At 47.8% G+C, this 144,179-nt stretch overlaps 1 protein-coding gene across 2 annotated transcripts; it reads right to left on the reverse strand.

The window, feature by feature from the left end:
- Nucleotides 1–4,421: 4,421 nt before the first annotated feature.
- Nucleotides 4,422–111,928, reverse strand: RBM19 (RNA binding motif protein 19). Of its 2 annotated transcripts, XM_081175258.1 has the most exons (25): nt 111,751–111,928; nt 110,451–110,633; nt 109,852–109,983; nt 109,640–109,681; nt 107,957–108,173; nt 102,575–102,873; nt 101,203–101,283; nt 100,607–100,685; nt 100,135–100,206; nt 99,641–99,841; nt 99,220–99,350; nt 98,609–98,730; nt 96,828–96,924; nt 95,754–95,864; nt 93,301–93,501; nt 91,413–91,530; nt 87,435–87,583; nt 87,076–87,136; nt 85,528–85,607; nt 84,992–85,047; nt 83,458–83,574; nt 39,779–39,884; nt 32,334–32,454; nt 18,908–19,023; nt 4,422–4,760 (listed from the first exon to the last, which is right to left on the reverse strand). In XM_081175258.1, exons 1-24 carry the CDS (start codon nt 111,784–111,786, stop codon nt 18,932–18,934), a joined length of 2,904 nt encoding a protein of 967 aa, XP_081031384.1. In that variant the 5' UTR covers nt 111,787–111,928; the 3' UTR covers nt 4,422–4,760; nt 18,908–18,931. The 2 variants fall into 2 exon arrangements, 1 of the variants encoding a protein (XP_081031384.1); XR_014003115.1 differs by lacking the exons at nt 4,422–4,760; nt 18,908–19,023; nt 32,334–32,454; nt 39,779–39,884; nt 83,458–83,574 and having other exon boundaries at nt 87,076–87,135; nt 87,433–87,583.
- Between the last annotated feature and the right edge of the window lie 32,251 nt (nt 111,929–144,179).

Here is a 144,179-nt window from a genome sequence, read left to right on the forward strand (position 1 = left end):
TCGAGAACACTGTCCAACCATCTCGTCCTCTGTCGTCCCCTTCTCCTTGTGCCCTCCATCTTTCCCAACATCAGGGTCTTTTCCAGGGAGTCTTCTCTTCTCATGAGGTGGCCAAAGTATTGGAGCCTCAGCTTCAGGATCTGTCCTTCCAGTGAGCACTCAGGGCTGATTTCCTTCAGAATGGAGAGGTTTGATCTTCTTGCAGTCCATGGGACTCTCAAGAGTCTCCTCCAGCACCATAATTCAAAAGCATACATTCTTCGGCGATCAGCCTTCTTTATGGTCCAGCTCTCACTTCCATACATCACTACTTGGAAAACCAGAGCTTTAACTATACGGACCTTTGCTGGCAAGGTGATGTCTCTGCTTTTTAAGGTGCTGTCTAGGTTTGTCAATGCTTTTCTTCCAAGAAGCAGGCGTCTTTTAATTTCGTGGCTGCTGTCACCATCTGCAGTGATCATGGAACCCAAGAAAGTAAAATCTCTCACTGCCTCTATTTCTTCCCCTTCTATTTGTCAGGAGGTGATGGGACCAGTGGCCATGATCTTTGTTTTTTTGATCTTGAGCTTCAATAAAAACACATCTCAAGTAGGGGGCTGGGGAGGAATAAAAGAATGAAATCATTATGGCAGGGATGGGGAGCCTCAGAGCTGGGGAGCAATGTGGTGCTTCAGATCTCTTTGGCCCTTGGGAATCCCCTCAGATCACACTCTTCAACATCCCTTCTTTTGCCTGGGTGGAATGTGCCACTGAACTCTGATGGAGGGTAGAGGGGGCCCTGCTGAACCAAGGGTCATGGTTTTGAGCCCCGCTTTGGGGAAATATTTCTGTATTGCAGGGGGTTGGAGTAGATGACTCTCACAGCCCCTTCCAACTCTTGAATTCTATGATTCTATGACCTGGCAGCTACCTTTTTGTATGACACAACTGCAGCTATAATTTTGTTGGCCAAAAATTGGAAATCACAAGAAGTACCAACAGTGGAGGAATGGCAGATGAAGATGATGGACTTTAGGGAGCTAGCCAACCTGACCACAGAAGAATCTGCAACCAGAAGGAGTACCAGGAGGAATGGATGAAATTTAAAGGCTACTTAGCTAAATATGCTAAGATAATTTAAATAGAAACACTTGCAAGTACCAGATTGGCTTAGGATTTAAATATGTGAAGTTATAGAATAATATATCTAAAGTTAAAATGAAAAGAAAGAAATATGTTAATTGAGTAAGTAAATTTTATGAAAAATTAGTTTTGGAAAACTGTTATAATGATATACATAGAAACTCAGCCAGGGGGATTCGAGGAAGTCACCTAACAATGTTAACAAAAGTGGAATTATTATAGTTAGGATTTATGTTTGTTTGTTTGTTTGTTGATGTTTGTTATAAATTTGGAAAATCAATAAATTTTTTGAAAAAGAAAAAGATCCTGTTCTCCCAGCAGCCAACCAGATGCTGCAATGGGAAGCCCCACAAGTAGGACCCAAGTGCAAGAGCTGAGGTTTCCAGATTCAGAAGTATTTGCTATTCTGGCAGTGGAGGTAGAACAAAGCCATCGTGACTAGTAGCCACTGATCAAAGGCAACAGGGTGAGTCAGTGGTCCACCAACAAGGAAGCCTCACCAGCATCAGCGGCCTGCTCAGGAGGACAGCTGAATGGGCTTGATGGACCACTGGTCTGCTCTAGCAGGCTCCTCTTATGCTCTCATGTTTAATAACTCCCGTCAGCTTTGGCCCCTGGCCATGCATGCTAAGGCTGATGGGGTTTGTAGTTCCGCAACATCTGGAAAGCCAGAAGCTCCCCCACTTTTGTCCTACAACAACAACAATTTGTTACTTATACCCCACCCATCTGGCCGGGCCTCCCCAGCCACTCTGGGCGGCTTCCAACAAAATATTAAAATACAGTAATGCATCAAACATTAAAAACTTCCCTAAACAGCGCTGCCTTCAGATGTTTTCTGAAAGTCTGATAATTGTTGTTCTCTTTGACATCTGGTGGGAGGGCGTTCCACAGAGCAGGTGCCACTACAGAGAAGGCCCTCTGCCTGGTTCCCTGTAACTTGGCTTCTCGCACTGAGGGAACTGCCAGAAGGCCCTTGGAGCTGGACCTCAGTGTCCGGGCAGAACGATGAGGGTGGAGACGCTCCTTTAGATATACTGGACCAAGGCCGTTTAGGGCTTTAAAGGTGAGCACCAACACTTTGAATTGTTTGGGACCTGTGCCAATTGCATTCTTGATGCATTCTTGCATTCTGCGGGCTGCAGAAGGACTTCCGACGACCGTCCTGGCTCAATCTCCCTCCTCACTCCTTGTAAGATGCCTCCCTCCTCTGGCTCCTCCTTTCCGCAGCCAGGAAGCCGACAATGAAAATTCACACCTCCCGAGGAAATTATCTCCTCCTCGCTTAATTCTCAGGGCCGCAAGAGCTGCCTGGACAAGCCTGTGCAAGAGAGAGCGGTGGCAAACCATCCCCCGCTTCTTCTTCTTCTTTCTTTTTTTTTAAAAAAAAGGAGGGGAGGGAGCGAATCTTTCAAGGAGAAAATCCCCCACTGGCTCCACAAGGCAGAGGTGGGAATGAGATGCAGCTGTCTCTGGTGGGGCCCAGTGAGAGCTGCCGATTTCACGCTTCTGGATGCAGTAACTGGATTCGAAAGACGGCCAAGCGGATGCTCAAACGCCTCTCCTCTCCCAGCCCCTCGGCGGCTCAAAGAGCGCTATCAAATGGGGAGCAGCCTCTTCTCCCCACACCGCAAGGAGTGAAGGGCACCCATTGCAGCTGGACCACAGCCAAGAAGCCACAGCCAGCTTCCAGCAGAGATGAGCTAAGCTGTCTGTTTTTGTTCGTATCAGTTGTTTTTTTTTTAATTATTATTATTATTATTATTATTATTATTATTATTATTATTATTATTATTATTATTATTATATCCCAAGGTGGTCACACAATTCTTCTCCTCATTTTATCCTCACCACAACCCTGCGAGGTAGGTTAGGCTGAGAGAAGGTGACTGGCCCAAGGACGCCCACTGAGCTTCATGCCCAAGTAGGGCTTGAACCCTGGTCTCCCAAGTCCTAGTCCAGCACTCTAACTCAGGCTTCCTCAACCTCAGCCCTCCAGATGTTTTTGGCCTACAACTCCCATGAACCCTAGCTAGCAGGACCAGTGGTCAGGGATGATGGGAACTGTAGTCTCAAAACATCTGGAGGGCCGAGGTTGAGGAAGCCTGCTCTAACCACTACACCACATGGGCTTCTGTTAATGCAGGTGGTGGTGGAGGAATGTTTTGCCCTCCGGACGTTGTGGAACCTTTGGCCCGCCATGCTTGCTAAGGGGTTTCTGGGAATTGTAGTTCCGCAACATCCAGAGCCAACGGTTCTCCACACTTGCATCAGCGCCAGATATTTACAGCTCTCTTATCCCATAGTCACAGATTCCCACAGAGAATCCTGGGAGATGTAATTTGTGAGGGATTCTTGAGAGATGTTAGGAGACCCATATTCCCCTAACAGAGGCACCATTTCCAGAGTTCCCTGGAAAGAGGGACGGACTGTCAAATCACTCTAATATTGTGTGCGTGCTTTCCAAAGGCGTCCGGTTGGGAAATGCAGAAACAGGATACTGAGTGAGCCACTGGCTTCATCCAGGACGGCTTGTCTTGCCTATCTTTGGGTGAATTTCTCCAGCTGGGCCCGTCTCCCATTTTGGACTCTTCTGCAGGGAGACTTTCCGTGATGGAAGGTTGCAGGATTTGGGAATTATGAGTTCAGAGGAAAAGCAAGGGAGAGGTGACCTGGTTAGACAGTAATAAAATTATGCATACTATGGAAAAAGTGGATGGAGAACAGTTTCCTTTCTTTCTCTCCTAATGCTAGAACTTGTAGATATCCCATGAAGATGAATGTTGGAAGAAAGTTGGAGCAATTTCTTCACGCAGCACATAGCTAAACTGTGGAACTCCCTCCCACAGGATACAGTGATGGTCACCAGTAGATGGCTTTAAAAGAGGACTGGACAGATGCATGGAGGAGAAGGCTGTTGATGGCTACTATCCCAGATGGCTATGCTCTGCCTCCACAGCTGGAGATAGTAAAGTGCTTCTGAACACCACTTGCTGGAAACCACAGGAGGGGAGAGGGCTCTTGAGTTCAGGTCCTGTTTGTGGGTTACCCAAAGGCATCTGGTTGGACCCCGCGAGAGAACAGGATGTTGGACTAGATGGGCCATTGGCCTGATCCAGCAGGTTCTTCTTAATGTTTTAATCTATTCTGGTGCCCCACACAACGCTGGTGCTTCAAACCCTACCAGGATTCCTATTTTTGCTCTTACATCCCTGGCTGCAAATGCTGGGAAACTGGAGGGAGAGCAAAATAATGGAATAGTGAACACTAGTTGGGAGTAAGACAGAGAAACCAGGCAGTGGGAACAAAGGATAGGTTGTTTTATATTAGGACGTGTTCCTTAGAAATAAGTTATGTACACATTTTCTCTCTTTCAAAACTATACAAGTTATTAAGGAAGGACAAAAACTGAACTGCTGATAAGCTTTTTCTTCCTTTTGCTGGTTCATCAAGCAGAGTTGTTACTTTTCCTAGCCAGGAAACGGCAGGCGAATGAAAGTGATGAGTGCCATCGCTTTGAAGCTGCTTGTTCAAAGGACTCTCCTCTTCGGGGTTCACGGGACAGATCCACTTGGGTTCGAGGAGGGGCCAGGACCCCCTTGCTGTTCTCTCGGCCGTGACTCAGTTCTGAACTGGGGCTGGTGGGGGAGAGAAAAGATACAGAGCGTTACGTGGGTGGCTTGATCCTTGGAAGGGAGCATTCTGCCCAGCAGAACTTGAGCACCAGGGAAGGACCTGTGGAAGATCACGTAATTAGGACATGCCGACCCAATACCGCGGAGGAGGCTGTTTCATTTGGGCAAATGGGGGCGCTGCCCCTCCAATTTCACACTGCCCCCAGGCAGCCCCACCTTGCCTGCCTGCTTATTTACAGCTATTCCAAGGGCTGGCACTGCTTGCCTCCTGCTCTTCCGTCTTAGGCCTCATTCACACCAAATGTTTAAAGCAGTGCGATACCACTTTGAACAGCCATGGCTCCCTCCATAGAATCTTGGGAGCTATCCAGGGTGCTGAAAGTTGCTAGGAGACCTCCACACTACCATTCCCCTTCCAGAGCTATGCTTTCCTGAATTCTCTGGGATGAGGGAATGAAGGTTAAGCCAGACTGTTAAAGGGTCACGTAACAAGCACCCTTAAGCCTCTATCCCTCTTCCCAGGGAACTCTGGGAACTGTGGCTCTGGGAGAGGAATAGGGGTCTCCCAACAACTCAGCATCCTTGACAACACCCTGTTTCCCCAATGGTATGGCACGAATGTGGCTTTAGTGCTGCCCCTTGTAAGGAGGAGGAGGGAGACGAAGCTGGAATTTGTTGGCTCCGCCTCTCAATGGCTCAGGCTCCGCCTACTACATGGGCTCCCCACGTTCCGCCCCACTGGACTTGACGGGCACCCGTCGCCTCTGAAGCACACTGCAGCCGAGAAGGTTCGGACAGACAGAGAAAGCAGTTCTGCAGATGCAGAACTAGGTGCCTGCAAATGTGAAATAATTGGTTTGAGGGCCATTGGCTCTGCAATGGCATCCGGCAGAGCCCACCACCCCACAACTCTCCCCCCCTCCCCACCCTGCAAGAATTGAAGAGCTTGGGGAGGGAAGAAAGTAAAGAAGGAAAGAGGGGAACGCAATCCCATCTGGGCAATGCATCACACTGAAAACGGCGCCCCGCATTAAAAATTCACCAGCCAGTGAATTTTCAAGGGATTTGTAGTAATTAGATGACAAAATGCTGGCAAATCTCAAGCTTGCCGAAGATGTTACTGAGGGGTCAAAGACTCGACACTTTTGGCTGGGTAATTTGTAAGTGTCAATCACGCTCAGCCATCAGAGGGAGAGGCAAAGCTCTGGCGGCTGAATTCCAACTAAGTCCAAGGCTCCCAGCCCTTTAGTCACCCTCTCCCCTCCACTCTGCCTCCTCCCCGAATAATCTCAGAGGCCTGCATGCAAATGCAGAGGCTTCTCCTTCCCCTCTCAGACTTAATTCATTTATTTATACCCAGCGCCTCCAGAAGGAGAGAGTGCAAATTCCCTGTCTACATGTACCAACGATGCACGCATGCATATTCTGCAGGGATTCGCTCCTGCAAAAGGGCCACCAACTTGGGAGAGGATTAGCACAGGTTCATGGGGGGTAGGGCTACCAATGGCTGCCGGCCATGATGGCTGTCTTTTGCCCCCGCTGTCACGAGGCAGTTTGGCTCCGAATGCAATAAACAAGCAACAAAAAGCTTCCCATAGGGGCACCTGGTTGTCCACAGTGAGAACAGGATGCCAGATGAGATGGGCTGTTGGCAGGGATTGGGAAATCTCTGACCCTCCAGACGTTGTTGGACTCCCAACTCCCATCAGCCCCAGCCAGCATGACCAACTGCCAGAGATGGTGGGAGCTGTGATCCAACAGCATCACTGGTTCCACAACCCAGACTTACATTCTTAGGCATCCAGACTAGACTACTGCAATGTGCTCTGTGTGGGGCTGCCTTTGAAGACTGTTTTTGAAACTGCCAGTGGCCATGGATGATGGAAGATGTAGTTCTGCAACATATCTGGGGATAAAGGTTCTCTACCAATGAGCTAAATCTTTGAGCTTTTCTTCTATTTTTTTAAAAAAAGTACGGCCAAGATAAATTGAGGGTAGCTTGCATGGTACTCTGAAGGTTGTCCATGAGGAGTGCATTCCCAGTTAATGTCAAGTTTCCCACTTCATGCTGAGGTGTGGCACCTATGCTTGACTCTTCCTCTGGTCTGGGACTCTTCCCACTGTCTGAGATTGCTGGGCATGCTGGCTGGAGTTGATGAGAGTTGGGATCCAGCAACACCTAGAGAGCCACAGGTTCCTTATCCTTGCCTTAAGTCAGGGGGATGGGGAACACTGGGGCCTTCCAGATGTTTTGGAACTCCAACTACCACAACCCCTTATTCCCGGCGTTTCTGGCTGAGGCTGATGGAAGTCTTGCAACATCTGGAGAGCAAAATGCTCCCCCACCTTCTGCCACAAAGCAATGTTGATTCGTTTCACTGGATGCCTACTTGTAAGCACTCTGGTCCTGGACTTGCTTTGATCCCACCTGCTTCAAATGGTGATGGAGAAATGGGTTCTAGTCTCAATTCAGGCACTGGGACCTCAAGCACTGCGGTCCGGGGACACAGAAAACTTCCTCACATGGAGTCACAAATCCGGAGGGCAGTCCCTAAGACAGTTGGATGGCGCCTTGTACACCACCTTCCAGCAGCTCCTGAAGGCAGGTTGGTGCCAATCGTCTTGCTCTGCTTCCCTTTGGACCACATCAGTGAGGCCAAGAGGGGGGTCTTGTCCTCTGAGCAGCCCAGGACCTCCATACACACTGCCCAGGCTTGCAGCAGGTCACTTGGGTACTGCTAATGCAGTGGCTTGACTTCACCTAGAGGCGCACTCCATTGTCTCTCAAGATAGATGCCAACAACAATCGAGTCAGACCCCATTGGTGCATCAAGCTCAGTGTTGTCTGCATTGACAGAGTCACTGTCAGGCAGGGGGACTCTCCTAGACCAAACTGGAGACACCGGGGATTGAACCTGGGACCTGCATGCAAAGCAGATGCTCTGCCACTGAGCTACGGCACATCCCTTTACAGACACAGGAATACAGAAAGGTACCTAGACAGCATCTTAAAAAGCAGAGACATCACTTTGCCGACAAAGGTCCATATAGTTATAGCTATGGTTTTCCCAGTAGTGATGTATGGAAGTGAGAGCTGGACCATAAAGAAGGCTGATCGCCGAAGAATTGATGCTTTTGAATTCTGGTGCTGGAGGAGACTCTTGAGAGTCCCATGGACTGCAAGAAGAAGAGAAGAAGAAGAAGAGTTTGGATTTGATATCCCGCTTTATCACTACCCTAAGGAGTCTCAAAGCGGCTAACATTCTCCTTTCCCTTCCTCCCCCACAACAAACACTCTGTGAGGTGAGTGGGGCTGAGAGACTTCAAAGAAGTGTGACTGGCCCAAGGTCACCCAGCAGCTGCATGTGAAGGAGCGGAGAAGCAAACCCGGTTCCCCAGATTGCAAGACTACCGCTCTTAACCACTACACCACACTGGCTCCCATCAAACATGTCTATTCTTAAGGAAATCAGCCCTGAGTGCTCACTGGAAGGACAGATCCTGAAGCTGAGGCTCCCATACTTTGACCACCTCATGAGAAGAGAAGACTCCCTGGAAAAGACCCTGATGTTGGGAAAGATGGAGGGCACAAGGAGAAGGGGACGGCAGAGGACGAGATGGTTGGACAGTGTTCTCGAAGCTACCAGCATGAGTTTGACCAAACTGCGGGAGGCTATGGAAGACAGGAGTGCCTGACATGCTCTGGTCCATGGGGTCACGAAGAGTCGGATACGACTAAACGACAACAACCACTTTATACTGAGTCTGGCCATTGGCCTATCCAGGTCAGTATTACCTGCACCTCAGAAGGTGGCAGGCTCTCCTCCATCAGAGGCTTTTAAACAGGTTGGATGGTCATCGGTTGGGAATTTTTCAGTTGCAATTCCTGCTACCGCAGGGGGTTGGACAAGATGAGCCTTGGAGATACCTTCCACCTCTATAGTTCTGTGATTCTGTGAGAGCGGACGTTGCTGTGACTCAGCTGAGCAGGCAGCGGAGAGAGCCAGGAAGAAGTTAACCAGGGCCCCAGGCGCCAAATGGGAAGCCCCCGCCAAGGCTGCTAAGCTGTCAGCCTGCCAGCCTTGCTCTCTCCTCCGTCTGCTAACAGAGATGCCTATTATTTTGCTGGCACCCTGGCCCTGGTTTGCATATTTCACTGATTCAGGTCACATCGCCGTACACACACATGCCACAGCCAACGTCTGTTGATATTCTCGGTCTCTCGCCCAGCTCCAGTTTGAGGTGAAAGCCTTCCTTATTAGCCAATTTGGATACCCATTTACTGTGAATTGCTCAGCCTGATTATTATTCATGAATGGATAAATCTGAAATCTCAGCTCCCTGCTACGCCATTTCTCCCTCTCCCGAATGAATACGCTTGGAGGGGAAAAACAGGGAGGCAGAAGTGCTGGGGCGCAAGGGAGGAGGATGGCTTCTTCCCTGCAGCCCCAAATGGGGGGGGGGACATTAAACCATATGGGATCCGATGCCCCCCCCACTGAGAAACACGTGGATTTTTAACTCCCACCCCCAAACGTAAAGGGAAGCGGCATGGCAAAATGCATGTTTGCTCCTAACTTGGCAGCAAGGGCAAAGGAGCTTCCTGGATATATAACCCGAGGTTTGGAAATGAAGGTACTGTCTCTGTGCACCTGATGCCTCCCTGCAGGAAGCACAGGCAGCTGGCCTGTAATCCAATTAACACAGCCCCTTGTTTAAACTTCCCGCTCCACCCCCCCTTTTTATTTTTGAAAGGACAACCTAAGACATGGCCATCCTCAAAAGAACCACCTGAGGCACCTCGGACTCCCATTGCAGAGGTTGTGTGTGATGCGTGCTGTGCCTGCCCTCTGATTTTTCGATTCAAGGCGTTGGTGTTAACTTTCCAAATACCAGGAAGGAGATCCTCAGGCCTATTACAGTCATATCTTGGATCCTGAACACTTTGCAAGTTGAACGTTTTGGCTCCTGAATGCCGCAAACCCGGAAGTGAGTGTTCCGGTTTGCGAACATTCCTTGGAACCCTAACATCTGATGCAGGTTCCATAGCTTCCGATTGGCTGCAGGAGCTTCCTGAAGCCAATCAGAAGCCGCGCTTTTGTTTCTGAACGTTTTGGAAGTCAAACGGACTTCTGGAATGGATTCCATTCAACTTTCAAGGTACGACTGTATTATCCTCAAGCCTGTTGTTGTTGCTGCTGCTGCTGCTGTTATGCCTGAACAGGACTCAAGGCAGCTAACAGGTAAAATAGGAACAGCTAAAACATGGGGGGGGGGGGGAGAGGAGAAGCAAACATTTTAAAAAACCTAAACATTAATAAATTCAGAACTCTCTCTCTCTGATCTATTAAAGCTTAGTTAATTACAGTGGTACCTCGGGTTACATACACTTCAGGTTACATACGCTTCAGGTTTCAGACTCCGCTAACCCAGAAATAGTGCTTCAGGTTAAGAACTCTGCTTCAGGATGAGAACAGAAATTGTGCTCCGGCGGTGCGGCAGCAGCGGGAGGCCCCAATAGCTAAAGTGGTGCTTCAGGTTAAGAACAGTTTCAGGTTAAGTACGGACCTCCGGAATGAATTAAGTACTTAACCCGAGGTACCACTGTACAATAAAAACAACACAGCACCAGTCCTTTCCTTAGAAGACCAAGTCCCCCAAAGCCTGCTGCAATAAAAAAAGTCTTCACCTGGCAGCAGAAGGACAAGGAGGGAGCAGAGTCTGACTTCCCTAGGGAGGGAGTTCCACAGTCTGGGAGCAGTCACCACGAAGGCCCTGTCCTGCAGACACCTTGAGCCTGCCTGTGAGGGTGGCAGGATACAGCCCTCCAGGCCTCTCTCTAACTGGCTATTGGAACTCTCCCCAGGACATACCCCATCTCCCCAGACCACATACATTTCCCTAGCCTTGCTTTCTATCCTCTCTTAGTAAGAAGGTAAGAAGAGCCTGCTGGATGAGGCCAATGGCTCAGCAAGTCCAGCATCCTGCTCTCTCGGTGGGCCCAGAAAATGCCTTTGGGGGCCCGCAAGCAGGACAAGAGCATTCTCCCCTTCCTGTGGTTTCCAGCAACAGGTATTCGGAAACCTCTGGCCATGAACGCCGAGCACAGCCATCATGGCCAGTCACCACGGATAGCTTTGTTCTCTATGAATTTGTCCAATCCTCTTTAAAACCATCCAAGTGGGTACTCCTGTGGGAGTGAGTTCCGCAGATTAACTATGCACTGCATGAAGCAGTCCTTCCTTTTATCTGTCCTGAACTTTCCGACACTCAGCTTAATCAGATGTCCACGAGTTCTACTGTTATGAGAGGGGGAGAGAAAAACTTTTTCTCTACCACTTTTTCAAATCTCGCTGGGTTGTCTCCTGGCTTACCTGGATGGAGAATGGGGAGAGAGAGAGAGAGAGAGAGGAATGTGTACAGAAGCCAGTCAACTGTACAAAGGGGGCAGCCAGCACATTATTTGCTTTTCCCACTTTTGCCTACGGCTATGCCCACCAATGCAGGCGCCCTGCTGCTTACTGGAGCTACTGCACTGATCCCCAACTGCCTCCTCCATTGACCAAGCAGCAAGTAGGTGGGAAAAGATCTCTCTCCGCCTGAGGCTCTGGAGGGCCACAGACAGTCAGGCATAAGACGAGCCCTGCAGGATCAGGCCCAAGGCTCATCTGGTTCCAGCATCCTCTTCGCACCGTGCCCAACCAGATGCCAGTGGGGAAACCCTTGAGCAGGACCCGGGAGCAACAGTGCTCTCCCCACTTGCGACCCCCAGCAACTGCTGCTCAGGCTCTCTCGGTGGATGCAGAACATAGCGGATGGGGCTAGTAGTCATCACAGACAGCCTCCTCCTCCATGAATTTGTCTAATCCTGTTTCAAAGCCACTCAGGTTGATGGCCATCACTGTCTCCCCTGGAGTTTCATTGTCCACAAGTCCTTGTGTTATGCAAGAGGGAGGAAAGCTTTTTTGCCCTATCCCACCTTCTCTGCACCAGGCACCACGGGATTAAAGACCATCTGAAGATGGTTCAGAAACTTCAGCAAATTTAGACAGGCCAGTTGCTCACTGGACATGCTAGGACTGCAATGATATTGCCCCTAATCAACAACTGCCATCATCTGATAATCACGAGTCCTTCCCTGGCTGACGAACAAAAAAAGTTAACTCCTCGACCTCCACCACATCTTTCCCACCTCTGGAAGGCAGCCCTGCGGAGGGAAGTTTTTAATGTCTGGTATTTCATGGTTTCATGGCGCTTTTATGTTTTGCTGGAAGCTGCCCAGAGTGGCTGGGGCAAGCCAGTCAGATGGGCAGTGTATAAATAATGAAATAATAATAATAATAATAATAATAATAATAATAATAATAATAATAATAATAATCCATCTTCCATTATGTTTTACCTTCCTGCTCGTCTTACTGAAAACAGGAGGGAGGATTTTTAATAATTCCAGAGGTCCGTTAACGACAGGCAGATATAAGTCTAAAATACTCCTTTATTCTGGATTGCCTCAAGCAGGTGTGGGGAACCTTTAGCTCTCCAGATATCTCTTCCGAACGTAGCAATAACCCTTCTCTTTCGAGTAATTAATAACAACAACAACAATCATCACTGAAACAAACAAGCCAACTGGAGTGGAAAATGTGAAGGGGCAAGATCCAGATATATAAAAGTGAATTATTATTATTATTATTATTATTATTATTATTATTATTATTACTACTACTACTACTACTACTACTACTACTACATTAATAACAACAACCTGCACTGCCTCAGTGTTATCTTCAATACAAGAAGAAAAACAGCCAACCAGCCAGTGCTCTACTACTTAAAAACTCTTAATTAAGATTGAAGTTTCACCCACTCTGGTGTAATTAACAAATTAACTTGCAATTCCCTCCCCCACCACTAAATTCAGTGTGATTAGAATATTTTTTTGGGGGGAGGAGCAGGAGCAGCATTTATTTATTTATTTAACCCCCCCCCCCCGCACACCGCCCCCAAAACTCATCACGGAAGCCAGAGTCTCCTTTTGACAAAGAAATTGTCAACAAGTGGTCCTTGCAGCTGTGTGTGCAATTGTCCATCAGAAGAGATTCCTTTTATACTCGTAACATTATTAGGACAAAACAAAACACTTTTTTTAAAAAGCCCCAAACAAACCCTTGGTGAAAGGAGATAAACATCATTATTGAGGGGGGGGGTGTGGTTTGAGATATTAAAAGTCTTCATCAAGGCTGGAAAAAAAGGGGGGGAATGGAAACAAAAACAAACCCAATCGCGTGCTGCGGGTGGGGAGGGGGAAATCAAACGGTTAAATTGATTTTCATAAAAATGCAAACTTCAGAAAGCGCTCTCTGTTCTCTTCAACCCCTCCCTCCTCGCCACCCCCCATCCCAACCTCTGGTGCCTTTGAACATCTGACTGGCAAGCATTTCATATTTCAATCTCAGCAGAACAAATTGAATTAGATGTTGAAACCAAGCTCGCCTCTGTACGCGAAAGCCTACCTGCTCTGCCTGCACTAATCCTTTGCCTTGGTACTGCAGGGGAGGCAGCTGGGGGGGGGGGGAATCCACCCTGCTATGGAAGACAGTATGGGGAGGGGAGATACATGCTGCCTGTGGCTGAACACTTTTGCCGCATGCTTGTTAGGGGTGTCCGTCTCGCTCGTTATTATCCATGAGCATCACTTGCAGCTGGCAGTGCTGGAGTGGGAGGCCGGGAGGCCAACAGTAGGTGGCGCCAGAGCCAATGACAGGCAGAGCCACCTCAATCCTAGATGGGTTGCCTGCATTTGTATCTCCAAGGTAGTGTACATGGTTCTCTCTCCACCTCCTCATTTAATCCCCACAACAAGCCTGTGGGGTAGGTTAGGCTGAGAGGCAGGCAAGGACTGGACCCTTCCCCAAGGTCCCCTAAGAGAGCTCCGTGGCCAAGAGGGGATTTGAACTGCTCTCCGAGGTGCTAATAGACCACTCTCCACTCTTGCCATTTATATGGGAGCCAGGGCTAGGCGATATCTGGTTTTCAACACTGCGGTATATCACCAGCTGAACATTGTGATATACTGATATATCATGATGTCTGAAATAAGGATGGAGCTATGTAGAGGCATTGGCTGGCTTCATGGTTTTTGCGACAATGTGATTTCTGCATCTCTCTCACACACACACACACACTCACACTCACACCACAATTCACAATATATTGCCAGGTCAAAAATTATGAAACCAGTATCACAATATGGACTTGAAACTTTTTTTGAACTATCTATTGATACATCACCCAGCACTAAGGGGTGCATTTATTTCAGTACACGATTCTCAGTGAGGAATTGCCACCAACACCAGTTCAAGATTGACCTACGTTACATAGTGTGTTGACCAGAGTTGGCCACTGTGGTCCCCCCTTTGGATGACTCCAACTCCTATCATCCTTGACCATTAGGGCTGATGGGAGCTAGAGTCCAATGACACTTGGAAGGCACCATGTTGGCTGCTCCTGGTGTAAACCCAGAAGGAGGGAGGTCAACAGTAGGTGGCGCCAGAGCCAATGACAGGCACAGGGAATGAAATTCTAGTTTTGTCCCCATCCTCCTCCTCCTCCCTGCTGAATTATATACCTCCTGGACTGCTTGCAAGTAAGAAGGCAGGTAGGTGGGGGCTGTCTGAGAGCAGACTACTAGCCATGATGGGTACATTCTGTGCCCAATGCTACTAAATACCAGTTGCTGGAGGGGAGGAATTGTTCTCATGCTCAGGTCCTGTTTGCAGGTTTCCCAGGAGCATCTGGTTGGTGACGGTGAGAAGAGGATGCTGGGCTAGATGGACCTGATCCAGCAGGGCTCTTCTTGAGATGTTCTTGAGACTGAGTTTGGTGGAACAGTGGCCCAGGAGCCCAAATGGACCAATCATCTCCACCGCTTACAAGGGCCAGAGGCTTGTGACTCAACTTCCTCTGGTGTTTTCTCTTGAAATTTAGCGTGGTGCAAAATTAACAGTGCCTACTGATGCACAGAAATGGCTGTGAGAGTATGTGGGCTGTTGTTGCTGCTGCTGCTGTTCTAAAACAGGGATGTCCAACCATGATCAACAGCTCGATCCCCGGGTGATAGCAGTTGATCGTGGTCTCATTTTCCTCTGCCGGGGAAAAAGAGCACGATTGCATTCACGCACGGTTGCAAAAACGGAAGGTGGAGTTATCACTGCTGGTGAGTTTGGCAGAACTCTGGCGCCCCCCTCTAAAAAAAAAGCTCAACAACTTTGGGTGTCCCCCCCCCAGCATCTCCACCAAAAAACAAAACAAAACAAAACAAAAACTTTGGGTGTCCCCCCCCCCCCCATGGGTTGATCACTGCTAGTTTTTTTCCCCAGGAGTAGATCGCAGTCTCTTGGGAGTTGGATGTCCCTGTTCTAAACCAAGGAAACATTTTGTCCCCGAAAGTGGAAAGAATTATCCCAACTATTTGGGGGAGGAAAAGATCTTTTACATACACTTGGCAAACAAAGCAGGCTTCGCAGAGAAGCGAGCAAATTCTGTCCTTAAAAAACAAGAAGGCTAAGGATCATAATGCATGTTGGTGCAGAAACGGCTTTAGACCTGGTCTTTAGGGGAATGTTTAGAGGACGCAGTTGGTGCTGTGGTCTAAACCACAGAGCCTAGGGCTTGCCGATCAGAAGGTCGGCAGTTCGAATCCCCATGATGGGGTGAGCTCCCGTTGTTCGGTCCCAGCTCCTGCCAACCTAGCAGTTCGAAAGCACGTCAAGTGCAAGTAGATAAATAGGTACCGCTCCAGTGGGAAGGTAAATGGTGTTTCCGTGCACTGCTCTGGTTTGCCAGAAGCGGCTTAGTCATGCTGGCCACATGACCCGGAAGCTGTACGCCACCTCCCTCGGCCAATAAAGCGAGATGAGTGCCGCAACCCCAGAGTCGGTCACGACTGGACCTAATGGTCAGGGGTACCTTTACCTTTAGGGGAATGTTGGATCAGCCTACATCACCCCATCCATAAGTACATAAGCAGAGCTCTGCTGGATCAGGCCAATGGCCCATCTAGTCTGGCATCCTCTTCTCACAGTGGCCAACCAGACGCTTGTTGCAGGACCTGAGCTCCTCTCCCCTCCTGTGCTTTCCAGCAAGTTGCGTTCAGAAGCATCGCTGCTTCTGACTCCTGCTTTCTATGGCTGTCGTCAAGGCATCTCTCCCTCTGCGATGGTTCAGAGTTCCCCACCTCTCCCCCTTTGAGCAGTAGAGGTGCCATCACTGATCTGCATGGAAGACGGTCGCAGACAACCTGAAATGGTGCAAGGAGCCCCTCCGCCAGCACCCACATTACCTGAGAACATGTGCCCTCCCTCCTGTTCCTGGCCTATTGCTGCGCGGCACTCTTGCTGACGGGCCAAGCAGTGGGGCGGCCGCAACTCACTCCCCCCCGGCAGATTACTGGGCTTTTTTTGGGGGGGGGAGACCCCTTGGCGGCGGGGAAGCCTCTCAAGTGGCGGCTCAGGGCTCCATCTGGCCAACAATTGCCTCTCGAATACACCTGCCTCCTTGGTGGGAGGCATCGGGGGGCTCTCGTGATGAAAGGGAAGCTGCCGGCTAATCCCCGCCAGGTTAAGTCGCAGCCACCTTCCCACTGCGCTTCTGGAATAAGCACAGGGCCTCTGGAAGAGCTCTTAATTTCAGGGTGCCTCTGGATGCCTCTGACTCTGACATCTTCCTCTGGAGAGCACAGCTTGGATTCGGGGAGGGGGGGGGTGGGAAGAGAGTGGAGGGAGGGCAGCAGCCAATCTTGATGAGGGCCAGCGCTCAATGCCAGCAGCAGCAGCAGCCAGAGGGAAGGCTTGGGGAACGTCCAGGGTGGCCAAAGATCTGAGAGCAAAACACTGCCTTCTGGCCTGTGAGGAGGCTTCCGTGAATGAAGGCAGGCCTTTCACCATAAGCCCAATCAGTGGCCCAGATTATGAGGCTTGCCCACATGGGCGTAGCCAGGGGGGCGCAGCTGCCCCCCCTCCAAACCAAGTACAGTGGTACCTCGGGTTACAGACGCTTCAGGTTACAGACTCTGCTAACCCAGAAATAGCACCTCAGGTTAAGAACTTTGCTTCAGGATGAGAACAGAAATTGTGCTCCGGAGGTGCGGCGGCAGCGGGAGGCCCCATTAGCTAAAGTGGTACCTCAGGTTAAAAACAGTTTCAGGCTAAGAACAGACCTCCAGAACAAATTTAAGTTATTAACCCGAGGTACCACTGTAAATCAATAAAAATACTTACCGTATTTTTTGCTCTATAAGACTCACTTTTTCCCTCCTAAAAAGTAAGGGGAAATGTGTGTGCATCTTATGGAGCGAATGCACGCTGCGCAGCTATCCCAGAAGCCAAAACAGCAAGAGGGATCACTGCTTTTGCTGCGCAGTGATCCCTCTTGCTGTTCTGGCTTCTGGGATTCAGAATTTCCCCCCCTCTTGTTTTCCTCCTCCAAAAACTAAGTGTGGTCTGGTGCGTCTTACAGAGCGACAAATACGGTAACTAACTAACTGACCAACCGAGTCGCAGATAGCTCGGTTCTGCCCTCCCCAATCATATATCCTGGCTATGCCCATGCTTGCCCACATGTCATGGTTCTGCAGCAGTCCAGGATGAAATGGCAAGATTCGGGACAGGCGAAAGCAGATATTTCTTCATGCACTGCACAGTTAAACCGTGGAACTCACTGCCACAGGAGGCAGTGACAACCAACACTTTGCAGGGCTCTGCTCTGCCTCCACCGTCGGAGGCAGCGATGCTTCTGAATGCCAGACGTTGGAAACCACAGGAGGGGAGGGACGCTTGTGCTCGCATCCTGCTTGCTGGTTTCCCAGAAAAGGCATCTGTTTGGCCACTGTGAGAACAGGATGCTGGACTTGATGGGCCACTGGCCTGATCCAGCGGGCACTTCTTATGTTCGATATTTATTGAATTTACACCCTGCCCTTCCGTCCCCCGCAAGGAGGCAAACAGGCACACAATTCAAAAGCAACCTGAAACAGCTAAGAGGTTATAGCTTAAGACATCTAAATATGGTAGGGGAGGACAGCGCTCTCCCAACTTTGCAGCCCCCCTCAGGGTGGGGTGGGGGCATGAGGGAAAACAGCAAGCATGACTTCCAGAATCCAGGCCCTTAGTTCTAGAGAGAAGGAATGGTTTCTTCTGCTTTCTTCAATTGTCGATCAGAGGAGCTTGGCCCACTAGGGGGAAATTGGACAATGCCCCACCATGTTCAGACTGTCCTCAACCAGCCCCCACCTGCCTGCCTTCTTAACTGCAACCAGTCCTGGGGGCAGGCTTATTATTTTTTGAATTTATATACCACCATATACCTGGAGGTCTCAGGGCGGTTCCGGAGGTCTCAAGGCTGTTAGCTTCCTCCTCCTCCTCCTTAATCTCCAAATTCTCCTTTTTTAATTCAACAGGGAGAAGGATACGCGGACAAAACTAGGACCTGCTTGTTATGGGCTCTGGCTATTGTTGGCTCTAGCCCCACCTACTGGTGGCCTTCCTCCCTTCTGCCCAATCGGAACCACCCGCCATTGCCTGTAAGTCTGGGATGCCCTACTTTAAGCTGAAGCCTTGTTGCTCCAGGTCAAACGCATCCTTCCAAACATGCCTGGCTCACGGGACTCTCTCCTCTGCCATCCTTTGTACTTGCCCACATCCACTTTCGTCCCCAGTCCTGTCCCCCTCCCAAAAGGTTGCCCACAGGGTATCACAGCCCTTAGGCTTCAAAAAGACTGTTGACCTATTAGCAATGTTATCTCCCACGTTCCCTCCAGGAGCTTAATCTGACGTTCAAGATTCCTCTCCCTTGCATCTTTATATTTCACAACGACCCTACGAGCTAGGTTAGGCTGAGGGGCTGAGACTGTGGCCCCCAGGTCACCCAGCATGCTTCACGGCTGAGCAGGGACTTGAACGCTAGTCTTCCAAGGTCCTAGTCCAGTGCTGTGACAACTACACCTTACTACACCCACCCGGCCTTAGCGGAACAATAGGAACAAAAGAGGTTTACAACTGGATGGAGGAGCCTCTCTTACGTCTTCTTTCAAATAACCTTCCCTGTTATCAAGTTAACAGTAGAGAGGAAGAAAGAGAGACCCCTCCCCTTACCTCATCGTTCTGGGGCCAGTGGCATTAGCTGCTTTCCTCACCCCCTTCATCCTCCAGCTTCTCCAGGATTTCTTCCAGAACAGCTGACCGCTTTGTTTTCTTCGCTGTCGGGGAATCTGCAAAGGGCCAAGCGAGAAAAAGTTGAGGTTGTGTTGAGGGGGAAGCAGGCAGCTGTCGCTTTGTGCTCCCAGCAGCCAATCGGCATGAAGACATTCCAGGTAGGACTGGGAATGTGTCCCACCTGAAACCTTGTTCTCTAGCAACACAAAGTTGGGTGGGACAATTGCCTGGCTCACTAGAAGACAGCTTCCTTTCCATATGCTCTGCCAACGAGCTGCGGCTCTTCCCAATGGGGCACAACCCACCAGAATATTCTCCTGCGAAGATCCCCACATCTGTTATGGATGTTTGGCAACTGTGACGTATGTAACATGACCTCTGGAGCTTTTTATTCATTGAGGAGGTCATGATGTGCTAACTGGTCCTAACCCCAACCCCAACCTTTTCTGTGTTTTATATTCTATGGATTTTCTAGCAAGAATCTCCAGAAGAGCACACATGATTGTTCTCTCTGTCTCCCCCTCCCCCAGTGTGAACAAATGAATCAATTTATTTCGTCCGCTGACCAGAGTTTTCTCCCAACGAAGCTCTCAGCAATCACTTCTTGCTGCAAGGGCAGCAAGGCGATGCCACTGCACAAAGACCGCCAGAAACCGAACCTGCCGCGGCGTAATGAGAGCACGGTGGCGGCAGCTGATGGCGGTGGTGGGAAGAATGGGGAGCTGGTGTGCAGATGCAGGGAAACCCCCAGGCAAGCGAGCCAGGCTGTGGCTCTAAATGCGGGAGAGGAAGCAGCTCCCCATCCCCCCCCCCGATTCAGGTGGGGGTGGTGTCGGTAACATGGCAGGAACTGAGGCAGAAGGGTCACTGAGGCCGGTCCCCTCCTGCCGCGGCTCTCTCCGCAAGGCTGCTCCAGCCAGCAATCAGAAAAGACCCTCCAGGCAGTAACAGATGCTGCCGCCGCAGCCCAAATGTGGCCACCTCTGGGGCTGCGGAAGGGCAAGGCATGGTGGCTGCAGCTAAGGATGTAAGGAAGGTCCCCGTGGGGTCAGGCCAGAGGCCCACCTAGCTGGCGCTCTGCCCACCAAGTGCCACGCAGGAGCTTGCAAACAGGCCACAAGGGCAAAGAGTTTATCCTGCAGAGATGGTGGCGTTCAGAGCTGCACTCTGCTTTTTCCTGACTCCGACGGCTATGCCCTGCTGGAGGCAGCAAATGCTTCCGAATACGAGCTGCTGGAGACCGCAGGAGGGGAGAGGGCTCTTGGGGGTCCTGCTTGGCGGCTTGCTGCAGGCATTTGGTTGGCCACTGTGAGAACCGAATGCTGAACAATGCTGGGCCACTGGTCTGATGCAGCAGGCTTGCGCAATTCCGCTGCAGAGCCGCACCAGGATTTCCCTGGCTATGGCCTCGCAGTCCTGCCTTTATCTTTAGGTGGCTTTGCCAACTGCCTCAGAGCAGCCCATGAGGAGCGTTTGAGATGCAAGAGGAAAGAATTGCTTCCCGCTCTGACTGCTCACTGCTATGAACTTGACAATATTTCGCGGGCACCATGCACACTTTTCTCAAAGGGGTGGAACGGGATCTTTCAAAATCACCACTTTCCGGAAGGGAAACTGAGGAAGGAGCTGACGAACTGGCTAGGTCGTAAAGCGGAAAAGAAGAGGAAACGTATTCCTGCCCCCCCCACCTGACCAACAGCCATTAGCACCACAACCACATTGCAGAATAGCAATGTAGAGCCCCACTAAGTATAATTAATGCCCAAAGGAGGACCTTCTGGCAGTTCTCTCACTGCGAGAAGTGAAGTTACAAGGAACCAGGCAGAGGGCCTTCTCGGTAGTGGCGCCTGCCCTGTGGAATGCCCTTCCATCAGATGTCAAGGGAATAAGCAACTACCTGACGTTTAGAGGACATCTGAAGGCAGCCCTGTTTAGGGAAGTTTTTAATGACTGATGTTTTAATGTATTTTTAATCTTTGGTTGGAAGCCTCCCAGAGTGGCTCGGGAAACCCAGCCAGATGGGCGGGGTAGAAATAAATAATAATAATAATAATAATAATAATAATAATAATAATAATAATAATTATCATCATCATCACCCTCCTCCTCCTCCTCTTTGCATCTCTTGCCTCACTGTGACGCCTCTGGCTTTCTTGCCTTCTACCCCCGCCGTACTTTCCTCTGCTCACTCCGTCTCCATTTCCTTTTGTTTCTCAGCAGATTTTTCTTTCCCCCTCTTCTCTACCAACACCTTAGAGCTTCTTCCTGCCTCTAGACTCTGAGAGCCGCCCCCTCCCTGCCCAACATTTATTGCATGCTTTGCCCACATTCCATGACTGGCCCTTCCCCTGGAGACTGTTCGTCAGCATTCCGTGACCTCACACTATTTCAACCAATCCTGGGTGCTAATGGGCAGAATAGGGGGAAATGAAGTCTCCCCACTCCTTCACCAAACTAAGTTTGGTTTAACTTCTGCAGGGCAAGTGTCAGTCATGGAATGTGGAAAGAGCATGCAAGAGGTGGCAAACAGGCTTCTTTTGGGGGAAACCTCATAGAGCCTAGGGAAAGGAAGAAAAACTAAGCAGTTGGCAGAGGAGTAAAGGGGAAAACACAAAGCCATATATACATATTTTATACAGATATCTCCTTTACTATTTCCCAAACTCAGAGAAGGATCAAGTGAACAGCAGAGGCTCACTGTGAACATTCCTTGCAAAACACGCCCCCCCCTTCTGCACTTCCTCCGCAATTTTAGAAAGCAGCTCTCCATGTGGGGAACAGCTGTTCAAAGCCCGATCTCAGCCATCAAAACACCCATCTCAAACAAACAAATAAAATGTACTTGCAGGACTCGGGGAGAGGGTGTAAAATAAACACATAGGACAAGCTGCTGCATTTACTTTTAGCATTACAGCTGCTTCCGAAGATAAACAACAAGTAAATGTCACAAAACATCAATACGGGAGAAATTAACCTGACAAAAGCCGTGCTTTCCCCTGCTCCGTCCTCGACCAAACAATTTTGCATTTCTGGAGTCCCCCCATCTAATGATTTTTTTTTATTTTTCCAATTAATTCCTTGACAGAATGCCAGGACCAAGTTGTACTTCTGCTCTTGTACTTTTTACGAACGTTGCGGGAGATGGAATAGGCGGCGGGTGGGGTGGGGGGGAGAGTGACAGGAGCCCTTCCTATCCCACCAACGACTTGATGTAGCTTTGTCCAAGCGTCAGAACTGAGAGCCAGGGAAGGCGTCATTTGGAGACAGGTGCCCACACCTGTTTCGAGGCTGGGACAAGATTACGATTTGGCTGCATGCATTTATTTATTTTTTAATGGAGGTAAAAATAATGTCTTGTCTCTACAGATTTGCTAACTCGCTAAAAAATAAAAATCTGATTGGGGGGCTAGGTGGGTGGATTTTCATTTTAACAAAAGAACATAAGATGAGTATGCTGGATCAGGCCAGTGGCCCATCTAGTCCTTCTTTCTTCTTTGGCGATCACTTGTAGCCGAGTAAGATTGTCTTCCATAAACACGGTTTTAACAATGAGTCCATAAGTGACTTTGGAGGCCAATTCTTCTTCCTCCTAGCATGTTTCTCCCTTGCGTCCTGAGTTCAAGTGTCTTTAAAGTCCATGATACCTTTGGTAAAGGCTCCAACTGAGGCGCTCGCAGGCTAGTGTTTCCCAGTTGTCAGTGTTTATACTACATTTTTAAAGATTTGCCTTGAGACAGTCTTTAAACATCTTTTGTTGACCACCAGCATTACACTTTCCATTTTTAAGTTCGGAATAGAGTAGTTGCTTTGGAAGACGATCAACAGGCATCCGCACAACATGACCAGTCCAACGATGTTGAAGACTCATTGCTTCAACACTGGTGATCTTTGCCAGCATCCTGTTCTCATGGTGGCCAACCATAAGATGCTTGTAGAGAACCTGCAAGCAGGATATGAGCCCAACAGCACTCTGCCCACCTGAGATTCTTGGCCTAGCGCCTCTGACAGTGGAGGCAGAACATAGTCATTGTGGCTCATAAAGGTAAAGGGACCCCTGACCATTAGGTCCAGTCGTGACCGACTCTGGGGTTGCAGCACTCATCTTGCTTTATTGGCCGAGAGAGCCGGCGTACAGCTTCCAGGTCATGTGGCCAGCATGACTAAGCGGCTTCTGGCGAACCAGAGCAGCACATGGAAACACCGTTTACCTTCCTGCCAAAGCGCTATTTATCTACTTGCACTTTGATGTGCTTTTCAACTGCTAGGTTGGCAGGAGCAGGGACCAAGCAACGGGAGCTCACCCTGTCGCGCGTATTCGAACCGCCGACCTTCTGATCGGCAAGTCCTAGGCTCTGTGGTTTAACCCACAGTGCCACCTGCGTCCCTATTGTGGCTCATAGCCTTGTCCTCAATGCATTTGTCTATTCCTAAGCCATCCAAGTTGGTGGCCATCACTGCCTCTTGTGGGAGTTACGTTTCCATAGCTTAACTATGAGCTGCATGAAGAAGTCCTTTTGTTCTATCTGTCCTGATTCTTCCAGCATTCAGCTTCATGGGACACCCACGATTTCTAGCATTATGAGGAAAAACTTTTCTCTACCCACTTTCTCTGGGTTATAAACTTTTCACATGCCTCCTTTTACTTGCCTTGTCTCTAAACTAGAAAGTCCCAAGCACTCAGGAGCCCAGTTATGTCACCCCTTGCTTGCAGAGCTGGCAGCTTCTCACCCTTTTTCAAACACCCTGCCTTGTGGAGTGTTCCCTCAGTCTCCTCTCACCTCTCCTTGAGAGTCATCTGGGCAGCTGCCACCCCTGGTCTCTTGAGCTGCCCCCTTCCACCCCAAAGAGAGGTGCCTCCTCACACTGCCCCACAGGGGCCTGGGAAGCCCTCCCTGGCCAGCCCCAGAGGCACCATTCACCTGCAGAGCTTGTAGCCAGGGCCGCTGCAACAAACACCTGTGTAAGTCCTTGGGAGGGAGAGACAGAAGAGGGCATCAATCAGAGGAGGGAGGGAAGGAAAGAGGGACAGAGGCCAGTGTTGCCTGCGGCACCCCTGACCATTATTCATGGCACCCGAGGGTGCCATGGCACACAGGTGCCATAAACCACTGCTTTATGGCTTAGATTTTTTCATTGTTTGCTTTCTTTCTCTCGTTTTGCACTTTTTGCTGTTGTTAACAAATCAATAACTTTAAAAAAGAAGTTTCTTAACAACTCTTTGTGCAAATTATGTACACGGCGAAAAATGAAAACAGGGGACTCACCACAAGTTACAAAACTTTCTGGTTAACCATCTATCACCTTCCTATACCCATGATCTTGTGCTATTTGATTGTTATTCTGCATGCATTGCCTAAACACCGGCTTCTGGGTTACAGTTATTTATCTGCAGGGTGGGTTTGTTTATTTTTTAGCTGAGTTCCCTTACTTTTTAAAAAATAAAAATTAAACTTTTTTTGTCTGGGTGTGCTGGAACGGATATACGCCCAACGGCTCAACCAAAAATCTACCTATATCTGTAATCAATAAAGTTGTGGCCATTGCTACTCCAGATCACTGTCTGCTTACGTTTATTAATCACATCTTACATTTAACCACTGCCTGGTAGGGGGCTGTGGCACTGTGACTGGGCCCGCAATAAACTAACTTCCTTTTTGGTCAGTTCCCCCGCCTTTTTTCCAGAAAAAGCATTGTTTATCTGTATGATGTTGCTATATGTCGAAAGAATTTAATAAAAATGGGGGGGGGGAGAGAGAAAAGAAACAACACAACACAACCAGGCTTGGATGAAGCACTTCTGGCTAAATCTGCTCTCATCATTTCAGCGCCTGACATATGAAACAGAGACACCCCCGCCTCCCCACATCCTGGACCCCCACGACCTCCCAAACTTTCCATTTGCGTCTCGTCCCGCCCCCCTCCGTCCAAGGCGTGCTCGCTTCCCCCCCACCCTCCATCCCAAGCCTCAGCCGGGCCTGAAAATTTTCCCCTCCTGTCAGTTTAATTCTTTGATCGATGGGGAAGAGGAGGATGCTTGGCCTCGCGCAGCTGGCCTCCCAAGTTACCCCTGGCAGGAGACCGCCGGCCCTGCTGGTGACGGCTGAGTGAAATGTTTGTGGAGCGCACGGAACACAAGTCAATAGTAATTTAGCGGGATTGGGAGCGGGCACCTCCTCCGCACGAACCGCGGCTCCCGAGAGGGGGGAAGTGTGCACAGGATTATTACTGACTCACTCGGAAATATTTCCAAAACAAGCCTCCGATTAAAGGGGGTGGGGGGTGGGGAGGAAGGGCGGGGGGGGGCACAGGAGCTGACGGCTGCCGTGCTCGGCACTAAAATGTCTCGCAAACCCATCACGGAGCTCGCAAGTGGAGAGAGGAAAATTCAGGCAGTCACGAAGGAAGCTGGTTGCTCAGCTTGGGAGCAGAAGGAATGGGCGAGGCCCAGGATTTGGAGGAAGCCTTGCTGGGTTCTGGAAGGGATAGCGGTGCTCTTGAGAGGCCTTGCAATCCGGAATACAGACAGTAAGGCTGTCTGGGATCACTAGGTACAATGGCTACGTTCTCCCTCCTGTGTCAGAGGTAAGATGTCTCCAAATACCAGCTACAGTGGTACCTCTGGTTGCGAACAGGATCCGTTCTGGAGCCCTGTTTGCATCATGAGCATAACGCAACCCGCGTCTGCGCGTGTCGCGATTCACCGCTTCTGCACATGCGTGTGACATCATTCTGAGTGTCTGCGCATGCGGCAAAACAGGGGAAGTAACCTGTTCTGTTACTTCCGGGTCACCGCGGGATGCAACCTGAAAAGATGTAACCTGAACCGAACGTAACAAGAGGTATGACTGTACTGGGAATTGCAATTGTGTTGCTCAGGTTCTGAAGCTCACTGGGTGACCACTGCCACCAGCCATTGGCTCTCAGCACAACCTGCCTCACAGGGCTGTTGTGGTGATTAAATTGGGGGGGGGGGAGACCACACACACCACCTTGAGCTCCTTGGAGAAAAGGTTATAAATGGGTTATAAATGCAATAAATAAATAGATGAAGAAAGCAAAGTTCCCATGCGTGAGACCAAGGAGATGCAGCAAACGAGCTCTTGCAATGCCAACGTTCAACAGAAGTCAGGTTACGCCAGTGAGGCCAACGAAAGGTACTTGGGGACGTCACTTTTGGAAAGCGTGGAAGGGACACAAGGTGCTCCAAGGCAAGATTAAGAGACATTGAAGCCAGTGCCTGCAACACGATGAGAGGAACTTGACACTGACTTCAACAACAGACAGGTACGGCTCAGGAGGACAGCATCTGGAGGTGGGTCTCGCACCAGTAGCCTTCGCCGTCGAGAAAAGTCATGCGTGTAAGGATTTGCCAGTATTTTGTTTAAGAATATATCCCCCACTTTAGTATTAAAGAAAAACGCTTAAGTGGCGTACAAAACTTGGTGCATAAAATCAGAAGTGCAAAAATATTGATTGCCACATCATTATAGCAGCGGATAAAACACAAAGCCCAAAACTGCTAAGCACGGGAGCCCAGCTTCAGTGACCAGATTCAGCACCTTGGGGGCAGGAGAAAGCCTGGGTAAATAAAAAAGTATTTAAAATACAATGCAAAGCAAATTAATAGAGGGGGAATCCTGTACGGTGGAACAGAGAGAGCACTGGGAAAGTCAGCCAGGGAAAAGGAGTCAAGTTTTTACAGGATAACCGCATATTCAGGTAACACAGTTGGGATATATATCAAGTTCGTTGGAAAGACAAAAGAAAACGATAATGGCTGTTCTGAAGCTGAAGTTGCCAAGGAGGTCCACAGGGGCACAATTCCTCTCTTGAGGGTCCTCTGAGCATCCCCCACCCCATTCACTGCCACCTTCGTCGACACCCAAAAGAAACACAAAAGCTGCAAAGTGGATTCCCCCAAATTAGGGTTGTCGTGATGTGGACAGTTCATGGCTTATCTGCATCAGAGGTGAAGACCCTCAGGCCTGGGGTTCTGGCCAGCCTTTGGAATGGTACCCATCCTCCTGAGGATACACCCCATCACTGTCCCTGCTTTGCACTCTGATGCTTTTAACTGGCTGGAATGACTCCTTGTCCTGTGTGAGTGTCTGGAGGAGGTTGGAGGATGGATAGCGGCTAACAGATTGAGGTTGAATCCTGACAAGACAGAAGTACTGTTTTGGCGGGACAGGGAACGGGTGGGGTTGGAGGACTCCCTGGTCCTGAATGGGGCAACTGTGCCCCTGAAGGACCAGGTGCACAGCCTGGGAGTCATTTTGGACTCACAGCTGTCCATGGAGGTGCAGGTCAATTCTGTCTCCAGGGCAGCTGTCTACCAGCTCCATCTGGTATGCAGGCTGAGACGCTACCTTCCCGCAGACTGTCTCGCCAGAGTGGTGCATGCTCTAGTTATCTCCCGCTTGGACTACTGCAATGTGCTCTACGTGGGGCTACCTTTGAAGGAGACCCAGAAACTGCAAATAATCCAGAATGCCGCAGCTAGACTGGTGTCTGGGAGTGGCCGCCGAGACCATATGACACTGGTCCTACATTGGCTGCCAGTACATTTCCGAGCACAATTCAAAGTGTTGGTGCTGACCTTTAAAGCCCTAAACGGCCTTGGCCCAGTATACCTGAAGGAGCGTCTCCACTCCCATTGCTCAGCCCGGACACTGAGGTCCAGCTCTGAGGGTCTTCTGGTGGTTCCCTCACTGTAAGAAGTGAAGCTACAGGGAACCAGGCAGAGGGCCTTCTCGGTAGTGGTGCCCGCCCTGTGGAACGCCCTCCCACCAGATGTCAAGGAAATAAACAACTACCTGCCGCTTAGAAGACATCTGAAGGCAGCCCTGTATAGGGAAGTATTTAATGTTTGATGTTTTATTGTGGTTTTAATATTCTGTTGGGAGCCACCCAGAGTAGCTGGGGAAACCCAGCCAGATGGGCGGGGTACAAATATTATTATTATTATTATACTTGAACCGTGGTGATGCGTCTTGCGTCCCGGGGTGGAGATGCGTCGTCTGCTTTTGCCACAGCCACTGCTGGCATGCGGACTCCAGAAAGCCACCTGTGAGAAAACACGGCCCTGGGGCTGGGGGCGGAAATCCCTCACTCCAGATAAACCCTGGGGAAAGAGCTATGGTTCCAGAGACCCTGCCTATGTGCTGCCTGCCCCAGTAAAAGCCAATCCTCAGCCTCAAGGAAAGCAGATCGGGGCTGGATCCCTTTTTGTCCACGGAAGCCAGCCCTTCAGGGACAAGTGGCACGCTGCCAGCTGCAGAGGTCACAGCGTCCAAGGTGAGTGGATAAGTGCACTGACCTTCTGCATGGTGTGGTCTGCCAGCAACAAAAGGGACCGGCGATGGAAGGAGGGGGCCGGAGAGGAAAGGCAGAGAGGAGCATGTAGCCAAATACTAAAACCCATTTCCTCCGACCCGAGAGAACAGCAAACAAAGATTTTTCGAGCAGATACCTCCGGCACCATTATGCTCTGTCCAACGGGTTTCTAGGTACTGCAGCCGGGAAATGGGGGCTGAAAGCCTCTCTCTGCTGCGGGCCTGCTGTTTGAAATGCCCTCTGGATGAATAGCACACAGCTAGCAGCGTTCGCTCTCTGCCCCCGCTTGCACTTGGCTTTTCTGCCAGCATCTTTCTCTCTCCCCCCCCAACCCCCCCCCAAACAAACACATCCCCAGAAGCATGTTCCCTCTTTGCTGGCTTGGAGAAGTGAGGGACAGATATGAGAAATAAAAATAAATAGTAGTCTAGGCTTTGGCAGAGGGGAAAAAGGCGATGCATACAATTAGTTGTTTGCAAATGTGTAAAACCTCATCAGGAAAGGGAGTGGTTTGTTTCCTGCCTTTCAAAATCAGAAGCACTGGTTTCAGAAATGCATTCAGCACTCCATAGTCTGCGGGGGTTTGCTTCCGTTGCTCTATGCATATCTCAAGGCCGGCCCTACCATTGGGGGAACATTAGTGGGGGACATTTGGCCCATCAAATGTTGCTGAACTACAATGCCCAACATTGCTGGCCACTGGCCATGCTTGGTAGAGCCGAGAGAAATGGCCATTCATACGGAGGACCAAAGGCTCCCCACTCCTGCGTTAGGAAAAGTGAGGTGGCTGCCTCAGGTACGATAAGCTGGGGGGTCGGGGTGGGCAGGGAGTGGTGGTGCAGTGTCAGAGAACAGAGCTCTGGGCACCGTGCATGGGTTGGCCTGTCCACCCTAAGCCGGTCTGCTGTCTTCAGGTATGGTGGAGGATGCTGCCCGATTGTAATGACGTCAGGTGTTTTAAAGTATTGTCCAACCTACCTGTCAAAGTCAGCCCATAGGGCTAGCAGGGTGGAAGGAAGATAGCGACTAAGCAGGATTGAGCTCTCTGCCCATCAGCTAATGTGCAGGTAGTTCAATCCTGCTTTCTGCAAGGTGCAAGTGCACTAGTGAGTTTGCTGCAGGGAACTTGCTCGTGTACCTGAAACAAACAGGACTGAATTGTACACCCGCCATCTTTTGAACAGGGAGTTCCAGCCTGCTTTCCGCAGGGATTGTGTATGCGATGTGTGGTTTGGGGGGAAAGGCTCTGTGGGCCATGTAGAGTGGCGTGGTGAGCCAATTCTGACTTGCAGGGGAGAGGTTCTCAACCCCTGGCATTGGATAAATTGATTCTGAGTGACCCCCCTAGGCCTCATCTATCCAAGATCCTGATTCCATTTCAACACCTTCCTCGATCTTGTGTGGATTCTCTCAACCTCAAGTCTGCAGTGGTGGGGTCCCAACGTTTACAACAACGTGTGGATCCCTTTTTCAGCCCGAGGGCCACATTCCCCTTTGGGCAAACTCCCAAGGGCCGTGTGTTGGTGGTGGGCGGAGCCAGAGACAAAAGTGGGTGGAGCAAGAAACACAAAATGTTATCTTTGCGGTTTCAGCGCAGGCCCCTCTGCATCCTCCCTCCAGACAAGCAAGGGACTTGACATCAGCTCTTTTCCGAGAAGTGCAAAGTGGGCAGGGGGAGATTGAGCCAAAGGAAGACCATTGATCTACGTCTTATTCCCAGTGCTAGGTTGGGGGGGACAGGGGACGAGAGCCTTACACTAATATTTGCCAACCAGTACATTTGCACCTGTCAATGCTTGTCGATAGCTGCGTCGGACAGCAGTTTCCGTCTCTGGCCTGTCAATGCTGGGACTCTGATCCAAAGAGACTAATCCACTGCTCCTCAGAGGAGCCTTCTCCCTTTCAGTAGGATTGCACATCCCCGTCAACAGAGGCAGCACAGCAGAAGCAGTGGCTAACCGGAGGGAGCTATGTGGGGCTTTGTGAATCCAGGTTTCAGGGCCCTCTTTAGGAAGAGAAGGGATAACTTGGTGGTGTAGTGGTCAGAGCATGGGGAGGCAAACTAAGGCCCGGGGGCCGGATCTGGCCCAATCGCCTTCTAAATCCGGCCCGTGGACAGTCCAGGAATCAGCGTGTTTTTACATGAGTAGAATGTGTCCTTTTATTTAAAATGCATCTCTGGGTTATTTGTGGGGCATAGGAATTCATTCATTATTATTTTCTCAAAATATAGTCCAGCCCCCCCCCCCCCAAGGTCTGAGGGACAGTGGACCGGCCCCCTGATGAAAAAGTTTGCTGACCCCTGGGTTAGAGTGTTGGATTAGGATCTGGGAGAGACAAGGGTTCATATCTCCACTCGGCCAAGAAGCTGGCTGGGTGCGACCTTGGCCCAGCCCCTGCCTCTCTCAGCATAACCTACCTCACAGGGTTGTTGTGAGGATGGGATGAGATGGGGGAGAAGCCTTGAGATGAGATGATTAGATGGGAGAGTACAACTGCAGCCGTTGGCAGGCAAAATGGGGCCAGTGAATGGGACCCATCTGCTACAAATACAGTCATACCTTGGAAGTCGAACAGAATCCATTCCGGAAGTCCGTTCAACTTCCAAAACGTTCAAAAACCAAATCGCGGATTCTGGTTGGCTGCAGGAAGCTCCTACAGCCAATCAGAAGCCCCGTAAGCCCCGCCCGGTGTTTCAGCTTCCGAAAGAACGTTCACAAACTGGAACAATCACTTCCGGGTTTGCGGCATTTGGGAGCCAAAACGTCCAAGTTCCAGGGCGTTCGGGATTGAAGGTACGACTGTACTAGAAGCCTGGCACAGGAATGCAGGAGGCTGCCTTATACTGAATCAGGCCATCTTGGTCAACGGCCCACACTGACTAGCAGCAACTCTCCGGGGTTATACTGAGTCATACGCTTGGTCCATCTAGCTCACTATAGTCTGCACTGACCGGCAGTAGCTCTGCCTGTCTGGTTTCAGGGGTCACTCCCGAAATGAAGATGTTGGGGATTGAATTTAGGACCACTAAGCTGCAGCCATTCCCCCCCCCCACCCTGAATATCCACGTGCACAACCTAATTTGAGCTAAGGCAAAAGAGCAATAGGGTCGGGGCAAAGCTTGAACAAGTTGAGAGGAGAACCATTCCTTATGAAGAACAGTCGAGGGAGCTGGGTATATTTAGCCTGGAGAAGAGAAGACTGAGAGGTGATATGATAGGTCTGAAGGTCTATCCCTTAGGAGATGCAGCAAGCTTGTGTTCTGCTGCTCCAGGAGGTAGGGCCCAAATCAAGTTACAAGAAAGGCAATTTCGACAATACACTAAGGAGAACTGTCTGACAGTAAGAACTGTTCAACAGTGGGACAGGCAGCCTCAGAAGGTGGTAGGATTCTCTGTCAGTGGAGGTTTTCAAACTGAGGTTGGGTGGCCTTCTGCCAGGGATTCCTTAGCTATGATCTCTGCATTGCAGAGGGCTGGACCAGATGACCCCCATGGGTTTCCTTCCAATTCTACAATTCTGTGATTTCATTATTCTAGGTCAGGGGTCTGCAACCTTTAAGACAAAAAGAGCCACTTGGACCCGTTTCCGAAGAAAAAACAACTGGGAGCCGCAAAACCACTGCGACATTTAAAACAAATATATCTCCGGAGCCGCGATCTGACTGCGGGCGGGAAGGCGATGTCGGGACGGTGCGCGACTAACGCATGCACCGCCCCCATGCGACATCACAGCCAGTACAGCGCCCGCCACAGTGGGGAGTGTCGGGGCGCACAATGCACCTCCTCCCCTCACTAGTATCCGCCCTGGAGCCGCAGCAAAGGTGTAAAAGAGCCACATGCGGCTCTGGAGCCGCGGGTTGCAGACCCCTGTTCTAGGTGCAACAATCTATTGCCACACCTCGGCCCTGACAGACAATGGCTTGCAGGTTACAAAAAAAGCGGTATACAAATTCCACTAAATCATCATCATCAGTGAAAACAAAATCAACAGAAATGACAACTGAAATAGTACATATGTGCTACAGTACCGTGAAAGTGCTCCGCCGTTTTCCGCCTCAGGGCCTCCACTGTTTCCTCCGAGTCAGCCCATTCCAAGACCAGCCTCCTGCCGTACAAATGAGTGCTGTGGCAGAGGGCGTTGAAGGCTCTCTGTGGAAAAAGGAAGCAGGAAGGACGCTGTTCAGCTTGTTTTAAAGAAAAGTTGTCACCACTGCACCTCTCTCGTTCTGCCCTCCCCACAAATGCGATGGAGCCCCGGTGTGCACCGAGTTTCCTCGGTAGGGGAACCGAATTGGTTTGGCTGGGCTTCCTGGTAAAGGAGCATTTTCAGAGAGACGAGAGCCATCACAAACTGAGCCATGTGAAAGATAAAGGGGGTGCATTTTTTCCTAAAAGGGAGTTTTCTGATAGCATCTTCCCCCAAAAGTAAATGTACGTGGTTGGAAGTTAGGGAGAGAGGCTGGAAAGCTAGCTGCTCAATGCACAATATAAAGCTTGCTGCTTGAGACACAAGGGAAAGCTAGCTGCTCAAGATACAACAGAACTACATTGATGTCTGAGATGTCTGAGCTAGATGTCTGCACTGAGTGACAGTGGCTCTCTGGGGTTTCAGACAGGGGTCTCTCTCAGCCCTACCTGGCAATGCCTTGGACTGAACCTGGGACCTTCTGCATGCAAAGCAGATGTTCTAAACCAGGCCCAGGCAAACTTGGCCCTCCAGATGTTTTGGGACTACAACTCCCATCACCCCTAGCTAACAGGACCAGTGGCCAGGGATGATGGGAGTTGTAGTCCCAAAACATCTGGAGGGCCGAGTTTGCCTATGCTTGTTCTAACCACTGAGCTATGGCCCTCTCACTAGGATACACCTCATCCTGGTGGACAGCATAAGGAAGTGCCTTGGACCACCCAGCTTAGTAGTGTCTGCACTGACTGGCAGCAGCTCTCCAGTGTTTCAGACTGGGGACATTCCTGGCCCTACCTGGAGATGCCACCTGGGACTTCTGGGACCCAAGGCAGGTGCTCTACCACTGAGCTATGGCCCTGGTCCTTCCCTTGGGCAGAGAGGACTCCTGCTTTTCTGCTGGAAGTTCTCCCGAGCCCAAGGGTGGAAGAGTCTTTAATGGTAGAGCTGCCACAGAAACATCCATCTCAGAGGCGGCCAGGCCTCACATTGTGTCATCAGGAAGATGGTGGAGTTTATCACAGAAGTGATGGGGTGATTTGAGTCATTTCTTGCAGACAACATGACTATAGGTGGGCAGAAAAGGAGCTAGCTGGGGCTTGAAGGAAGAGGCCTTTCCTGGAAATGGAAACTGTAGAGAAGGCCTTCCCTGGGCATTGGAAAGGGTGCCTTTCCTTGACACTAGCTGTGTCCTCTTCCAGAGAATGAAAATACTTTTTTTTATTTGCTTAAGGTTACCTTCTCCTGCGGTTGACATTCCTTGCAATGCCGCAAGCTTACGGTTGTTTTTATTTGCTGCTGCTGTTGTGTGCGTGTTTCTAAATGCCTATTTTCACACCGAAATGTTACCCAATTAGCAGCGCAATGTGTTGGCTTAAATAAACACCGCTGTGGGGTGGAGGGAGAGGAGAGGAGAGGAGAGGAGAGGAGAGGAGGAGGAGCCAGCTACAGGGAGTTGCAATAGCTGTTTATGTTGGCAGAAACCGTCGTCGTCCCGGCCCTGGCAAGCAACTGTGGCTCTAATTGTAGGCTCTCGTCTACTAATTTGTACTTTTTAATTTCACACTTCCCAGCGTCGCGTGCGAGAGGGAGAGCACACGAGGTTGCATTGCGCAAACCTGCATGCACATGAAGCCTCGACAGCTGGGCGCCACCAGATTCTTGAGGTCTCACCCAGACGGAGTGTCATGTCAGTTCCAAAGCCCTACCAGTTTCCATTCAGCTTTTCACAGCCTTAAGGACAGGTGGTAGGAATGCTCTTGGAACCATATTGCACCAGTGGCAGTGTAATGGTTAGCATGTTGGACTAGGACCTGCGGGAGCAGGGTTCAAATCCCCACTCGGCCACGAAGCTCACTGGGTGAACTAATAATATGTGTGACTCCATATTTAGCGAGAGCGAGAGCTAAACGGAGCTTCGTGATGCCTCTGAATTTCCACCCCTGCTTGCAGAAAGGCGACAGACTTCTGGGAAATGATACATGATGAATTTTAAAAAGATGTTTAAAATAGCCATTCCCAAGAGGCCTGAAGCATTTCTTCTGGGGATTATAGGGGCAGAGATTCCAAAAGATGTTTAGGTATGCTCCTATCGTAGCCAGTATTCTGTATGTGCAGAGGTGGAAGGAAGTCTCAATGAAAGAAGAATGGATTTTAAAGTTAATGAACTGGGCGGAGATGGCAAAGTTGACAGCAAAAATAAGAGACCAAGAGGATGAGAACTTTGTCAAACAGTGGAGGTCCTTTTCAGACTACAGTGGTACCTCGGATTACAGATGCTTCAGGTTACAGACTCCGCTAACCAAGAAACAGTACCTCGGGTTAAGAACTTTGCTTCAGGATGAGAACAGAAATCGTGCGGCAGCGGTGCGGCGGCTGCAGGAGGCCCCATTAGCTAAAGTGGTACCTCAGGTTAAGAACAGTTTCAGGTTAAGAACAGACCTCCAGAATGAATTAAGTTTTTAACCCGAGGTACCACTGTATTTGAGAAAAGAACTACAGAAATGAAATCACGAGCAGGATATTTGAATAATAGGCAAGGGAAGGAAAATTAATAAATGATTTTAATACAAGCTATAATACACAATAGAAAATAAGTGGCCGTTGTGGCAGCAGATAAAGGAATGCAACAGGAACATCATAGAGCATAGCTGTCAACTTTTTCCTTTTTTTGCGAGGAATCCTATTCGGAATAAGGGAATTTCCCTTTAAAAAAGGGAAATGCTAACAGCTATATCACAGAGGGGGAAGCCAAAATGTAAGAAATTATTATATTGAAAGGGAATTAAAGAATGTCAAACTTTGTGTAACCCCCCCTAAATAAATTATTATTAAAAAATGAATTTCCATTCCTGGGGGGGGGGGGGTTGTCCTTTCCTTAATGTGCACATGTATTGGGTGTCAATCTACATGCAGTGCCCAGCTTCAAATATCTGGCTTACTGTTGGTGCTGAACATGCTTCATTTTAAAAAATGAAATATACGAAGCATCTGTAAACATGGGTGTACAAGCAAATCTCCACCTGTCAGCCTGTTCTGTCTGTAAGGTAAAGGTAAAGGGACCCCTGACAGCAAATGTCAGAATCTGGGTTAAAATCCGCTGGTTCAGGCCAGTGGGAAGAACACAAGAAGGACCCGAGCCACAAGAGTGATTCTTCATGACTGTGGTTTCTAGCAATAGGTTCTTCTGAAGCATGACTTCCTCCAATGGCTTTCAAGGAGGATTGGACAAATTCACGGAGGATAAGGCTATCAATGGCTACTAGCCATGATGAGGATGCTGTGCTTTGCATCCGTGTTTGGGAGACAGTCATGCTTCTGAATACCAGTTGCAGGAAGCCACCAGAGAGGAAAGTGCTCGTGCGCTCATGTCCTGCTTGAGACCTCGCCATGGAAATCTTGTTAGCCACTGTGAGAACAGGATGCTGGACTAGATGGACCACTGGCCTGACCCAGCAGGTAAACGGTAAAGGGACCCCTGACCATTAGGTCCAGTCGTGACCGACTCTGGGTTGTGGCGCTCATCTCGCTTTATTGGCCGAGGGAGCCGGCGTACAGCTTCCGGATCATGTGGCCAGCATGACTAAGCCGCTTCTGGCGAACCAGAGAAGCGCACGGAAACACCGTTTACCTTCCTGCCGGAGCAGTACCTATTTATCTACTTGCACTCTGACATGCTTTCGAACTGCTAGGTTGGCAGGAGCAGGGACCAAGCAACGGGAGCTCAACCCGTTGAAGGGATTCGAACCGCCGACCTTCTGATCGGCAAGCCCAAGAGGCTCTGTGGTTTAACCCACAGTGCCACCCATGTTCCTCTGTCTGTATTGGGGCTTAAATCCCACACACCTTGGGAGTTTTGTTGGCATGACTGTACATATAGCTCACAGATGCAAGGAGAGAGGGAGGGAGGGAGGCAACTGTCTGGGTTCCAGAGCTGCCATAGATCAAGGAAGCAGGCCACCCGAGTTCACCTCCCAGGGGGACAACAGCTCACCAGATCTAAATGCTCTTAATTTGGGGGACAGGGCCACTTTGCCTCTCAGCTCCCCGTTGCCCTATTAAATGCTCGGCCCAAAGAGCCTGGAGGCAAAGACCATTAGCAGGACACAAAAGGCAGACAACATTAGGCTGTTGATAGATTTCCCATTCTTCCTAAAAAACAAAGGCTCATCAGCGCTTGGGTGGAGGACGTTCCCTGCAGTGCCAGCTGAGCTCCTCCTGCTGCGAGAGGTCTGTGCCTCACCCCTAAATGGGAGGTTTCTTGGTCCTTCGGAGCAGCTGAATTTTTAATACTGCCAGCGCCAGGCCTCCGCTCTGGGCAGCCACACAGACTAGGGCCGGGGAAAAGAGGAACGCTTTGCAAAAATGATGCCGAAACAGATCCCATATTGATATCTTTTCCTGGGGTAGCCAAAGCAGTGCCCTCTAGATGTTTTAGATCAGGCCCGTCCAAATCCCAAGAGAGTAAGATCTACTCCCAGTATAAAAAAACTGGCAGTGTTCTACCCATTGTCAATGAGGATTGACCAGAGTTGCTGAGCTGTCTGGGGGGAGATCAGAGTGGCTGAGCTTCTTTTGGGGAGGATTAAAAAGAGTTGCGGGACGTGGGTGGCACTGTGGGTTAAACCACAGAGCCTAGGGGCTTGCCGATCAGAAGGTCGGCGGTTCGAATCCCCGTGATGGGGTGAGCTCCTGTCGCTCAGTCCCTGCTCCTGCCAACCTAGCAGTTCGAAAGCACGTCAAAGTGCAAGTAGATAAATAGGTACCACTCTGATGGGAAGGTAAACAGCATTTCGTGCGCTGCTCTGGTTTGCCAGAAGTGGCTTAGTCATGCTGGCCACATGACCTGGAAGCTGTACGCCGGCTCCCTCAGCCAATAAAGCAAGATGAGTGACCGACTCTGGAGTTGCGGCGCTCATCTCGCTTTATTGGCCGAGGGAGCCGGCGTACAGCTTCCGGATCATGTGGCCAGCATGACTAAGCCGCTTCTGGCGAACCAGAGAAGCGCACGGAAACGCCGTTTACCTTCCCGCCGGAACAGTACCTATTGATCTACTTGAACTTTGACCTGCTTTTGAACTGCTAGGTTGGCAGGAGCAGGGACCGAGCAACAGGAGCTCATCCCATTGCAGGGATTCGAACCGCCAACCTTCCGATCAGCAAGCCCTAGGCTCTGTGGTTTAACCCACAGTGCATATTAGGACAATAATATTACAGTCATACTTCGGATGTCGAACAGAATCCGTTCCAGAAGTCCGTTTGACTTTCGAAACATTCAACTTCCAAAGCACAGCTTCTGATTGGCCACAAGAAGCTCCTGGAGCCAATCGGAAGCCACAGAAGCCCCGTCAGACGTTCGGCTTCCAAAAGAACGTTCGAAAACCTGAACACTCACTTCCGGTTTTCGATCATTCAGGAGCCGGAACATTCAACTCCCAAGGCATTCGGGAGCCAAGGTATGACTGTATTCAGATTTGTATATAACAATGTATGGAAATGTAACTGATTCAGTTTGGTGTATTATACTGTATCTTTCTTTCTTAATGTATTTTTAAAAACTTTTTTCTCTTATTTATTTTTCTTTCACCACTTTATTCTCTATAACTTAAAATCTTTTAATAAAATATTAATTTCTTTTTTTAAAAGAGGGAAGGGGGCAGCAGGGGGAGCCTAGAGGTGTAAATGACTATCAGACTTTTAAAAGGCTGGTATCGCTGGCTCATGTTCATCTGTTTTGTTGAATTAATTAAACTGAGTTTTTATTGGATTCTGAATAGATGTGCAAATACAGTGGTGCCCCGCAAGACGAATGCCTCGCAAGACGGAAAACTCGCTAGACGAAAGAGTTTTCCATTTTGGAGGTGCTTCGCAAAACGAATTTCCTATGGGCTTGCTTTGCAAGACGACAATGTCTTGCGAGTTCCTGCTGGGGTTTTTTCCTTCCCCCCCTTTTTCTAAGCCGCTAAGCCGCTTATCAGCTGATCCGATCAGCAGATAAGCCGCTAAAAGCCGCTAATAGCGCTAATCCGCTAATCTGTCAATGGGCTTGCTTCGCAAGACGAAAAAACCGCTAGACGAAGAGAATCACAGACTGGATTCTTTTCGTCTTGCGAGGCACCACTGTAATTGTTCCTGTTTTGAATGTTTACTGCATTGCTACCTTCCTTAGAGGCTCTTGCAAACCACTCTTCTGAATAATGCTTTCTATAGGGTAGGGAATTCTGGGGGTGAGTTTATAGAGCCAAGGGGGCGGTGGCATAAAAAGATTGTTTCGGAGCTCCTGATCCCGAAGGCACCAAATTGGCTACCCTGGTGTTATAGGGTTAAGAAAGTAAGTACAGAAGACGACCATGCTGGCTATTAGGCCAATGGCCCATCAAGTCCAGCACTCTGTTCTCAAAGCAGCCAACCAGATCAGGGGTCAGCAAACTTTTTCAACAGGGAGCTGGTCCACTCCACTGTCCCTCAGACCTTGTGGGGGGCCGGACTATTTTTTTTTTTTGGGGGGGGAATGATGAAAGAGCACCATGAGCCCTGGTGGCTGCTTACCCATTTACCTGCTTACCTGCAGCGGCGGGACAATGAGTGGTGCACAAAAGCGCCCCGGAGAGGGGCTGCTTAAAATGGGGCTGCTGCTGGCACCAACAAAGCCCAGCCCCCTTCCTCCTCTACGCAGGGCGGGGAGAAGCCAGGAGGAGGGAGGGAGGAGGCACTGCTGGCGCCGCTGTGGGAGGGAGAGGGAGGCAGAGGGGAAGAACGTGCGCGCTGGCGATCCACACGGCGATTCCCGGACCATCCGCAGACTGGATCCAGAAGGCAATTGGGCCTCATCTGGCCCGCAGACCTTAGTTTGCCGACCCATGAGATACCCCAACGGGATGCCCCAAAGCAGCACCTATGTGCAGGAGAACCTCTCCCTGCTTTTGACTCCTAGCACTGGTACTCACAGGCATGCTGCCTCCATCAATGGAGAGAGAACAAAGCCATCATGGCTAGCTACCGATACCCTTATCCTCTGTAACAAACTGCTTATTGAAAGGAATTTGCTCCAATTTGTTGGGAGGTGGATGAGGCAACCCTGGCTTTAGGCCTGATTCGTTTACAGGGGAGGTTAGGCGATGCTGCACCGAAACAAGTGTGACCCCCACACTTTCTAGGGAATTTCCCCATTGCCTTCCTTAATTGTCACGCAAGAGCGCCAAATCAGCTTTAAATGCACAGGTAGGATTTGCCAGCACTGAATCTCACCCCAAGATCAGCCACAGACCGGAAGCACCTCTCACTGCTCACCTTAGCGTCCTGCTTTGTGAGGAAGTCCACAAAACCGAAACCACGGTGCTTTCCTGTTCCAGCCATTTTCTTCGGCAGGCGAACGGTTTTCAGTTCTCCAAAGGTACTAAAGGCAGGTGATTGGGGAGCAAGGGAGAGAACAAGAACAATAAATAAATCAAAAGCAATAAATAATCAAGAGCATAAAAGGGGGGGGTTACCTCCCTTTCAACACATGCTCATAGGCAGCGTTAGAAACTCAAGATATATAATCTAATCGCCAAATGGCACCTTAAACCTAGGTGTCCAGGCACCTTTTTTGTTGTTATTTTCATTTCTATACCGCTTCATATTTCAAAGAACAAATCTCAAAGCAGTTTACAACACACTGAAACATCAAATAAAACCACCCAGAACAAAACAAATTCAAGCTTGAAGGGAAATATTTCAGATCCTTCTCTAAGTGACGTTTTGCTTTCTGTAGTCGCCGCCATCCTGGCATCCAGAGATTCCCATGGTAAGAGTGGTTAGACAGCGGAACTGACTCCCTCGGAAGGTGGGGGGGTCTCTCCTTCACCGGAGGTTTCTAAACATGGATTGGATGGCCGCCTGTCTGTGATTCCTTGGCTGTGATTCCTACATTGTAGGTGGTTGGACTAGTAGAGTCTTGAGGTCACTTCACACTCTACAATTCTATGATTCTAATGCAGGGGTCAGAAACCTTTTTCAGCTGTGGGCCAGTCCACTGTCCCTCAGACCATGTGGTGGGCTGGACTATATTTTTTGGGGGGGAATATATGAACGAATTCCTATGCCCCACAAATAACCCAGAGATGCATTTTAAATAAAAGGACACATTCTAATCATGTAAAAGCACGCTGATTCCCGGACTGTTTGCGGGCCGGATTTAGAAGGCAATTGGGCCGGATCTGGCCCCTGGGCCTTAGGTTGCCAAACCCCTGTTCTACTGCATGGACAACCCACCTATCTACTAGAGCAATTACCTTCCTTACAGTGGACGAAGAATGTTGGATATGTGACCCACAGGCTGAAAAAAGACCCCCCAGCCCCACTTGGTAGGGAAGCGAGTTCTTTCTTTGTAGACCTATAAAGCCCTATCTCAAGCTTTTTGAATCCGTGGCTCCCTTGACCATCTACATTCTTTCTGCAGCACCCCTGTGGGGCTCAGGAGCCCAGTCATGTCACCCCTTGCCTGCAGAGCTGGCAGCCTCTCACCCTTTTTCGAACACCCTCCCTTGTGGAGCGTTCCCTCAGCCTCCTCTCCCCTCTCCTTGGGAGTCCTCTGGGCAGCTGCTGCTGCCCCTGGTCTCTGAGCTGCCCGCTTCTGCCCCACAGAGAGGTGCTTCCTCACACTGCCCCACAGGGGCCTTGGAAGAGGATGCTCCTAGCTTTAGTGGTCCAACGGAGACTGTCCAAAGGTGAACATGTGGCCAACACCTTACTTTGGGAGGCAGCAGTGGCAGCAACGGGCGCTGCTGGGCCTGCATGGTGGAAAGGCTCCCCTTCAGAACTGAGCACTCAGCTCCCAAACAGGCCTTGCACACAGCACAAGAAAGGCCAGTGCCCAGCCTCCCACTTGCCCGTCCATTGCCAACAGAAAGGGTTGGTGGGCTGACTGACTGGGCTCCCTTGCCCACTTGCTTGCTTATTCTGATGCTGCCTCAGCTCCTGGCAACCAGCACCCCCTGGCCAGCCCCAGTGGCACCATTCGCCTGCGGAGCTTGGAGCCAGGGCTGCTGCAACAAACAGCTGTGCAAGCCTTTGGGAGGCAGAGACTTGAGAGGGCATCAGAGGAGGGAGGGAAGGAAAGAGGGACAGAGGCCAGTGCTGCCCGCAGCACCCCTGATCATCATTCACGGCACCCCAGGGTGCCACAGAACACTGTTTGAAAACCCTTGCCCTATACGGTTGGGGCCCAAAACCATTGTTTTCAACTGGTTTGTTTTTATTGCTTTACATTTTGTAATGTGGTTTGTAAATGATGGGTGCCGCCTTGAGTCCCAACTTGGGAGAAAGGCAAGGTATAAATGCATAAATAGAGCCCCATGAATTATATACGTCTCGCTTTACGATCCAGTGTGTGCATGTGGTACCAGGGTGGGGGCAGCAGCCTACCTGTCCCATAGATTTTAACTGCCCCCCCTGCCCCACCTTGAAATTCCACTTTGATGTTTTCCCCCCACTGCCAAGAACTAGTCGCTTCTTCGCCAGGTCTGCTTATCAACACCTATGCACAAATTGGGAACAATGAATATTTAATGCATGGGCTCCAGAATAAGGAGGGAGGGGGGATATTTTTCTCCAGCAATCTCCACGCTAGCGGGGCGGGGTTGGGGGGGGCGGCAGTTGGCTGGGCCAGTGCACCGGCTGGGAATAAACGCGGTAAAGTGCCGTAAACGCTCTCGTGAAATGATAGAAGCTAAATCCGGGGAGTTAACCTGCTGCACTGCCAGCATGACCAGGCATCCATCTGCCGAATTTCCTCAGGATGCGCTGTGTGTAAGTAGGGCATTATGAAGCCTCAAAATGAATCTGCACGTCTCCCTCCTCCTCCGAGCCTCCCCTCTCTCCCTGCCTCCCTCCCTCTTTTTCTTTGAAAGCAGCATTAACGAAAACACCAAACAAACTAAAACAAGGGAGAGGCAGCAGCGGCCTCGGAGAATCAGCAGCGCTGTCGGGAGGCTAAAGCAGCGGGAACCTTGCGCGTAATCTTCCAGGAGTCAGGGAAGGAAGGAAGTAAACAAGAAGCCGAGGGCCTTTGTTGTTAAGCGGGTCATTGTCGGCTGCAAAGTTGAGACTCCTACAACACCCCTTTGGGCGTTCTGCCGGCATGGAAGGACACTGCATGATTGACTTCGGAGCCCTTGATAGATCTCTCACCCGCAGTTTCATATGATCCGCCTCTGAAGCCATCTTCGAGTGTGGCAGCACCGACCCGTTGGAACTCCCTGCCTGTTGACACTTGACATACACTCCTTTTGGCACCCATTTAAAACATTTGTGTTACCTGTCTACCAGCCACAGAGAATGATTACATATGTTTTAATCTCTCTCTTTTTAGCTTATGGATTATTTTCATTATCCTTTGAATGTTTTTTACGTACTGTGGTACCTCGGGTTAAGAACTTAATTTGTTCCGGAGGTCTGTTCTTAACCTGAAGCACCACTTTAGCTAATGGGGCCTCCCACTGCCACCGCCGCACGATTTCTGTTCTCATCCTGAAGCAAAGTTCTTAACCCGATGTACCACAGTACGTCTGAGTCTGTAAACTGAAATGTCTGTAACCTGAGGTACCACTGTATCTGTATTTCACTGTTTTTTACTGATAAGGGCCAGTACAGTATACAGTGGAACCTTGGAAGCCGAACGCCTTTGAACTCGAACGTTTCGGCTCCCAAACGATCGAAAACCGGAAGTGATTTTCAGAAGCCGAATGTCTGGCGTGGCTTCCGATTAGTTGCAGGATGCTCCTGCAGCCAATCGGAAGCCGTGCCTTGGTTTTCTAACTGTTTCGGGAGTCGAACAGACTCCTGGAATGGATTAAATTTGAAAAGGTAAGACTAGTGCTTAAGCATTTTGGACTAGGACCTGGGAGACCAGGGTTCAAATCTGTGCTCTGCCCATGAAACTCATTGGGTGACCTTGGGCCATTCACTGTCTCTCAGCCTAATCTACTCCCTCACAGGGCTGTTGTGGAGAATAACTGATGAGGGAGCAAGGAGGACCATGTATGCCACCTGGACTTCCTGGAGGAAGAAAAGCTAGGATATATATACAGATGGCTCAGTTGGTTAGAGCATGGTGCCAATAACACCAAGGTTGCAGGTTTGATTCCCATATGGAGCAGATGCATTCCTCCATTGCAGGGGGTTGGACTAGATGATCCTTGGGGTCCCTTCCAACTCTACCATTCTATAATTCCACAAAATAAATAAGGAAAATAAAAATAAATTTTAACACCTTTTTCTTTTGTAAATGGCTTTGAGGTTTTAATACAACTAAGCAGTATATAAATTTTGTTAAATAAGTAACACAGAAAAAATACATTTAAGCTAGCAGTCGTCACCCCATCTTGGGGTGGTGAGTTCCAAAAGCTAATTCTGCATCATATAAGGAACCAATTCCCTTTTTCTGCCCCGTATCAAGGGCTCCTAAGTCACTCGTCGAGTATTTGACGAGTGCATGAAATGACCCCACGTATGCAGTGATGCAGAAGCAAAGTTTCTTCATACATTAGCTAAACAATGAGAAGAGTATAGATGCTGTGAGCCACAATGGAGGGGGTAGCCAGGACTGCTTTCTGCGGTCCCCCACCCCTCCTTACAAGGAAGGGCTGTTGTCGCTTGTCTGAATCACTCTACAATGAAGCTGGTGAGGTTAAGAACCTGGACCCAAACGCTGATTGCTCTCGCTAAACTTTGCCTGCAGAGAAAGGACCTGGGGTCCCTTAGACCCTTGGGCAAGGAGCTGCATTTGCCCCCCCCCCAAAAAAAATCCACTTTACTGCATGCCTTTGTGCCGCAGTGAGAATGACAGGAAGCTTCTCCTGCCTTTGATCTCAGAGAGATAGAGGAAGCGCATCACCACAAGCATATATGTCATACATCCCACAGTCTGACAGATTATTTTTGTGTGCGCACAAACACACGGGTCTGCACCAGCCAGTTTTGCCAACTCCTAAGCACGCCACTGCTTGTCTGAATCAAGCCCTTTCGGGTCTCATCCAAGAATGTAGCCACGCTAATCTCTAGTGGCAAAACAGAGAGGCCTCATCCTGATGTGCTGTCAATTCTCCTCTGCTGCAGCCACAAGATTGTAACTAGTGACTAGTGGGGTGCCACAGGGTTCTGTCTTGGGCCCGGTCTTATTCAACATCTTTATCAACGACTTGGATGATGGACTCAAGGGCATCCTGATCAAATTTGCAGATGACACCAAACTGGGAGGGGTGGCTAACACCCCAGAGGACAGGATCACACTTCAAAACGACCTTGACAGATTAGAGAACTGGGCCAAAACAAACAAGATGAACTTTAACAGGGAGAAATGTAAAGTATTGCACTTGGGCAAAAAAAAGGAGAGGCACAAATACAAGATGGGTGACACCTGGCTTGAGAGCAGTACATGTGAAAAGGATCTAGGCGTCTTGGTTGACCACAAACTTGACATGAGCCAACAGTGTGACGCGGCAGCTAAAAAAGCCAATGCAATTCTGGGCTGCATCAATAGGAGTATAGCATCTAGATCAAGGGAAGTAATAGTGCCACTGTATTCTGCTCTGGTCAGACCTCACCTGGAGTACTGTGTCCAGTTCTGGGCACCACAAGAAGGACACTGACAAACTGGAACGTGTCCAGAGGAGGGCAACCAAAATGGTCAATGGCCTGGAAACGATGCCTTATGAGGAACGGCTAAGGGAGCTGGGCATGTTTAGCCTGGAGAAGAGGAGATTAAGGGGTGATATGATAGCCATGTTCAAATATATAAAAGGATGTCATATAGAGGAGAGAGAAAGGTTGTTTTCTGCGGCTCCAGAGAAGCGGACACGGAGCAATGGATCCAAACTACAAGAAAGAAGATTCCACCTAAACATTAGGAAGAACTTCCTGACAGTAAGAGCTGTTTGACAGTGGAATTTGCTGCCAAGGAGTGTGGTGGAGTCTCCTTCTTTGGAGGTCTTTAAGCAGAGGCTTGACAACCATATGTCAGGAGTGCTCTGATGGTGTTTCCTGCTTGGCAGGGGTTTGGACTCGATGGCCCTTGTGGTCTCTTCCAACTCTATGATTCTATGATTCTAAGCTTTCACTTCCGACTTGAAGTAACCAGTGTTTGGTGACACCCGAACCCAGATGTAAACTGTGGTCAGCCTTAAACTTATAATTTAGGTTAGTGAAACAAAGACAACTTCTAAACAATGGTTAACAACCCTGGCTCGTTTCTCCCGGGGTCCACAGAAGGGATTTAATGGGCACATGGCAGAATTTGTTTTATTTTACTTCATCCTAGGTTTTGGGGTGTTTTTTTTAAGCTGGCAAAAACAATACAAAGATAAGATAGTGCTATAAAACTACGCCCAAATTGTCTTCACCTGAGAAGGGAGTACAAGGCGTACACAATTCCTGTAAGTTTGAGCAACATTGCCCTAAATCATAGTTCTAAAACTAACCTCTGGTTTGGGTTAGTTAAAAACAACTTCCTCTTCCCAAAGATTCTACTCTTCTAGATCCAAGGGATTTTTCCTTCTTTCCATGGAAGAGTGTTCAAATTATGACAGCTCCTGCTTGCAATTTGAAGCAGTACAGTCCTGACCCAAGTTGATGACCTCAGTGAGAATAAGGCTGCAGTTATAACCCAAAAGTATATATGGGGGGAGCGAGGGTTGTATATGAGAGAGAGAGAGAGAGAAAGAGAGAGAGAAAGAGAGAAGGGGGGAGGTTTTTGGGAATCAACTGTTTTCTAGGGAGCCACAGGAAGGAGAGAAGATTCCAGCAGGCTTCCTTACCCACCGAGCCAGGGGGAACAATGGGGTAACCAAGGACTCCTTGTCCAGGGACACCCCCTCCCTCCCCCACTGTGTTGATAATTAGAATCCATAACATGGCCATTGACATCCCCAAGCTGCGAAAAAAACGGAGGGGAGGGGGGAATGCTTTAATGCCCCCCTTCTTCTCCAAGCCCAAGCAAGCCGCTAACACCTCTCTTTTCCAATTACGATGTTCACCTTTTGAGGAGTGGGAGAAGGCACCAATTACCCTCTCCAGAGCACAATGTGCCCTGCCTGTGAAGAATAATTTATGTTTTGATCAACAAGAAGAGTTCTCACGTTCCTAATTTGTTTTGTAGCATGGGATGGGGTTGGGGGTCTGCGCACACATGAGTAGAAAGGGTGCGCACCGGGGGTGGGTGGGGAGCCTCCCCCCCCATTGAACCCAGGAATAATTATGGGCCTCTTGAGCTTTGGCAGCTAAAATGTGCACAAGCCCCTGTTTGTATGCAGATGCGTGGAGGTGGCAACAGGGAGGGGGTGCGCTTGGATACAGTGTGTGTGTGTGTGTGTGTGTGTGTGTGTGTGCAAGGCTGGACAGTAATCTGTTAAAGGGTCCTAGCACTGCACATGCAACTCAATGCATTCAACGGCATGCACCACAACTACCCTGGCACAGCAGAGATGCAGTGTGGTGCAGTGGCGAGAGCGTCGGACTAGAACCAGGGTTCAAATCCCCAGCACTGAAGCTCGCTGGATGCAACCTTGGGCCAGTCCCTGCCACTCAGCCAAACCTACCTTGCAGGGTTGTCGTGGGGAATGGAGGAGAGGGAGCATGTATGCTGTCTTGAGCTGTCTTGTGGGATATGAATGCAATAAGCAAATACAGTGGTACCTCGGGTTACATATGCTTCAGGTTACAGACTCTGCTAACCCAGAAATAGTACCTCAGGTTAAGAACTTTGCTTCAGGATGAGAACAGAAATCGTACTCCAGCAGCGCGGCAGCAGCAGGAGGCCCCCATTAGCTAAAGTGGTGCTTCAGGTTAAGAACAGTTTCAGGTTAAGAATGGACCACCAATTAAGTACTTAACCTGAGGTACCACTGTAAATAAAATGTGCAAATAATTTGTTTTTTAAAGGCGCGGGCTACCTGTATGCGACTTAGAAGGATACAATAACCCCCCAAGGATTTTATCTGCACTGGGGAGATGTGGGGGAACCTCTTCCAGTCTGAGGGATGTGCTCCTCAGAGGGCAAGCTACCAGGGGCAAAGGTGGGAGTGGCCAGAGGCAAAAGAGGTGTGTCCTGAAGACCAGAACAGAGAGGAAAGGAGGGTCACATTTGACCCCTGGACCCAAGGTTTTCCCGCACCTCCGACTCATACCTATTAATAGGCATTATCCAATATGCGTTGTGAGAGACACAACAAGTATTCGACATTATACAAGGGAAGGCCATTGGGCCCAGCTAGCCCAGAATGGTTTCTTTTTTTCCTGACAGGCAAGTGGATCTGAGGGGGGAGAGAGATTTTGTGCTGGCCACCATGGCTTCTTCCACTTGCCTTAGCCCTAAGAGCCTTTCCTAGACCACGACTTTGAGAAAATCAGGAACAGCTGGGAAGAGAGGAGTACAGGGGTTATCTTAAAAAAAATAATTTTAAAAGCTGTGCATCCCTGTTTCTCAAGTTGACCCTTTTACATGGTTTTGTATGCTCTGTGGTATTTTATGCATTGTGACTTGCCATTATTTTATGGATTATAGTTGGGTAATTCTTTATTCTAACTGTTAGGTGTAAACTGTTTAATTACTATTATTTGTTGATATTTAATTTTACTGTTTGCTTTTATATTCTAATGGGTTATTGAATGTTTCTTTATTTGATATGTTGTTTATTTGGTATAAGTTGTTGATTTGATCAAAGCCATTTTATTTATTTGTTTTATGTAAGCTGTTTATTTGATATAGGTTGTTGGTTTTAAAGATACGTTTTTATTGCAACTTTTTTTTTTTGCATTGGATCAGATCATTATTGGGTATGTGATCTTTTGCTGTCAATTTTGTTGTTTCTTCAGCTTCTAAGCCGCCTTGTGTATAGTATAGAATATAGAATATAGAAAAGGGGTGTGCAAATCAAAAGCGAAACAAAATGAAATCTGCAAGGTGAGTTGCTCACCCAGTATTGCAAATGCATGCATTTATTTAAGAAAATTGCACTTGACTGCAATAAAGCCTCAAGAGAGATTTACAAGCACGCACACACAAAATCACATTTTTTTAAAAAAAACGACAACGGGTCAACATACAAACATAGGAAGAACTGCTGGATCAGGCCAATGACCCATCTAGTCCAGCGTCCTGTTCTTACAGTGGCCAACTAGAAGCCCCAATGGGAAACACACAAATGGGACCTGAGTTCCAGAACACTATCACCCACCCAGCAGTTTGCTGGAACTGGTAATTCAAAGGCATTCACAGCCACCAGCTGTGAAGGAAGAGAAAGGGCATCGGGACTAGTAGCTGTAATGGCCTCTTCCTCTAGGGATACAGTGGTACCCCGGGTTGCATACACTTCAGGTTACAGCCTCCGCTAACCCAGAAATAGTACCTCGGGTTAAGAACTTTGCTTCAGGATGAGAACAGAAATTGTGCTCTGGCGGCGCGGCGGCAGCAGGAGGCCCTATTAGCTAAAGTGGTGCTTCAGGTTAAGAACAGTTTCAGGTTAAGAACGGACCTCCGGAACGAATTAAGTACTTGACCCAAGGTACCACTGTATATCCAACCACACAGCTTTATTGCAGTCCATAAACCCCAAATACATGGATATATATGTCCAACCTTCTCTTAAAACCACCCAAGTCGGTGGCCATCACTGCCTCCTGTGAGAGTGGCAGAGTTTAAATTATGTCCTGGCATGAAGAAATACTTTTATTTTTGCTGTCCTTAATCTTCTCTCTCTCTCTCTCTCTCTCTCTCTCTCACACACACACACACACACACACACACACACACACACATACCCCACAGTTTTATTGGATGGCCCAACAACCCACGTCTGCCGTGGCTTCGCCTTGTTCTCCAATCTCCCTTCTCCTGCATCTGCCATCTTCCAAAAAGACAATCCGAAGCAAGAACAACAGGATGGAGCCAGGGAGGGGGAAAGAAAGTTTCCAGCCAGCTCTGGAGGATTTAAAAGGCAATCCAGGAGTCACAGATGGCAAACGAGCCATTGGAACAGATTTGCTCAGCAATTCCACTTCCCCAACCTGCCCACCTCCCCCCCCCCCCCCGGTCTCCGTGGCACATTTTGCGTTCGCAACAGCGTGCATGGGACTTCACAAGTAAAAAAACAACAGCAGAAAAAAGCAGAAATGAAAAGAACAAACACATTCGGACGACACTGAGCGCTCCCCTCCATAAATCTTTATTATTAACCTGATTATCTGCAAAGCATTCTCTTCCGATGTGGCACAGAAGAACAAGCTGGTTTTTTCCACAATGGGAAGAAGCAGCCCATTCAATGTGTGTGTGTGTGTGTGTGTCTTCAAGCTCAGCAAAGGATGGTGGGAGCTGCCTTGGGAAGGGTCTTAAATAGGCTCCCTCCTCAGTCACACCCTCCCAAACCAGCCATGGCCTTCCCTGAAGGCAGTGGCAGGGCAGCTGCAAGTTGCCACTTTAAAATCCAGTGTGGCAAAGTGGTCAGAGTGCTGGACTAGCACCTGGGGAACCAGGGTTTGACTACCAACTCAGCCATGAAGCTCACCGGGTAGGTGAAATTGGGCCAGTTATTTCCTCTCAGCATAACCTACCTCACAGGGTTGTTGTGAGGACGAACTGGGGGTGGGGGGATAAGCATGTACACCACATCAAGCTCTTTGGTGGAAAAGGTGGGATATAAATGCAACAAACAAACAAACAAAAGCATTTACAAACCACTTAAAAATCTTAAAACCACTTAAAAAATTAGAAAACGGCTGCTGGTGCCAAGCCAGTTGGCTTGTTCTTACAGTGGCCAACTAGATGCCCCAATGGGAAACACACAAATGGGACCTGAGGTCCAGAACACTATCACCCACCCTGCAGTTTGCAGGAACTGGTAATTCAGAGGCATTCACTGCCTCCAGCTGTGAAGGAAGAGAAAGGGCATCAGGACTAGTAGCTGTTATGGCCTCTTCCTCAATGGATATATCCAACCACACAGCTTTATTGCAGTCCAACTGGCCTGGCACCAGCAGCCGTATTCTATTTACTTACAGTATTTTTCGCTCTATAAGCACCAGACCATAAGACGAACCTCGTTTTTGGAGGAGGAAAACAAGAAAAAAATATATTCTGAATTTCAGAAGCCAGAACAATAAGAGGGATTGATGCGCAGTGAAAGCAGCAATCCCTCTTGCTGTTCTGGCTTCTGTGATAGCTGCGCAGCCTGCGTTCACTCTATAAGACGCACACACATTTCCCCTTACTTTTTAGGAGGGAAAAAGTCTTATAGAGCAAAAAATACGGTACTTATTCACGCACTCACTCATTCATTCATTCCTGCAGGGATAGCTCTGCCTGCAGGGCATGAGACACTTTGTCTAAGGGTCGTGGGTTTGAGCCCCATATTGGGCCAAAGATTCCTGCATTGCAGAGGGTTGGACTAGATGACCCTTGGGGTCCCTTCCAACTCTACCATTTGTTCATCTGTTTGCAGATTTAACAAAATAAGACATGGAAATAAAAATTATTATTAATAATAAATGAATAATACTAATAGTGACCAACCCCCGCCCCCAAACTCACCACCCATTTATATTACAGATACCAATATTCTTGGTACATGCATTGTAAGCTCAAATTAATATAAGCCCCCTGCACATCCCATAGGTGATTCACATGGAGCTGATGTCTACATGAAATTTGTTTAGAAGTAGCCCGGGCAGCGAGACCCTGAGACCTCGCTAAGTCTCGGTTTGAGAGGCCTACGAGATCGGAGGGATTAGAGCAGAATTCAGTGTTAATGTTAGTTTTCAAGAAGGGAGAAAAATAAAGATATTGTGGCGATGCTGAGAATTAAATACAGTGGTACAACAGGTTACATAAGCTTCAGGTTACAGATGCTTCAGGTTACATACTCCGCTAACCCATAAATAGTACCTCGGGTTAAGAACTTTGCTTCAGGATGAGAACAGAAATTGTGCTCCGGCAGCACGGTGGCAGCGGGAGGCCCCATTAGCTAAAGTGGTGCTTCAGGTTAAGAACAGTTTGAGGTTAAGAACAGACCTCCGGAACAAATTACAGTGGTACTTCAGGTTACATACGCTTCAGGTTACAGACTCCGCTAACCCAGAAATAGTGCTTCAGGTTAAGAACTTTGCTTCAGGATGAGAACAGAAATCGTGCTCTGGCGGCACGGCGGCAGTGGAAGGCCCCATTAGCTAAAGTGGTGCTTCAAGTTAAGAACAGTTTCAGGTTAAGAACGGACCTCCGGAATGAATTAAGTACTTAACCCGAGGTACCACTGTAAGTTCTTAACCCGAAGTACCACTGTACTGGCTTTAAAAAAACAAAAACAACAAAAAAAGAAAACACTCCTTTATTTCAAACAAAGCCCAGGGAAAAAGCAAGTTTCAGTTCTACGGCTGGCAGAGGCTTTGTGGGCCTGTATGAGCCGCGAAGCGAATCGCAATCCTGCAGCCCCACCCACTCCCTACCCCTGGCATGGGGGTGAAGATGGGCTTCATCTCTGCAAAATGCATCCCATTGCCACAAAATCTCTCTTGTTTTTTAACCACTGCAAAACAGCACCACCCGCCCCTCTGCAAACTATCTTTAAACATCTCTGCTTTGCACCAATTGGACGATTAGAGAGGGATAATAGCTGCTTTTCTCCATCCTATCTCATCCCTTTCTTCTCAGAAGGAAGGAATGAGTGTTCTGCCCAATAGGGCGAGCTTTTTTCCTCTGCCAAGGTTCCCATCCACGGTCAGTACCAGCCCCTTGGCGTAAGATGGTTAAATGAAACATGCAAGGCAGAAAATGCTCTCTCTCTCCCCATCCCTACCCCCCCCAAAAAAGGCCCCCTCCCCTCCATCCCACCCTTCGCTCTTCAGATGACTCCAGTTCAGCTAATCCCATTACAAGAAAATAACGTGGATAATTCAAGCTAATGAAATCATTACAAGGATGCAGGCAGCCAGAGGTGGACATTGAGAGCTAATTTAAACACTCTTTCTCCAGCGTCGGCGCAGGAAATATCTGTAGGTGGAGGAGAAAGGAAGAAGGAGGGGAGGGGGAACCCCCTAAAAAAAAGGCAGCCCTCCTCTCTCATTATTGCAGAGATCTGGGCAGCAAATTCAAGGGGAAATGGTCTGAACCATTTCTCCCCCCCCCAACTTCCCCATATTACTATGATCACGGTCATCAATAACGTCTCCTTGGCAACCTCGGGGGGGGGGGGGAATAATGAATGAATGATGTGCAAAAAGGAAAGGATGGGAATATACCTCCTGACACGCTACAGCAAGCTTGTTCCCCGTCTACAGGAGGAAAGAGCGGAAGCTTTTAGACACAGCCAGATATAAGAACCGAAGAAGAGGCTGCTGGATCAGGCCAGGGGCCCATCTTAGCCCAGCATCCTGCTCTCACAGGGGCCAGAGCCAGATGCCTGGACGGAGACCTCAAGCAGAAACTGGGATTCAGAAGGACTGCTGCCTAACTGTGCAGGCAGAGCATAGCCCATCACGGCCAGAAGCCCTCGACAGCCTCATCCTTCATGAATTTCTCCCGTCCTCTTTTAAAGTCAGCCAGGCTGACAGCCGTCACTGCCTCCTGTGGAAGGGAATTCCGCAGTTTAACGAGGCGCAGAGTGAAGAAGTCCGTCTTCAATCTTCCAGCGTTTGGCTTCAATGGATGCCCACGAGTTCTTGTGTTGGGAGAGAGGGAGAAAAACCTTTCTCTATCTGCTCTCTCTGTGCCATGCCTGGTTATATAGTCCACCTAAGTCAGGCATAGGCCAACTTGGCCCTCCAGATGTTTTGAGACTACAATTCCCATGTTAGCTAGGGATGATGGGAGTTGTAGTCCCAAAACATCTGGAGGGCAGAGTTTGCCTATTCCTGATCTAAGTCCACTGAAATCCACAGCAGAAGCCTTCTCAGATGGATGCACAGTGGTTTATGATGAACACACAACTCTCATCCATCTGCAACTACATAGGAAGCTGACTTATATTGAGCTGGGCCCGTGGCCTACGTGGTTCAGTATTGTCTACACTGACTTGCAGCAGTTCTCCAGGGTTTCCAGGGGAGAGACTCTTTCCGTCCTACACAGAGATGCTGGATATTGAACCCAGGACCTTTGGCATGCGAAGCTGATGCCCTTTCACTGGGCTATAGCCCTTCTCAGAGAGTGGCTGGATTTCACAGTGGTTGTGGCTGGGTTTTCCTGGCGTGGGTTTGAGTGTAAGATGACTCTGATGTTATCCCCTCTACCCTTGAAATGTTACAGATGCTACCAGTTCTGCCAGACAGAGGATGCAGGAATGAACCAGAGGAAGTGCTATTAAAATGCACTGAGTATAGCATTTCAAGAATCTCAACTTTTAATTTAAAACAAAATACAAAAAAACCAAGATGCTAGTCCTTATCACTGAGAAGATATTCTGGAATGCGGATCAGTACAGTCTGCTTAACAAACCTCAAACTGGAAGGAGCAAGCCCTTGTGAAGCAGTTCTCAAACAACTGCCTCAGAAAAAGGCATGGAACAACAAAAACAAGAAGCCCACTGGGTTTGCAAGATATCCCTTTAAAAATTTGAATAAAGTTTCGTCGTGTCAGAAAATAGCAGAACTCTGAAGAGTTGGGGAATTTAAGTTATCTAAATCCACCCAGCTTGCACATTGCATATTGCCAAAGAATCCAGGATGAAAGTGTATTGAATAAATAAAATCTGTGCATTCTAGGTATGTGGTTATTTTGCAAATCCTTTAATGCTTTTCTGCTCTCAGAATTCCCACCCACCCCATTCCACCAAGCTGCAGCGCTGGCAGTAACAAGATGCCAGACAAAGAAACCAGCACCATTTGGTTCCTCCAGTGTTTGAAACTCCCATTGTTCTAGGCGAACTTTGCGACAGGGAATTTCATCAGCGCGTGCAGGTTCTGAGCTCTGGGCGCAGTACTGCGCCTAAGATTTCAGATTAAGACTGCAAAGTGGAAAGAAAGGAGGACCTTTTTCTGCCTCCCCACTTCCAGCTACTCTCTGAAGACTGGAGAAGAGACCCTCTTAAGAATATCAGGGGCGTGGGCAAGGGAAGGACTAGACCATGTGAAAAATGAACATAATATTTCAGCTGCAGTTCATTCATTTTCAGCTTTGTATTCTCGTTATTAAAAAAGCGTGCCTAGATATTCCGTTGTTGCGCCCATAACCTAGGTTTAATGTGCCATTTAGCTCCTAGCTTTCACATCTCAGTTTCTAACACTGGGCTCCTCCTCTCTTTGAACTGTTTCTATTCCAGCTGGTTATACAAGAACCTTGCACCTGAGAATTAGTGCCCATGCTTACTTTTTTCCTCTTCCCTCCAAACCCTCTTCTGCCAACCTGAGGGGAGGGACTGCCTTGCTAATGAAGCTTCAGAGTTAACAATGCTTTAAATAAATGTAATTCAGTTCCTTTAAATGGCGCAAACTATTTAAACCTTTCACCCTCAGAGAAGGGGATTCATACCCACTTGTCCCTTTATCTGTTGTCGGACCCTAACTCCCATCATCCCTGATGAGCCATGTTGGGCTGGGGAAGATGGGAGTTAGCTGTCTGCCTTGTAAGAAGCTCTTCTGTGTCAGTTGGTAAAAACATGGCGTTGATAACGCCAAAGTTGCAGGTTCGATCCCCAAAAGAGACAGCGGCATATTCTTGCATTGCAGGGGGTTGAACTAATATCAGGGGTCAGCAAACTTTTTCAGCAGGGGGCCGGTCTACTGTCCCTCAGACCTTGTGGGGGGCCAGACTATATTTTTTGGGGGGGGGGAATTGACGAATTCCTATGCCCCACAAATAACCCAGAGATGCATTTTAAATAAAAGCACACATTCTACTCATGTAAAAACACCAGGCAGGACCCACAAATAACCCAGAGATGCATTTGAAATAAAAGGATACATTCTACTCATGTAAAAACACGCTGATTCCTGGACCGTCCACGGGCCAGATTTAGAAGGCGATTGGGCAGGATCCAGCCCCCAGGCCTTAGTTTGCTAACCAATGGACTAGATGATCCTCAGGGTCCCTTCCAACTCTACCATTCTATATTTCTAAACCTTCTCCAGTTCTACTCTTTGCCAAAAAATGCTGCCCTCTCTTTCATGATTAGTTTAAGGAATTTCTCAGCCACCTTCAAAGTGCAAACATCTTCCCAGTGTGGAAATCAGTACTTAAACATTTTGAGGCAAACATCAAAAATTCACCATTAAAACAAGCAAACAGAATCAAAACAAGCCAGCCACACAAACACACACACACACACACACACACACACACACACACACACACACACAATTACAAAACGCTAACTCACACTTAACGAAAACAACTTACAGGAGTGCTGGTGAAGCTTTTCCAGCCCAAGGGCCGCACTGCCACCTAGGAAGACTTCCAGGGCCACATGGTTGGGGTGGTCAGAGGCAAAAGTGGCCAGAGCAGTGGATGAAAATGTGACCTTCGTACAGCAGGCCAGTTTCTATACACAGCCTTCTATACTCCCATAACAGCAAGCAAGAGAGTCACACCACTGGGGTTTAAGAATGCGTCCCAGCCAGGCAAAAAATCTGGGAGAGTATGAAGAAGCTTCTGACAAGGGGTGTGGCCCAAGGAGAGTCCTCCGTGGAAACACGGAGAGCTCCGTTTGTCCTTCAGGGCTGAGGTTCCCCACCCCTGACATACAGCAACGCAAATGAATGAAAAGCAGATTCGCTTCTTGAAAATCTTCAAATCACAGCTGAAAGAAATCAAGGAGGGAGTCGAGCGTACCTCTGAGGAGGGAGTTTCACAAATACGGAGCCACCATTAAGAAGGCCCTGCCCCTTGCAGCCGCCATCCTAACGCCCCGTTGCTTCCACTCAGAAGGGGAACATAAGCAATCGCGCGTCTTTGACTGGGCTGTTTGCAAAAGCTTGGTGGCCAAGCACCTGATATTTAAGATGTTTTCAAAGTGTGTGGCTGCGTTTTTGCTTTTTGGAGGTTTTATTGCTTCGTCTGGTACTGTAGGTTTTTTCTTTCTTTTGAGATATCTTTATCTCTGCCTATATCTACTGTATTTAGAAACTCTTTAATAAACAATTTATTTATTTTTGTTAGTCACTTTTCAGGCACACATCGTGGCAGAGACTCATTCATCCATTTTAGAGACCATTATGGTATAAAGCAGTCTTTCTCTTTTCTCCCTCTATCCCTTGCTCTGTGAATGAAATAAACAGCCCCTACCACCACCACAGCTACCACAGGGGTGATGGGGGAAGAGAAAGAGTGGCACGCTTAGCATGAGTGCTGCCTTTAAAAATCCCCCTCCAGTAGAACCTTCTGTTTCTGCCTCTCTCCCTCCCTCCCACTTTTGACCCGTTTTTCATTCATCCTGCAACACACGTTCCCCGAAACTGGCGAGGTGTCACAAGGCAAGCAAGGATCGGGCAGCCTCTGAATAAAATAACCAAAAAAAAGGCAGCCGTGAGATATCATAATTAGAACGGTCATTAGCGGCGCACTCAGCAGAGGGTCTTGCAAATGAAGTGTAGATTCGGGTCTCTTTTCAACCTACCGGGAATATGAACAATCAGTCGGATTAGTTAATGGGACCAGTTGCCAGGGGTGGCAGGAAACGAAAAATGACACTTTTTGCCGACAAGTTTTTTTCTTTCTTTTTTTTAAACGTGCTGCTAAGAAAGCAGGTGACATCGGAGAAAGAGAGAGGAGCTACTCTCTCATCTTCAATTCAAGCCCCAGACCAAATGATTCTGTCCTTATCTATCACATTTAGATTATTTCTCTCCAAAATAGAGAGCACTCCCCACCCTGTTTTATCTTCACAACAACCCTGTGAGGTAGGCTGTGTGTGTGTGTGAGAGAGAGAGAGAGAGAGAGAGAGTGAGTGAGAGAGAGAGAGAGAGAGAGAGAGAGAGAGAGAGAGAACACGTGGCAGTGATAAGTAGGCCTGATACATCACCCATGATCGTTTTGAGGGCCAGAGAGCAATGGCACCCTCACTCAGAGGTATATTGTGGGTGAGGCTTTTCTGTGCATTGCCTTCTCTACTGCTTCCTTCCTCCCTGTGCCGGAAGCTGGTGGTGGAGGGAACTGAGGCCGGGCGGGCAATGCTGCTTGTTCCTCCCTCTGCTTTTCAGCATCACAGCATATCACTATACAGTGGTACCTCGGGTTAAGTACTTAATTCGTTCCGGAGGTCTGTTCTTCACCTGAAACTGTTATTAACCTGAAGCACCACTTTAGCTAATGGGGCCTACCACTGCCACCGCTGCGCAATTTCTGTTCTCATCCTGAAGCAAAGTTCTTAACGTGAGGTAATATGTCTGGGTTAGCGGAGTCTGTAACCTGAAGCGTATGTAACCTGAAGCGTATGTAACCCGAGATACCACTGTACTGAAATGTTTGGCTGGTGATACATCATGATGTTGAAAAGCTAACATCGCCCAGCCCTAGCGATGAGAACAGAATGCTGAGCTAGATAGGCCTTTGGGCTGATTCAGGAGGGATTTTGTTGCGTTCTTATTATGGGGAGGGTGTATGTGTGTTTGTTCACAGCAAATATCAAAATCTGGGTTAAAATCTGCTGGTCCAGACCAGTGACCCATCTAGTCCAGCATCCTGTTCTCACAGTGGCCAACCACAGTGGTAAGCACACAAGAAGGACCCGAGCCACAAGAGCGATTCTTCCTGACTGTGGTTTCTAGCAAGTGGTTCTTCTGAAGCATGACTTCCTCCAATGGCTTTCAAGGAGGATTGGACAAATTCACGGAGGATAAGGCTATCAATGGCTACTAGCCATGATGAGGATGCTGTGCTCTGCATCCGTGTTTGGGAGACAGTCATGCTTATGAATAGCGGCTGCAGGAAGCCACCAGAGAGGAAAGTGCTCTTGCGCTCATCTCCTGCTTGAGACTTTGCCATGGGCATCTGGTTGGCCACTGTGAGAATAGGATGCTGGACTAGATGGACCACTGGCCTGACCCAGCAGGACTCTTCTTATGTTCTTCAGAATATGTGGCCGCTCATAATGGGAGAGAGCCTGCTTTCTATGGAGGTCTTTAAGCAGAGGCTTGACAACCATATGTCAGGAGTGCTCTGATGGTGTTTCCTGCTTGGCAGGGGGTTGGACTCAATGGCCCTTGTGGTCTCTTCCAACTCTATGATTCTATGATTCTATGATTCTAAATACCTCTGAGCTGCAGCCCTTTTGCAGTTCTGCAATAGCTAATTCTGCAGCATTACAGAGAGAGCAAGAGAGACAGAGCGCGCGCAAGGGAACCTGTGGATGGGGAAAGGGGGTTAACAGAAATGGGAACGCAGATCTGAGGTGGTGTTGCAGAAAGAATACACGAACATGAACACACACACACACCCCAAGTGATGACATGCATAAGTGAATGTGTAATCGCAAATCCACCACCACTGGCAAAGCTGTCACACTGCCTCTCCTCAGCGAAAAGTGTGATATCTCTCTGGTGGAGCCAGCTCACACATAGGCAGCTGCCAGTCATCAGCTGAGAGCCAGTCGGACCGAGACTGGGGAGAACCCATGTTCAAATCTCTCCACATGTCATGCATTTTGCTGAATTGACCATCCATACTTCAGAGGGACAGTTATCCTGGGGAGCGGAGGGGGCTGTGATTCAACAGCTGATCTGGTGTCTGGGTAAGCAGTCAAAGGCAGATGTAGATGTTGCTCTGGGAATGTGGGCAACTAGAGGGCATGGGTTGGGCTGGGTGCAATAGTTAGATCAGGTCTGAGGTTGCTAGCCCCCTTGCAATCCACTGGCAGCTCACATTGTGAATTGTGTGCTTGGGTGTTTATTTAGGGAATGGCAGGAGCTACGTGGTAGAGCATCTGCATTGCACACCAAAGGCTTTAGGTTCAACCCCCAGCCTCTCTGGGTTGCTTTAGAATCCTCCTGCCTGAAAGCCCAGAGAACAGCTGCCCATCACTGCAGAGAAGGCATGGGGACAGAAATGCAGTGGTACGCTTGCGATAGTCACAGCAACACCCCTTCTAATATTATACGGCAATCTTATGGTTACAGAATAACAGCATTTAAGGATGCATTGCAACGTTCCAGGGCCTCCGCACACATAAGTGAAATCGCATAAAGTGGGGAACATCCTTAATTGCGTAAAGTGGGGAACACTTTAATAGCGAGGGGTGCCAGGAATGGCATGTGGACATGGAAAAGGCACCTCCCACCCTGTGCCACCTTCTCTCACTTGGGCAGCACTCCCAAGCAACTTCCAGGCACCAAGAAAGGGAAAGCCAGTTTATTTATTTATTTCGCAGCGACCCGCATAAACACGATTGCACACAAATGGGATGCCTGTACAGATCTCCATGTGTTGCCTTTCAGCTAGATCTACTCTTTTCAGGAATGTGAACCTGGAGAAACGATTTAGAGTGTTCCAATATCTGCTTTCAGAGTAACTTAAGCTGTGCTTTCCTTGAAGTCCCATTGTACGTAACAGAACTTGCACCCCTTTCTCTTGACACTGGACGCCTTGTGCTTTCAGTGCCCCTTAAGGCTTAGCTTTGGAGCATACCTCCCCCTGAGTGGCCCTAGGAGCCCACCCTCAGCAGCTGACTCTCCTCCTTTCACTCTAATTGGCTCCAACCAGCACAAAGGGTGAGAAGGCTTCTTTCTCAGTGGCTAAGAAACGTTCCCCTTTGTGCTGATTGGGTGGCTCTGGAATGCTGGATACAGGGACTCTGCTGCAGAAATAGTGATGGGTCTTCCACCAACACCTCCCTCCCGGCAACCCTGGACCACTATATGGGGAAGCTTTGGCTCACTGGATGTTGCTCAACAACAGGCATAGGCAAACTTGGCCCTCCAGATGTTTTGGAACACCCATCATCCCTAACTAACAGGATCAGCGACCAAGGATGATGGGAGGTGTAGTCCCAAAACATCTGGAGGGCCAGGTTTGCCTATGCCTGCTCAACAACAACTCCCATCATCCCTGGTTGCTTGTTAGGGATGATGGGAGTTGTAGTACAGCAACACCTGGAGGGACGAAAAGTGTCCCACACTTGGTGAAGACAATGCCGAGATAAGCAGACCAATGCTCAGATTCAATATAAGGCAGCTTCCTAAGACTTAATAACCTGGGCCTATTTTCTCAAAATTGGAATCCGTGCTGCATTGTCTCAGCTCCCGGCCAGCCCCTGCCTGCCCGCCACCCTCTCCAACAGCCCACTCCCCGAATGATTACTTCTTGACAGCTTCTCAGCCGCAGCTGGAGCGGAGAATGACAGGCAGAGACAGGTACGTCTGCGTTGCTACAACTGTCACAGTAATTTAGCACTCCAGAGCGGCTCCCACGGAATAATTTAACCAAGGAGGAGGTGGGCGAATGGGTAGGGGTGGGTGCTGCTGGGTGGTGTTGCCCAAGGGATCTCAGTTGTCCTGCTAGCACAAGACTCTCTTCCCTCCGCCCCTGTGCCCATATCTAGGGAAAGGGGTAGATTTTGGAGGCTCCACGCTTAATTGTGATGGCCTGGAACTCAGGCTCAGAACCAGAGGAGTCTCAGTCCACACCGGATCCTCTGCCTCAGGCGGCATCTGAGCCAAGTCTGGGGCAAGATTCCAAAGAGCCTCAGTCTGCACACGTTCCCTTGCAACAAGCACCAGCTGGGCTGAGTCAGGGGCCTGAGCCTGCCCTGGCTCCAGATACGGGGAATACCTCGTTGCCTTCAGCTGGGCAATCACTTACAGCTGCTCCACTACCAGTTGGGTCAGGAGAAGCTGAGGCGGCCTCTGGGTCTAGTAACCCACCGACATCTCCCGAGCTGCAGAGACTAAGGTCTGAGAGAAAGAGAGACCTGAGTACTCGCAGGAGGAGTGCTCGCCTTCGGGCAAAACAGGGAGGTGAGTCATCGGGGGATCAGGACCGGCCGTTACCCCGACAAAGATAAAGGGCTGGTCGGACCCTGCCCCAGGTTGCAGGAGCAACATTGCTGTTTGCTAGTACCTGCCTGAGACCCTGTGCCTGACCTTGCCTGGTTTCCTGCCTCATGTCCTGCTTTGGCCCTGTCGGACTGACTCCTCGCGGAACCCCTGCATTTGGGACCGGACCTGGACCGCGTTGCTCAGGTTACCCCCGGGCCCAGCACATTAATAACCAGAGAAATGAAGGTATTATTAATGCTACAAACAGGCGGCCAAGGCGAATCAAACCTGAACAGGGCCCTACTTCCATGACCCAGATTGGGTGGGGGGGGGACAGGAGGGAGCGTGGCCACAGGCCCCTCCATATCACCAACTGAACTGTCAACCGTGGCACCATCAACACAGCTGGTGGCGCCGCACTTTGCCATCCCCTTCATCAACCTGATCTCGTTTTTTGACAGAATTACAAGCCTGGTAGATGAAGGCAATGCAGTGGATGTAGCCTACCTTGATTTCAGCAAGGCATTTGACAAGGTGCCCCATGATATTCTTGTACAGAAGCTGGTAAAATGCGGTCTTGACTATGCTACCACTCAGTGGATTTGTAACTGGCTGACTGACCGAACCCAAAGGGTGCTCATCAATGGTTCCTCTTCATCCTGGAGAAGAGTGACTAGTGGGGTGCCACAGGGTTCTGTCTTGGACCCGGTCTTATTCAACATCTTTATCAACGACTTGGATGATGGACTCAAGGGCATCCTGATCAAATTTGCAGATGACACCAAACTGGGAGGGGTGGCTAACACCCCAGATGACAGGATCACACTTCAAAACGACCTTGACAGATTAGAGAACTGGGCCAAAACAAACAAGATGAATTTTAACAGGGAGAAATGTAAAGTATTGCACTTGGGCAAAAAAAATGAGAGGCACAAATACAAGATGGGTGACACCTGGCTTGAGAGCAGTACATGTGAAAAGGATCTAGGAGTCTTGGTTGACCACAAACTTGACATGAGCCAACAGTGTGACGCGGCAGCTAAAAAAGCCAATGCAATTCTGGGCTGCATCAATAGGAGTATAGCATCTAGATCAAGGGAAGTAATAGTGCCACTGTATTCTGCTCTGGTCAGACCTCACCTGGAGTACTGTGTCCAGTTCTGGGCACCACAGTTCAAGAAGGACACTGACAAACTGGAACGTGTCCAGAGGAGGGCAACCATAATGGTCAAAGGCCTGGAAACGATGCCTTATGAGGAACGGCTAAGGGAGCTGGGCATGTTTAGCCTGGAGAAGAGGAGGTTAAGGGGTAATATGATAGCCATGTTCAAATATATAAAAGGATGTCACATATGAGGAGGGAGAAAGGTTGTTTTCTGCTGCTCCAGAGAAGCGGACACGGAGCAATGGATCCGAACTACAAGAAAGAAGATTCCACCTAAACATTAGGAAGAACTTCCTGACAGTAAGAGCTGTTCGACAGTGGAATTTGCTGCCAAGGAGTGTGGTGGTGTCTCCTTCTTTGGAGGTCTTTAAGCAGAGGCTTGACAACCATATGTCAGGAGTGCTCTGATGGTGTTTCCTGCTTGGCAGGGGTTTGGACTCGATGGCCTTTGTGGTCTCTTCCAACTCTATGATTCTATGATTCTATGATCAGAGATGGATGAATCTCTGCCCCACCACAGGTGGGGAATTCTGGTCTTCAGGAATCGTGGGAGGGGGCTGCTGTAAGATTGATGGCAATGTGCTACACGTCGGCAAGGGCTCCCAAGGTGGCATGGCAGGGGAGCCAGCCAGAAGGTCTTCCCACCCAGGCCCAAGGAGGGTGTCCTGGCTGGTGGTGGTCTGTGCCATGCTGCATAAAGTGGCAAAGACATGGAAGCTGCCCGTGGACATTGAGCTGGGACCACTTAGTCTTGTAGCTGGGATGTGGGCTGGGATGCTGGGATCCAGGGGTGTAAGACCACCCCTGCCATGACAAGGATCCAAGAGCTTTAGAGGTGGAAGTAATCTAGTCCAATGTCCTGCAATGCAGTTATCATAGGCTCATCGCCTCTGGATGGGCAACTGGGGCTCATATTTAATTGAATTACTCACCCTGGAATACAGTTTGGGAGTCATCGTACTAGATATTACAGGAGCGGTTTCTGGGGAATTTCAGCAGCGAGTAATTGTTCAGATGCAATGCAACAGGTTACTTACGCCCATCCACACCTGATTTGTTCATTGAAACTGAAGACGAGTTTTACAGAAGCCAGGTGGCCACATGGGGGTCACAATAGTGACCAAACTGCAAAAGAATGAATCTAGGAGGGAGGTGTCCTTATCAAAAATTAAATGATGCTTTCTTTTTTCTTTAAACTAAGTAGACTTTGAAGAACTTTACTTTGTATAATTCCAGAAAACGACTTTGGCTAGATTAATTATTTTAATGAGGGGAATAGGGAAAACGTGCACAGAAGATCAAATAAATGCAAATCCACTAAGGTTGTGGGGATTCTCATTAAGCATTTCCATTAAAGAAATGGCAAGATCTTGGAATGTGAAATAATTCTCCAAAAGAAAAGGAAGAGGTTGCTCGCTCTCTCCTTCAGGGCTTCAAAGCCAGGAAAATGGGCACAGAAAACTGAACTGGAGCCAGAAAGATCTGGCACAACCTTAGAAGAGAAATGAAAAAAAATTCTCTGTCGTTAGCTCATCTGCCACAGAGGCAATCGTTCTTAATGGGGTTTTCCGAGTAACGTCTACTACATATTTTGGAAAGTTGTTTGCTTGCTCTGCATTTGGACAGTTCTCGAGGTATCATAGCCAAATCTGCCATGGCAGTTCCTAAGATCAAGGAGCAGGGTTTTTCCCCCTAATGTTTCTATACAACTGGGTGCCGTTTTAAATAAGATGGCAGACTTAAACTTTCAAAACGCCACTGATTATATAACAAAATCCTGGGAGAAAAGAGGAGGTTTCCGTCTATGTTGCAATACAACTGGACGCCATTTTGAACCAAGATTGCGAATCGAACCTTCAAAACTGCACTGATTCTGTGGTTTCTCAAAATTCCTAAACAGCACCATTGACCTTCTTAACAGATGAAATAAAAGGAACCACTTATAGAATAATACAGATGTTAGAATGATCTATGATATTGTTAGTTGACAGATGTTTTTTTAAAAAATGCACTCTACATTATTTTACAGTTTTTATAATATGGTACTAAAAAGGGACCAAGCCTTTCCTTGAGCCTATATAGGAGCAACTGCTATTAATTTTGACTTTTCTGCAATTAACCTGCATTAATTTACAAAGCCCTGAACAACTTAGGTCTGGGGCACCGTAGGGACCATCTGTACCCTTATATCCCAGTTTGATGACTGAGATCGTCTGTAGGAACATTGTTATCCATTCCCTGAGTTAGCGAGGCTCATTTGATAGACACAAGAAACCGAGCCTTTATTGTCATTGGCCCAATCCTGTGGAATACTCAATAGAGATTTCAGCAGGCGCCTTCTGTTTCAATTTTCAACAGCCAGCTGAAAACTTTGCTATGGCGTCAGGCTTATTTATGCAGGCAATTAAGAATACTTCTTTCCACAACAGCTGATTTCTGATCTTAAAATTTGTATGGCTTTATGCATGGCTGCTGCAAACCACCCTGATTTCTTTAATGAATAGATAACTGCTTGGCCACTGTGAGAACAGGGAGCTAGGGTAGATGGGCCTTTGGACTGATCCAGGAGGATTAGACAAATCCATGCGCTCTATGTGGGGCTAATTTGAAGGTAACTCAGAAACTACAACTAATCCAGGATGCGGCAGCTAGACTGGTGACTGGGAGCAGCCACTGGGACCATACCACACCAGCCCTGAAAGACCAACATTGGCTCCCAGTATGTTTCCGAGCACAATTCAAAGTGCTGGTGCTGACCTTTAAAGCACTAAACAGCCTCGGCCCTGTATACCTGAAGGAGCATCTCCACCCCCATCATTCAGCCCGGACCCTGAGGTCCAGCACTGAGGGCCTTCTGGTAGTTCCCTCACTGCAAGAAGTGAAGCTACAGGGAACCAGGCAGAGGGCCTTCTCAGTAGTGGCGCCCGCCCTGTTAGAACATCAGGTGTCAAGGAGATGAGTAACTATATAGCCTTTAGAAGACATCTGAAGGTAGTCCTATATAAGGAAACTTGTGAATGTTTAATGTTTTATGGTGTTTTTATATATGTTGGAAGCCTCCCACAGCGGCTGGGGCAACCCAGTCAGGTGTGTGGGATACAAATCATCAACATCATCATGACAGCTTTGTTCATCTCCTGCTTTGAGGCCTTAACAATTTTTTGTCACTGTGAGAACAGGATGCCTGGCAAGACGGGCCATCAGCCTGATCCAGCCACAAATCTCTTCTTAGTTTCACTGTCCATGCTGGCTAGGAACACTGGGACTTGAGGACTTCCGGGTTGGCGCAATTTGGAAATGGCGGATTCCCTCCGAGCTGCGGAGGGAATCGGCTCAACCGAGGACGGGTCTTTGCCGCGCCGGCGACGCGGGGACCCTTAAAAACCGCAGGCGCGGAAGCCTGCGGACTGAAGACTCGGCGGGTGCCTTAAGCGCCCCCCGATCCACGAAGAGCCTTTTTAAAGGCTGCGGAGAGGATACGGAGGGCGGCGTGGCACTGAGAGTCGATCGCTACCTCGGTGGAGTGAAGCCGCGAGCCATAACCAGAGAGCGCTGACTTCCTTCCTTGAAATTTGGACTGAAAAGAAAGAACCCATGAGTAAGACGGAATTGGATTTTAAAAACATTACCCTGAATTGGAGACGACCGGGGGGTGTGCTAAAAGGAAGTCCGCACCCCCCCCCTTGCAGAAGATCTAAGCAACGACAAAGTGCTAAGCTGGAGAGCCTACCCTTGGAGGGGTGAGTTAAAAAGGACACTAACTTCCAAGATTTAGTTAAAAGAAATTTTGAGCTGGAGAGTGGAGACTGGGAAGCCTTCTTTTTGCTTTAAACAACCCCCCCTCCCGGGCCCGGGAGCGTCCTGTCTCTGTGCCTGTGTAAGAGCTGCGGAGTTTGACAGCTGTCAAAGCTGTCAAGCGGGCAGTTTAGAGTGGAAAATTTGCTATTTAAGATCCCTCTGGACTAAGATGAGTTACAATTGAACCAAGATTGTTGGAAACAAAGTAATAAAAATAAGTTAAAGGATTGTTGGAGAAAAGACTAATAAGTAACCAGATTCCCCCTAGGGGGAATTCTGTGAAACTACAATGGATACAATGGCTGTGGATGGAAAGTTACTAGTGGAAATCGAAAGGATGTTTCAATTGGTGGGAACTCTACAAGAGCAGAGCTTAGCTATGAATAAACAACTTGTGACCTTGACTTCTGGAACAGGCAGCTCTGCTGTATGTATTGAGGACCTGAATGAGAAAGAATCCACAGCTGAATGGGAACTGATATCTGAAGAGGTGGAAGAGACTAAACAAGAAAAAGAGAAAGTAAAGCTGGGAAGTAATAACCAAAAGCCGACATCTGTGGAATACAAGCAAGGAGATTTTTGGATTACATCTACCACAAGTCTGCGAAAGATGATGAAGAAGAAGGAGGAGGCCCCGGGAGTTTATGGAACACAGGAACTTAAAACAAAGAAATATGATTGGGGCCTCCATTCTGACTTTGACTTTGAAGATGCAGGATTTGTGGAAATTTTTCAGCAGTGGCTTTCAAATGTCCTTGTGGGAAGAGAATATGGTTTGATGGCGAAAGAACTCTTTCCAGATTTGATGACTGACATAAAGGATTACCAACAAGACCGGCGGAGAGGGACTGAAAGAGACTTGAAAGCCTCGGACGTGAGGAACCCAGGCTAAGAACTGCTATTCTGGATATGTATTGGGAAGGGACAAAAACCGGGGATGGGAGGGAGGGAAGAAGAGAATCTTAAAAACACTCAAGACCTTTAGGTTTAGTTAATATGACTTTTAATTAAGACAAAATGAGAAATCGACGGAAGAGAACTTGAGTCCAACTTAGGAAAAATCTATATTTTGTTTATAAAAAAGGTAATAAGATGGTTAAGAGGAGAAACACCAAATTGCTGACACAATCTTGGGAATTGGGATGCACGAGGGGGGGTGGGGGGAAGTCTGGGAATAGGGTTAGGAAACTAGGATTTTCGGAATTTATACATGTTCTTGTCTTGTGTCTTTTTTGTGTGTGTTTTGTCTTTATAAAAGTGGAAAAACCAATAAAAATTTAAAAAAAAAAGGAACACTGGGACTTGTATTCCGCCATGTTGGCTATACCTATCAGAGTCTCAACTCCGCCACCCCGAAAGCAGTGATGTGAAAAGACTATCCAAGGGCCATTAGCACACATCCTATTGTTTATTTCTTCCCTGGGCCCCAGCGCTTGGAGAAATACAAACAGCCCTAGCGGCCTTTGAAACAGTTTAAGATGGTGGTGTTGCAAGGTGCTTGTTTGGGGTGGGAGTGGGGAGCACCTACTTCGCCTCCTCCCCTCCGCCATTAATCACATTTTAATCATATTCAGCATGATGCCAGAGGTGTCTGCAGCCAATAAGAGGTGATGGCAGCCAGCTGCACTTTACTGACAGAAGCTGTCAAAACAGCCTTGCAAACAGGAGCTGGAGAAGGAGGGGGGAGAGCTCGATGATAGTGCGAAAATGAGATACAAAACAAGGGGGCATGGGGAAAGGTGTGGGGATGTAGCTGCTCACCCCCCCCCCCAATTTGAGTAGCTTAGGGATAAAAAGGAAATATCCAAGCAAATGTTAAAGATGCGGCATAAACACTTAATCGTCGGTGGTGGACACACACAAACACAAAGGGGTACCAGGTGGAGGAAGAGTGGTGGCCACCACAGGGAGATAGTTGAAGACATTGCGTTGGTGCTCCAAACATCCCTGCAGAAGAGATCAACTCTTGTTTCCATTATGCAGGTGGGGTAATTGAAGCTTTGAGAGGTTGTGGCTTACCAAATGAGGCTGGATTCTGAGATTTGTTGTGGACAAATCCAGACCATAAGAAGCCCAGAGCAGCCCTCCTAGCTCAGACCAAAGGACTATTTAGTCCAGCATCTTGGTCACTTGCAGTGACCAACCAGGTGTTCCAATGGGAAGCCCACAAGCAGGTGGTGAGGGTGGGGCAAAGGTTCTCTCCCACTGCTGAAGACCAGCAGCTGGTCTTCAGAAGCATACTGGCTTGCTCAGGGAAGGTAGAATGCAGCCATTGTGGCTGTTGTTGTTTAGTCATTTAGTCGTGTCCGACTCTTCATGACCCCATGGACCAGAGCACGCCAGGCACTCCTGTCTTCCACTGCCTCCCGCAGTTTGGTCAAACTCATGTTCGTAGCTTCGAGAACACTATCCAACCATCTCGTCCTCTGTCATCCCCTTCTCCTTGTGCCCTTAATCTTTCCCAACAACAGGGTCTTTTCCAGGGATTCTTCTCTTCTCATGAGGTGGCCAAAGTACTGGAGCCTCAGCTTTACGTTCTGTCCTTCCAGTGAGCATTCAGGGCTGATTTCCTTCAGAACGGATGGGTTTGATCTTCTTGCAGTCCATGGGACTCTCAAGAGTCTCCTCCAGCACCATAATTCAAAAGCATCAATTCTTCGGCGATCAGCCTACTTTATGGTCCAGCTCTCACTTCCATACATCACTACTGGGAAAACCATAGCTTTAACTATATGGACCTTTGTCAGCAAGGTGATGTATCTGCTTTTTAAGATGCTGCCTAGGTCTGTCTTGGCTGTCATCACTACCTCTTGTGGAAGTGAGTTCCATAGTTCAACTACGCAGTGTGTGACAAACTTGCTTTCATCTATCCTGAATCTCCTAACATTCAGCTTCTTCAGGTCAAATTCAAAGCTGACCTTATTCATGTCTATCATCTACAACATCCTCCTCAATCATCCACATCTATAATTATCCATAGATTTTGAAGTTTCTTTGTCTGTCTATCTAATTCCTATGCATTCAGACAACTCATAATGATATTGTAACAAAATTTGGCGTGATGGTTCCTGAGACTGAGGAACAGGTTATCCTCTATGTTCGGCTACAAATTGGACGCCATTTTGAAGCAAGATGGCAAACCCGAACCTTTCAAAACTCCAATGCTTTTAACAAAATTTGGCAGGATTGTATGCCATACCCAACAACCTTAGAATGAAAATAGGTGTCATTGTCTCCCTGGCATTAAGAAGTAGGGCTGGGCGATACTGGTTTTCAATATCGCAATATATCATCACCTAAACATCATGATATACCAATAGATCACAGTGTCTGAAATAAGGATGGAGCTATGTAGAGGCATTATCTGGCTTCACGGTTTCTCCCACATTGTGATTTTTGCATAGCATGCACACATCATGATTCGCAATATATTGCCAGGTCAAACATTATGAAACCCATATCATGATATGGACTTGAAACCAGTTTTGGACGACACATCATGATTCGCAATATATTGCCATGTCAAAAAATATGAAACAGATATCAAGATATGAACTTCAAAACAGTTTTGGAAGATATATCGCCCAGCCCTATTAAGAAGCTATACAAATAATTATCCACGTATAAATCTCAGTGTTTTTTGGTTTCTAAGAATTCTTGCGCAATGCCAGGAAGTACTGTCAGCTAGCATATATAAAATACAAACACAGATACGGAAAAAGATTTAATCTTCTCCTTGATATGCTTGTTTTATTCATACAGGAAGTTTTTGTTTACATAAAGGAAAGAAGATTTTATCTCCTACCTGTAGCCAAAACACAGGACAACCCAGTAAATGCTTAGGGACGAGAACATAAATAAATACATGCAGAAGAGGTAGGAAAATCGGACTGGTCTTTCTCTACACGAGGGCTAGCCAATACAATGGCAGCTTCAAGTTCCCATCAGCCTCAGCCAGCGTGGCCAACAGTCAAGGATGATTAGAGTTGCAGTCCCACATCCAGAGAGCAGCATGCTGACTACTTATTCTCCGTACAGCCATGTAGGCATGGTTCTAGTCCTCAGGGAACCATAGGTAAAATTGCAGTCTACAAAGGGGGGAATTTTTAAGGGGTAGAAAGACCATACATAACAGCTTATGAGGGCGGGTGTTGTAGTCTCCTACAGCACTGGTTCCCAAGTGCTGGTCCACAAACCACAGGGGGTCCGTGGCACCATTCACGTAACATAACAAAAACTACCACAGAGATATCAAAATTTTGAAAAGTAATGGGTCCATGGCTTGGATTTTGAAAAACAGGGGGCCCACAGAACTTTAGCCCATTGGGAACCACTGTCCCACAGGGTTCCTTACTCATCTCAGATAAATATATGGAGCTGGGTGTTACCTTGGTGTAAGAGGTTAAATGCAAGTACAGTGGTACCTCTGGTTAAGTACTTAATTCATTCCAGAGGTCTGTTCTTAACCTGAAACTGTTCTTAACCTAAAGCACCACTTTAGCCATTGGGGCCTCCTCCTGCTGCCGTGCTGCCGGAGCCCGATTTCTGTTCTCATCCTGAAGCAAAGTTCTTAACCTGAAGCACTATTTCTGGGTTAGCGGAGTCTGTAACCTGAAGTGTATGCAACCTGAGGTACCACTGTAAAATACAACAGCACCTAATTTCTCAAGAGGATACGCCTTCCCTGCAACCTGCCATGAAATTTTGGAGTAACCAGTTGTGTAGCTAAGAGGGGGTGGGGGAAAATTTGAAGGGAGAAGCACAACACAAGTCACCCAACCCCATCAGCTTCCCAGGTTAAAGGTACTCAGGATGGGGAGGAAGCAAAATAAATAAATAAATCCCCCACCCCCTTTTAAACAGCCAAAGCTGCTCCTTCAAGAAAGAAAAAAAGAAAGAAAGAAAAAACCATCCATTTGGCAGGGAGGCCGTGTGCACCTTCCCCACCCAGCCCCTGCTAGGCTCCACTGGAACAGACACGATGCAGTCCTGCGTGACAGCACGAAATTAATACCATTTTGGGGAAAGCTGGCAGTGAATAATGAGAGTCTGAAATACCTTGTTTCCTCCGTTCGCCTCTTTTAACCCTTGCACTGCTGCAGCTCTCTAGCAGGGCCACGGCATGAACACCGGCAAGTTTGGGAAATTTGTGGGGAGCACCGGAGACGGTCCCAGGTTGTTGTTGTGAGTTGGGTGCGAGAATGGGGGTCATTGGGCAAGATGCTCTCTACCTGTGGGTCTCTTCTCCTTCCGAATGAGCCTACCCTCTCTTCCTTCTGTTATCTCCACTGCCTTCTCACCTGCCCACTGCCTATGGACCCAACCAGCACACCTTCCGCAGAGAAAAGACGATGAGCAAATGAACAATGTCACAGTGTTTTTAGTTTAGAGAAAAGGAGAGCCAAGAGGCAACGTGACAGAAGTTGATAAAATTCTGCAATGCGTAGAGAAAGTGGACAAAGTTATTCTCCTTTTCTCATGACACTAGAACTCCTAGACAGCCAATGAAGATCAGTAATGTCATCTGCGGATTTGTGCGATGCTCTCCAGACTGGTGACTGGGAGTGGCCGTCGTGACCATATTACACTGGTCATGAAAGACCTACATTGGCTCCCAGGACGTTTCCGAGCACAATTCAAAGTGTTGGTGCTGACCTTTTAAGCCCTCAACGGCCTTAGCCCAGTATACCTGAAGGAGTGTCTCCACCCCCATCGTTCAGCCCAGACACTGAGGTCCAGCTCCGAGGGCCTTAATAATAATAATAATAAATTTTATTTATATCCCGCCCTCCCCAGCCGAAGCTGGGCTCAGGGCGGCTAACAACAATCAAAATAATCCAACATTCTAAAAAGATTCATTATAAAATTAATTAAAATCAAATTAAAATCAAATTGATGGCAACCATTAAGCAAAATTCTGTGCAGATTGCCAGAGGAGGGGGTCAGGCTGCGCCCTGACCAAAGGCCTGGTGGAACAGCTCTGTCTTGCAGGCCCTGCGGAAAGATGTCAGGTCCCGCAGGGCCCTAGTCTCTTGTGACAGAGCATTCCACCAGACTGGAGCCGCGGCCGAGAAAGCCCTGGCTCTAGTTGAGGCCAGCCTAACCTCTCTGTGGCCTGGGATCTTCAGGATGTTTTTATTTGCAGACCGTAAATTTCTCTGTGGGACATACCAGGCGGTTCCCTCACTGTGAGAAGCAAAGTTACAGGGAACCAGGCAGAGGGCCTTCTTGGTAGTGGTGCCCGCCCTGTAGAACACCCTCCCATTAGATGTTAAGGAAATAAACAACTATCTGACTTTTAAAAGACATCTGAAGGCAGCCCTGTTTAGGGAAGTTTTTAATGTTTAATGATGTATTGTGTTTTTAACATTCGGTTGGGAGCCACCCTGAGTGGATGGGGAAACCCAGCCAGATGAGCGGGGTATAAATATATTATTATTATTATTATTATTATTATTATTATTATTATTATTATTATTATTATTATTATTATTACACTGACTGCCAGCAGCTCCCTGGACTCTCAGGCAGGAATTCTTCCCAACGCTAACCAAGGAGATGCCTGGAGCCGCATGCAAAGCAGAAGATTCAGGGAGGATAAGAAAAAGGGACTTTTTTTAGTTAAACTATGGAACTCGCTTCTGCAGGAGGCAGCGATGGCTACCAACTTAGATGGCTTTAAAAGAGGATTGGACAAATTCATGGAGGAGAGGGGTTATCAGTGGCCATGATGGCTGTCCTCTGCCTCCGTGGTCGAAAGCAGTGATGCACCTGAAAAAAGGTTGCTGCAAACTGCAGGAGGGGAGAGGGCTCTAGTGTCAGGTCCTGTTTTGCAGGTTTCTCACGGGCATCTGGTTGGCTACTGTGAGAACAGGGTGTGGGTCTACATGGGCCCACTGGCCTAATCCAGAACCCTCTTCTTACTTTCTTCGACCGCCCTTCCTTCGCCTTCCCTTGCCGATTGGGAACCTGACTGCCAGCCTACCTTTGACAACATCACCTGCCTCTGATTCTTTCGACTCTGGTCTGTCCGTGCCAGAATGGGACCAGCTGGTGCCAGCTGTCTCAGAACTTGGCTGAAGAGACAGACAGACACACACACACACACCACAAATATATATTAGGCATTTTAAGAACTCAGCCACCGTCTGCCTGCATTTGCACCTAAAACTACCAGGGAGAGTTTTCAATTCTGCTGCCAGCTAGAAAAATCCTTTGCCCACTGCCATTTCGATTGCAGTCACCGCAGGAGGAGAAAAACTACTTCTGAGAAGTGTTCATTTCAGTGTGCGTGTGTTTTGCAGGAGGGAAACGAAGCCACTGCTGAGTTTTGTTTAGATGCTCTTCTGGAATATATATCTTTGCTCTAAAGCCCAGAGTGAAGGAGCTGCCTGGCACAAACAACTGACAGCAAGACTCCTTGTTCTCTGGAGCGAGGCTGTTATCTGTGGGTCTGGGCTCCTCTGTGCATGGAACAAAAAAGAGAAGGGGAAAAAAACTAGCTGGCAGCCAGTGCACTCAGACCAGGTTTGGCGTTATATGCTGAAACTGCCTTGCCCCTGTGAGCAGCCTAGCTGCTGAATTCTGCACCAGCTGAAGTTTCCAAACTGTCCCCACATATCTCGCATTGCGGCAATCTAACCCAGAGGTTAGGCTATCCCCGTCCAGAAAGGGGTGCAGCTGGGTCACAGAGGCTACCTGAGCCTCAAGCGACAGAGATGGATCCAGTAGTAGCCCCAAATTACGGACCCGCTCTTCAGAGGGTGTGCAACCGCATTAAGAGCAGCCCAGACACTGAGATCCAGCTCCAAGGGCCTTCTAGCAGTTCCCTCACTGCGAGAAGTGAGGTTACAGGGAACCAGGCAGTGAGGGCCTTCTCGGTAGTGGCACCCGCCCTGTGGAACATCCATCCATCAGATGTCATGGAGATAAGTAACTATACAAGCTTTAGAGGACATCTGAAGGCAGCCCTGTATCGGGAAGTTTTTAATGTTTAAAGTTTTACAGTGGTACCTCAGGTTACATATGCTTCAGGTTACAGACTCTGCTAACTCAGAAATAGTGCTTCAGGTTAAGAACTTTGCTTCAGGATGAGAACAGAAATCGTGCTCCGGCAGCGCGGCAGCAGCAGGAGGCCCCATTAGCTAAAGTGGTGCTTCAGGTTAAGAACAGTTTTAGGTTACGAACGGACCTCCGGAACGAATTAAGTACTTAACCCGAGGTACGACTGTATTATGTTTTTATATACGTTGGAAGCCACCCAGAGTGGCAACCCAATCAGATGGGCAGGATACGAATAATAAAATTATTAATATTATTATTAAGAGCAGGCAACGTCTCAGACACCTGGTGAAGGGAACTGCCCACTAACAGTGCCTCAGCCTTTTCTGGATTGAGCTTCACTTTATTGGCTCTCATCCAGTCCATTAACTAGGCCAGTCCAGCACACCGACTTCCACACCTGCAGATGTCAACATAACCTTGAGGCTGGACTACTGCATACCCTCCAATATTCCTCCGATGAAAATAGGGATGTCCCATTACATAATGATGATTTTACTATTTATATCCCCCACATCTTACTGGAAAATAGGGACACTTGGAGGGTCTGCTACTGCAATGGGCTGCCCTTGGGCCTGGTTCGGAAGCTCCAGCTGATACAGAACGTGGTGGCCAGACAGCTGATGGGGCACATAGCTGACCCCATTGCCAAAATATTTGCACAGGCTGCCCATCTACCACCAATACAGGTTCAAGGTCTTGTGTTACTACAAAGCCTGAACAACTTACCGTATTTTTCGCTCTATAAGACGCACCAGACCACAAGACGCACCTAGTTTTTGGAGGAGGAAAACAAGAAAAAAAATATTCTGAATCTCAGAAGCCAGAACAGCGAGAGGGATCGCTGTGCAGTGAAAGCAGCAATCCCTCTTGCTGTTCTGGCTTCTGGGAGAGCTGCGCAGCCTGCATTCGCTCCATAAGACGCACACACATTTCCCCATACTTTTAAGGAGGGAAAAAGTGAGTCTTATAGAGCAAAAAATACAGTAGGTCCAGGGTACCTTAGGGATCGGCTTAACCCTTACATGTCAACTCAGTCACTGAGATTATTGGCAGTCCTGTGGAATACTCTGCCAACAGTGTTTCTGCTTTAGTCTTTAAACTCCTGCTGAAAGCTTTTCTATCGCCAAGCTTATATGCACGGGCAATTCAGAAAACATCTGCATGTAACAGTTACTCGATATCTGATTTTAAATGTTTACATGGTTTTTCATGGTATAGATATATACCTCTGTCATAATCGCTTTGATTTCTTTTCTGATGAACAGCGATCTTCAAGCATTTTAATAAATAAATAACAATAAACATTTCGATGTTTTAAGCAAAATAATATTGGTCTAAGCTATGGCTACCTAAACCGCCAAACACAGCTGAGCAATTATTTGTTTAAGATACTTAGATGCTGTCCAATGACAAAAAATCTCTGGGTGTACTTCAGCAGAAGTTAAGAACACAATTAGGTAACAAAAGACATAGACCATAGAATCAAAATGCAGCATGAAAGCCAGCAATCACAGATTGCATGCGCAGAGCTTAATAACAGTAAAAGGCAGAGGTTTTCATAAGAGTCAGAAATTTCCCAAATCCTTAAAACTCCAAATAAGCAAATAAAAGCAGAATAAATTACCAGTTGATATTACCTGGAGCTACGCACAAGCAAAAGAAAACCTGGTTCCCCACCCCCATATCAACAGAAACCCAGGATAATGGGAGTGAGATTCCAAGGGTCTCTGTGGCTAGGTCCCATACAAAATTCGCACATGCTCTCATCATGAAACCACATGAGAATATAGCTTCTATCAAGCCAGACCATTGATCCATCTAAGTTAGCAGTGTCTACACTGATAATAATAATAATAATAATAATAATAAATTTTATTTATATCCCGCCCTCCCCAGCCAAAGCCGGGCTCAGGGCGGCTAACAACAATAAAATAATCAATCAAATAATCACACAATCTAAAAATATTTCATTATAAAAATTAATTAAATCAAATTGATGGCAACCAATTAAGTAGAATTATGTGCAGGTTGCCAGAGGAGGGAGTCAGGCTGCGCCCTGACCAAAGGCCTGGCGGAACAACTCTGTCTTGCAGGCCCTGCGGAAAGATGTCAGGTCCCGCAGGGCCCTAGTCTCTTTTGACAGAGCATTCCACCAGTTTGGAGCTGCAGCCGAGAAGGCCCTGGCTCTAGTTGAGGCCAGCCTAACCTCTCTGAGGCCTGGGACCTTGAGGATGTTATTATTTGCAGACCGTAGGTTTCTCTGTGGGGCATACCAGGAGAGGCGGTCCCGTAGGTACGAGGGTCCTAGGCCGTATAGGGCTTTAAAGGTTAAAACCAGCACCTTAAACCTGATCCTGTACTCCACCGGGAGCCAGTGCAGCTGGTATAATACCGGATGAATGTGCTCTCGCAGCGAAGACCCCATAAGGAGTCTCGCCGCGGCATTCTGCACCCGCTGGAGTTTCTGGGTCAGTCTCAAGGGCAGCCCCACGTAGAGCGAGTTACAATAATCCAGTCTGGAGGTGACCGTCGCATGGATCACAGTGGCTAGGTCAGGACGAGAGAGATAAGGGGCCAACTGCTTAGCTTGGCGGAGATGAAAAAATGCCGCCTTTGTTATAGCTGTAATCTGCGACTCCATAGAGAGGGAGGTATCGAAGATTACACCCAAACTCTTAACGGACGGTGCTGGCACTAATTGCACCCCCGCAAGAGATGGGAGTTGCCCCCTCGATCCCATATCGTCCCGCCCCAGCCAGAGGACCTCTGTCTTCGAAGGATTTAACTTCAACCGGCTCCCACGTAACCATCCAGCCACAGCTTCCAGACATCTGGTCAGTGTGTCTGGGGCCGAGTCAGGATGGCCATCCATCAACAGATAGAGTTGGGTGTCATCAGCATACTGATGGCAACCCAGCCCAAAACTCCGGACAAGCTGGGCGAGGGGGCGCATAAAGATGTTAAAAAGCATCGGGGAGAGAATTGCACCCTGAGGCACTCCACACACCAAGGAGTGGCGTGATGACAATTCCCCCCCAAGCGCCACCCTCTGTCCCCGACCAGAGAGAAACGAGCGCAGCCATTGAAGGACTGTGCCCTGGATCCCCACGTCGGCAAGGCGGTGGTCCAGGAGTTCGTGATCGACCATGTCAAAGGCTGCTGACAGATCTAGAAGAATCAGCAGCCCCGACCCGCCTCGATCCAGCTGTCTGCGGAGATCATCTGTTAGGGCGACCAAAGCCGTCTCAGTCCCATGACCAGCGCGGAAGCCGGACTGGAATGGGTCCAGAGCAGATGTTTCATCCAGAAACCTACCAAGCTGTTCAGCAACCGCTCTCTCAATCACCTTACCCAGGAATGGAAGATTCGAGACCGGGCGGTAATTGGATAGATCTGAGGGATCTAATGATGTTTTCTTTAAGAGCGGACGCACCACCGCCTCCTTCAGTTCCCCTGGGAATATCCCGGTGCCAAGGGACAAATTGATTATATCCCCCAGGGGGCCCCGCACCTCGTCTGGACACGCTCTAATCAGCCATGACGGGCACGGGTCCAGAGGACAGGTGGTGGGCTTTCCAGCTTGGAGGAATCTGTCCACATCGGCTGGAGATATCCGGTCAAAGTGGTCCAATACTGGACCCGAGGACAGTCGAGGGGCCTCCAGTTCCTTTATTGTATCCAAATTGGCAGGGAGGTCATGGCGGAGCAACAGGACCTTCTCCGCAAAAAAGCTCGCAAATGCCTCACAGCTGTGTGTCAGATTGTTATTTAAATTTGGCTGTCCTTCAAGGGACGTTAAAGACCGAATTATACTAAATAATTGCGCCGGGCGAGAGCTAGCGGATGCAATGGAGGCCGAGAAGTAAGACTTCTTAGCAGCCTTCACTGCCATCTCATAGGTTTTCATAAAAACCCTATAAGATGTTCTTGAGGCTCCGTCACGGGCACCCCGCCATACTCGCTCTAGCCGTCTGAGGTCCCGCTTCATTTTCCGAAGCTCCTCGGTAAACCAGGGAGCCCGGTTTCTGCGGGGTCGCAGAGGGCGCTTAGGTGCGATCTCATCGATGGCTGCCAGGAGCTGGGTATTCCAGCCCTCAACAAGCTCAGTCAATGAGTCACCAGGGGGAGCATGGTCCCGCAAGGCTTGACGGAATCTATCCGGGTCCATCAGCCTCCGCGGGCGAGCCCAAATCGGCTCGCCACCTAAGCAGGGTGGGGGTGGAAAGTCAATCCTGGCTTTCAGAGCGTAGTGATCAGACCATGGCACCTTCATCGAAGGAGACATGATCACATCTATACCGGCGCCAAAGATCAAATCCAGCGTGTGGCCTGCTTGATGTGTGGGGCCCGAAACAAACTGGGAGAGCCCTAGTGTCGCCATGGAAGACACCAGGTCCAGAGCCTGTGAGGAGGGAGTGGCATCAGCGTGGAAGTTGAAGTCTCCCAATACCAATAGGTTAGGGAACTCCAAGGCCCAGCCAGCCACCGCCTCCAGCAGGCCTGACAGGGTGGCTGCTGGTGCGCTAGGTGGCCGGTACACCAGCCAGACAGCCAAGCTCTCCTCGGAGCCCCACACTAGGCCAACACATTCAATGCCGGGGATCGATGGCGATGGTAGAGCCCTGAAGGAACAATCTTCCCGGATTAATACTGCCACCCCTCCCCCCCGGCCCACAGTCCGTGACTGGTGGAGGACGGAGAAACCCGGGGGCGCCATCTCTCGTAAGGGGAAATGGTGATGGGAAATGGTGCTGCAAGGTTTCATCCTCTCCCAAGTTTTCAGGTTCCTAATCAAAGGGGTGATTTCCAGGCACATTGAGCTGAACATGGGTAGCATTGTCTTGCAGACCTACAAGCTCAATGTGCAAAGTTTCAAGGGGGGAGGGTGTGGCATGCAGGAGGGTCCCTGAGAATCACATACAGCTCCATCCATTTAGAGTCCTTGCTCTAGGAGTCACCCACGTTTTAGGTCAATGGGCACAGTTGGATTTTTGAGGTCGTACCACGGGGGTGCCACCCACTCTGGTCATTTCTCTCACTCGCTCCAATACACACACACGGACCCCACACCTTGAGACAGAAGAGAGAGAGAAAGCGCCCACAAAATTACTTTTGTATGGATCTGAGCAAGAGCCTCACCCGGAAGAGTTAACCTGAGCCTTGAAAAGCACATAGAGCTGAAAGATGAAGCGAGAAAGAGCACCATTCTTCCACCTTCCTCCTTCAACGCTCTGCATTTTCCAAGTTTTGCTCTATTGTATTTCGAACCAATTATCTTTCCCCTCCCTTTATGTTGTTTGTATGCTGATAAATGATTTCCCTCCACCCACCCACCCACCCCACGTAAAAATGCTCTGGGCCTATAATAAACCATTTAAAGCACCTGGAGATCTTCCTTTGTTCTTTAAACCAGGTCAGAGCACTTGTGAATCAAGCAGGGCATTGATAATTCTGACTGGCAGTGGCTCTCCAGAGTTTCAGCCAGAGAAGGGTCTTTTCCTGTCACCTAGTACCTGACCCTTTCCCCCTGAAGATGCCAAGAACTGAACTGGGGTCTACGGGCAGAGAAAGTGCTCTGACACTGAACTATGACCACCACCACCCCCACCCTAGTGGCTTTCCTCCCTGGCTCCTAAAATAACCTCTGATCCCAAGGACTACCTTTTCCTACTTCATTCATTTCTCTCCATACTATACCTGCACTAGAATCGCAGTTCTAAACGTGGGATGGGGACTGAATGAAGCTTCTGCTCCTGCCAACTTTGCTCTCTTGCTTTTGACTGTCCCTTACTCAATGGGGGAGGGAAAGGCACTCTGCACATGCTCAGAGGAGCCTTTTTTTGCACGCCGGGAACCTATTCAGACTAATGGGTGGTTAGCCGAGGGAGCGAGCAAGGAAGCAGCTCCTACCCCCCTGGTTCTTCTAAAATGGGACACTGGCCAAGCGCTCTTTAACCCCTTGTTCCCCAATCCCAATGTTTCTCTCCCCCCCACACACTGCAAGATTACTGCTAACTCCTGTCCACAAGCAGATACGCAAAGCAAAAAAAGGGATGGGTATATGCCACTGTCATGCAAAAGGGAAGGACTCCACCGATGCCCCACTCGGCTCATTGCGCCTGGGAGCCTTCTCCCCCATCTTTCAGAGCAGGCAGAGCAGTCAAAGGGCAAAGCAGCCATCACCAGTCCTCCGGCCCTCACTTAGTTCAAAATGCAGCAGTCATTGCAAAAGAGACAGAAATAGTCACCCGCTAGGAAATACAAGAGAGAGATTTGACACCAGTCCTGAATTTTCCTGGGTTTCACATCTGCTGAGACAAGAAGGGGTGCTGGTCTTTGTATTCTGGCATGTACTCAGAAGGTCCCCAAACAAAATCAAAACCAAAACCAAACCATTGGGTAAATTCTAAGTCTTTACACACTGTCAGCACAGGAACAACAACCCAAAACTGAAAAAATAAATAAAAATGTTCTGGAGGGTGAGAAAACGGCACATGCGTTTTTTGGGTCCACCGAGATGCTCTGAGCCACGCTTGTGGCTTCTGAGAAAGGTACAAAGGCGAAGGGAACCCTTTTCGCTCCGAGCTGGGAAGCGAAATCCTCTGTGCGTTTTGTGCTCCCTCTCCCTCTGCCATCTTGCACCCCCCCCCCCTAATTTGTAAGCTTGCAAATCCTGGTGGGGAAATGAGCATTTCCTCCAGCTCAAACAGAAGGGAAAAAATAGCAAGTGCCCACAGAGGAGAGGAAATGTCTCTCCAGCCATTCCCATTATCAATACAGGGGGGAGCATCCCTGGCCCAGGCCAACAACCATTTCTGAGGATGCAGGTTAAGGCAACAGACGCCGGCTTCCGCACACACAAGAACCTTGGTTTCTCCCACCTCCACCTGACCAGAGCCTTTAACCTCCACCGGCAGCTATCATTGCCTAGCAAAGAGCCTTCCAGGGAGAGCTTGAGCTCTCCTCTCCAGCAAAGGCTAAGAGTGCCCCCTGGCGGTCCGGCAAAGGAAGAGCAGTTGGTACCCACACAACCCTTTGATTCACAGGGGTGTAAAAAGCATAGAACCACGGTGATACCAGGGTTCCCCGTTAAAGGGGTCTTGGCCATACGCCGAGAGGTTGTCATTGCTCTCCCCTCCAACGGCGGCGAGACGGGGGGCGGGCTCTCTGCTTGAACATACGTTCTCCAGAGCCAGCCCAATCCCCACACATTCTGGATAACCCTGATGTCTCCCAGATCCCCAGCTGGGGACTGGGGAGGATAAACACCCAATGCCTAAGCCAAGGTCTCCCTACATCTGAAACCTAATAAAGTTGTGGCCAATTTCAATCCCATAGCATGTTGTCTTGAGTCAGTATTCCGCTCGGGGATCGCCTGGGGTTGGAGGGACTCTGCCTGTCCACGCAATGACTGCTCCCATGTCAAATGGGGGGTGTCAGGGAACTGCCATAGGAGCCAAGAGTGGAGGTAAGGCTCCCCGACCATGCAGGAGAAGGGACCAGCAGAGGGAGAGAGAACACTCCCTTTGGGGAAGGTTATCAGCGTGACACCGGGGAGGAAGGGGACCAGGGAAGGACTTCGGAGAGAGGGCTCCAAGACTCTTCCACAGAGACCAGCGGGGAGAGTCCAGGACCTCCATTGGCTACGCCTACTCTGCGCAGAACGCTTCCGCGCAGGGAGGCTAGGCGGAGACTGGGCGTCAAGGAATTTTTATGTTGGAAGAAGTTCAGGAAACGCCCACTGACGGATTCTGCCAGTGACTGACACAGCCATGGAGAAAGGGCTGTCCAGCCAGGGAAAGGTTTAGCCAGGCAACGTTGCCTAGAACTTCAGCATCCTTTACGCACGAGCAACCCCAATTCCCATTACAGGGGGCACCTTTTGCGTGGTCACATGCGGCCCAGACGGATCCCAGTGCGGCTCTTGGTAGTTCGGGCTGGCTTCATCCTCCCCAGGTTAGATACCTGGAGGTCTCCGCTTGCCCCAATCGCCCAATCCTGCCTGGGGAGGCGTTGCCAGGGGATTGACCAGGTAAGGGGACAGGCTTGTTAAGAGTGGGGAGGGGCCCTCCAAAGGTCATCCAGTCAAACCCCCTTGCAATGCAGGAATCACAACCCGAGGCAGCTGGTGTGCACTGGGACTGGTGGGGCAGGAGGCAGGGAGGTGGACCCAGAAGCAATGGCAGATGGCAAAGCCACCTAATGTTAGCTTTGTCTCCATCATCCTCCCTGCTCAGTTCTGGAAGGGCCTAATCGAGGGGAGGAAGATGCCCCGAATTAGGCGAATGGGTCCATCTCTCTCAATATTGTCAACACTGATCGGCAGCAGCTCCCAAGGACATCAAATGGGTGGCAGGGAGAGGGGGGCCTCTCTTTTCCAACCCAACAATGGGGTCTCTTCCAGACTGTTGTAAGGGAAAGACAGAAACCAGGGGGTGCAGAGGTGGAACGGCGTATCATTGAAGAGATCGTGGCAGGTAGGAACCCTGAACGAGAGTACTCGATTCCATAACAGGCAGTGGTAGATCACACCCACCCCAACACCCTGTTAAAGGCAACCCCTCTTTGTTTTCAGCCAGTTCAACTTGGCTAACGAAAGCCACAGCTCGTGCCCTTTGCTAGTCCAGGGAGCCGCAAAAGCCAGTGAAATAACACAGTCGGGAGTCCGGAGAAAGGAAAGACAATCGTGATAGAACTGTACTGAGCCAACTGAACAAGAACAGCATATAACTTGAGGGGGAAAGAAGAAGACAGGGGTGTAAGTCTGTCTCACTCCGGGCCTTGTTCATAGCAGGAATACATTCAACGAAATGTATAAAGACAAAACTCCCTCAGAACGACGCAGCCAATCAGAGCACACTATGTGAGGATCATGCCGCAGTGATTGGTTGCTAAGCAACACCTGCCCTTACCCCACTCTGGGCTAGTTGATTTTAACACGAACAGAATTAACCAATCCCAACAGTTGCACTTCCAAGACACAGGACATTGAATGTGGCTACAAGAAATACCTCCTTACCTGAAAAGCTCTCTGATTTCTTTCACGGTTGCCTGGAAGGGGATATTACGCACTAAGATCTTGGAGCTCTTTTGCTTCTTGCCAGTTTGCTTCTTCCGGGCCGAGACCGCAGCTGACCTGGTGGATCAAAAGAGACAGGGGTGAGCTCATCCCTCCATCACCCCCAGGATCTGCCTCCTCCCCAACTAACAGGAGTTTTTGTCAATGTTGGCACTGCTAAGTTTCCTCGGGGTGCAAGAATGTACAGCTTTGCTCCAGACCAAGATCACCACCCTGGGGTGAAATGGCAGCATAGATGCCAAAGCCAGCTGGCACAAGATGCCCAACTCCACACGTCCATCAAATAGGAGAATCCATTGAAAAGTTTCGGCTCTTGGGAACTCCTGACGTGGATGGTGGCGGCTGCAGGAACCTCAACTGCCCCCAAACGCAAAAAGCTTACTGGACTTGCACCTTTCAAGTTCGTATAAAAATATGTGGAGTTATAATAGTAGTAATAATAATGATGATGATGATGATTAATAATAATAATAATAATAATAATAATAATAATAATAATAATAATAAATTATTTATACCCCATCCATCTGACTGTGTTTCCCCAGCTACTCTGGGCAGCTCCCAACCGAATGTTAAAAAAAATACAGCATTAAACATTAAAAACTTCCCTAAACAGGGCTACCTTCAGATGTCTTTTAAAAGTAAGCTAGTTGCTTATTTCCTTGACATCTGATGGGAGGACATTCCACACGGAGGGTGCCACTACCAAGAAGGCCCTCTGCCTGGTTCCCTGTAACCTCACTTCTTGCAGGGAGAGAATTGCCAGGAGGCCCTTGGAGCTGGACCTCATTGTCCGGCTGAACGATGGGGGTGGATACGCTCCTTCAGGTATACTGGGCCGAGGCCATTTAGGGCTTTAAAGGTCAGCACCAACACTTTGAATTGTGCTCAGAAATGTCCTGGGAGCCAATGTAGGTCTTTCAGGACTGGTATTACATGGTCTTGGTGGCCACTCCCAGTCACCAGTCTAGCTGTCGCATTCTGGATTAGTTGTAGTTATGAGTCACGTTCAAAGGTAGCCCCACGTACAGAGTATTGCAGTAGTCCAAGCGGGAGATAACTAGAGTATGCACCATTCTGGCAAGTTCAGAACTAGCTGAAAAAGCAACATAAATGGCCTGCAAGACCTGGGGAAAAAACCATGCTGTTTGGTGGGGTTTTATCTCATATACAACAAATGCACACACAGACAGGACTCCCTCTCCATTGTGCAACGTGAAATTAAGTCTCTCCCGGATACACTGCACTGCTGAGGGTTTTTTTGCACTTCTGTTATGTTTATTGTATTGATTTGTTCAATTTACTTCAATAAAATTGGGTTGGTTTGTTCTTGTTTTTAAAGCAGGAGCTTTAGTTTGGGCAAAGCTAGGAGCAGGTTTCGATTCCTGCACTTCAGGGGGTTGGTCTGGATGACCCCTGGGGTCCCTTTTCCAACTCGACAATTCTAGGTACAACTCCCAAGTCAGGAACTTACTTGACAGCTCTTTCGGAGATCTTCACTTCCAGCTGATGACCGTCCACAGAGCAACCCTGTAAGAAAGCAAAGACTGCTAAGGGGGGGAATGCAAGAGACCTCCAAGTATAAGACACCCAAAGCCGCCTTATATCTAGAATCAGACCACTGGTCCATCTAGTTCAGTATTGTCTACACTGACTGGCAGTGGCCCTCCAGGGTTTCAAGGCAAGGGCCCTATTTGGAGAGGCCAGGGATTGAACCTGGGACTTTCTGCATGCAAGGCAGATGATCTACCACTGCACTATGGCCCTTCCCCAACTTAGGAAGCAGACTTACGCCAGGTCAGACCATTTGTCCATCTACTCCAATACTGCCTACTCTGACTGGCAGCAGCTCTCTCAGGCAGAGAAGGGTCCTTTCTTGCCGCCTGGTCCCTTTTAAACTGGAGGGGCCAAGAATTGAACTCAGGACCTTCAGCACACCAAGCATGCACTCTTAACAAGCTACAGTCCCCACTCTCTGCATGTGGAAGAGAAGAGGCGTTCGGCCATTACCTGTAGCTGTTTGAGGGCTTTCTGAGCATGCTCTGGTTTCTTGTATTCCACAAATCCAAACCCCATGGAAAGGAGCGTTCCTGGAAAAGAAGGGCAAAAGGTGTTGGGGGCGCTGGAGGGGAGAGAAAACATTACCTACCAGTTTTAGAGGGACAGAAATATCGGAAGCTGTCTAGGCGAGAGACCACGGTGACATGATGACTGGTGTTTGCTGATAGGGCAGAAAGCAGGGAGGCCAACAGTAGGTGGCGCCAGAGGCAATGGCAGGCTAAGCCAACTAATTCTTGGTTTGTTCCCATCCTCCTGCTTGCTCAGTTCCACAACGGCAAAACAGAGAGGAGGAAGTTGACAGCAGGGTCCATCCCATGGGGTGGTTTTTACGTAAAGAGGCAGGCAGGTGGGGCAGTGCCCCACTCGCTCCAACAGACCAACCTCCTCTGCACTGGCCCAACGAGCTGAAACTTTGCTGGTGGTGCTGCCACTGGGGTTGGCATTGAGCCATGACAGGGTCTCCCCCTTTCTGCGATGCCCTCCCTGGCGAGGTGCATCTATCTCCCTCATTGTTGACTTTCAGGAAGAATCTCAAAAACATCCCTGTTTACCGAGGCATTTGGCAGCTAAAATATCTTGTTCCTGGCAACCCTGTGGACCAGTGTCTTTATAACGCTTTTAACCGTTTCTAGATTTTTAATTTTACCTCAAGGAATGTTTCATTCTTGGTTTGTTTGCTGCCCTGGGCTCCTTCAGGATGAAGGGCCATATACACACTGAAATGCTAATAATAAGCATCATCATTGTTTATATTTTTATACAGTCGTACTTCGGAAGTCAAACTTGTGAGTCAAACATTTTGGCTCCTGAACGCCACAGACCCAGAAGTGAGTGTTCCGGTTTGTGAACGTTCTTTGGAACCCAAACGTCTGACGCAGGTTCTGATTGGCTGCAGGAGCTTCCTGCAACCAACTGAAAGCCGTGCCTTGGTTTCCGAACGTTTTGGAAGTCGAACGGACTTCCAGTACGGATTCCGTTTGACTTCCAAGGTATGACTGTATTGTTGTTTTATGTTTTTATATTGATGCAAACTGCTGTAACAGGAATCTTATAACACAATGATATTTTATTTATAATTTTAGGGGGGAATACATAAGTCAGTACTTGCTGGTACCAAATAATGTTGACTTTTTCTGCTGCTCATGGCATCCATCCTGCTATAGCAACCCTTTGACCAAGATATGAGTTCCAGGCACCTGTTTTTTTCACCACAAAAAGGGGGGGGGGGAAACGCACCCTAGAGCAGTTTTTGCCAACCTGGACTACAGCTGCCACCAGCCCCTCCCAGCACAGCCATTTTGTACCTCAGCTCCCACTAGGCCCCAGCCAACGTAGCCATTTTGGACTACAACTCCCACCAGTCCCACCTAGCTCATCTTTGCTAGGGGGATGATGGGAGTTGTAGTTCAAAGCACACAGAGGGTGACCAGTTTGGCACAGGCTGCCCTAGAGGGTGACAGAATACCAAGGGCTAATTAATCGGACAAGAGGACGTACCAGCTTTATCTTTCTTCTTTGAGATGGCGCAACTCTTCACAGCTCCCACCTTGGAAAAAACCTGGAAGGAAAAAGTTGTGCGCTTCTTAGTTTAACCCCAGAAAAGGGGAAAAATAACAACAACTTGCAAGCCACCCAGAAACAAATGCTAAACTTGCACCACATACCAGTACATTTCTGGAAGCGGCTTTTACTTCACGTAAAAAAAAAAGCTCGGATATAACGCAGACAACTAACAGTTAGGAAAACTGCAGATGAACAGAACACTGTCGTGTGAATGCAAAATAAAAGTTGAAGTTCCTGCCTTCGGCCAGAGGCCCGGGGAATAAACACAATGCACTCAGCCATTAGACACACACCTCTTGTAGAGTCTCCTCTTTGGTGACAAAGTTGAGGTTCTTTATGAAGAGTGTGCACCCAGGAATGCTTTCCTCCTCTTCTTCATCCTCCTCCTCCTCTATTTCAGCTTCCACTGGCTGCGTCTGAGCTCCTTGGCTTCCACAATCACCTGCAAAATATCAGGCAGGATCGCAGCCATCGCCACCTAGCAGCCAGTCACTCAGATTTAGCTTGGATTCCCCGCCCCCCTCCTAAAAAGAGGGGACATTATAACAAGCTTGCAACCTGGTGGCTAGTCAGCATTGCAGTTTTCCCACTTTTTAAGGGACTCAAAACAGGCAGGTAGCACAACTGAGCATTGACACTCCTGAATGTCAAAGAGGATTCCGGACAGGAAAAGAAAGTACTTCCTTCACATGCCACAGTTGTGGAATTTGTTCTCATGTGATGTTGTGACAGCCACCAGCTCGGATGGCTTTGAAAGAGGATCAGACACATTTGCGGAGGGTAAGACTAGACAGGGTGCGACCAGACAGGGGTGGCAGTGTTCTGCCTCCACTGTCAGAGGAAGCATTTATTTATTTTATTTGTTTCATAAAATTCACGTGCCGCTTGATTTGTGAAAAGAAAATGCTCAAAGCGGTTTGCAAGAGGAAGAAAAAAATTGAAATTATCAGTTGTTTTTAAAACTAAAACCTGGAAAAAAATTAAAATCAAGGATAAGTGAATTAAAACACATGTAACTACATGTCTGGATAGGTTCATCTAAACAAAAACATTTTAAGCGGGTGCAAAAAAAGAGCACAGGGAAGGCGCCGGCCTGATTTCAAGAGGCAGGGAGTTCCAAAGTGTAGGTGAAATACTGATTTCTTACAAATGTGGAATGGGTGTCATGTTGCACCTGGTACAATGCCAGCTCTTCAGACAGAAGAGATCCCAAAGGTAAACTGCCCCCAAGTTGTTAAGGGCTTTATATACTAATAGTAATACCTTGAACTTGGCCCAGTAGCAAACTGGAAACCAGGGCAGGTCTGTAATATGCTGACAGTGTCTCACTCCTGTCAGCAATTGTACACTAACTGCAGCTTCCAGATCAAGTACAAGGAAAACCCCACATAAGTTTTGGAGCGAGGTGGAGAAGCACACTGGGGGCAAGGGGAACACGACAAAACCCTTCTTCCTCTACACCAGCCATATTTGGCCTTCAGTCCTCCAGATATTTCTGAATTACACTTCCCAGCTGAACTATGCTGGCCAGAGACAACGTCTGGGGGCGTGAGGCTGAAGAAGCCTGCTCTACACACTTATGACCTGGCGCATCCAGGCTGAACATTTGCAGCGCGCTTCTCTCTGTGTGTTTAGCCCCAAACTGGGGGACCTCAGACCCAGCTCCCCCCCAACCATGCGAGATATTTCAAAATGCAGTCAAACCAACGATTCATGTCTTGCTAGATAGGCACACGGCAGGAGCTGACGCTCACAGAGTTTTCTTGCAAGTTTGCTAGAGAGAGACTTTGTGAAAGACACTCTCACCGTGCCCTGACAGTGGGAGGGCATAGCTATACGTAGTTTCCTACCTGCCTGGGCACAATCTCTTTCTTGTCTCTTTCTACCAAGCCAGAAACATGAAAACATCTGCATTGGAGTTCAGGCTCCATCTCAAACAAGACTAAAGAATGTTTTTGCAAACGAATTGCCGTTTTTAGGCTGCCTGAACAAAGCGGTTCTTATTCTTCAACAAATATTCTGAGTCAGTAAATGTTATTTCCCCCTTTTACAAGACTGTATATGTCAATATTGTTTTGTGGGGAAGAAAAGGGGGGGGGATACCAGGAGAATCCAGTCTGCCTTAAGGCATCCTGGATTATTTAAAACTAAAAGGCTAAAACCATCCTATCCTAGCTTCCTTTTAATCTGCAAAAGGGTTGCCACTCTGCTGAACTCGCAAACGTGAGGAAGGAACGATAATATCTAATAAATATATCCACTCCTAGAATCTATTCAAATCCCAACAGGAAATTTGTCCCTGAACTTTGATAATGCTTGAATGATGAAGGGTATGCAGCTATGTAGAAACAAGCCTACTGCACAAACGAGGGGGGTGGGGTTTCATTTGTTGCTCCACCCACTTTTGACTCTGGCCCCGCCCACTGCTGGAATGTGGCCCCCCAGGAGGTCTCCCAGAAGGAAATGCGGCCCTCAGTCTGGGAGAAAAAAAAGGGTCCCCCTCCCCTTTGTTTAAAGCCAGGCAAAAATTCCTATTACAGGCCTTTTCTAAAGGGGGGGGGGACACACACAACCCTAGAGAGGCAGCGAATTAGCAAACATAGACATTCACTTTGTTGATTCTCTGGAAAAGAAACCAGATTAGAGCTGTGGGGAATGAAGACACCCCCCCTTTCCCCCCGATCTACCGTTTCCACAATAATAATAAAACGAAGTCAGCCTCACGGAGCTCTTTTGTAATCAGACGGAGGAATTTACTGCCACTTTCCCCCTGGGTGCCAGAGGCTGGCAGCGGAGACCCTTATCGGCCGCGAGCAGATTTCTGAGGGCCGCAGTGCTAAAAGCCCTTTATCTAGAGGTGAGGGTCCTGGCTGTGGGAAAGGGGGAATTTGCTTGCCGGGGCTGGCGTGCAGAAAGGACGTGTGGCTTTGCCTCCGTGCCTCCCTTCTTCTTTGGGAAGGAGTACATACAAGCAGGAGATGGTGGGGTTTTTGAAAATGTTTTTAAAATTAGTGGAGGGGAGCAAAACGCAAGTTGATAAATGAAAACAGAGGAGGGTTGTGTTGCCGAAATCAGGGCATCTGTAGCAGGGCTGGGAATTAAAAACATAAGAAGGAAGAGATCCCTGCTGGATCAAGCCAGTAGCCCAACTGGTCCAGCGTCCTGTTCCTGGACTTGTGGTGGGAAACCTGCAAGCAGGATTCAAGAGAAGAATCCTGTGGCTTCTAGCAACTGGTATTGAGAAGCATTGCTGCCTCAGACTGTGGAGGCAGAGCTTCGCCATCATGGCTGGCAGCCCTTTCCTCCACGAATTTGTCTAATCCTCTTTCTCAAGCCATCCAAGCTGGCACATCCTGTGGCAGGGAGTTCCACAGTTTAATTACGTGCTGCATGAAGAAGTACTTTTAACACACAAAGAGGGCCTGCCAAGCACAGATTTGCTCCTCCTTCTGCCCTCTCTGGCAGTCACCCAGGAGGTGATCAATGAGCCTTGGTTGTACCTGACCAAACTCTTTTCAGCAAAGCTGCACCGAAAATAATGGGCCTAAGTTAGGCCCTATCGGCAGCATTTTAAAATTTCATTGATTAAATTTCTTCACTGCCCTTCATCCGAGGATCACAGGGCAGTTTCCATATAAAAACATAAAAATACGTAACATAGTAACAAACAAAAACGAAACCCCCCTAACCTACAAATTTAAAAGGCTATAGGTATGCCTGTGAGGAGAGGAATATACTGTATTTTTCCGTGTATAAGACTAGGGTTTTTTTTCCTAAAAATTAATGTCGAAAATTACGGGGCACCTTATACACGGATAGTGCTGAGGGTGGATTTTCTTAAATCTGAGTCCCCCCAAAACAGGGAGAGTCTTATACATGGGGGGGTCTTATAGACGGAAAAATACGGTAATTGGGCCTGGCGCCTAATGATATGTAATGAAGGCGTCACACGAGTCTCCCTGGGGAGCCCGTTCTTGTGTTGCCCCTTTTCAGTCTTCCACACGAAGAAGGGCCTCAGATGATGACTGCATTACATGTACATTCATTTAAAGCTGCAGGATTGGACCCTGAGGAGCTTGGGCAAAGCATCTTTTAGAATTCCTTCTCCCTCTCTAGGAGGAGAGTGCTGCAGGATTCCAGCCCGCAATTTCTTCAGGAGGGAAAAGGTGACCGGCCACAGAGCAAGTGGGAAGTGGGGGTCTGGAGGCAAACCATTTAAAACAAAAAACAAAAAAACACCCACACATACATTAAAAACAGACAGTGCATACCAGTTCCAGGCTGTCCATCACCTTCCTTCTTGCCTCCTGGAATCTCAGGTTCTCTCTTTGCAGGGCCAGAGAAGACACCCATAGGTGCCCATTCTAGGTACAGGGGGATATTCTTGAACTGAGTGGTGGGGAGAAAAATATCAGTGTTTGTAAAAAAGAAAAGGTTCTGACCTCCTTTCTACTCCTTTGCCTAGTCCTCAGACCTTAGTTGGCACAAAAGAGTCCTTGAGAAAGAGTATTCTTGCAGAGTATTGCTGCGTTTATTCTTAAAAAGTCTTCTCCAACCACGACCAACAGCTTTTACACACACACACCAAATACAACCAGTTTTCTATCATCAAACCAACCCACACCCAACACTAGCATTGACCACTCTATATATACAGGTACAATTTGGTGAAAAGTTGCATGAGTCATTGTAGGCCACTGACTCATGCTGACTTAGTTCTTTTAGCATTAAAGAAACAGCGGCCAATTTTTAGCCGTGAAAAAAACTTGCCATTAGTGCAAACAGCAGAAAGGAGAAGCCGCTGCCTTAAACTTCCTAGCATCCGGGCTTGTAAATTGTTATTTCAATTTCTATTTTCGTACACCCCACCTTTCCTCCAAAAAGCTCAACATGGCACACTCTTCCCCATATTTCTCTCACAACAACCCTGTGAGGTAGGTTAGGCTGTGAGGCGGTGGCTGCTGCCCAAGGTCACCCAGTGAGCTCAATGGCTGATTGGGGGGGTCTGAACCCTGGTCTCCCAGATCCTAGTCCGACACTCTTAACCACTGCACCACACTGGCAGTCAGATTCATCGCAAAGGTTATTATTTTTTTACTGTTAATTTTTCTCGTAATCTAACCCACTCCATCTCCCATCTAAGAATTCTCAGACAATGGTGTGTGTTTTCCAGGACAAATATCTACGTAGGTGCTCTCAGAAGCCAATCTCAATGGGCTTTCCTGCTCAGTTAATGGATATCATCAGCAATGTCTAGGCAACACGATGACCATGTACATACGGAATAGACAATCTTTATAGAATTCCTTCAAACCATAACAAGTACAAAATGAAATCTTTAGTCTCAAAGTCTCTCATTATTACATGAGCACTGTTCCACAGCATTTGATATTTTCACTTACATACATTCATTCGATATAAAATGGGTTTATGAAGCAATTCTATATCCTCCCACCACGCTGACGAAGAATTCTACGAAACGGTAGTCAATATCCGGAATCACTGTTCAGTGCTGGACATCATATTTGCTGAATATACAAAGCTTCACAGCTTGTCTTTCAAAGTCTGGTACCTCGCTTCATTTAAAGATTTTCAGAGACTTTAAGACCAAAGATTTAATTTTGTACTTGTTATGGTTTGAAGGAATTCTATAAAGATTGTCTATTGCATATGTACACGGTCATCGTGTTGCTTAGACATTGCTGATGTTCTCTTTGCAACACAGGGGTTTGTCCAGTTAATGGATATAACAGATATAAATAAGTAAGCAAACAGAATTAAATTAAATGTAGTCGGGGAAGGAGTTAAACGTCAGAGCTCCACAGAAATAGCCCTGCGGGCGCATAGAGTTCCATGAGGCTACTTGGGAGGTGGGCAGCCATCTTGGCTGAGTCCAAGCTATGCACGTTTATTCATTCATTGACTCACACCTTTTTCTACAAGGAGCAAAAGGCGGTATACATGGTTCTCAAAACACACACATCCCGACCCTCCTCATTTCATCTGCAAACAACAGCCCTGTGAGGTAGGCTAGGCTGAGAGGCGGGGACTGTGGTCCAAGGGTCACCCACCGTGGCCTTCATGGCTGAGCAGGGGATCTGAACTGTGCTCTCCCAGGGCCTAGGCCAGCACTCTAACCACTACACCGCACATCCTCACCTTTGAGTAAGCCAATTTTGTGAACGCCCGCTTAGCTTCGGTGGGCTCTAGGAACTCCACAATGGCTGTCACCCCTCCTTCGGGGAGCAGCACCCGGCCAAGGCTGCCGTGGGCCCCAAAGGCCTTCTCTATTTCGGCCGCCTCTGTTCCAGCAGGCAGGTTCTTCACCAGAATCACGGTCTTGCTCCGCTCGCCGGCAGCCTGGAGGAAGAAGAGGGAAGATCGTGACTGCCCTACAAAGGAAGCTTTTGAAACGCTTGGGACGCTGCAGGAAAGGCAAGTTAAGAGGCAACACAACAGAAGTTTACAAAAGCAGATAGACAAAAGTTTTCTTCCCTCTCTCATTGAGCCAGTGCTCGTGGGTGTCCTATGAAACTAAATGTTGGAAGATTCATGTAGTAAGGTTAAAGCTTACTGGGAAATGATATACAATGAATTGAAAAGGATGTTCAAAATAACTTTTATATAAAAAACAGAAGCTTTTCTTTTGGGAATTATAGGGACAGAACTATCTAAACTGTATAGAAATTTATTTATGTTGCTACAGCAGCAAGAATGTTACTTGACCCAAAGTGGAAAGAAGCAGAAGTCCCAGAAAAGAAAGAATGGATACAAAAACTTATGGAATATGCAGAAATGGCAAAACTTACAGGAAGAATAAGAAATCAAGATAACAAACTGTTTATAAAAGAATGGGAATGATTTATCGGATATTTACAGTTGAATTGTAAACAGATAAAAACATTAGCAGGGTCATTGTAACAACCTGCAGTTTTATAAGAGTATATATTTACAGGAGACACTTAAATGAGCAGGTTAAATGAATTTGGATATGCAGAAGACATTAAAAAATAAATTTAAGGGACCGCAGTAAGTGGGGGAAGGAAGTCAAATTTTGAAATGTTAAATGGATTGTAAAATTAATGAAAGGTATAAACTTGAAAGGTATAAATAAAAACTTTTTTAAAAAAATGTTGGAAGATTCGTGACAGGTAAAAAGACCCTCTCTATGCAGTGCATTGTTCAGGGGTCAGCAAACTTTTTCAGCAGGGGGCTGGTCCACTGTGCCTCAGACCTTGTGGGGGGCGGACTATATTTTTTGGAGGGAAATGAATGAATTCCTATGCCCCACAAATAACCCAGAGGTGCATTTTAAATAAAAGGACATGTAAAAACACACGGATTCCTGGACCGTCCGCAGGCCGGATTTAGAAGGTGATTGGGCTCCTGGGCCTTAGTTTGCCTACCCATGGCATAGTTAAACTACGGAACTTGCCCCTGCAGGAAGCAGTGATAGCCACCAACCTGAATGGTTTTAAAAGAGGATTAGACAAATTAATAGAGGAGAGGTCTATCAAAGGCTACTAGCCAGGAATGCTACGCTCTGCCCTTCATAGTTGGAGGCAGGAGGGCTTCTGAATCCCAGCTGCTAGAAAGAACAGGAGGGAACGCTCAAATCCTGCTTTGCTGGTTTCCCACAGGCTGTGGCCATTTTGGGAACAGGATGCTGGACTAGATGAGCCATTGGCCTGATCCAGCAGGCTCTTCTTAGAATGGAAAGCAAGCCCAGGATTCATTTCCTACCGGGCTCCAAAATGCAGTCCACCCGGCCTCCCAAGTCATCCAGCACATTCTGGGGGAAGAGAACGCCTCTCCTCCCAAGTGAGACAAGCAGGGCCTGTACCTCTCTACAGGAACATACTGGGTGATGGGCTTGGTGGGAGAGCATCTGCCTTGCATTTAGGTCCCCGGTTTGATCCCCAGAATCTCCAGTTAGGGCTGGAAGAGTCCCTTGTGTGACTCCCTGGAGAGCAGCTGCCAGTCCGTGTAGACAATCGCTAGCCTAAATTGACCGGTGGTCTTCCTCTGTATAAGGCACCTTCCTCTGTCTAAAGGGAAGGGCTGTAGGCTCAGTGGTTAGGATGCCTGCTTTGCATACGTAACGTCCCAGGTCAACCCCCAACATCTCCAGGTAGGGCTGGGGCGCGGTGGGGGGGGGTGTCCCTGCCTGAAACCCAAGAGAGCTGCTGCAATTCAGTGCTGACAATACGGAGCTAGATGGGCCAATGGTATGACAGCATAAAACAGTTTCTTACGCTCCTATGTCTCAAAGGGGAGAAGCCATAGCTCAGTGGTTGAGAATTTGGCTTTGCATGCAGAAGGTCTCAGGTTCAATCCCCAACATCTCCTGCCAGGGCTGGGAAAGGCTGGAGAGCTGCTGCCAGCCAGTGTGGTCAATAATGAACCAGTGATTTAAGACTGCAAAGCCGATGCACATTTACAGGGAGGGAAATCCCAGTAGAGGGGCAATTCTGACTGGGGCGAACTCCCTGCTTGAAACCCTGGACAGCTGCTGCCAGTCAGTGTACACAATATTGAGCTAGATGGACCAATGGTCTGACTCAGTAGAAGGCACACTTGCATGTTCCTCTCCCGGGGCACATGGTGTTTACCTGGCTGAAGGAATCCAGGCTGACGCCGTTGTCCAGCAGGAACTGTCGGACCTTCTGAACAAGCTCTGTTTCCCCCAGAGCCACTCTCACGGCCACGCTCCCCTTGCCTTCCTGCCAAGATACAATATCATTTATTTATTTCATAAAATTTATATACACCACCCGATATTTTTTTTAAAAACAACAACAACCTCAAAACAATCTGCAAACAGACAAAAACAACCGCAACATCCAAAAGAATTAAAACCAGAAATAAACTAAATATGCATCAGCAGGTGCCCAAATGAGTACACAGTGATGGCGCCAGCCTGATGTCAATAGGCAGGGAGTTCCAAAGGGCATTGCACTAAATGACCCTTGGGGTCCCTTCCAAGTCTACAATTCTGTGATTCTACATAGGCACCATGTTGCCCTTGTTCTTCAGGCAAGAGAGAATTTTAGATACGTAAATAGATATGGATATTGCCATTAACATAGCTGAAAGACGGGATAGAGGTTTTAAAAAACGTTATATAATGAGTTGAAAAGGATGTTCAAAATAACATTATTTAAAAAAACAAAAACAGAAGTTTTCTTTCGGGAATTATGGGGACAGAACTGTATAGAAATTTATATATGTATGCTACTACAGCAGCAAGAATTTTACTTGCCCCAAAGTGGAAAGTAGCAGAAGTCCCAGTAAGGGAAGAATGGATACAAAAACTTACGGAATATGCAGAAATGGCAAAGCTTACTGGAAGAATAAGAAATCAAGATAACAAACTGTTTATAAAAGAATGGGAATGGTTTGTTGATATTTATAGTTGAATTGTAAACAGATAAAAACATTAGCAGGGTCATTGTAACAACCTGCAGTTTTATATGAGTATATATTTACAGTAGATAATAAAATGAGCAAGTTAAACGAATTTGGATATGTGGAAGATACGAAAAAATAAATTTAAGGAACTGCAGAAAGAGGGGGAAGAAAGTCAAATTTTGAAATGTTAAATGGATCGTAAAATTGATGAAATGTATAAAATTTTAAAGTATAAATAAAAAACAATAAAAAATGATTATTTAAAGAAGGCTCACGTCATCAAACACTTGGCTCTTCGTGGCATTGTACTTCTGCGCAACAGCATCAGCGACCGCATTCACTCCCATGAAGAGGGTGTTCCAGTTATGAGAGCTATATTCGTGGGGTGGGGGGGGAGGAGAAAAATAAAATAAATATTTATCCCATTCGGTGTCAGTTTTGGAACTGAACTGATTTTACGTATGCACTGTTTAAAACCTCTTATGAAATGATGCACGGCATTTCGCAAGGCTAGCACTCGTGAACACCCAGTGAAGCTGAATGCTGGAAGATTCAGGCCATCTTCACGCAATGCGTCGTTAAACTATGGAACTCCCTGCCACAGGAGACAGCAATGGCCACCAGCTTGGATGGCTTTCAAAGAGGACTGGACAAATCCATGCTGGACAAGGCTATTGACGGCTACTAGCCACGACGGCTATTAGGGCGGTTCATAAAAAAACTTTTTTTAAAAAATGCCTGTTCCAAAGGTCTTCTCTTACTACACTAGGGATTATATAACTGTACAGTGGTACCTCGGGTTAAGTATTTAATTTGTTCTGTGGGTCTGTTCTTAACCTGAACCTGTTCTTAACCTGAGGTACCACTTTAGCTAATGGGGCCTCCCGCTGCCGCTGCGCCACCGCTGCGCGATTCTGTTCTCATCCTGAAGCAAAGTTCTTAACCCGAGGTACTATTTCTGGGTTAGCGGAGTCTGTAACCTGAAGCGTCTGTAACCCGAGGTACCACTGTATCTGAAATTTCCTGCCTATCAGTTAATAACTTGACCCTCCTCCACAAAAATAGCTGTTTACATGGCCATTTCCCTAGGTCGTAAAGGCTGAAATTTCAATTCAGTGGAGCTGGGTCAAGATATTAACTGATATGCATGAAATTTCAGATATAGCTATATAATCCCTAGTGTAGTAAGATAAGACCTTTGGAGCAGGCATTTTAAAAAAAAAAGTTTTTTATGAACCGCCCTAATGGCTATGGTCTGAATCTACTGTCAGGGGCATCGTAACCTCTGAATAGCAGTTACCGGGAACCACAGGTGAGCTTGTGAGTTTTCCTTTGGGGCATCTGATTGGCCACTGTGAGAACAGGACCCCTGGACATCTCGCTTCCAGGCCAAAGGAGCTGGCGTTTGTCCACAGACAGCTTTCCAGGTCATGTGGCCAGCATGACTAAACCGCTTCTGGTGCAACAGAACACTGTGACGGAAGCCAGAGCGCACGGAAACGCCGTTTACCTACCCACTGCAGGTACCTATTTATCTACTTGCACGGGCGTGCTTTCAAATTGCTAGGTTGGCAGGAGCTGGGACAGAGTGATGGGAGTTCACTCAGTCGCGGGGATTCGAACCGCCGACCTTCTGATTGGCAAGCTCAAGAGGCTCACTAGTTTAGTGCACAGCACCACCTGCACCCATATGTATGTTTCATAGAGATTCATTTGTAAATTTATTCAGGGTGCGTTGTGGGAAGTGATTCATAAATAAAATAAATACAGTGGTACCTCGGGTTAAGTACTTAATTCGTTCCGGAGGTCTGTTCTTAACCTGAAGCACCACTTTAGATTACGGGACCTCCCGCTGCTGCTGCGCCGCTGGAGCACAATTTCTGTTCTCATCCTGAAGCAAAGTTCTTAACCCGAGGTACTATTTCTGGGTTAGTGGAGTCTGTAACCTGAAGCGTATGTAACCTGAAGTGTATGTAACCTGAGGTACCACTGTACACAGTTAGTAAGATTAAAAATAAGTAGGCAGCGCTGGGGCTTAACACACACACACACAAACCTGGAACTGTTGGCTTTGTCCTTGGACGCCTTTTGCTTCTTGTAAGACGACGCCCCAGCAGCATCAGAGTCCTCCCCTTCTTCCTTCTTAATGGTGGAGGGCAAAACGTGCAGCATCCGGCCCTAGGAGAAAAGACAGCAACTCTGGAACTCCATGCCAGATGAAAATAGACAACGTAAAGAAAGAAAAAGAAAAAACCCTTCTCAAACTCTGGCCCCACTTCAGCAGTGTTTTCCAAGCCATAAAATGTCTTGGGTGAACAGGAATGTTCTTAAATGATGACTACTGAATGAAGTACTTCACCAGGGAAGGAGTTTCATAAAGGGGGAGCCACCTTTAATAAAAATACATTAAAAAATAAAATAAAAGGGGAGCCACCACCAAGAAGGTCCCGTCATGGGTGAGCACCCAGCAGCAGAACCAAAACCAAAAGGAGCTTCCCTTCCAACCACAGAGCCTGAGATGGTTCAAGGCTGGGTCTTTCCCATTCCTTGCAACCTGATCCTTAAAAAAGAAAAGTAGAGAAACCTGGGATGGAACTTGGGAGCCTGCTGCCCGCAAACCCAGTAGATTTCCTCACAAAGCGACAGCCCATCCCAAATCAGTCGTACCTGGAAAACCTGCCCATCCACTTCTGCAAAGGCTTTCACAGCATGTTCTGGGATCATGTAGGTGATGAAAGCAAAACCTTTGGGTTTCTTGGTGAGACTGTCAATGGGGAAATGGATCTCAGAGAGGGGCCCTGGACAGAACGAGAAACAAACACACATTTCCACAAAGAAACCCTTGTGACTGCAGAACGCAGCGGCCAAAGAAGACACAATGCGGTGCTGAGGCAACAATCGCACCATAGATTTAAAGCGCTGTGATATCACTTTAAAAAAACTGTGGCTTCCCCCAAAGAATTATGGGGGCTGTAGTTTGCGAAGGGTGCTGAGGGTTACTAGGAGACTCCTGCTATTTCCCTCACAGAGCTAGAACTCCAGAGTTCCATGCGAAGAGCAATTTATTGTTCAACTGCCGAAGGCCTACCATATTTGGAAAATATTGCTTCCAAGTCTTCTTCGGTGCTGGAGTAGGGAAGGTTCCTCACAAAGAGCCTCCCGGATTCGGAGAGATCTTCCTCCTCTTCATCATCCTTCTTCGTCCTTTGCCAGACCTGGGCCACATGTTTTGAAGGGAGTTTTGCCTTCCCAGCACTCTCTTCGGGAAACACCTCGATGTACCGCCCCCCTGTGAAAACAAAGCACAGACGGAGGGGAGAAATAAATATAAAAAGACACAGCACAAAAGGAAAACAGAATGAGAGGGAAGAGGACAGAAGCAAACCTAGGTACAAGTTGAAAGTCATCTGCAAAGCTCTGATTATATTGTACCCAAATGGTACCCAAGTTTGTAATGTGTCTGTGACATTCACACACTATAATTTTAGACGTGTATCTGAGTATCAGGAAAGAAAAGCATCTTTGGCAAACCCAGAAATTCAGAAACTAAATTGACTATTAAACCTCCTCGTGGATACATACCCATGTATTCGTGATTTCGTTTCAATGCTTTCTGCACCTCTTCCTCACTGTTAAAATCAACAAACACATAACCTGGGAGAGGGATGAAAACACACAGGGAAGAACGTTATGACATTTCATTCAGGTCTTACAAAGAGCAGATTTTACGTCAGGGCAGAACAGGAAGCTGCCTTATACCAAGTGAGGTCATTGGTCCATTTAGCTCAGCACTGCGTACACTGATTGGCAGAAGCTCTCTAGGGTGGCAGACGGGAGTCCTTCGCCACTCCTAACTGATGATGAACCCAGGACCTTCTGCATGCAATGAGCGGTGAGCCTTCGCCGCAAAAAAAAAAATTCCCCACACCAATAAAAATGTATTTTTTTAAAAAAAAAAATTCCCCACAGCATAGGTCACTCATTGCGATGCTTGGAGACCTTCAGGTGATGAGCAACTACGGGTAGTAAGTTTAATAAATGAAATGAATGTTACCTGTCTTATTCCCATGGGCGTTCCTTGCAATCCTGATCGCCACTGGCCGGAGAGGCACAAGAAACTCCTTGATATTTTGCTGTGGAGAGTAGAAGATCAAGTCACTTCACAGGGGAGTTGTTAGGCGGCCCCTTTTCCCCACACTACAATTTTCAGAGTTTCTTGTGAAGAATAATTTGACTGTTCAGCCACATGTGGAACTGTAGCTCTGGGAGAGGAGTAGAGGTCCCACAACTTCAACATCATTATTATATTTATATCTCACCTATTTCCCAGGCCGGGACTCAAAGCAGCTTGCAAAAATTAAAACAACGGTCTGGCTTCTCTAGGGGGAAGAGTTCCAAAATCTGGGAGCAGACACCAAGAAGGCCCTGCAACCCCACCAAGCATGGTAGGAAGGCCTTCCCCAAAGATCTCAGAGCTCGGGCAGGTTTGCATGGGATAATGCATTCCCTCAGATAGCCTAAGCCATATATAGCAAACTACAGCTCCCAGGATTCTCTGGGAGAAGTCAAGGCTGCTTAAAGTGGTATCACAACGTTTTAAATGAATGGAGCGATTGGAGCCCTAGATAAGCTCCTGCAAAGGGCACCTACCTCTGTGACATTGAACGGGGCACCTCGCAGCTTCACCGTGTAGGGAGTGGTAGGCTCATTTGCACCGGCTGAAGTTTTTGCCTGTGCGAAGAAAGACACATGTCGTCAACGAAAGTCTAAAGAGGTACCGTATTTTTCACTCTATAGGACGCACCGGACCATAGGAGGGGGAGAAGAGGGGGAAAAATTCTCCCCCTCTCTGCTCAGGGCCCTTCAGCAAAGCGGCAGGAGAAACGGAGCCCCTTCCATTTCTCCTCCCGCTTCACTGAAGGGGCGCTGCGCAGAGAGGGAAAACTGTGCAGCACCTCTCCAGAGAAGTGAAGCCTGGAGAGCAAGAAGGATCAGTGTGCACCGACTCCTCTCGCTCTCCAGGCTTCAGGCGGCTATCCGCAAGCCTTTGGAGCGCAGCGGAAACTCCTGCTGCGCTCCGAAGGCTTGCGGATAGCTGCCTGAAGCCCCCGGAGTGCAGCCTTTGAAGCCTCCGCAGAGCAGCAGGGTGCCTTCACCCCGCTGCCCTGCGGAGGCTTTGCGCAGCTAACCCCAAGCTAGAACAGCGAGACAGAGCGCTGCACAGTGCTCCGTCTCCCTGTTCTGGCTTTGGGCTTAGCCGTGCAGCCTGCATTCGCTCTATAGGACGCACACACATTTCCCCTTAATTTTTGGAGGGGGAAAAGTGCGTCCTGTAGAGCGAAAAATATGGTATTTCGTGGTGCTTCCTTTATAACCTCTCTAGGCCAAGGCATGCTGGAACACAACATAAACTGCCTAATATCAGGTCAGACAATGCATTCAACATACCTAACACCTGCCTGGCTTGCACATCAACAGTGAGTGTGGACTAAGACCTGGGAGGCCACACTTCAAATCCCAACTCAGCCATGCAGCTTACTAGGTGACCTTGGGCAAGTTGCTGCCTCTCAGCCTAACCCACCGCGCAGGGTTGTTGTGAAGGTAAAATGGAGAGGGAGAGAACTTTGTATGCCACCTTGAGTTCCTTGGAGGAAAAGTGGGATTCAAATGTAATAAACAAAGAAACAGAAACTAGCCTACTGTACAAAAGATAAAATTTATATTTATTACTCTGCCCCTTTAGACTCTGGCCCCAACCACTGCTGCTATGTGGCCTACAGAAGGTTGCTGAGAACGGAATGTGGCCCTCATCTTGAAAACTCTTCCCTTCCCTTAGACCAGTGTTTCCCAAACTTGGGTCTCCAGCTGTTTTTGGACTACAACTCCCATCAACCCTTGCTAGCAAGCCCAGCGGTCAGGGATGATGGGAATTGTAGTCCAAATACAGCTGGAGACTCAAGTTTGGGAAACACTGGTCTACACTATAAGTAGAATGCCATCCAGGGTTGGGTTGGGGGCCTACCTGGGATGCATCTTTCAGTTTCTTCTTCCCCTTCGTGACACTTCCCTGTCCCTTGATCATTTCATCCAGCCCAGGTCCCGTTGCGAGGACAGCGCCTGGGGCTTGCTTCTGGTGGGGCTTCTCATCCTCTGCCTCCTCTTCTCCTCCATCAAAGTCCCTGCTGTCTAACTCCTCGGTCTCACTCTCCTCCCCAGACGAAGGCAAGGACCCATCACCCTTCACCACTTTAGACCTCAGGTAGTCCATGTCAGAGAGCTCCTGCCTGGCCGCCATCTTGCCCTCAGAGGTTTTCTCTTTTCCTGCAAGTTGGGGACAAGGGGAAGGAACAGAGAGTCACCTCCTTGTGTGTTTTTTGGGGAGTCTACCTGGTAAGCAAAGGACTTGCTCACGGACCAAGATGGCTTCAGATTTAGAGAGGGAGACTCCCATTCACCTCCCAGAGCTACAATTCCCAGAGCTGCCTATGAAGAGGGGCTGACTGTTAAAGCACTCTGGGAATGGCAGCTCTGTGAGGGTAACAGAGAGCCTCTCCGAACAACTGTCATCACCCTTAAGGAATTACAGTTAAGGGTGCTGAGAGCTGAAGATCCCAATATCCCAGGGAACTCTAAGAATTGTAGTTCTCTGAAGGGAACTGTCCCCTGACCACTTTTAGCACCCTATAAACAAAGTGCAGTTTCTAGAATTTTTTGGGCCTGTTTAAAGTGGCAGAGTAGCACTTTCAAAGTGTGGTGTTAATATGGCCATAGAGCAGGCATAGGCAAACTCAGTCCTCCAGATGCTTGGGGACTACAACTCCCATCATCCCTGACCACTGGTCCTGTTAGCCAGGGATGATGGGAGCTGTAGTCCCAAAACATCTAGAGGGCCGAGTTTGCCTATGCCTGCCATAGAGGGAGCAAGTCTCACTATTAGTAAATACCTATAGTGGCAGGAGGAGAACTCCCCCCCCCTATAAAGGTCTGCTAATCCACTGGGAGGAAGCAGTCAGGGGCCTCGGCACATGGTGGACGGTGCCAGAGCCTGCTACAGGACCCACCAACAAATGAAAACAGAAGCAAGTCACTCCAAAGAAAAAGAGACTTCTCAGTGGTGGCACCATGGCTGTTAAATGCTCTCCCTAGAGAGGCCACCCTGGCACCTTCCTGTGGTCTTTTCCAAACCTGTGAAATGTTTTATTATCCCAGTCTTCTTTTTTAAAAAAACAAAAACAAACCAATTTTAACAAGTGCATAATTTAGCTTTAAATATATTTTACTTCTATGCAGTTTAAACATAGTTTATTCTATTTTTATGGGATCAATGGACTAATTCAATAAAATTCCATTGTGTTCCAATGCCGTTAGTCCATTTGTGAGATGAGTACTTTTGAATCATCTGGTTTTCATCTTCCTTTCTTTTAGGAAAGCCTTTTATGCTGCAAACAGTGGCATTGTATTGTAAATATTCGTTTTGCATTCATATTACACAGACCCCTTCACTGCATTGTGTTCAACAACTGCTAGAAACCTTTCTGTTTAGATATGTAATTTTATTACGTCCGTAAATGTGTTTAAAAAATGTGCCGACTCTTATCTTGATAATTTTTGTGTGTCTACTTGTTATTAAAGTATGTTGACTCTATTGGTATATCCTTATTAATATTTTACATTGTTGTGACATAAAACAGTTGGAGGTATGTGGGTTTACAAAAAAAAGAATTAAAAATTGATATAAAATTGGTTAACTAAATAAACGTTTTCTATTGCTTTGTAAATATACATATATATTGTGCATACATATTTATTGGGCTACATCCAGCAGTATGAATAGACCCATTGAAAACAATGGACATGGGTAACTTAGGCCTATTAATTTCAACAGGTCTACTTTGAGTAGATCTTAAGTTGGCTATGCAACCTGTTGTATATTTTAATTTCTGTTTTATGGGCTCCACCAAGAAATCAGCATTACTGGGCAAACTTTTAAGATATCAGTTTATATCCAGCTAAGCCATATCCATGAGCAGAGTGGACCCATCGAAATCAGTGGGCCAAACTTAAGTCATGTCCATTAATCTCAGTGGGTTTCCTCTGAGTAGGACTAATATTGGTTAGGACTAATGAGATAATGAACTAAAATAAATAAAGCATCTTGCCCTATGAAAAAGGATTATACTGAAGACAAATGAGCATATGGTCACAAATCCAAAACATTCCGGCACAGTCCATAAGAAATCCAGTTGCAGCAGACTTGTAACTTACAAGAACTTATTATACAGTGGTGCCCCGCAAGACGAATGCCTCGCAAGACGGAAAACTCGCTAGACGAAAGAGTTTTCCGTTTTGGAGGTGCTTCGCAAAACGAATCTCCTATGGGCTTGCTTCGCAAGACGAAAATGTCTTGCGAGTTCCTGTGGGGTTTTTTTCCTCCCCCCCCCTTTTTCTAAGCCGCTAAGCTGCTTATCCGTTTATCCGCTAAGCCAATAAGCCGCTAAAAGCCGCTAATAGCTTGCTTCGCAAGACAAAAAAACCGCTAGACGAAGAGACTCACAGAACGGATTCTTTTCGTCTTGCGAGGCACCACTGTAAGACTAAACCTTAACACTATAGCATACAGAACAGAGCACTAGAACAAAGAGGTAGACAGAGAAAGTAAGAAACCCAGGCTCCTCCTGGCCTGACTATAATAGTCAGCACGACCCTGGCAGAAACGATAACAAAACCAGTTTAAACCAGCTGTACTCAGCTTCCCAGGAGAAATAACCCAAACTAGAGCCTTCTGCCTGTTTCTTTCACATAGAAAGAAAACTTCCTAGAACCCTCTTGAATTAAGCCAAACAAGAAAGATCTCTACTCATCAGATCAATACTTTCTGTACAGTGGTACCCCGCAAGACGAATGCCTCGCAAGACGGAAAACCCGCAAGACGAAAGGGTTTTCTGTTTTGGAGGCGCTTCGCAAGACGAATTTCCCTATGGGCTTGCATCGAAAGACGAAAGCCCATAGGGAAATGCTGGCGGTCGGGAGCAAAGACTTTCGCCCACAGCCGGCCTTCAGAAGAGGACCTCTTCTGAAGGCCGGCGGGGGGCAAAAGTCTTTGCTCCCCCCCGCCTGCCTTCCCCCCCCCCCGCCTGCCCCGGGCGATCTTAAAATGCTGGCGGGCGGGAGCGAAGCGTTCGCTGCCGACCCCCAGCATTTTAAAATCTCCAAGGGACAGCAGAGAAGTCTCTGTCCCGGGGAGATTTTAAAATGCTGGGGGTCGGGAGCGAAGCGTTAGCTGCCGACCCCCAGCATTTTAAAATCTCCCCGTGTCCCGGGGAGGTTTTAAAATGCTGGGGGTCGGGAGCGAAGCGCTGCCGACCCCCAGCATTTTAAAATCTCCCCGTGTCCCGGGAAGGTTTTAAAATGCTGGGGGTCGGCAGCCCAACCCCCAGCATTTTAAAATCTTCCCGGGACACGGGGAGATTTTAAAATGCTGTTCCGAAGGGGGGGCGGGGACACCTGCCCCAGCCGCCCCACTTCGGAAAGCTGTTCCGAAGTGGGGAGGGGGGGCGGGGACACCTGCCCCCGCCGCCCCACTTCGGAAAGCTGTTCCGAAGTGGGGCGGGGGGGCGGGGACACCTGCCCCCGCCGCCCCACTTCGGAAAGCTGTTCCGAAGTGGGGAGGGGGGGCGGGGACACCTGCCCCAGCCGCCCCACTTCGGAAAGCTGTTCCGAAGTGGGGAGGGGGGGCGGGGACACCTGCCCCCGCCGCCCCACTTCGGAAAGCTGTTCCGAAGTGGGGAGGGGGGGCGGGGACACCTGCCCCAGCCGCCCCACTTCGGAAAGCTGTTCCGAAGTGGGGAGGGGGAGCGGGGACACCTGCCCCCGCCGCCCCACTTCGGAAAGCTGTTCCGAAGTGGGGAGGGGGGGCGGGGACACCTGCCCCCGCCGCCCCACTTCGGAAAGCTGTTCCGAAGTGGGGAGGGGGGGCGGGGACACCTGCCCCCGCCGCCCCTTTTCGGAAAGCTGTTCCGAAGTGGGGAGGGGGGCGGGGACACCTGCCCCAGCCGCCCCACTTCGGAAAGCTGTTCCGAAGTGGGGAGGGGGGGCGGGGACACCTGCCCCCGCCGCCCCACTTCGGAAAGCTGTTCCGAAGTGGGGAGGGGGGGCGGGGACACCTGCCCCCGCCGCCCCACTTCGGAAAGCTGTTCCGAAGTGGGGCGGGGGGGGGCGGGGACACCTGCCCCAGCCGCCCCACTTCGGAAAGCTGTTCCGAAGTGGGGCGGGGGGCGGGAACACCTTCTGAAGGCGGGCAGGGGGCGAAAGTCTTTGTCCCCCCTGCCTGCCTTCCCAGGGGCTTTTAAATCGCCCCGGACAGCGGAGTAGTCCTCCGCTGTCCGGGGCGATTTTAAAATGCCGTCCGCCAGCATTTTAAGATCGCCCCGGACAGCGGAGAAGTCCTCCGCTGTCCCAGGGTTTTTTAAAATGCTGGGGGTGGGAAGAAAAGCCCTTGTCCCCCCCCAGCCTTCAGAAGAGGTCCGGGGGCAGACTGTCCCCGGACCTGGTCCGAAGGCGGTTTCCCTAGGAACGCATTAATTGATTTTCAATGCATTCCTATGGGAAACCGTGCATCGCAAGACGAAAAAACCGCAAGACTGTACTAAGAAATGCAAACTGACAATTTTGTACGGAGGAGGCGTCGCAAAAACCAAGGAAATGACACTCGTCCTTCTTCCCCCTCCCCCGTCAAAAAACACAGGTAATTAAGGTGCTAAACCAGGGGTTGGAAACCTAAAGGCCCATGGGCCACAAGCAGCCCATGGGGGTCGTTTAACCAGCCTATGGACCCCCGCCGCCCGGCTCCTGTGCACCACACTAAACCGGTGCAGAGCAGAGTGGGGACTGCCTTCCACGACGCTGGACGGCTTCCCACTGGCTGCCGGAAGCTCCTGCAGCCAATGGGAAGCTGCACATGCCTCCTCTGCGCTGGAAATAGCATTTGTGCATGCGTCCATACTCCGGCCCACTGTGGCGTCTGTGGGACCATGGCCGAAGCCACAAAAACTTTGGCAACCCCTGTGTTAAACCATAATTAAACTGGGCACACCACAGCTCAATTCGGTTCAGGATGCAACCCCCTTCTCCCCGTGAGGCTTGGAGCAGGTGTGTATGCATGCACAGCCCTGCTGTTCTGCTATGCTAACTAGACCAGTGTTTCCCAAACTTGGGTCTCCAGCTGTTTTTGGACTACAACTCCCATCATCCCTAGCTGGCAGAACCAGTGGTCAGGGATGATGGGAATTGTAGTTCAAAAACAGCTGGCGACCCAAGTCTGAGAAACACTGAGCTAGAGTCTCCTTGCAGAGCAAAGCCACTTGTGAGATGCAGAGTCTCCCAAACAAGCCCTATGTCCAATTACCTTGGGTAATTCCCTCTTCTCGTTCCTCCTCTCCACCCTCGGCTTCCCTCTCGCTTAGGCTCTCTGACTCGTCGGAGTCAAAGTTCAGATAATCGTCCGTCTGCTTGGCTCTGCTCTTCTTTGGCTCCTCCACTTTGGCATCGTTGGACCATGTGGCTGCCTTAGAACGCTTCTGGTGCACTGCCAGGAAGTCTTGAAACGTCTCCTCTTCTTCCAGCTGTCAAAAAGAAGGAGAGATGGAAAAGGGGTCACCAAGGTAAAAGAGAACATCAAAAGCTGGCATGAAGGGACTTCCCAGCACTGTAGGAGAGTCCATCTTTCATGTGCAGAAGGTCCCTGGTTTCACCCCCAGCATTTTCCCTCTTTTTCCCAAAATTTCAAAAACAAGTTTTTTTTACATATTGTTTACATTAAACCATAATTCATATCTGTATCTTTATGGGGTTCCCTGAACCCCCAGACTTCCCCCCACCCCGCCTTTGGCTTCCAAAATTTATCTTCCCTTTTTAACTGCATCTAATTACAGTGGTGCCTCGCAAGACGAAAAGAATCCGTTCTGTGATTCTCTTCGTCTAGCGGTTTTTTCGTCTTGCGAAGCAAGCCCATTGACAGATTAGCGGATTAGCGGCTTATCAGCTTATCGGATCAGCTGATAAGCGTCTTAGCGGCTTAGAAAAGGGGGGGAGGGGGAAAAAACCCGCAGGAACTCGCAAGACATTTTCGTCTTGCGAAGCAAGCCCATAGGAGATTCGTTTTGCGAAGCACCTCCAAAACGGAAAACTCTTTCGTCTAGCGTGTTTTCCGTCTTGCGAGGCATTCGTCTTGCGGGGCACCACTGTACCTTTATCCAAATTATTATACAGTGGTACCTCGGTTTAAGAACAGCCCTGTTTATGAACAATTCAGTTTACAAACTCTGCAAAACCGGAAGTAGCGTCCTGGTTTGCAAACTTTACCTTGGTCTAAGAACAGAATCTGAACCGTGGAAGGGCACCGGCAGCAGGAGGCCTCATTGCGGAAAGCGCATCTCAGTTTAAGAATGGTTTTAGTTTAAGAACGGGCTTCCAGAACAGATTAAGTTCGTAAACCAAGGTACCACTGTACTTCATTTTTATCCTTTGTTGTTTTAAGTTACAGTGCTATGTCAATCCTGCTAATGTTTTTAAATCTTTACAATGTTCTTTTATATATTCTATAAAGTTATGCCATTCTCCATTATTTTTTTTATCCTCTTGGTGCCTGATCTTCCCCATTGGCCTTGCCATCTCCGCATAGTCCATCATCTTCATTATCCATTCTTCTTTCGATGGGGCTCTTTCTTCTTTCCATCCCTGGGCAAATAGTACTCTAGCCCATGGTCGTCACATACATAAACAGTACTTTTTTATCCTTCGGTAATTCCACCCCTGGCATTTCCAAGTTATTGCTGCATATGTAGCATGCTTTATGGGGAGTTGGCAGTGAATCTGGTCAGACTAGGACCTGGGTTCAAATCCCCACTAGGCCATGAAGTTTACTGGATGTTCTTCTGCCAGTCACTGTCTCTTAGCCCACAACCAACCTCCCAGGTTTGTTGGGGGGGGGATTAAGTGAGATGAGGGAGAACCATGTACACAACCTTAAACTCCTTTGAGAAAAAGGTGGGATATAAATGCAGCCAATAAATAAATAGCTTATGCTTGCCTCCTTTAACTCCCCCGGTCGAGTCTTCTTTTTCTTTTTCTCCTGAAAAATACGGGTTTTTTAAATGGTTAGTTTAAAATGACAGGAGATATTTAATACCAATTTGCATACAGCTTTCAAGAGAAGGAAAGACAGAGCGAAAAAAACCCAAACACTGGAGGTCTTTCCTTAAGATATTTTTGACAAAGTGAATTAAAAAATAATAATCTTACTTGTTTTGCTTCTTTATTACCAGAACTTTTTGTAAACTTTTCAGGAGCTTCCTTTAACACTGGGGGCTTGAGAGAGTGTTTGCTCCAGGCTCTGGGTTTCTGTGGGTCCCCAAAAGACTTACAAAATTCAACCTGCAAAAGAATAAAAAATGGTTATGGTGCAGGTCTTTATGATTCGATGGCACCTTAGACTCGAGTAAATATGGTATATATAAATTTTCACACAACATAAAGGCTACTTCCAGGAATATAGTGCATGTTTAGTACTAATTTCTGTAGGGGGTTTTCTGGAAGCAAATCACAGAGACATTAACACTAAACTTGTGCTATATTACATTATATTTCTGGAAGTAAATCATGTGCAGATATAGGCAAGGAAACGACAGGGAAATGGAATAAGCCACTGTGTGAATGCAGTCTTAGCTGGATACAACCCACTCCATATTTTATTTTTATTTTTTTGTCTTCCTGATAGGCAGTTAGGTTTAGAGCAGTGAACAGCAATCCCGACTCTTTCTCCCCACCTGGTAAAAAAACAAAAAAACCTCAACATCCTGCATCACTACTTGACATTATAGTGCATCTGAAAGACACCTCACCGTCACTCTGGCTGTGTCTATGAAGCTTTTGTTGAAATGGGCAAGGGCCACATTGGCTTCCTCTTCTGATTTAAAGCCAATAAACCCAAATTTGCGGAATTTGCCATCCTTGGTGAATTTCAAACTGCAGTCGGTCAGCGTGCCAAATGCAGCAAAGAGGTTCCGGAAGCGCTCTTCCTTCATCTAGAGGAAACAGATTTGTTCAAGCAGTGTTAAGAACACAACATGTCGGTAACGGGGAACCCAAAGCTCTTCAGGTCTTGCTGGACTATAGCTCCCATCACAAGAAGCTGCCTTACACTGAGCATTGGTCCACCTACCTTAGTACTGTCAACACTGACTCACAGTGGCTCTTCAGAATTACAGGCTAGGGTCTCTCCAAGCCCTAATCTTCAAGCCACTGTGGGATGCTGGAAGTTGGGCTAGGTAGATTTTTGGTCTGATCCATCAGGCCTGTTTTTGTAATGAAGGGGCAAACATCTGGGGCTAGCAGCAGTTCTCAACCTGTGGGTCCCCAGATGTTGTTGGACTACAACGCCCATCATCCCTGAGCTCTGGCCTTGCTAGCTAGGGGTGATGGGAGTTGTAGTTCAACAACATCTGGGGACCCACAGGTTGAAAAAGGCTGGTTTAGAGAAAAGGTGAAGAGGAAGCAGCACGATAGAGATACATAGGATTATGCATGATGTAGAGAACATCCCCATCTCCCATAACGCTAGACAGCCAATAAAACTGAATGCTGAAGCATTCAAAAAGAAGAAAAGAAATTCATCCCTGCAGCATAGTTAAAACTATGGAATTCTCTCCCACAACAGACAGCGATCGACACCAACACGGATGGATTTATAAGAGGCTTAGATAAATACTAGCCCCGATGGCTGTGTGCTAATTCCACTGCCAGAGGAAGTATGCTGCTGGATACCAGTTGCTGGGAATCACAAGCAGCGGGGAGTGCTGCTGTGTTCACATTTGTGCCTTAAGCACATAAAAACATAAGATCCCCGCTAGATCAGGCCAATGGCGCATCTAGTCCAGCCTCCTGTTCTCACTGTGGCCAACCAGATGGCTGTGGGAAAGCAGGATTCGAGCCCAAGAACAACTCTCCCCACCTATGAATCCCCTCAGCTGGGAACCAGAGGCATAATGCTTCTAACACTGGAAATAAAGCATAGCCATTATGGCTAGTAGCACGCAGTTGCCGTGATCCATCAGACTGTTAAGCTCTTGGCCCAGAGTCCCTTTACCCCACGCGAGTCACGTCCACACCAGCCCAAACTGCCTTCTGCACACCGCCTCTCACCCCGTTCGGCAGGTTCTTCACGATAAGTCGCGACATCTTGAAACAGCTGCGTTTTCTCCCCCTCTTTCAGGACCGGAATCCAGCGAGAACCGCTTCAAGGGAGAAATAACATTACTCCTGGCAGCCACGCCGCTCCCTGGGCGCCGCCATGTTGCGATGTAGCTGGAGGTCACGTGACAAGAGGCTCCACCTCTCCCTTAAAACGCATGCGCGGCGGAAGAAAAGCTCCTCCTCTGTTAAAGCGGCTGAGGCTAGATTTGGGAAGTCACCCAAAGGGGACGCAGAGCAAAAAGACGCCTTGTCGCCACTTCCGGTTCTGAGTGGACTTTCTGCGGGGGAAATACTCGCAAGGGAATAGGACCAGGGGACCATAGACATATAGAGTGATTTGCCTATTTTGCAATCATAGAGGCAAAACCAATCAAAATAAAAGAGACATATAACAGCTGATATCTTTTGAAGGTGTTGTGCAAGCAGGGATTCTCGGTATCTTTCTGGGTTTTTGGTTTCTTATTATGCATTTTGTGTTGTGTATATATATATATATATATACACATACACACACACATAATAAAAAACAAAAAAATCAGAAAGATACCGAGAATAAATATATATATATATATATATATATATATATATATATATATATATATATATATATAAAAGTTTTGGTGAACCGCCCCGAGATCTAGGGATGAAAGGCAGCAAAGGTATATTATAAATAAATTAATAAGAATAATAATTGGTAAGCAAATGAAAAGCCATACTGAGTGGCATGAGTCTCATTGAACGCCCCCTTTAAATGTTTGTACACCTGTGCATTGTCATACTGTTGTATTATGGATATCTAGTGATCTTTGAGACTTGTGGGTGAAGGGCATATTTATGCATTTCCATATAGTATAAATAGCAACATAACATTAACAGATGGAGAGGTCACGGACATGGTTATAAGGTGCTTTGGGATTGGCTGAGAATACTAATTTCCACCACCAGGGGGCATTAAAATATTATATATGATACTGTACTGTACTTCCTTTCCCATCAGTGGGATTTCTTACCTGCCGTATTTTGGAATCTGTGTAATCCACCTGAGAATAAACAGTCAAATATATACATATTTCAGGGAAGCAATTTTGTGTCAATAAAAGCTTCATTGTGTAATAATTGTGTACTATTTATGGCTGTAGAGATATAGCCTGCTCACTAAGCACACCTTTCCAATTTCTGTTATTTCTGCAGAATTTATTCTCAAATGTTTGCCATTTAGATTATTTTTATTTTTTTTATTTTAACTGATCTTGTTTGCCAAGCGGTTAGAGTGTCAGACTAGGACCTGGGAGACCAAGGTTCGAATCCATACTCGGCTTTTTTGGTGGCCTTGGGCTTGACACTGCCTCAGTTGTGGAGATTAAATGAGGACGGGGAGAGTCATGTATGCCACCTTGATCTCTTGGGAGAAAAGAAGTGGGTTATGAAAGCAATAAACAACTCAATCTTCTTCTTCTTCAACAATCACTCATAGCCAAGTAAGATTGTCTTCCGTAAACACGGTTTTAACAATGAGTCTGTAAGTGACTGTGGAGACCAATTCTGGATCCACACGTCCTTCCACAGTGGGAACATACATAGGTTTCTGGAGCTGATCACGGTGTAGATTTGCCAAACGTGTCTTCCTCTCAGCATGTTTTTCCCTTGCGTCCTGAGTTCGAGTGTCTTCAAAGCCCATGACACCTTTGGTAAAGGCTGTTCTCCAATTGGAGCACTTGCAGGCCAGTGTTTCCCAATTGTTGGTGTTTATACTACATTTTTTAGACTTGCCTTGAGACAGTCTTTAAACCTCTTTTGTTGACTACGAGCATTACGCTTTCCATTTTTAAGTTTGGAATAGAGTACAGTGGTACCTCAGGTTAAGTACTTAATTCGTTCCAGAGGTCCGTACTTAACCTGAAACTGTTCTTAACCTGAAGCACCACTTTAGCTAATGGGGCCTCCTGCTGCTGCCGCGCTGGCCAGAGCACGATTTCTGTTCTCATCCTGAAGCAAAGTTCTTAACCTGAGGTAATATGTCTGGGTTAGCGGAGTCTGTAACCTGAAGCGTATGTAATCTGAAGCGTATGTAACCTGAGGTACCACTGTAGTTGCTTTGGAAGACAATAATCAGGCATCCACACAACATGACCAGTCTAACGAAGTTGATGTTGAAGATTCATTGCTTCAACACTGGTGATCTTTGCTTCTTCCAGTACACTGGTATTAGTTCGCCTGTCTTCCCAAGTAAAATTTTTCGGCGACACCGTTGATGAAGCAATAAACCTGTGGTGGTTTTGGCAAGGTGTTGTTCCACACAGTCTCCAAGTGGTGGCAGTATTCTGGTTTTAAAACCTCATGTTCTGCCAAGCTTTGAAGGTGAACATGTTGATTCAGTCAAATTGAACAAGAAGCAGTTTTCCCCCTTCCCCACAAACCCTGATGATTAAAGGCACTAATTGATTACTGCAGGACATTGGATGTGGCTAAGTCACTGATAACAGCTGCAGAAGGATGCAAGGATGGAAGACCCAAAACCACAAGACTGTAAAACTCTCAACAGGCTCCTGCATAATCTCTTTCAAAACAGGCATGTTTGACAGTGGAACTCATGGACACAGGATATACAGAGGTACCTTGGTTCCCAAACTTAATCCGTTCCGGAAGTCCGTTCAACTCCTGAAACCGTTCGAAAACCAAGGTGCGGCTTCTGATTGGCTGATTGGCCCCAGAAACAATGCCGATAGCTGAAAAAGACGTTTGGCTTCCAAAAAACGTTCGCAAACCAGAACACTCACTTCTGGGTTTTCGGCATTCAGGAGCCAATTTGTTCGACAACTAAGCCATTCGAGAACCAAGGTACCACTGCATTGCACTAATATTTACACCGCAGGGAAAACACTTTTTTTAAAAAAAATGTAAGCAGAGAGCTTATAATTGAATTGGGTTTTGAGGTAGAGATTGTTTTTTTAAAAAAACAAAAACAAAACAGTGCAACTGTTATTCCTTGCTAGGTATGAGCTACTGGTGTTATTGACTGAATTTAATCTCGTACAGTGGTACCTCAGGTTAAGTACTTAATTCGTTCCGGAGGTCTGTACTTAACCTGAAACTCTGCTTAACCTGAATCACCGCTTTAGCTAATGGGGCCTCCTGCTGCCACCGCGCCGCCGGAGCCTGATTTCTGTTCTCATCCTGAAGCAAAGTTCTTAACCTTAAGCACTATTTCTGGGTTAGCGGAGTCTGTAACCTGAAGCGTATGTAACCTGAGGTACCATTGTAGTGCAAAACCACTCTGTGAGTTACACTGTCATGTGGTCGAGAAATTTAACATAAGATCCCTGCTGGTATCAGGCAACCCCTGCCCCCAAACACTCAGTCCTGTTCTCAGAGTGGTCAACTGCACAAGGACATTTCCTTTTTCTGTCCTGAATCTTCCAGGGTTTCATTTTCAGGGTGAGGATTTAAAATGTTGTCTGTTTTAAAATTTATTTGCTTATCCTCTTAATCCTCATTCTTCACTGTAACCAAGCGTTATGTGCATGGATCAGCAATTCGCCTCCCCATTCTTCTCTCCTCCCCTATTTTCTTCTGTTGTCAATTTTAGATTGTAAGTCCCATCACCTCCTGGCAAATAGAAGGGGAAGAAATGAAGGCAGTGTGAGATTTCACTTTCTTGGGCTCCATGATCATTGCAGATGGTGACAGCAGCCACGAAATTAAAAGACACCTGCTTCTTGGGAGAAAAGTGATGACAAACCTAGACAGCATCTTAAAAAGCAGAGACATCATGTTGCCGGCCAAGGTCCTTGTAGTTAAAGCTATGGTTTTCCCAGTAGTGATGTATAGAAGTGAGAGCTGGACCATAAAGGAGGCTGATCCCCAAAGAATTGATGCTTTTGAATTATGGTGCTGGAGGAGACTCTTGAGAGTCCCATGGACTGCAAGAAGATCAAACCTATCCATTCTGAAGGAAATCAGCCCTGAGTGCTCACTGGAAGGACAGATCCTGAAGCTGAGGCTCCAATATTTTGGCCACCTCATGAGAAGAGAAGACTCCCTGGAAAAGACCCTGATGTTGGGAAAGATGGAGGGCACAAGGAGAAGGGGACAACAGAGGATGAGATGGTTGGACAGTGTTCTCGAAGCTACCAGCATGAGTTTAACCAAACTGCGGGAGGCAGTGGAAGACAGGAGTGCCTGGCGTGCTCTGGTCCATGGGGTCACGAAGAGTCGGACACGACTAAACGACTAAACAACAACAAAGTGGGAGATACCTGCCTGTGTTGCCTATGTAACTCTGTCAGGTGCCTTTTAGTATACTGATGGCATTATTGATTTCTTACATTCTTTTAGGGAGCAGATCCTGCCTTTCCTTCGAGGTAGGTAGGGCAGCATACAAGCCCTTCCACCAGCAAATTGTATTCTTACCAGGGATGCAGGAGAAATTCTATTCTGTTTGCATTCAGTACCAAATCTATCAAATTTGCACTATCCTCAATGATAGGGAACCAAAACGTGACCGTCCTACAAAATCCACACTTATCGAAATGTTGCAATGCAGTTCTCTAACCAATCTACATCTACAAAAATACATATACTGTATTAGGGAAAATCTGTATACAAAAGCAGATATTAGTAAAAACAACATACAAATTGTATATGGGGAAATTGCTGGCCAAAAAATGTGTACATTAGTCCAAACCGCATACAAAAAAACTGTTTTTAGGCGAAATTAGCACTAAAATGCTGGTGGATTTTCATAAGGATTTTTTTTTAAGTAGGTTTTTTTGCAGAAAGGTGGAGAGATGAATTGGTTGGAGAAATGAGAAGACCTTCAAGTGACTGAAATGTTTTTAATTAGAATTAAATTAAACAGCATTAGAATTTTTAATCAGAAATGTACACAATCTTGCAAATAATTTTTGTATCCCTTAAACTACTGGTGTGAATTAGGAAGGAGCCGCCCTTAGAGGAATGGAAATAAACATTATTGTTCGTTCATTGATATGTTATTTCTTAGATTTTTGTAAATATCTTTCAGGTGTCACAATATCCCATTTTAACACTTGGGTTTTGAATGTGAAAACCGAAACGTGAAATTGTACCTCAGTCAGCATTTAAATGTGACTCTAGAGGCATTTGAAGTCTTACCAGCTGTCTGCAATCAAATACAAAAGGTCATTACATACCAGCTCTTACAGAAGTCAAATAGTAAGAATCCTTAATGCAAAACTTCCGAGACAGTGAATGCACCATTGCATGAGATCAGCCGAATGCTGACAGATACTCAGCGCCATTTCATGTCAGCTTCCAAATACTAGCACCATTGCATGCCAGCTATGCAGTCAAAAAGTCATGCTACTACATGTGCCAGCCATCAAATACTTTCAGATCTGAAATGCCATTGTAATTCAGCTATCCCATCTTTTCAAATATGGAATCTGTAGAACAAACAGGATCAGTGTTTCGTCTCAGAATAAGGCAGCTTCCGACCATGATCCAATCAAGCCCATAATTATCAGTACCAGAAATTGGGGGGGGGGCGGATCTGGCCCTCCGGCTATTGTCAGATTGCAGCTCCCATCATTCCGCTCATTGACCATTTTGACTGGGGCTGATAGGAGTTTTGAGTTCAGGAGAATCTAGAGGGCCACAGCTTCCAAATCTCTGACTGGCATCAGCGCTCCAGATTTTTAGACAGGAATAGCCCCACCTAGGAGTTAACCTGGGCCCTTTGCGTACAAAAGCATGTGCTCCAACCACTGTACACTACAGCCCTTCCCCTTCAGCCCAGATCCACCAGGATATCTCCTAAACAAGCAAGGCCTTTGGGTGATAACCCTAATCAGTTCTTCTGAGAACAGTGGGAGAATATCGAAACTCCAAAATTCCCGGGTTCTCAAATCTGTTTCAGCCCTGGGCATTTGCACATATACACAACATCACGGCTTTTTTTTTTGCTTTTTTGCTCTTTTTTTTTTTTTACAGGCTTCCAGCCTACTTGGGCTGACCTTGTCTCTCTCGGTGATTTAAGTTTTGAAGAAGGAATGGGTGAGGATTTGCTCTGACATTTAAAGGCAATCTGGGTAATTAATGACCCTGGCAGCGTCCATCTCTCCCTCCATATATCTGCGCAACAGTATCTATTTTTGACGTAGCTGACACGCCATTTCCTTTGGCTGCCCAAGGGCGGCTCATCTTTAAATTAAGCTCGTCTCCAGACCCCCTCCGATCTCCCAGCCGGTCCGAGGCAGACCACGGTGGCGCATATCATCTAGAGAATGTGCAGGCATAGTCGAAGGAGGGTGATGTATTGACCTTGCCACTAGGCTACATCTTTCCTGGAACCCAGGCAAACTCTTGAAGCATTAACTAATGGCATGAGAAGTCCCTTCAGTATCTAATCACCTTTAATGTTCAGATTTAGAAGACAACTTTAAGGGAAGAAAAAGAGATTAGCAGGTCAGGTCACGGCGCCCAGGAGAAGCAAAACAACTGGCTCTTTCAAAACCCAGCTTGAGATTTGGGTTCCATCTTTTTTTATTATTTTTACGGCGAATTCCACTCTTTGGCAAGCGGGGGGGGGGGGCGGGAATCAAAACAATGTCAGGACAAAAGTTCAGAGGCCACTTTCTCGAAACAATGGTGTAGTCTGAGATGCAGCCATCTTAAGTGACCTTCCAAGGATATATAACATTCAGAGGCAAGATCATGTTTTCGGAAGCTGAGGAGTCGGGCCCCAGTGAAAGTCCTTGAAATGGGAAGATGAGTATTGTGGCAGAGTTTGTAACAGCCTGATCCCGCGCGCATAACTCCAAGTTCCACAGAGTTTGGTAGAATTTACTCTCAAGTAAGCATGCATAGGATTTCAGCCTTAGCAATGCCCCCTGATATGAGGTGGTTGTTAAGGAAATGGTGATGGGATGATCATTTCTCATTCATTTCCTATCAATCCCTTTTGGCTGCCGTCCTATGCATGTTTACTTGAGAGTAAATGCTACTGAATGCATTTGGACTTCTTTCTGAGTCGACAGGTGTATAGCATTTTCATGGCTAGTCTCTCTCTATATATACAATTAATACTAATACTACTAATAATATTAATACAGTGGTGCCTCGGGTTAAGAACTTAATTCATTCCGGAGGTCCGTTCTTAACCTGAAACTGTTTTTAACCTGAAGCACCACTTTAGCTAATGGGGCCTCCTACTGCCACCGCGCTGCCGGAGCACAATTTCTGTTCTCATCCTGAAGCAAAGTTCTTAACCTGAGGTACTATTTCTGGGTTAGCGGAGTCTGTAACCTGAAGCGTATGTAACCCAAGGTACCACTGTAATAATAATAAAGCTGAAATGAGGAAATTGTTAAGTTTATTTCCTTACCTCAAATTGGCCTGCAAAGACATTGGGTTGCATCCCATGACCAACTCATGTGCATTAATTCCAATTGGCCTACTCTGAGAAGGACCTTGTTTGATATCTATATCTATATCCATATCTATCATCTATCTATCATCTATCTATCTATATCTTCCCCTCCCTTCCTGAGCCTTAATCAATTATGGGCACTGTTGTAATCTGGGATTTTATTTATTTATGTATTCATTCATTTCATGAAATGAAATGTATATACTGCTTGAAACCTCAAAGCAGTTTCCAAAAAGAAGAAAACAAAAAAATGATCCATAAAGGTAAAGGACCCTAGGATGGTTAAGTCCAGTTAAATTTGACTTTGGGGTGTGGAGCTCATTTCCACTTTCAGGCCAAGGGAGCCGGCGTTTGTCCACAGACAGCTTTCCGGGTCATGTGGCCAGCAGGACTAAACTGCTTCTGACACAATGGGACACCATGACAGAAACCAGAGCACATGGAAATACCATTTTACCTTCCCACTACAGCGGTACCTATTTATCTACTCACGCTGGTATGCTTTTGAACTGCTAGGATGGCAGGAGCTGGGACAGAGCAACAGGAGCTCAATCTGACGCATGGATTCAAACCTTAGGATGATAGGCAAACTCAAGAGGTTTGGTGGTTTAGACCATAGCACCACTCACATCCCAAAAATAGTTTAAACCCACTATTTAAAATGTTCAAAAAATGATCAAAATCAGCAATGAACCAAAAGCAGATTAAAAAAGCACTTGTCAACATACTTCATATCTCGGTAGACCTGCATGTTTTTAGCAGGCGTCAGAAACAGTACACCAAATGCACCTGTCTGAGGTCAATAGGCAGGGAGTTCCAAAGTGTATTTTCTAACAAATGCAGAATGAATGACATGCAGCACCTGGGGTTTTTGACAGTTCTCCAGTTTGAAGCTGTTGAGTGGGTATATTGGGGTAAGGGAATCTCACAGGTAAACTGGCAGGTCAATTTTAAAAGGGGAGGAAAGAGTGGTGGAATTTGGCTAGTTAATGGGACTTGATTTTCGTAGGGTTGACAGATTGCAAAAAGTGAAAATCCAGACACAAAAGTTGTTGAGCTTCCTTTGGCAAAGTTGTAGAGCTTGCGGGGGGGGGCATATCCCCCCCAAAAAAAGTCTGAGCTATTTTTAAGGAATTTTGCCAAAATCTAGACTTCCAGTATGGGTTGCCATACATCCAGATTTTTCTGGACATTTCTGCAATTTCCGCCCAGATGACTGCCATATCCCATCTATGTCTGGGAAATTCCAGATGTATGGCAGACCTAAATAATGTCCAAAGAAAACCCATTTTTACTTAAACAATCCTACCAATAAGTAGACTTTGCCTGCAAGGAAAGTGTCCTTGAATAATGCCTCTTGCGACTGTGGTTGGAGGATAGAGGTATGGAAGGGAGATAAATTCAGTCCCATTGGCCTTTAACTTACCATATTCTCTTTTTCCAAAACAATGAGGGAACCAACACACACACACACACACACCCTTTGAAATCTGCACTTCTCCACATTTTGCAATGTGGTTCTCTGGCCAAGAAATGTACACCAAAGAATGCAAAGCCCAGGATAAAAGTTGGCTACAAAATGCATCTCTGAGTGAAAATAACATTGAAAAATGTGTTGTAACAGGCATAATTGCACAGAGAACTGTGGATATTAGGAGAAATTCACCCTAAAATGCCAATCAGTTTTCACGAGAACATTCTTTTTTCAAAATAATAATAATAATAATAATAATAATAATAACAACAACAACAACAACAACAACAACAACAACAACAACACTAAAAAAACATAGAAAGATTCATAATGTTAGGAAAACTGCAGCACAAAAATGAATTTTTAATGGAATATTTCATGTTTAAAAATGCCTATCTTGGGGGGAATCTGTACTACAATGCTGGTTAATTTTCTGGGGGATTTTTTTTTTTTAAAAAAAAAATCTGATGCAGAAATGTGAAAAGTTGAACTTGAGTTTGGGAAAAGAGAAATTGAGAGAAAACAAAATTGACAAATTTGCCTATTGCTAGGTAGAAAGTGTGTGTGTCTGCACACACAGAACCGTCTGGCTTGTGCACAGCTGAAAGGTAGCCGGCGGTACAAAAGTGAAATTCACATTACTCTCCCATGTTAATCACCCTCTTTGTAGCCAGGCTGGGGATTTCAGTTGGGGTCTTTTTTTCATTGTTATTCCTGCTTTTCTGAATTGAAAACAAAATCACAAACCATGGGGCAAAATCCTTGAGCATCCTTTTTTTCACACTGGGAATCCCATAAGTAGGACATGAGAGCAGTGAATCTCTGCTGCTGGTCTCCCTCAGAGACTGGTACCCAGTCTAGGAACATAAAACTAAGATTATATTAAGCAGGACCATTGGTCCATGTAACTCTGGATTGTCTACACCAAGAACGCTGGGTGTTCTCCAGCCTGAGGGCCACACTTCCTTCTGGGAAACCTGCCAAGGGCCACATGCCAGTGGTGGGCAGACCCTCCAAGTGCCCCTAGGGACACTTGGATTTTCCAGGGACATCCCTGATTTAGAGAAGCCATCGCGGTTTCTGATTTTATCCCGGAATGTCCCGCTTTCCCTTAAGATGTCCTATTTTAATTGAATAAATGTTGGAGGGTATGGAGTTATCGGACCCCTGAGCCGTCTGAAGGCAATCCTGGATAGGGAAGGTTTTTTAAAAGTGTTTAATTATGTTTTTATATATGTTGGAAGCTGCCCAGAGTGGCTGGGGCACCCCAGAAAGATGTGTGGGGAATAAATAGTAAAATTATCATTATGGAATGGGACGTCCCTATTTTCATCGGAAAAATGTTGGAGGGTATGCTTCTTTAAATACCTGCTCTTCTTTCTCTTTTATACTACAGTGGTACTTCAGGTTAAGTACTTAATTCGTTCCGGAGGTCCGTTCTTAACCTGAAACTGTTCTTAACCTGAAGCACCACTTTAGCTAATGGGGCCTCCTGCTGCTGCTGCGCCACCGGAGCACGATTTCTGTTCTCATCCTGAAGCAAAGTTCTTAACCTGAAGCACGATTTCTAGGTTAGCGGAGTCTGTAACCTGTATGTAACCTGAAGCGTATGTAACCTGAGGTACCATTGCATTGGCTCAAGCCAGATCCTTAAAATGGGTTGGGAGTAGTGCCACACCCTCCAACTTTTCTCTGATGAAAATAGGGATGTCCTAAATAATAATAATAATAATAATAATAATAATAATAATAATATCCCGCCTGTCTGACTGGGTTGCCCCAGCCACTTCTAGGTGGCTTCTAACATATATAAAACTTATAAAACACATATAAAAACATAATAAAACATTAAACATTACAAAACTTCCCTATACAGTGGTACCTTGGTTCTCGAACTTAATCCACTTAATAAAGCGAGATGAACGCCGCAACCCCAGAGTCGGCCACGGCTGGACCTAATGTCCAGGGGTCCCTTTACTTTTACCTTTACTAAGGAAAAGTGGGGCATTCCAGGATCAAATCAGAAACCGGGACAGCTTCTGTAAATCCAGGACTGTCCCCGGAAAATAGGAACGTTTAGAGGGTTTGCAGAATGCTGCTGGAACATGGCCCAGGTGAAACAATTGTATGAATAAAATTTAAGCCCCACAGAGTTTAAAGGAATCTGTTTCCAAATGCCTGAAGTTGTAGCTGAACACCTTTAATTAATGCACCCAGACTTTGTTTCGGAACCCTTTGCTTCATGCCACAGCCTAGCCCTGTTTGCATTTCTCTGCACCATCACTCAAGCTAACTTGAGCCACAATATATAATGCATGGAAGTTTGCCAACTCAGCTATCATTAAAGCTCAGGGTTCTGGTGAGAACATAAACTCCTCAGCCTTCACTCTTGTGGTTTACTGTGATGTCACTAGAAGCCACTCAAGGTATTTATTTAAGGGGAATATATTCTCGGGAACCCCGGACTACAAAGCCATAAATCCATCAGTGCGGTGGTATCCTAACAAATGAGATGAAAATTGGTCCTTGATGTCGTCACACTCCTGAAATACATTTGATGGTCCTAGGCAACAGTTTTCATCATGTATAATGCCTTCTGTTTTTTGTTTCTTGAAAATCAAGATGCACTTATACAGCTCATTCTACATTGTCCTGGGTTCTTCCTCTTCTGAAAGTTCAGTTTTTAATCAGGATAAGCAGAGAAGAAAGTTTTGGGTGTTTTTTTAAATATATAGAATTTATTAGAGGGTTTTTTAAAAAATGTATTAAGCAATAAAATCCAAACCCTTTTATAGAAAGATAATAAAAGGCGATATGTCAAAAGAAAAGAAATATATAGAAAAAGAAAATATAAAATGCAATATTCACGATCCTCGTAAAACACAGTTACCGTATATATCTACCGGTATGTATAGCTCTCTATAGTTTATCTCCATCTTCTTGGGATAAACAGAGAAGGAAGTTTTGGAAGGAAGTGTGATGGCTCCATTTTGCCCCTCCGGAACAAACAACAGAATGGAGCAGATTCAGCTATCCAGTGTGAGAAAGAGGCTGAGTATGAAGAGCCGGCCCTATCATTAGGCAGAGTGAGGTGGTCCATCTGAGCATGTGGGAAGAGGCTGGGCATGGAAGGCCGGCTGTATCTACTGATTCCTTTACAAAGAGAGGAAGAGGGAGATGCCTGCTCTACAGTGTGCTATGTGGAATTCTTTTATCACTGAACGGAAGCTGATTTTGGAAGAGAAGCCATTCTCCACCCCATTACCCTGAAGCATACACCCTCCATTCATGAAAATCAAGGACACTCCCAGGGCTAGTTCCAGAGGGTGGTAAACTTGGGGGCATTTGTCAGGGCCCCAACTCCATCGAAAGCCCTCCTGCTCTGAAACCGCCAGCAACTTTGAACCAAGTCTCTGGAAAGGCCAGATGCAGCCTAAGAGAATTTTCAGTTTGCATTGCATACCCTCCAACTTTTCTCTGATGAAAACAGGGACATCCTATTCCATAATCATCATCATAATTTTATTATTTATATCCTGCCCATCTGACTGGGTTGCCCCAGCCACTGTGGGCAGCTTCCAACATAGATAAAAACATCATAAAACATTAAACATTTTTTTAAAAACCTTCTGTATACAGGGCTGCCTCCAGATGTCTTCTAAAGGTTGTATAATTTGTTATCTCCATTTCTCCCATGAAAATAGGGACCGTCCTCAGGGAAAACGGGACATTCCAGGATCAAATCAGAAACCGGGATGGCTTCTGTAAATCTGGGCCTGTCCCTGGAAAATAGAGACACTTGGAGGGTCTGGCGTCACTCAACACTTCTAGGTTTTTGTGGGGATGGGACCACAGTGAATTTGTTGTACTGCAGCTCCCACTGAATTCTGGAGCTGGCATGGACATTCCAGGAGGGTCATAAGTATGAATCGAGACCTCAGTCAGTCAACCTTCAGTCTCTTTGCTTATCCACCCAGCCACCGCCACCCCCAAAAAGAGACTTCATTGCCACAGACAGTTTGCTGATCCTCTCTGGATAATATTATAATATAATATAATATAATATAATATAATATAATATAATATAATATAATATAATATAATATAATATAATAACCAGCCAACCAACCAACCAACCCACCGGGGGCGGGGGCTGGTGGAATAACTGGTAGCTCACTCACAATGAGCCAGAATGATGGACCACTTCGGGAGGAGATAAGCAATGGTGGTTATAATGCCATCCTCTCCATCCATCTTTAAATAACCCAAACCAGTTTGGGAGGATTAAAAAAAACCCCAAAAAACCCCACAGCAGCATTGAGGTTAGAGGCAAATTCCTCAAAGGCGATGGCTCCGCAGAAGAGAGAAGAGACAGATTGTCTCGCGAGAGATATGGTCACAGCCTGGACCTTTGAACCCCCCCCCCCTTTGGGCAGAACTTTGATCATTGATTGAAAGTGGGTCTTCTTGTTTTGGTCCTCTGGATCAATTTATTAAAGCTACAGGCGAGACACAGGGGCAGGGACTGCGCTGATGGTTCTGCTCTCCAGGCAGCCAAAAGGAAAGCATGGAAACCAACACATTTGATGCGGATGGGCTCTGTTTGCGTAGACCAGGAGTCAGCAAACTTTTTCAGCAGGGGGCCGGTCCACTGTCCCTCAGACCTTGTGGGGGGTTGGACTATATTTGGGGGGGGTGGTGAACGAATTCCTATGCTCCACAAATAACCCAGAGATGCATTTCAAATAAAAGGACACATTCTACTCATGTAAAAACATGCTGATTCCTGGACTGTCCGTGGGCCGGATTTAGCAGGCAATTGGGCTGAATCCGGCCCCCAGGCCTTACTTTGCCTACCCATGGTGTAGATGTTCCCAGTTTGCGCTGCTGGAACAGATGCTGCCAATTGCCACAGCCCTTCACCTGAGATTTCTCCTGCTCAAACTTCCTGTTTGAAAGCTTAGAAAGCTACTGTCAGTCACTGTGTAGGGGAAGCCTGAGGCCTGAGAGCCGAATGTGGCCTTCTGTCCCCCTCCATCTGGCCCTTAGGACTTTCCCCAGGCCACACACCCTTTCTGCCACACCCCCTCACTCAATCTCCCCTGTGTGTTTTTGCCCAGCTGAAATGTGTTTTTGAATTCTGATCATTGTTGTTGTTGTTGTTTTGTCGTTTAGTCGTGTCCGACTCTTCGTGACCCCCTGGACCAGAGCACACCAGGCACTCCTGTCTTCCACTGCCTCCCACAATTTGGTCAAACTCTCATTTGTAGCTTCAAGAACACTGTCCAACCATCTTGTCCTCTATCGTCCCCTTCTCCTTTGTGCCCTCAATCTTTCCCAACATCAGGGTCTTTTCCAGGGAGTCTTCTCTTCTCATGAGGTTGCCAAAGTATTGGAGCCTCAGCTTCAGGATCTGTCCTTCCCATTGCACTCAGGGCTGATTTCCTTCAGAATGGATAGGTTTGATCTTCCTGCAGTCCATGGGACTCTCAAGAGTCTCCTCCAGCACCATAATTCAAAAGCATCAATTCTTTGGCGATCAGCCTTCTTTATGGTCCAGCTCTCACTTCCATACATCACTACTGGGAAAACCATAGCTTTAACTATACAGGCCTTTGTTGGCAAGGTGATGTGTCAGGGAACTGCCATCAGAGCATCAGGTGGTGGAGGGACTCAGGCAGGATGAAAGAGACTCAACTGCTGAAGCAGGGACCAGCAGGGGGAGGAGTGGGTCTCTGAGGGAATGCGAGCAGGAGGGAGGGCTCAGGGAGGCTTCCAGCGAGAACAGTGGGGAGGTATCGGAGTCTCCCATAGGGAGACCCATACCTCGCAGGAAACTGTCACGCCGTGAGTCCAGGAGACGCGTTTCCGTTAAGGAACTTCTTTGCTGGAAACGCTTCCGCAGACAGCCACTGTCGGACTCTACTAGTGACTAGAGCAGACATGTCTGAGGAGCTCCGTCACACACGGAGGTTTGTGGGGGCGCACAAACTCTGAGGGAGCACGTTTTCACGCACAAGCAGCTAATCAAACCCTCACAGCAGTCCGACAGTCTTTGTACGCTGCCTGTGCAAGAGAAGGCATCATGAGCGAACCAACCGGAACCGGAGGAGCAGGGGCTGGAGCTGGTCCAAGCTTGGAAGATAGATACCGAGCGTTGGAGGTTCAACTGGCCCTGCAGACGGCGAGGCTGGAGGAGAGAAGGGCTCAGGATGCAGACAAGAAGGGGAGAGCCACTCAATTCCCCAGAAAGGTACCAGGATTGGTGCAGAAATTTGGGGGGGACCCCAAGGACTACCATGCTTTTAGGACAGAGATGCAATATGCCCTTAATGTGCAGTTCGATGAGTTCCCTGATGAGGAATCGCGAGTTGCTTTTGTAATTGGGCATCTTGAGAAAGGGGCTAGAGACTGGGTGCGACCCCTAATGGCAACGCACAATGACATACTAAAGGACACAATGAAGTTCTTTCGTGCAATGGATATCATGTTTTCCAGCGATATTGAGGAAGGGGTGGTGCGCAGACAGCTAATGGCTTGTAAGCAGGGGAGTCGATCTGTCCGTGAATATTGGACTGAGTTTACCATGCTGATTCACAGACTGAGTTGGGATTTATCGGCGGCACCCGTTCAAATGCTATTTGAAGAAGGTCTTTCTTCGGGGGTGAAAGACGAGCTGGCACGGAGCCCCAGGGCGGAGTCTATGGATCAGCTGACCAAATCTGCGCTGACCATAGGAGCGCGGCAGGAGGCAAGAGCCTTGGAGAGGCGGGAAGGGAGAGGGGAACGTTGGAAGGAGTTCCGCATTCCAGACATTCCTGAGCCAGCTTTCCCGCCGGCAGAGCCGATGGAAATCGGAACAGCGCGCGCGCGCGCATTTTCAAAAACCAGCGAGGGAGCTAAGAAGGAGGGAAAGGGCCCCCGGAAATGCTATCTCTGCCAACAGCCAGGCCACTTTGCCAGAGTCTGCCCCCAGAGGAAGGAATGGCAAGGGATGGTGGGAGCTGTTGAGGGGGGAGAAGAAGGGGGAGCGGAGCAGGTAAAAGCCAACGCCTGGTTGCCACAATTGGGGCACTGCAGCCAGGCCAAAGAGCAGTGAAAGTGCCCGTGCCAGAAGCTCCTCGACCTGCTCTAGTGATTGAAGTGTCGCTAGAGCTGCAGAATGGGCACCCCCTAAAAATAAAGGCGCTATTGGACTCAGGCAGCTCCTGCAATTTTATGAGCAAGGAGTTTGCTGCTGAACACCAGATACAGACCATCCCTTTAAGCAACCCCCTGCAGGTGACCACGATTGATGGCAGGGAGTTGTTGGGAGGAGGAGTCCGCTTGCAGACTGTCCCAATGATAATGAGGGTGGCAAGGCACACAGAACTGATAGCGTTTAATGTGGCCACCCTGGGAGGCGCTCCCATTATTTTGGGAATGAGCTGGCTAGCTCTACATGATCCGCTGGTTGGCTGGCATCAAAGAGTGGTGTCCTTTGGTTCAGCACATTGCCTAGAACACTGCAAAGGGGAGAAGGGTTCAGTAGGGGCCCAAGCCACCCTAGCAGGGACTGAAGTAATGGGGAAGGTGAAGGTACCACCACAGTATGCAGATCTCAGCGACGTGTTCAGCGAGAAGGAAGCTGACCAACTACCACCTCATAGACCCTTTGATTGTCAGATCAATTTACTCCCTGGAGCACAGCTTCCCGTGGGCAAGTTGTATGCCATGTCAGACAGGGAAATGCAGGAGTTGCGAGGGTTCATTGACAAGAACCTGAAGAGAGGCTTCATCAGAGAGTCCAAAGCAGCAGGGGGGAGCCCAGTGTTCTTTGTGGACAAAAAAAATGCAGACAAGCCGAGACTTGTATGTGATTTTAGGCGGCTGAATGCAGTGACTGAACCGGTGGCGTTCCCTATGCCCAGAATTGATGATATTTTGACCATGGTGAGGAAGGGAAAGATTTTCACAAAGCTGGATCTAAGGGGGGCGTACAACCTGATACGCATAAGGAAAGGGGATGAATGGAAAACCACCATGTTTACCCCTTTGGGGGCGTTTGAATACCTCGTTATGCCATTTGGATTACAAGCAGGCTCCGCGTGTTTTCAATCTTTTATGAACCACGTGCTGGGCCCTTTGCTCTACAAGAATTGCGTTGCCTTTCTAGATGATGTGTTGGTGTATTCTGAGAATGAGGAGCAACATGTGAGAGACGTCAGAGAAGTGTTGAGCAGACTGCAAGCCAACAGGCTGTGGGTCAAACTGGAGAAGTGTCGGTTCCATACCAAGGAGGTGGAATTCCTGGGGTACCGCCTGTCAGACAAGGGATTGGCCATGGATCCCGGCAAGGTACAGGCAGTGCTGGAATGGAAAACACCCAAAACCAAGAAGGATGTGCAGAGGTTCCTAGGGTTTGGAAACTTTTATCGTAAGTTCATCCGCAACTTCGCCCATCTGACGGCGCCCATCACTGACTGTCTCAGCAGTAAGAAGAAGTTTGTATGGACGGCGGAGGCGGGGCGAGCGTTTGAGGAACTGAAAAGGGCCTTCGCCTCTGAAGAACAACTTCTGCATGTGGATTTACGAAAGAAGCTAAGGGTTGAAACAGACGCATCTGACAGAGCCATAGGGGCGGTGCTTCTTCTGCAGCCGGGGAAGGAGGAGTCGGAGTGGCGTCCGTGTGCCTTCTTCTCGCGGAAGCTGAACAAATCCGAGAGGAACTACACGGTGTACGACCGAGAACTGCTTGCTATTCATGAGGCGTTCCGGAGATGGAGGCATCTGCTAGTTGGTGCACAACATAAAGTGCAAGTGTGCACGGACCATAAAAATCTAGAGTACTGGAGAACGGCGCGAGTGCTCAACCAAAGGCAGTTGAGATGGGCCCAAGAGTTCTCCAAATTTAACTTTGAGATTTGTTATGTGCCAGGCCCAGAGAATGTTAGGGCGGACGCTCTCTCACGCAAGCCTGAATATTTGGAGGGGGAGGGAGCACCCGAAGAAACCCATATCATTCCAGAGGACCGCTGGGTGTGTGGGGCGACTTTGGTGGGGCAAAGGGAATTGGTAGAGGGTACGGTGCAGGATGCATACGCCCAGGGGAAACTCAGGGATCTCAGAGGGGAGGAAGACAAACCCGGTGGTTTTGAGGAGAGAAATGGGGCATTGTATTATAAGGGAGCGTTATATATACCTGAAGGGGAATTGAGGGAGAAAGTACTCAAGCAGCTGCACGATAGCCCCACAGCAGGGCACTTTGGGCAACACAAAACCATGTGGCTGGTTACCAGGGAATTTTGGTGGCCCAAGGTCAGGGAAGATGTGCGGGAGTATGTGAGAGGGTGTGAACAATGCCAAAGAGCCAAGGGGGAGAGGCAGGCGCCGGCTGGTTTATTAGAACCACTGCCCACACCTGAGAGACCGTGGGAAGCAGTGGCAATAGATTTCATGACTGATCTGCCAAGGTCTAGAGGGAAAACAGCCATCATGGTTGTAGTAGACCTGTTAACTAAAATGGCCCACTTCATAGCCTGCTCACATGCGGTTACAGCAGAAGAAACCGCCAAATTGTTTGTAGAGAATGTGTTTAGGTTGCATGGCGCCCCCTTGAGAGTGGTTTCAGACCGAGGGAAACAATTTACTTCCAGGTTCTGGAGGAAGCTCATGAGCTTACTGCATGTAGAGGTTAATTTCTCGACGGCCCGTCATCCTGAAACCAACGGGCAGGCGGAAAGAGCAAATGGGGTTCTCCAACAATATTTGAGGTGTTATGTTAATGACAGAGAGAATGATTGGGTGGAGAAGCTGGCGTTGGCAGAATTTGCCTACAACAATGCAGAGAACGTGTCCACGGGGATGAGCCCCTTTTTGGCTAATCACGGGTGCCATCCCAGAGCCTTCCCAGGGGGGGAGGGGGAGAACTGGAGCGTTCCAGCTGCAGAACAGTTCGTGGAAGAAATGGAAGCGATCCATCGCCAGCTCCAACTCAACTTAAACAGGGCTAAGGAGGAATATAAGAGGCAAGCAGACAAAAACAGAAGGGAAGGTGAAAGCATCAGGGTGGGGGACCAGGTGTGGCTGTCAACCCAAGGGTTGCCATTCAAAGGAGGTTGTAAGAAATTAAGACCCAAAAGGCTGGGTCCGTTTGAAGTCATACAGCAGGTCAATCCAGTGGCTTTCAGGCTCCGGTTACCGAACCACATGAAGCTGCACCCAGTTTTTCACAGGTCGTTGCTGTCACCGTATAGAGGAGACAGTGAGGGGAGGGTCACTAGGGGACCAGCAATGGAGGAGAAGGAACACAGCTACCATGTAGCGGAGATCCTCGATTCCAGGTGGAAGGGAGATCAAGTAGAGTATTTGGTAATGTGGGAAGGGGAACCGGAGTCGGAAAACACCTGGGTTAGGGCAGAGGATGTCAATGACGAGGTTTTAATAGAGACTTTTCATCAGAGGTTCCCACGTAAACCTCAGCCTGTAGCGAGGTTCCGAAGGGAATACTTTGCCACCACCGACGAGGAAGAGGAGTTGGAGGGGTTCCCAGATTCTGAAGAGGAGGAGGATTCAGCTGGCCAGGACGACGATCGATGGAGAGAATTGTTCGAGACGTCAGAAGATGAGGAAGATTCGTTTCGGGGTTTTAGCCCTTCACCTCCCAGGGGGGAGGAATTGGGAGGGGGTGAGGGGGGCCCTGGAGGGGAGGTGGATGTCAGGGAACTGCCATCAGAGCATCAGGTGGTGGAGGGACTCAGGCAGGATGAAAGAGACTCAACTGCTGAAGCAGGGACCAGCAGGGGGAGGAGTGGGTCTCTGAGGGAATGCGAGCAGGAGGGAGGGCTCAGGGAGGCTTCCAGCGAGAACAGTGGGGAGGTATCGGAGTCTCCCATAGGGAGACCCATACCTCGCAGGAAACTGTCACGCCGTGAGTCCAGGAGACGCGTTTCCGTTAAGGAACTTCTTTGCTGGAAACGCTTCCGCAGACAGCCACTGTCGGACTCTACTAGTGACTAGAGCAGACATGTCTGAGGAGCTCCGTCACACACGGAGGTTTGTGGGGGCGCACAAACTCTGAGGGAGCACGTTTTCACGCACAAGCAGCTAATCAAACCCTCACATGATGTCTCTGCTTTTTAAGATGCTATTCTGATCATAGCTGTGGATAAACCATATGTTTAATACTCACCCCCTCCGAACAAATCCTGGGAATTGTAGTGCATTAAGGGTGCTGGGAATTGTCGTTCTGTGGGGGGGGGGGTGAAAGGTAAACTACAGTTCCCAGGAATCTATTAAAGGAGATGTGTGCTTTAAATATATAGTGTGTATGTAGCCAACAACGGAATGGCAGAGAATGTGAGAGCATATCCAGAAACAAAGGTTAAACACATTTACATGTGTTGAGTTAGCAGGTCTAACAAGTACAGTGGTACCTCAGGTTACATACGCTTCAGGTTACAGACTCCGCTAACCCAGAAATATTACCTCAGGTTAAGAACTTTGCTTCAGGATGAGAACAGAAATCGTGCTCCGGCGGCACAGCGGCAGCAGGAGGCCCCATTAGCTAAAGTGGTGCTTCAGGTTAAGAACAGTTTCAAGTTAAGTACGGACCACCGGAACGAATTAAGTACTTAACCCGAGGTACCACTGTAGATCTGTGAGCAGTTGGGTGCAATAAACCAGTGTCGGAATCAGGGCAAGACTTTAGGTCAGAGGTCAAAGGCCCCAGGAAGAAGCAGGAAGCAATAACACCTAAAGGCTAACTAACCACAATGGGAAGTAAGTAACATAATTCAGTTTCCCTCTAAACAGCCCCGCAGTGAGACCATAAAGGTCACATACACGTCATACATTGAAAGTACATGGCTTCCGTCAGGACGCAGGTGGGGCTGTGGTCTAAACCACTGAGCCTCTTGGGCTTGCCGATCGGAAGGCTGGCAATTTGAGTCCCCGTGACAGGGTGAACTCCCATTTCTCTGTCCCAGATCCTGCCAACCTAGCAGTTCGAAAGCAAGCCAGTGCAAGTAGATAAATAGGTACCGCTGCGGCGGGAAGGTAAACGGCTTTTCCGTGCTCTGCTCTGGTTCACCGGAAGCAGCTTAGTCATGCTGGCCGCATGACCCGGAAAAACTCTGTGGACAAACGCCGGCTCCATCGGCCTGAAAGTGAGATGAGCGCCACAACCCCATAGTTGCCTTTGACTGGGCTTAACCGTCCAGGGGTCCTTCACCTGTACGCTTTTTACATGGCTTCCACCATAAAATCCTGGGAACAGTTATTTTGTTGAGGGTGCTGGGAATTGTAGCTCTGTGTGGGGTCAACTATAGTTCCCAGGATTCTTTGTGAAAAGCCAGGACTGTTGGGAAAGGGTTGTAGCTTGGTGGTAGAGTATCTGCTTTGCAGACACAAGGTCCCAGGTTCAGTCCCCAGCATTTCCAGGTAAAGTGGAGAGCAACCCTTCTCTGAAACCCCAGAGGGTTGCTGCCAGTCAGTGTAGACCATGCTGAACTAGATGGACCGATGGTCTTACATGGTAGACAGCCACTCCCTACGTTCAAGTGGTATAAAATATGCTTTAAAGCGGAACCCATGGCACCAACCATTTTTTTATGACCTCAGCTTTCCAACCTGAGTCTCCAGAAAGAGCTTTACCTGATATCTTGGAGAGCTGCTGCCAGTCAGTGTTGACAATACTAGATGGGCCAATGATAAGACAGTTTTCTATGTCTTACAGGGAGGGTCATAGCTCAGTGACAGAGCCTCTGTTTTGCATGCAGAAGGTCACAGGATCAATTCCCAACATCTCTAGGTAGGATATTTTTCGCATGAAATCCTGCTGCTGCCTGTCCGCGTTGACAATATTGAGCTAGATGAGCAAATGGCCTGACTCATTGTAAGGCAGGTCCAGGTACCTCTGTTCCTTTGCATTACGTGAAGGGCTTATAGCTCAGAAACAGAGCAAGTGCTTTGCATGCAGAAAGCTCGAGGTTCAATCCCTGACTTGTCCTAGTAAATTAGGAACATCCCCTGCCTGAAGCCCAAGCGAGCTGCTGCCTGTCTGTGTAGACAATACTGGGCTGGATGGACCAGTGGTCTGACTTTGTGTAAGGCAGCTTCCTGGGTCCATTTAGGGGACCTTCTGCTGAGTCTGGGACATCAACCCCAAAGTTCTGCCCCAACAGCACCACCACTCAGTGGCATAACGGGGGGGGGGTGCACAGGGGCACAAAAATTCCACACCCGGTGCTCCCTCAGTACATCTACGCATCGGTGGGCTCCGTTGAAAACTGGCTTCTCTGTGTGAACCAGGAAGTGACCTCTTCTCAGACAACAAAACAACTCTTCTTTTCTTATCTCTGTAGCTGCAATCTCCTGGAACTTTAGGAAGTTGAATGTGCATGTGTTTGCCGTTTCCCTCCTTCTACACAGCCCCAAGCACTGGCAACCCATGATACGCCACTGCCACTGCCTGAGTGTGCTCTACAGTCCACGAGCCTGGCACCTGCAGATGAGACTCTTAGCGGGAGGGTGGGTGGAATTAGGAAGACTGCAACAAAATGTTGAAGTGTGGAGTGCTTTGATCCAGGATACTCCAAAGCAGATGCTATAACCACTGAGCCACAGTCCTTCTCAAGCCTGCCTGGCTGCGGTGGCAAAAACTCTTTATTACAGGCAAGAGTCCTACTGGCTTTTTTTTGTGTGTGTGTGCCATACTCCTCTGGAGTAAATGTGTTTTTGGAGAGCAGCTGTTGACAGAAGCGGCCCTGCGGTTAACGGTGAAGCGTGTGTACCTCTGCTATTGCTGAGCTCAGAGGAGAGAGAGAGAGAGAGTTAAGCATGAGCCTTGGAGGCCGCTCTGTGCGGAGATGTTAATAATCATTCACAGTTGCTCAGGCCTCCCTTGCAAAAGGGGAATAAAAAGCTCTGATTAATCGAGAATTTCAAGAGAAGCCCCTCCGCCCGCCCCCCTCCCAATGCCATCCTTCAAGCTCTTTAGATGTTTCTTCCCCCCCTCTCTTTTTCTCTCCCTCCACTGAATTCCTTTCAAGGAATTCTGAACACATGAATGGAGAGAGAAACAGAATGAATGGGACACTTCAAAGAAAATGAAAACCATTATGAGGAAATCTGTTTATAGAGGGAATGAATGATTATGAGGGAAGATGCCGGCGGAGAGGGAGGGAGCCAATGGTTCACTTGCTGCACAGTTACTTAGCCTTGTGGTTCTCATCAATTGCTTTAGTGAAGTCTCTCCCCCCCCCGTCCCGCGCCGCCCCCCAAAATCCTTTGTACATGCTGCATGTAGCCCCTTACCCATTTAGATGGCATCTAATCAGAGCCCTTTTCCAGCCAAAGCTGTACAGTGGAGCCAGGAGTGACTGTAACTACCTTAAATATATGTTGGTGTCTGTGGTTTTCTAAATTATGGGGAGAAATGTGGGGGGTGGTTTTAAAACTAAATTATCCAGCAAATTGTGCATTTGTCTGGCCTCATTTTCTCTCTCTCTCTCTCTCTCTCTCTCTCTCTCTCTCTCTCTCCCCCCCCCCCCACATTCCCAATACTTGCTGTCATTTTGCGATGGCAGCATCCTAAGCAGCAGGGAGCCTGGGAAATGCAATTTCCCCAAGGCACTGGGGAGAGGGGAAGTTACATTTCCCAGGAATACCAGTGTGCTATCATTTCAACGGGACACGGGTGGTGCTGTGGGTTAAACCACAGAGCCTAGGACTTGCCGATCAGAAGGTCGGCGGTTCGAATCCCCACAACGGGGTGAGTTCCCGTTGCTCGGTCCCTGCTCCTGACAACTAGCAGTTCGAAAGCACCTCAAAGTGCAAGTAGATAAATAGGTACCACTCCAGCGGGAAGGTAAACGGCGTTTCCGTGTGCTGCTCTGGTTCGCCAGAAGCAGCTTAGTCCTGCTGGCCACATGACCCGGAAGCTGTACGCCGGCTCCCTCGGCCAATAAAGCAAGATGAGCGCCGCAACCCCAGAGTCGATCACGACTGGACCTAATGGTCAGGGGTCCCTTTACCTTTTTATAATTTCAACAGGCACCAGGAAGGGAGGGATGCAGGTGAGGCCTTTCTGCCAAGCAAGGTAGGTGGGAAGGTGGTGACAGATGTAGCTACAGGGGCAGGCTTGGGAGGGAGGCATTTGTACCTAATCACATTCTTGATTATGCCCTCAGGAATGTGATGTGGTCTAAACTGGGCTCAGAATGCTGGACATTCAACGGTCGATAGGAATCTAACGTATGAGCACAAGAAGTAAAATTTTGGATCCAGACCACTGAGACATCTTAACAGGGTACAGGTTGTACTAATGAAATGAGAGGCTTCAGTCCTCGTGGTTGACAGCGACTCTAGGCATCCTCTATCTACAATCTATCTGTGCTGAGTTATTTTTTCTAGGAGGAATGTGATTCAGTTCAGTGGAAGCTAGTTCATTTGGGCAAACAGGGTGCTGTCTCACTAAACGTCCTCATCCAGCCCTCACCTGCCTGCCTTCTTACTTCCAACCAGTCCACTACAGTGGACACTCGGGTTGCGAACATGATCCGTGTGGGATGCACATTCACAACCTGCAGCGGCACGTCTGTGCACGCGCGGGTTGCGATTCGGCGCTTCTGCGAATGCACAAAGTGTGATTTAGCACTTCTGCGCATGCGCGACCGCAAAACCCGGAAGTAACCCATTCCGGTACTTCCAGGTTTCAGCGGGTCCGTAACCTGAAAAAAAACACAACCTGAAGCATCTGTAACCCGAGGTATGACTCTACTTGTCAGCTTAGGACAGAGGTCAGCAAACTTTTTCAGCAGGGAGCCGGTCCACTGTCCCTCAGACCTTGTGGGGGGGCAGACTTTATTTTGGGGGGGGGATGAATGAATCCCTATGACCCACAAATAACCCAGAGATGCATTTTAAATAAAAGGACACATTCTACTCATGTAAAAACATGCAGATTCCTGGACCACCTGTGGGCCAGATTTAGAAAGCGATTGGGCTGGATCCGGCCCCCGGGCCTTAGTTTGCCTACCCATGGCTTAGGACGAAGATAGAATTTGTTGGCTCTTCCTGTCGTTGGCCTCCCTGCCTTCCACCCCACCAGTGTGAGAGGAATGAGACATTGTGTGGACTTTTTCCACCTGCCTTGCCCTACTCTCTGAACCTAGGAGCCTTTCCCAGATCATGGCTTTAAGAACAGCAGAAGTCGCTACGATGACAGATGAGGAGTTCCAGAACCTGGAAGTTTGTTACCGCGGCTGTATCTTCGCTCTCATTTGTGGTAGTAGAGAGTTGCTTGTATATCACCTGCCAACGAAACCACAAGGAACATGAGGAAGATGCCCCATGCCAAGTCAAACCTTGGGCCCACCTAGCTCAGCAATGCCTACACTGACTGGCAGCAGCTTTCCAGGGTTTCCAATAGGGAATCTCACCTGGCCCTACCTGCAGATGCTGGGGACTGAAGCTGGGACCTTCTCAGTGCCGGATTTACGTATAAGCTAAACAAGCTATAGCTAAGGGCCCCACTCTCTTGGGGGCCCCCCAAAAAGGAAAAGCACTTTATGTACATTTCCAAAGTATAAGATAAAAAACAAATAAATTAAAACCTACATACAGCAACAGTGTTTTGTGTTGCTTAGGCACTGGCGGAGGAAGAGGCATGTGGGGGGAGTGCATTGCCCGCGATCCTGGTGGGGGGCCATTGCGTCTGTAACCCCACCCATGCTGGGCGCCACGCCCCTACAGGCGGCACACCACACCCCCAGGACGCGCTCCACGCCCTTAGGAGCAGCGCACCACTCCCCCGAGACATGCGCCAGTCTCACCCCAGCCTGCTCTCCACCCCCAGTGCCAGAGCATGAAGCTTTGCCACTGCGTGTAGGCTCCTATGATGTAAGTAATGGGCCCCGCCTGCTAGCCTGCTCCCTAAAATATCACTGGTTTGCTCATTTCTATATATAGGGTGGCTACATTCTGCATGTGCAAATGGCTTTAGATGCGTATTAGGTCCATAAATTACCATATAGCATATACGGTGGTACCTCGGGTTGCATACACTTCAGGTTACATACGCTTCAGGTTACAGACTCCGCTAACCCAGAAATATTACCTTGGGTTAAGAACTTTGCTTCAGGGTGAGAACAGAAATAGTGCAGCGGTGGCGCAGTGGCAGCAGGATGCCCCATTAGCTAAAGTGGTACCTCAGGTTAAGAACAGTTTCAGGTTAAGAACAGACATCCAGAACTAATTCAGTTCTTAACCTGAGGTACCACTGTATTCAACGCAAAAACCAGCGACAATTTGTTGTTGACAAAGGACAGCTGGACATATAAAGGGCCCCATTACCTTCAGCAGCTTAGGGCCTCATCAAACCTAAATCCGGCCCTCAAACTTCTGCATGCCAAGCACATGCTCTGCCACTCAGCTGTGACTCTTCCACACTTGGGAGTGCTAACCTGGAACCTTGTGCATTCAAGGTACGCGTTCCACCCATCGTGCTACAAAGATTTTCCTTCTAAGAAAAAATTGAGAAGGGGAGAAATCCTTTCCATGGGCAGGCAGGATCCCTGCTCAACTGGCAGCAGGGAGCGAGAGAATGAGGGGAGGCCTCCAAATGCAAGAGGGGGCTCAGGGGTCTGTTGGGAGAGAGAGAGCGACAGCTAAATGGGGGAGAACTAACCCCTCGGAACAAACCAAAAATGTGTTTTGCATTCTGCTGGCACAGCCTCTGCCTCCCTTTGCAGGTAATAAAGAGGCCAGGTTTTTTAAAAAAAAAATTAAAGGAACACATCTTCTTTATATATGTTTATTAGACATGTGGAAAAGGAAAACATGTGGAGTGCAGATAACATTGCTCCCCCTAAATCTGCCCTCCTGCCGTCTCCTCTTCATTTCAGCCATCGATTAAGAAGGAAGGAGAAGGGTGAAAGGGGGAGCTTGTTATTGAGTCTGGAAATGAATGGATTTTCTGGCGAAAATCTGGAAGGGGAGGATCCTAACTCTGGGGAGAAATGCTGGATGGCTTTCCAACCCCCACCCTTTGGCTTCTCTGCATGCTTACTCATCAGTAAGCCTCATTGAGTTTGTTTATATATTTATTTAAATTTATATACTGCATATATATAGAGAGAGAGAGCATATATATATAGCACGCGCACACACATATATATAATCTCCCCAATTAAAAGCAGTCTGATAAAAAGAGAATAAAGCAATTAAACAGAAAGTAAAAACATTTTAGAACAACTATTTAAAACACTGAACAATAATTAAAATAAACAACAAACAGATTAAAACACAGGTCAGTGTTTTACATGTGCAGATAGGCTTGCCTAAACAAAAATGTTTCCAGCAGACATTGCAAAGAGTATAGAATCACAGAATTGTAGAGTTATAACAGACCCAAACGGTAATCTAGTCCAGCCTCCCTGCAATGCAGGAATCACAGGCAATACAGGTGCCTGGTGTCAATAGGCAGGGAGTTCCGAAGTTTCTTCCAAGTAAGTATGGTTAGAACTGTGTCTACTCACAACTAAAATGTTCTGTATTCGGTTAGATTTACTCCCAGATAAATATGTGTAAAGGACAGCAGCCTTCGCATAGGGTTGTGTTAGTTCTGCAGCCATATGAACTTAACTGGGGATAAATGAAGAAGCGAAGATAGAAATGCAGTAGAGATAAATTTAAAAATATTAAGTGTGGGTCCTATTCCTACATACCTGGGAGTCAGTCCCACTGAACTTAGGGGTTTCTTACTTCTGAATAGATGTGTACAGCTCGTGTACATGGGTCTTCTCCTCCCCATTTCATCTTCACAAGAACCCTGTGAGGTAGGTTAGGCTGGGAGGCAGGAACCAGCCCTAGGTCACCCCAGTGCTTCCTGGCTGAGTGAGGATTTGAATCAGGGTCTCCCAGGTCCTAGTCCAGGACATACAGCTGTTGTTTGCCAAACTGAAGCTACATAAATCACAATTTCCTTTTTATCAGTTAAAAGCCTGGCCAGCTCATGTTCCTTTAACTGCAGCTTTGTGTACAGAAATCAGCATCTACGCCTTTCTGATATAGGGATAAAACAATATCGTTGACCAATGGCGGTGGATAAAGTGGCTCTTGAAGGCAGAGGAGCAAGAGTCAATTAAAAAGTTGGCAACCCTGCTCTCCTCATTCCATTCCTGCTCAGTATCTAGCAGGCCATCCCACAAAATCCTTTCAGCGGCTCTGCCCCCAAAGCATTATGCTTTTTGCTGGAGAATGAAATGTAAGCAAAGCCCTGACCTGATTAAACAGATCTTAGCTGATTAATCATATGAGTTTTAGCTCAATGTGGTCCAATTCTAGGAATATTTTTTACTCAGAAGTAGGTCCTGCTAAGTGGGACTTCCTCCTTAGTAAATGTATGTCAAGATTGCATCTTTGTTCAATTAACTACTCAATCAAATCTGAACAAATTTGGGTGCTTGACTTGTGAAGAAATGTGTGCTTTTGAAGGAGGGAATTTTTGAAGATTCTCAGGCAAACTGGATAGAGAGGACCACATTTTAAATGTAAGAGACGTTTAAAGTCCTGGGAAGCACATTCTTGGTTTATGAAGAAAAGAACAAAATCGCAAAGCAGATAAATTAATTCTATGCATATATTTTTCTTTAAGGACATCTCCGCTGCCCCAGTTTGATACACACACAGTCTATGGTGTTTACAATCTACAGTTTCAATGAGTATTCAATCTGCTATTTCGTGAATCAAGACATTTTAACCATTTCCCATGCGCTGTGAGTTAAACCACAGAGCCTAGGACTTGCCGATCAGAAGGTCGGCGGTTCGAATCCCCGCGACGGGGTAAGCTCCCGTTGCTTGGTCCCTGCTCCTGCCAACCTAGCAGTTCAAAAGCACATCAAAGTGCAAGTAGATAAATAGGTACCGCTCCGGCGGGAAGGTAAACGGTGTTTCCGTGCACTGCTCTGGTTCGCCAGAAGTGGCTTAGTCATGCTGGCCACATGACCCGGAAGCTGTACACCGGCTCCCTCAGTCAATAAAGCGAGATGAGCGCCACAACCCCAGAGTCGGCCACAACTGGACCTAATGGTCAGGGGTCCCTTTACCTTTACCTTTAAGGCCCACTGCGTTCAATAGGACTTACTCCCACGTAAGAACATACAGGATTGCAACCTTAGCCTAAATGACTGAGCAGCACACTTACCAGGGACTATATTCCCATGGATCTCAGTGAGTGGAGCTTATTTCCAAGTAGACATGCATAAGATTGCAGAGTTAATATTGCAGTCCTAAATTCTGGACTGTGCCCTTGAGTGTGTTGACTTATCACACCACACAGGTGTGCATTTTGACAGCTGCAACACGGTTAAGAAGGAGATTCTGCTTTTGAACTTACGACTTTAGGGGAAGAGGGTTCAGATGCAATTTTAAAATTTCAGAACCTAAAAGAAACAAACAAAAATAAAGTTATTGCTTGTTCATCCATGGATCAAAGTGCATTTGGTCAAGCAGTAATCATTAGTTGCAGGTAGACTATCTGGATTTTCCATCAAATGGGCATCAGGATTGTTTCCTTGGAAAAGGTATAATTTATTTCCTAATAATTGTCTAGTGCAGATCAAATCCAGAAGGCGTGTACTCAAATACAGTTTCTCTTACTTCCCACCAGAGGACTGATTCACTAGACTCCATTCTGGATGAAAGGCACCACAATGAGTGTTCTGTTTTCGAACGTTTCTCATAAGGAAGGTGTCTCGGACTACAAATAGAACCATTCTGACTTGGGAATTGTTGCTGTTGGTTTTTTCCAATGCATATTTTTAGATCTTGTGATTTATGTGGAAATTGTTCGATTTGGTTGTGCATTTTTTGATGTTTTATTTCTTGCTTACGGCTACTTTTGTTATGTTGCAGTTATTTATTTATTTTGATGTTGTAAGCTGCCCTGTGCATGGTTTGAGCTGTGGAAGGGCAGCATACAAACAAAATTATGTATTATGTAAAGGTAAAAGTACCCCTGCCCGTACGGGCCAGTTGTGTCCGACTCTAGGGTTCTGCGCCCATCTCACTCTAGAGGCCGGGAGCCAGCGCCGTCCGAAGACACTTCCGGGTCACGTGGCCAGCGTGACGAAGCTGCTCTGGCGAGCCAGCACCAGTGCAGCACACGGAAACGCCGTTTACCCTCCCGCTATAAAGCGGTACCTATTTATCTACTTGCACTTAAGGGTGCTTTCGAACTGCTAGGTGGGCAGGAGCTGGGACCGAACGACGGGAGCTCACCCCGCCGTGGGGATTCGAACCGGCGACCATGCGATCGGCAAGTCCTAGGCACTGAGGTTTTACCCACGGCGCCACCCGCGTCCCGTGAATGTATTATGTAGAGATGTGCAATTTTGATCCTGAAGCTTACCTACAGTCCTTGGGTTGGTTACAGTGCTGGATTTACATATAAGCTAAACAAGCAATAGCTTAGGGCCCCACTCTGTTGGGGGCCCCCAAAAAAATTAAAGGAAAAAAACCTGGATGTATCTTTCCATAATATAAGATAAAAAACAAATAAAATAAAACCTACATACAGCAATAGTGTTTTGTGTTGTGTAGGCGCCTATGATAATGGGCCCCATCTGCTAGCCTGCTCCCTAAAATATCACTGGTTTGTTCATTTCTATATATAGGGTGCCTACATTCTGCATGGACTGGTTGCATGGCAACATGTGCAAACGGCTTTAGATACCTATTAGGTCCATAAATTACCACATAGCATATATTCAACACACACAAAAACCAGTGACAATTTGGTGTTAACAAAGGACAGCTGGACATATAAAGGGTCCCATTACCTTCAGTAGCTTAAGGCCTTATCAAACCTAAATCCAGCCCTGAATGGTTAGGACAAAAATAAATACCAATTAAAAGTTCTATTCTAAGCCCCAGAAGAAGGACCTTTTCCTGTGTGAGAGGGTTGACCACCTTGCTCAGTGACCCCTAGTCCCCTATGGTAATCCTAGGCAGGAAACCCCCATGGAACTCATTGCCACTTGATTGGGGAAGCGCCAAAGCTCAGAGGTTAGAGCATCTGCTTCAAATGCTCCTGGTGGAACCTGAAATGGGAGGCTGTGTGTCTTTTTTTGGGAGGACGGGGGAGAAGCAGAGGCTGAACATTAGCAGATGGAAATGGGAAGGTTTGTAAGGAAAGTGGAATCACGCACTCCAGTCAAAACTCTGAGGTAGTTTGGGATTTTGCAGGCCCTGAGCAGAATTAATGATGTCTGGAAGGTTTGTTTTTTTTAAAAGAAGCGAAAAAATTAAGGAACGGCCAATGACCAGTGTTTTATAAGAGTCATTATTTTCCAGCAAGTTCCGATTAACTCCGGCATAGCTGGAAGTCAATTTTTTTTTAGCAAAACAGAAATAAAAATGTGTCTGGACATTGTAGACATATGAAATATTTGTAGGGCCGGTTTTTATGGTTTCCATTCCTATACTTAAATATATTTAAATATATTCACTATTTAAATATTGGCTATGGCCGCGGGAACACCATATTTCGGAGGCCAAGCTCACCCAGGACTTTGAAATACTTCCTAAGAGCAAGGGGGTTGCCTCCAGGTTTTTTGTCCCCTGCTATCCAAATGGTTCATTGTCTCTGCCTCCTGTTTTATGAATTAACCCCTTTCCCACCGAAATCCCACCCCTTCCTCTGAAGAAGAAATAAAAGAGTTAAAATATTAGGAAGCAGTTGGACGGAATCTTGACTTCTTAAGAGTAGATACTCCACAGCAACACCCAAACATTGGAACTCCCTGCCACTTGACACTAGGCAGGTGGTCGTCCTCTTTTTGAAGCCTTCAAAAAACATCTCTGTTCAGGCAAACCTACCCAGATATGTGTTTTAATTTGGTTTTTAGCTTATGGCTGATTTTAATTACTTTTTGAATGTTTTAAATAGCTGTTTTTAACTGACAAAAGCAGCATTCAATAGTACCCATCTCCATTTAGCCTGAGGACAGCAACAACCCTCTGAGGTAGGTAAGGCTGAGAGACAGTGACTGTCTCAAAGCCACCCTTGAGAGTTCTCCAGGTGAGTGGGGATTTAAACCTTGGTCTCTCCCATCCAGTTTGGGGAGGTCACGAAGGCTTGTTTCATAAAGAGATTCCTTTGGGAGAAAATTGCAGGCTGCTGATTAAACAGGAGGAAATTTTAGTCCGTCTTGAGATGTGGCGATGACCATTAGTTAGATGGGTTTAAAAGCAGAGGCTGTGTTAATGAAGACTAGATGTGCTGATTTAGTTAGATGGAACCTCAATGTACAATAATTGGGAGTATTAAAGTGTTTGCATTGGATGCAGAAGCTCCCAGGTCCTATCTCCAGGTTAGAGATGGAAGAGACTCCCTGCTCAAAGCCCTGAAGAGCTACTGCGTATCAGTGTAGACACCACTGAGCTTGATGGTTTAACTTCATGTTGTGGCTCATTATAGGCTAGTTACCCATGTTCCCATTTTACAGAGAAAGA

Source organism: Podarcis bocagei, assembly GCF_964188305.1.
Source record: "Podarcis bocagei genome assembly, chromosome: 16".
NCBI lineage: Eukaryota > Metazoa > Chordata > Lepidosauria > Squamata > Lacertidae > Podarcis > Podarcis bocagei.

Coding starts and splice junctions, on each gene's coding strand:
- RBM19 (XM_081175258.1), bottom strand. CDS start 111,786: ATGTCGCGACTTATCGTGAAGAACCTGCCGAACGGG. Junction 91,531..93,300: donor CAAAATTGGCTTACTCAAAG/GTGAGGATGTGC, acceptor CCCACCACTCAG/TTCAAGAATATCCCCCTGTA. Junction 87,584..91,412: donor TGATGGACAGCCTGGAACTG/GTATGCACTGTC, acceptor GATATTTTGCAG/GTGATTGTGGAAGCCAAGGA.